This window comes from Thamnophis elegans, chromosome 16, assembly GCF_009769535.1.
Source record: "Thamnophis elegans isolate rThaEle1 chromosome 16, rThaEle1.pri, whole genome shotgun sequence".
NCBI classification, from domain to species: Eukaryota; Metazoa; Chordata; class Lepidosauria; order Squamata; family Colubridae; genus Thamnophis; species Thamnophis elegans.
In genome coordinates, this window is record NC_045556.1 from 27,632,010 (window position 1) to 27,744,889 (window position 112,880).

Here is a 112,880-nt window from a genome sequence, read left to right on the forward strand (position 1 = left end):
TGGAGTTCCAAGAAGAACTAAATAGGTTGCCTCTCCACAGTAGGGACAGAATCAAACAGGGAGTGTGGAAAACGGCCAGATATCTAACTCACCTGATCTTCCCAAAACAAAGAATAGCTTTCTTCAGAGCCAGATTTAACATTCTTCCTTCAGCACTCCTCCAGGGCAGGTATAAGAGAACCCCTATAGCAGAACGGGTCGGTATATGTGGTAAAGGAGAAGTTGAAGATATCTCACATGTTCTATTACACTGTGAGCCGTGAGCTGTCAAAACCACAGTAGACAAAACCGCGCTCGACGAAAGCACGTACCTGACATAAAGGTAAGGGTGAGGGTTAGGGTTAGGGTTAGGTTAAGGGTTAGGGTTAGGTTTAGGGTTACGTTAAGGGTTAGCGTTAGGTTTAGCGTTAGGTTAAGGGTTAGCGTTAGGTTTAGCGTTAGGTTAAGGGTTAGGTTTAGGGTTAGGTTTAGGGTTAGGTTAAGGGTTAGGTTTAGGGTTAGGTTTGGGGGGGTTAGGGTAAGGTTTTCGCTTTAATTTTAAATTTACCGCTCACAGCGCGATGTTTTCGTCGCGCTGTGATGACATCACGTACGCGCTTTTGTCGAGCGCGCTTTTGTCTACCGCGGTTTTGTGGTGGAACCCTGTGAGCTATACACAGCTTGTAGGTCTGCACTTATTCTCCCCTTATTAGAGAGATTACCAGGGAGGGCAGACAATTTTTATCTAGGCTTTCTCCTCCAGGACACAAACCCGGCTACCACATATGCAGTGGCAAAATTCTGTGTTGCTGCAATGTCCACAAGAAAAAAAGTGGTTACAGAAGTATAGTTGTCCTCTTGTACCAATTATCTGGACATATCTCTAACAATTTCTGAACCGTTGTATTCACCCCCATACTTATCTGCTTTTTACCCATATAAACCAGGGAGTGACCTGAACAATTTAAGAACATGTATGTTATTATCCACTTTTAACGTCAATACTTTTTAGTTGTATTTTAATAACAGTACTTTTTAATATATTGTAAAAAGTAATGTGTATTGCTGGTCTTTGACCATAATAAAGATTTATACTATGCTACTTCTGTTCCCCACCATCCAGTCAGAGCTGAAGAAGCTTCTTTAATGAGAAGCGAAATGTCTTCAAAAGAAAAACAAGAAAATCCAGTAGTCTCTTGAAAAAAACACCTTTGGGGCAACCATGACCTCTGGATGACTGAGAATCTCTACAGACTTTTAGCTCTACAATTTGGGATGAAGACCATTGGAATGGTGTGGGAGTAGGAATGGATTTCCAGAAGAAAAATTGCAGACTACAGGAACCATTTGCACCACTCAGGTGACCCTCCTGAGGACACAGTTAAACCTCCAAGTGGCCTCAATGGCCCTCTAAAAGGCTGCAAAGGACCAGTTTTCTGCAAGGAATATGAATCCTTCCATTCCCCACCATCCAGTCAGAGCTGAAGAAGCTTCTTGGATGAAAAGCGAAACATCTTCAAAAGAAAAAACAAGGAAGTCCAGTTGCCTCTTGAAAAAGCACCTTTGGGGCAGAGTCATTTCTCTCCCACCAGTCATGCAGCCATCCAGACCATAATGCTCTGTCTAAAAAGGTAGTCCTCGACTTACAACATTCAGTTACAATAGCACTTTTCCCCCCGCACTTACAACCATTGTAGCATCTCCATGTTCATGCAAGCAAAATTCAGATGCTTGGCAACTGACTCATAGTTATGATGGCCACAAAGTTCCCGGGGGGGGAGGGGGGGTCAGGTGATAAACTTGTGCCACCTTCTGACAAGCAAAGCTAATGGGGAAGCCAGAGTCACATAGCAACCATGTGACTGTGTTAACAACTGCAGTCGTTCACTTAACAACGGTGGCAAGAAAAGTGGTCAAACGGGGCAAAGCTCATTAAACAACTGTCTTGCTTAGCAACAGAAATTTGGGGGCTCAGTTGTGTTGGCAAGTTGAGAACTATCTGCACACCAAAATTTAATTGTATCTGTCATTAAGAAAAATTGATCGGATAAGCCACAGTGTGGAGTGGCTCCAGTGGTGAGTTTCAAAAAAATGTATAACCTCTTCTGCAGGTGTGGTCTGCTTTGTGGGAGTGGCTTGTCAGCCATGTGACTGGGTGGGAGTGGCTTGTTGGCCATGTGACTGGGTGGGTGTGGCCAACTTGTAAAATGTGGTGAAACTCACTTAACAACGATCTTGCTTACCAACCAAAATGTTGGCTCAGAAACTCTGGCATTTGAAGCACACAAGCACCCCTAACCGTTTAGAAAAAAAAAACCAGGGGTGTTCAAGCTTGACAACTTTAAGACTTGTGGATTTCAACTTCCAAAATTCCTCCTCCAGTCATGTTGGCTCAGGAACTCTGGTATTGAAGTGTGCAAGTCTTAAAGCTATCAAGTTACAAGACCCTTGCACACCTAACCCTTTAGAATAAAAACCTCAGGAGTGTTCAAACTTGACAGCTTTAAGACTTGTGGACTTCAATTCCCAGAATTCCTCCTCTCGCTCTTCATCTTGATGATGTGCGGACGGGGGGGGGGGAGCTGGAACCTGTTCTAAACGGCAGTGTAGATTTGTGGAACCTCTTCTATAGAAGAGGTTAGAACTGGCAGGAACCCACCCCTGAGTGGCTCACACACACTACTACTACACACAAGCATAAACCATGACTTACAACCGTCTGTAAGTACATTCACAGAGTATCCTAAATGGAGCCCGAATGACACATTATAGAAATCCTGAACCTCAACAGGAAGTGGGGGAGGGAGAGCTGAGGAAATCCCAAAGTGCTTTTTTTTCCCTAAGAGGCAATGGGACTTTCTGGCTTTTTATTTTGAAGACGTTTCGCTTCTCATCACAGAAGCTTCTTCAGTTCTTCTGACTGGACAGTTTGGGAATGGAAGGATTTATGCTCCTTGCAGACAGCTGGTCCTTTGCATCCTTTTAGAAGATCATTGAAGCACTTGGAGGTTTCTCTGTGTCCTCAGGAGGATCACCTGAGTGGTGCAAATGGTTCCTGAAGTCTGCAATTTTTTCCTCTGGAAATCCATTCCTGCTCCCACCCCATTCCAATGGTCTTCATCCCAAATTGTAGAGCTGAAAGTCTGTAGAGATTCTCCTTGATCCAGAGGTCATGGTTGTTCCAAAAGTGGTTTTGTCCAACTGGACTTTCGGGTTTTCTTTGAAGACGTTTGCCTTCTCCTCCAAGGAGCTTCTTTAGCTCTGACTGGATGTGGTGGGGAATGGAAGGGTTGATATAAGGCATAAATCCTTCCCTTCCCCATCATCCAGCCAGAGCTGAAGAAGCTCCTCGGAGGAGAAGAGAAACGTCTTCAAAGTCAAAGCTTTGGTTCTCCCCACCCGCAGCTGCCCGGGGTTTGGGGGCGCTTGCAGGCGCTGCGGGAAGCCGGCGCGGGTCGGGGGAGGGCAGCTGGCTGGTGGCTACGGGAGGAGGAGCTGCGGCTGCCGAGGAGCGGGGGTCCTCCCCGGGTGAAGGCGGCCTCTGGGGACGGCGGGGGCGCCCAGCTCCGGCTTCACCCAGCAGCCTTGGCTGCTCCCGGGCGCTTCGCAGAGCCGCGGCGGCTTCTGGTGCATCGGCGGGTGGGAAAGGGTCTGGGGGCGTCTCTCCCCTTTTAAGGGGGGCGTTGCGGGGAGGCGGAGGAGGAGCGGCCGGTCCCCGCAGGAGCAGCCGCTGCGGCGAGCCGGCAGCGGCGGAGGGAGGCCTGGGCTGCCTCGCCCCTCGCCCGCCTCCCTCCGCTTCGCCGGCTCCATCCTCGCGCAGAGCAGGGCCGCCTCCCCGCCATCCGCAGCCCTTCCGACCGGCCGATCCTCCGCCCGGGGGTCGCCGGGAACCTTCCCGGAGCGCTGGGGTCAGAGTCGGCCAGGGCAGCCGGCCGGCCCACCCAGCATGCGGCGGCTCCGGAGGTTCGTGCAGCTGGTGGTTTTCTGTCCGCTCTCCAAAGGCCTGCAGGTGAGCCGGAGGGGTGTGTGAAAAGGAGGAAGAGGGGGAGGGGAGGAAGAGGAAGAAGAAGAAGAGGAGAGGGAAGGAGAGGAGGAGGGAGAGGAAGAGGGAGAAAAAGGATGAAGAAGAAAAGAGGAAGAAAAGGAAGAAGAGGGGGAGGGGGAAGAAGAGGGGGAGGGGGGAGGGAGGAGGAAGAGGAGGAAGAAGAAAAGGAAGAGGAGGAGGAAGAAGAAGAGGAAGAGGAAGAGGAGAGGGGGGAGAGGAGGAGGGAGAGGGAGAAAAAAGAGGAAGAAGAAGAGGAAAAGAAGGAAGCAGAAGAGGAGGAAGAGGGGGAAGTGGGAGGAAGGGTCGAGGAAGAGGAGGAGGAAGACGAAGAAGAGGAAAAAGAAGTGGGGAGGGCGGGAGAGGAGGAGGGAGGAAAAAGAGGAGGAAGAAAAGAGGAGGAGGAGGAAGAAGAGGGAGAAAAAGGAGGAAAAGGAATAAGAAGAGGAAGGCGAGAGGGAGGAGGGGGAGCCAGTGGGTGCGGGGGCTCCGCGGGGGCTCCGTCCGGGATCGGGGTAGCGCCGTTGGGCTTTGCTGCAAACGGGGCTACGGGGCCGCCTGGCACCCCCGGCCTTCTGCCAACCCCGGCTTTGGATGCGCATCGGGCCGCTTTGGGAAGCGCTGCCGGAGGCTGCGCCTTCTCCGCTCCCCGAGCCGGGTCTGACCCGGGACGAAGCCGCCGGCCCTTCTTCTCCTTCCCCTGCCCAATCTCGCCGATAAACCCTCCCGCTAGGCTTGGCTGTCAGGCGTTGCGGAGGCGGCCCTGGCCGTATTGCCAGCGGAGGGGGATGGGGTGGGCCATCGCGTGAAACCGGAGCGTCGCTGATTATTTGACAATAAATTATATTATAGGCTGGTAACCCGGGTTTAGTATGGGTCGTATGAGCCCACCCTATGGCGCCCAAAGGCTCCGGAACGAAGCTGCTCGTGATCTTTGGAAAAAGTGACCTGATACTCTTCATCTTCATAAAAATGTGTGTGTTTGTGTGTTAGAGACAGAGAGAAATGGAGGGAGGGAGGGAAGGAAAGGGGAGAGAGAGGGAGGGAGAGGGAGTGGGAGAGAGAGAGATCCTGTGCCTTGCTTTTTTGCAGCATCTGTCACAGTTGGAAAGAGCCTTAACCTTCATTGTTCCCGCATGGATTGTTATCCTTTACTTGTACTCTTGTTCTTCTCTACAGTCTGGCTGAAGTTGGCCCCAAAACTTGAGATTGCACGAAGCAGGCAAATCTTCTTCTTCTTCTTCTTCTTCTTCTTCTTCTTCTTCTTCTTCTTCTTCTTCTTCTTCTTCTTCTTCTTCTTCTTCTCCTCCTCCTCCTCCTCCTCCTCCTCCTCCTCCTCCTCCTTCTCCTCCTCCTTCTCCTTTTTTGCAGACCTAGTTGATAAAATCAATCCATTGCAAAGGCAACCCAGCTCTTTGTTTCTTTGGCGTCCAGGAAGAGGAAGTTGTAGATACTCTGACTGGGGAGGGGGAGGGGAAGGAGGCTGAAATGAAAGTCAGGACTATCCTAGGAATGACCTGATGAAGGAAAACCTCAAGCAAGCAGGGTGGATTTTCCAAGAGGGAGTTTAGAAGCCAACATTGGTCCTGCCATTCTATTATTTATTAGCCCATCTATCTATATATAAAAGGCAAATACCACTCACTCATCACGAAATCTCCAGAACCGTAGAGGCTACAAACTTAAAATTCAGCACATATGTTCCTCTTGGCTTCTAGGTGCTCGCTAAGAAAGGATTTTTCGAAATTACCATCAGATCATTAGTATTTCTTATAGTATTACTATCTTTCTCTGATGCTTAAAAGTTAGACGTTCTACTTCCTCTCCCCACCTGAAAGAATTCTGTTCCAACTGCCACTTGGGCATGGCCAGCGCGTGACTCATCCGGCCCTCAGGCTGGGGGTTTAGACATTCTACTCCCCCTCCCCACCTGAAAAATGCTCTGATGCTGAGTTAGACTGAGGGAGAAAATGGGACAAGATAGGATAGGCCTCTGTGAGGCAAGCCTGAAGGGGACAGGAGAAGATAAACGAGGCAAGACTGAGGGGGAGAAAGGGAGAGGAGAGGATTCTGTGGGGCAAGCCTGAGGGAGAGAAGGGGATAGGAGAGGATCAACAGGGCAAGCCTGAGGGAGAGAAGGGGAGAGGAGAGGCCAGATTGTAACTACTCATTTATTTTCAAGCTGTTAAGTGTCGATTTATCAAGCCCGATCACATAATATCATAGTGGAGCACGAGTATTCAGCTAGTTAAAGATAAAAAGTTGTTTGTTCTTGGGAACACGATGCTTCCTTTTTGCAGGGGTCACAATGGGAAGGAAGCCGGAGTCCTTGGCAATCCTTTCCTCCCACAAATTCTTTTTTAAACTGTGCACTTCCTACCAGGAACGGTCAGGATTTGTGCTCGCCTGGAAATTATCCCTATCATTTTTAGGATGCAACTGCGGAGTGGAGTCATAACTATAACTGTACAGATAGTCCTCGAGTTACAACACTTCATTTAGTGATTGTTCAGAGTTACATTTGATCAAAAGAGATTAGACATGTCCAGGTCTCTTAACCATTCATCATTCAGTTTTGCCTCCGGATTCCTGATAATCTTTGTTTCTCTTAGCAGAACAACAGAGTTAGAAGGGACCTTGGAGGTCTTCTAGTCCAACCCCCTGCTCAAGCAGGAGACCCTACACCATTCTGGATAAATGGCTGTCTAACCTCACCTTAAAAATCTTCCATGATTCACATTCTAGCAGGCAGAAATGATACTCAGAAAAATCTTCAAAGGTTTAGAGAGATAGTTTGAAAGGAACAGAATGACATCCCAAAAAATCAAAAGCAATATTCTTTGCTAAAAGGACAACCTCAGATGGACAGGTGTTCACAGATGGAAGATGCCCCTGGGTTACCCTCACACCTCTCTTGAGTCAGCTCTCTCATCTGGATCCCCGAAAACCTAATGTAATTTTAGGCTGCAACAGCAGAGCTGCCATTTCCAAATCACGGGGCATAATCATTTCACTTTATTCTGCTTTATTAATCAGGTCCCATTGTGAATATTGCAGTTCTGCATTAAGGAGGATTCAGAGACACTGAGCAGGGACAGGGAAGGCAGCAAAGTCCTCTGAACAGAAATGAGTCCATCCAGGCTGGAAAAAAAATGTTTGTGAGCCAGGTTTCGCCTAATCTGTACTTACACCTGCCTAAATGTAAAACTTTGCTTTTCTCCACATTGAAATTCATTCAAAGTGCTTTGGGAGATTACGGCTGGCAGGTTAGGAAAACAGAGGCCAAGCAAGTGAAATCTACAATCGTTAGCACAATGGTAAAAGGGTGTCATCTTCATTGTGGCAGGTTGTGGTTCTTGCTTGCCGTGGATCAAAGATTTGTGATAGGGACACCAGATGGACATCTGTGGAGGGAACCAAGCTGGCAAGAGAGCTGGTCGAATGCTTATGCATTACTCTGTTGAGAGAACACACTGTCTGCTTTTCGGTTAACATCTGTCCCCTAGGACAGATGTCCTCCTGCTTTGTATGCAAATTACATTTAAAGTGATTTAATCAAGCAATTAATCAGTTCAAAGACAGGCATCAAACCACTGCGGTTTCTGAATTGTTTGGCGCAAGGACTGGACTCACACAATACCCTAGCTAGGGAAAAACGGGGGCCCTTTGTGATTCCTTTTGTTTGGTGGGAAGTCAGGTGTTCAAGTTGAAATTGGACAAAGTAGTCTTCTGCTTCAGCAGGAGGTTGGACTAGAAGACCTCTGAGTTACCTTTCAACTCTGCTTATTCTATGAAGGAATCCAGCCAGAACGTTCCATCACAACCCAAAGTTGAAGATGCTCCCAGTTAAACTTTTTTTTAAAAGTTTTTTATTTTTATTTTTTTAACATAGATATTATATCTATATCTATATCAAAGTATACCATTACATCTTAACAAACATTTTTTAAAAATATTCAATGATATATCAATTCCTCTTGCCATCAAGCCCCATCAATTTTTATTTGCTCTTCTGCTTTCCATACACCGTATTATAGGCTATTTCATCTTCAACCCTTCTCTTCTCCCTCTCTCCTCCTTCCTATCTCCTTTCGTCCCTCTGCCGTCTCTGTCTTCTCTACTTCCCCTTGCTCTCTTCCTCTCTTCTCTCTCTTTCCACATCTTCCCTCTCTCCTTCCTCCCTTCTGCTTCCCTTTCTCCTGTCTGCTCTCTCTCTTTCCCTCTCTTTTTTTCTCCCTTCCAGTCTCTATTTTGCATGATGTATTTCAGCATTTGAGCAAACCCCATTCAATATCAGTGGCATTAATAATTATATTCCAAAAAACTATTTTCCATATTACTAATTTTACCTTCTCCTTTTAAGTTAAACTTTTCCCAGTTAAACTTTTAATTGCACTTCTTAGATTTCTTATTTTTCTTCCAGGGCAGGGGTCTTCAACCTTGGCAACTTTAAGACTGGAGGACTTCAACTCCCAGAATTCCCCTGGGGAATTAGCCCCATCTGGCTTAGCTTCTGAGATCAGCCCAGGCTCCACCCTCCATTGCATCCAGAGACATCTGGAATGGCGCCTTGTAGCTGTTGGGATGTGCTGCTGACCCCCTTTGCTTTCTTTCTCTCCTATCAGAGCCGTCTTCCTGGGATCAAAGTGAAGTACCTCTTCTTTGCCTGGCTGGGCATTTTTGTGGGCAGCTGGATGGTCTACATGCATTATTCGTCCTACTCCGAGCTCTGCCGGGGGCACGTCTGCCAGGCGATCATTGTAAGTGTTTCTCTTGGGAGGGGCTCAGGCGTGAAATGCTACCAGTTCGGGCTAAATAAGTTTTTAAAAAAGTTCCAACCATCATCGCATGTCGCACAACTGATCTTCGGAACTTTTTAAAAAAACTTTTAAAGTATTTTTTTTCTACAGGTTCTCCGGAAATGTAGTGGTGGGGTCCATTTTCGCTCCCCAAAACAGGAAAGAAGTCAATGGGGAAGCCAGAGTCACTTAACAACCATATTATTAACTTTTCTGCACTGATTTACTTAACAACGGTGGGAAGAAAGGTTGAAAAATGGGGCAAAAATTCACTGTCATGAGGCTCTGCTGAAGTTTTTGTATATAATTATGTGGATTGTGCATATATGTTTATTTCTCTTTGTCATATTCTCATCATATGCTAAATAAATCTATATATATAAAAGGCAAATACCACTCACTCATCACAAAATCTCCAGAACCATAAAGCCTACAAACTTGAAATTTGGCTTATATATTCCTCTTGGCTTTTAGGTGCTTGCTAAAAAAGGATTTTTCAAAATGACTATCAGATAATTAATATTTCTTATACAGTATTGTATTAACATGCTCTGATGCTAAGGGGTTAGACATTCTACTCCCCCTCCCCACTTGAAAAGAATTCTGTTCCAACTGCCAGTTGCCTTATGTTAACACGCTCTAATGCTAGGAAGTTACACATTCTACATTAAGTTTCAAGGTTTAAATATCAAGTCCGATCACATCGTTTCATAGCTACGCATGGGTATCCAGCTAGTAAAATAATAAAATCTAGACTAGAGTTTCTCAACTTTGGCGCCTTTAAGATAGGTGGATTTCAACTCTCCAGAATGCTGACTGGGGAATTCTGGGAGTTGAAGTCCACCCATTTTAAAGGCGCCAAGGTTGGGAAACACTGGTCTAACACTTCCATTTATCTCAAAAACATTTAATAAATTGTGTTGGAAAAGGGGCTACCAGCCTCCTCCTCCTACATTCTGCTCCTTGCAACCAGAATGGAGCCCACATTTCTGTTGTTAAGTGAGACATTTTTAAGTGAGTTTTGTCCCATTTTATGACCTTTGTTGCCACAATTGTTAAGTGAATCACTGTACTTATTAAGTTAGTAGCATCGTTGTTAACTGAATCTGCTTGCCAGGTCACAAAAGGGGATCTCATGACCTTGGGATGTTGCATCCGTCATAAGTATGAACTTCTCCTGACCGAGGCTTCCCCAGCAGCACGAAGCTGAGTCCTTGTCCCGATAAACTCCTTTTATTTAATTTACAATGAATTCCTCTCCAGCGAAGTCTTTCCTCTCCTGCAGTCTTTCAAGATAGTTCACAATTACCGACCTTTATCAGGCTTGGAGAGAGGCCATGCAACACTAGGCAAGCATGCAGGAATGAACTAATGGTCTCCTGCAAACTCCACTCCCCTGTTGCTCCTCTTTTATTTCCTCTGGGAGGGGCCGTTCACCATCCACCTGTGGCTTTACTCCCAAGCTGACCCCTGTTCTTTAGCTGTTCCCTTCTCCTGGCAACTCTGCTCATGCGCACTTTGGGAACAGGCTCCAGCTGTTTTTCTGCCCCACTGATGTCTGACTCCGAAGACAGCTGATAAATGTCGGATGGCCCTGGCAAAATCTGTTTCTGACTCAGAGCCTTCCTTGGACTCCAGGACTGGCCCATGTTCTTCCCCAACCTCCTCACTGTCCAAATCTGCTGCCACCTCTGCCGGCGGGCCACAGCTGGTTGCCAAGTGTCCAAATTTTGATCACGTGGCCATGGGAATGCTGCAATGGTCATAAGTGTGAAAATGGTCGTAAGTTGCTCTTTTCAGTGACTTTGAACAATCACTAAATGAACTGTTGTAACTTGAGGACTACCTCCATTTAATAAGTGATAAATTGCCCCGAGTCCTTTTTTTTTAATTGATGGAAGCAGTTTTTCACTATTGTTAAGTACATAAAATATTTATCACCTGAGTTTATAAGACAGGAAGTACACATGATTCCTAGCCAAAAAGATGCTCAGGATTTCTCTCTCTCTCTCTCTCTCTCTTTCAGTGTGATCAATACAACAAAGGAATCATTTCAGGATCAATGTGCAAAGACCTTTGTGAGGACCACACCTTGGTGTTTGAACACTGCTTGTCACCTTCTCCCACCCAACAGGTAGGTCCTGATAAATCACATGTTTTATGCTGAGGACAAGCTCCTTGTTTAGAACAGGGGCTGGGCTGGGCTGTCTCTGGAAAAATGTGAACAACTTGTTTTTCTTCCAGAAAAGTAACTTCAGAGAATGGGAAGAAAATGTAGCCTGGTTGACACGGAACTCTACTCCGAAATAATATTATCTTTGATTTGTAAGAGAACTCCAGTTCTCTGGGTTTTGGCATGTCTGGGAGTTTTCATGATTTCTTCCCCAAGATTACCTCTCAAATCTTGCTCTTAAAAAGACTGCCACAACATGATCTTCCAATATTTCAGGGGCTCCTCAAGGCACCTGAAGGCAGGGCAAGCAAGAATGGATGGAAACTCATCAAGGAGAGAAACAACCTAGAAATAAAAGAGAAATTTCCTGAGAGTAAGAACAATTAACCCATGCAACAGCTTACCTCCAGAGGTTGTGGCTACTCCATCACTGGAAGTTTTCAAGAAGAGACTGGAAAGCCATTTGTACAGGAGCTTCCCTGAAGCCTCCAGAGCGCAAAAAAAGGGCCCTATGGGCAAACGGGAAATTTGGGAATGGACTTCCGGTTTGCTTGTAGGGTCAGTTTAAGCCCTCCAGAGGCTTCAGGGACCTGACGTGACTTCCGGTTTGCTCGGAGAGTCAGTTTAAGCCCTCTGGAGGGTTCGGGGACCTTCCGGAGGGCCTCTGGGGGACGGGGGGCTGTTTTCGCCCTCCCCAGGCTCCTATAAAGCCTCTGGAGCCTGGGGAGGGCAAAAAAAACATGGAAAAATGGGGGGGAGGCACCTCATGCACGCATGCACATTGGGGGGGGCACCCGTTGTATTATGGGTGCAGCATGCCCGTCCATGCCCACCCCTGCACTCCCCCCCTATGGCACGCGAGCCAAAAAAGGTTTGCCATCACTGGCGTGGGATCTCCTGCTTGAGCGGGGGGTTGGACTAGATGACCTACAAGGTCCCTTCTAACTCTGTTCATCTGTTATCTGTTAAATGTCATCTTCATGGTCGACATACAGGGAAACAGTCACATGACTGGGATTTGCAGTTTTTTTTTTCTAGAAACCAGTATATACTTTCAATTTTTGCAAAAACAATATTCCAGCGTGTACAATGAGTTCAATTAACAACCACTGCATTTTCTTTACAGCTTCATTTAACAACGGCCACTTAAAAAAGTCGGGCATGGTCATGGGACAACTCGCTTTGCAACTAACTGTCAGGACTTACCAACCTAAAATTCTGGGCTCAATCCCAATCGTATATCGAGACAATGTACATTGTAAGTCTCCAGCTGCTGAGGTTAAGGCAGTTTAACACAATCCAGGAACCATTTTTGTTGTGTCTTGCAGGTTTACAGCGGCCTCTGGAAGGAGAAAGAAGTGATTATCAAATGTGGCCTGGAAGAAGCCCTGAAGGCTGACAGCAACCCAGATGCAGATCCCAGGAGGGATGTGCTTCTCTTCAACAAGCCAACGAGGGGAACATCCATGGATGAATTCCGAGAGATGCTTCTGAATTTCTTGAAGGTGAGTTCCTCTCCATTTCGAGGAGAAGACCTTTGAACCACCTCTCAAGGGGCCAATTCACACCTGCGTTTGTGGCTTGCAATGTGGCAGGCTGCCCCTTGCCACAGAATGAGGGAGCAGATGGGCAGACAAGTGCATTGCGTTGGAGAGAAGGCCTTTTTTAAGGGGGGCTACCCCATGGAAGGCGGAGCCTCCAGATTAAATGTCGGTCTTGGAAATGATTCATTTTGTTTGTTTGTTTGTATGTCAAACATGTACAAGATAACAAGTATCTGTATGAACATAAACATGAACAAAGGAAGCAAATACAGATAAATGGGGACAGTAGGACAGGGACGGAAGGCAAGCTGGTGTGCTTATGCACGCCCCCTTTACGGACCTCTTAGGAATGGGGTGAGGTCCACGGTAGACAGTTTAAAGTTGAAATTAGGGGGGTTTGAGGCTGTAACAACTGAGTCAGGTGGAGCATTCCAGGCGGTGACCACTCTGTTGCTGAAGTCCGATTTTCTGCAATCAAGTTTTGAGCGCTTTACTTTGAGTTTGTACTGATTGTTTGCCCGTGTATTATTGAGGTTGATGCTGAAGAAGTCGTTGATAGGTAAGACATTGTAGCAGACAATTTTGTGTACTATGCTTAGATTGAACCACAGCTCAACGGTGCCTACGGTCCAATGGTGCTCCATCATTGGAGGTTTTTAAGAGACTGGACAGCCAATTGTCTCAGATTGTATAGGGCAGCAATGGCGAACCTTTTTTGGCTCACGTGCCATAAGTAGGGGGAGCGCAGAGGGGTCATGCGTGGGTGTGCCACACCCATAAGGAAATGTGTGGGAAAAAAACCAGTGCGCATGTGTGCATGACAAGCATGGACCCCCCCCCCATTTTTTGCATGCTTTTTTCACCCTCCCCAGGCTCCAGAGGCTTTATGTGAGCCTGGGGAGGGCGAAAACAGCCTCCCCCGCCCCTGGAGGCACTCTGGAGGCTTCAGGAGCTTCCCTGAAGCCTCTGGAGTGCAAAAAAACAGCCCTATGGGCAAACCAGGAGTTCAGGAATGGACTTCCGGTTTGCTTGTAGGGGTGGTTTAAGCCCTCTGGAGCCTTCAGGAGCCTTCCGGAGGCTTCCCTGAAGGCTCCAGAGGACGAAAAATGACCCTATAAGCAAACCAGAAGTCACAGGTGGCATGCGTGCCATAGGTTCGCCATCCTGGGTATAGGGTCTCCTGCTTGAGAAGGGGGCTGGACTAGAAGACCTCCAAGATCCCTTTCCAGCTCTATTCTATTCTAAATGTTCCTCCCTGCTTTACCATGTTGTAATGTGAGGTCCTCACAAGAAGTCCTGGGTTGTTCTTTGTTTTCACAGGCTGGCCTTGGGGATCAAGCCTCCCTCACCAACTTGGTTAGCCAGATTATTGCCATGGCCGACGTCAGTCGGGATGGGAAGCTTTCTTTGGCCGAAGCGAAATCCATTTGGGCCCTTCTGCAGCTGAACGACTTCCTGCTGACCTTCTCCCTGCACGAGAAGGAGCACACTCCCAGGCTGTTGGGGCACTGCGGTGACCTGTACCTCACAGAGAAGATCCACCACACCTCCCTCCACACCATGGACTTCCCTCCCTTCCTGCAGCCGCTGCTGCCTTCCGCTGTCCTCAGAGTCATTCGCCAATGGTTCTCCCCCACCTGGCCCCGGCGGGCCAAAATCGCCATTGGACTTCTGGAATTTGTGGAGGAGATCTTCCACGGGACCTATGGCAACTTCTACATCTGCGAGGCTGGCTTCACCCACATGGGGTACAATAACAGATACGACTTCAAAATGGTGGACCTCAGGACGGTGGCCGCTGAGATGACCATCCAGAGGTTCCTGAAGGGCCGTCACTGTGAGCAAAACACGGACTGCACCTATGGGAAGGACTGCATGGCGCCATGCGATAAGCTCATGAAGCAGTGCAAGAGCGACATAGTCCAGCCCAACCTCGCCAAGGTGTGTGGGCTCCTGTTGGAGTACCTGCTGCACGGGGCCCCGAGCGACTTGAAGGAGGAGCTGCAGAAGCAGCTGAAAACATGCACCACGCTCAGTGGGCTGGCCAGCCAAATGGAGGTGCACCACTCGCTGGTGCTCAACAGCCTCAAGACCCTCTTGTGGAAGAAAATTTCCAACACCCAATATTCCTAGAGAGGCCCTGGGAAGCCACAAGGACAAGGACAAGGAGGGCGGCTCCCCTCTTCCCAACTCAGTCTAAGGCCCCCGAGCAAGCAGGCCACAGGGGAGCCACATGGCCTCCACAGGCAGACGGGAAAAAATTTTGGGATGGGGAAGGATGAGAAGAAAGGAAAGCAGTTTTTGTGGAACTGACGGGGATTCTCCAGGTGAGGGTAGCTGGGGTGAGGAGAGAATCGTTGTCTATCTGATGTAAATAAATGGCCTCTCTCCCTCTCTCTTGTGGATTCTGCTTCAAGGACATGATGGTTGATCCTTAGCTGGGGGAGCCAGTTCAAAACAAAGATTAGACATGCTCTCTGTAGGATCCATGCTGCCGACTCCCAGGCTGGCTTCAAACAGCTATAGTTTTATAATACATGGACTTCAGTTCCTTTAGTTAACTGAAATGCAACGGATTGTTATCAGCCCCAAAATAAGGCTAATCCAACGATCAGGTTAAGTGTATTGTGTGATGAAACCAAACGCAGGCAGTTGTCTGACCAAGCATTTCTTGCCCTGAACTGAAAAATTAAGATTCTTTTAGCTTCAGGAGACAGGCTGACTTTTAGCTCAGTAGCAGTCCACCCACGTTCACCCAGCCCTAAATAGCATAATCTGGTGTATGGGATCCATTGCTGAGAGACCACTTTACACAGTTTACATATTAAGAATTGGAAGGGATGTTGTAGGTCATCTAGTCCAACCCCACCCACCCACCCACCCACCCACCCAAGCAGGAGACCCTAGCTGCACCATTTGTGATAGGTGGCAGTCCAGTCTCTTCCTGAAAATCTCCAGTGATGAAGCTCCCACAACTTCTGAAAGCAACTTCTGTTCCATGGATTGATTGTTCTCACTGTCAGGAAATTCCTCCTTATTTCTAGATTGATTCTCTCACTGATCAGTTTCCATTCATTATTCCTTCTCTGGCCTTCCAATGCGTTGGAAAATAGCTTAACCCCTTCCTCTCTGTGGCAGCCCCTCAAGTATTGGAAGATGCTATTGTGTCTCCCCTGGTCCTTCTCTTCCCTAGACCAGCCATGCCCAGTTCCTGCAACCGTTCATTGTTATGTTCTAGCCTCCAGTCCCCTCATCCTCTTAGTTGCTCTTCTCTGCACTTTTTCTAGAGTCTCGATCTCTTTTTTATAGTGTGGTGACCAAAACTGGATGCAGATTTTGAAGTGGGGCCTGACCAGGGTGGAATGAAAGGAAGCACCATTATTTTGTGATTCTAGATTTTGAGGGCTGCGGCTAAAAGACTGCAGGTGCTTCCTTTGCAGAAGAAGATCTCAAGAGTCGCTCCTCCTTTTCTCACCAGAAAAACTCAAAACAAATGACCTCCCTTCATTCTGTGGCCATTTTCTAATCTTTGGGGCTTGGAGGGTCTCTAAAGGGCTGGGGAAGGATGGACTTCCCCTCAGGGGCTGCTCCAGCTTTGCAGCCTCCGCTTTCTCATCTTCACTCCTGCATCAGGTTATCAATAGCAAAAGCCTCGTATTAATGTTGACCCTTCGTTCGTTCAGCTCACTCTGAGCTACACCAGGGCATTCCAGATTTCTGTAACCACCTGAGCTCCAGGCTGCAGGCCTCTTTTTTACAGTCTGGCGACCAAACCTGGATGCAGTACTCTAGGTGTGGCCTTACTAAGGCTTTATGGAGTGGTAGTAGTACCTCCCTTGATCTTGATTAAATCCCTCCGTTAATGCAATTTAGGATTGCATTGGCTATTTTGGCTACCGTCACACACTCTGGACGAAGAGGAAGGAGTACAAGACAGGTAGTCCTCAATTTACAACAGTTCATTTAGTGACCGCTCAGTTAAAGCAGCACTGAAGAGCAACTTAGACCCCTTTTCACACTTGCGACCATAGCAGCATCCCTGTGGTCACGCAATGAACATTCAGATGTTTGGCCATTGGTTCATATTTATGACAGTCGTAGTGTCCTTGATTTCTCATTTCCCACCTTCTGACAAGCAAAGTCAACGGGGAAACAGGATTCACTTAACAGTGGCAAGAAAGTTCGTAAAACGGGGCAAACCTCACTTGTTTCACTTAGCAACAGAAATTTTGGATTCAGCTGTGGTTATATGTTGAGGACTGCCTGTAGTATGTTTGCTGCCTTGAAAAGACAGACAGACAGACAGACAGATAAATGGCTGTGTGTTCCAACATAACTCTGGAACATCTTGAGCAATTTCAACCAAACTTGGTACATAGATGACTTACTCTCTGGAGAAAAATACTGTGTGGGTAAGACACCCCTGATTTGGGGGGGGGGGGGGGTTGTTGTGTTAAGATACAGCCTTTTGTGCCTTAAAACGGCTTCTACTGTACTGTCATAAAATGGCTTCTACTGTGTAGCACAGTGGAGTTGCCATGGTAATGGCTTCACAGTACTCCACAAGGGAGCTCCCTCTGGTAAGGGGGAAATCCAACATTAGAAATTACATTTGGTCCGGACATTTTCCCCTTATAAATACCTGGGCAAAGCAGAGCTATTACCAAGTTACTTATAAATTAGTAAGGCCAGGAAAAAAATCTAATAAACAAACCAACTATTGGGGGAGGGACTTGTCAAGAGACTTTTGGAGAATTCTTACAACCAAAAGGCATTTTAGGGGGGGACAAAGCTGTTGCTGAGGAATCTCTGCTCTCCCACTTTCTTCCGGGACTGAGCTATGCAGGCCCTGGCAGCCTCTGCTTGGCATAGAAACAACCTAGCTGCCCGATTTCCATGTTGGGAGCGGGGGAGGAGGGACACTCAGGATGGAGCCGCAGCACCATGTGAGCCAGCCACATTCATAGAAGCCATTGCAACCCTCCCCGTCTTGAAACCTCCCCCCGCCACCTAGAAAGAAGCCCAGGTAGGATAAGCAGAATCAAAACTTGTAGGAGTCATTGAAAACAAAGAGGACGTTTTCTGATTTGAGAAAAACCTTTATTTGCAACTTCTTTTATAATCTTATTTCCCTTCTATTGGCCAGCTTTGACTAGAATACTAGATTTAATTTCAGAATGTACATTTAAGAAAGGGCAATAAACCCAGGCCAGGTGAGCGAGAGGCGGATCTGCTACTGTTTCCCTTTCGGGTGGCTTTTGAAGCCACTCCTGCGTGATTCAGTATTTGTAGTAAACCTGGAGGCGCCTGTCTTCAGACTACGCTGCGCCGTACAGGTAATCCCCGGGTTACGAGCGTTCCCTTAGCGAATGTTCAAAGCTACACGGAGCACTCCCCTGGCGCTTCCAAACAAGGCCCAAAGCTACAAATTTTGCAGCACCACAGCAGTTGTTCACCACAAAGAGAAAACCGCTTTCCCCATCTGAATAAAAGACCAGCTTCTCTGCCATGAAGGCCTGCAGGCTGAGTTTGGGCCCAGTCTGACTGGCCTCAAGGAGCCTCCTGCTTGCTGCCCACTGGCTAGTTTGAATGAGGTCGGCAGCTGCTACCACTGTCTCGATCCCTGAAGCTGGATCCCTGTGGCCCTGCCCAGGCCTTTTCTACTACCAGAGGCCTGCTGGACACGTGGCCCCAAGCCAAAGTCTTTTGTCAGAAGCTGGCGAAAACATATTTCTTAAAGTCACGTTCTTACAGCTTCGCCGCCATCTGAATAAAACGCTTTGGCTTCTCTGCCAGTGGGTAAAAGAAAATAATCTATGGGAAACGGGTTGGGGGAGTGGGGAGTAAGTGGAATCCAGGATGCCAGCAAAGCAGGCCCAGATTGTGGAGACCCAGCAGGACAGAATGTGGGGAAGCAATTGTGGGGATCCCAGGGGAGCATGAGGTATTTCATTGGATTGGAGGTGGCTTTGGAGGCCCCGCATGCTCTTCCCCACTCTGAGATATCTCGTGTGCATTTAATGACCTACACATTCAATTAACAAATGCACTGGGGAAAGCAGGGAGCGATCAGGTTCATTTAACGAGATTCAATCAAACAAATCCTCATGTTACGAATATAATTGGCAGGCTCTATTACATTCGTAACCCAGGGATTACCTGCATTCTTTCCGCTAAGCTGACAAAGGAGCTTAAAAGGATTGTGTCCTTTTAAGGTTATGAGCCAAAGAGGCTCATAACCTGGCTCACTCGAAATCACATTTCCCAAGCGATGATTCTCCAAATGTACACACTGAGGCTGGAGGAAAGAACCTAGGTGAGCCAACGAGATGCTGAATTGGAGCCACCCTGAAGAGGAAGGTCCCTGAAGGAAGAATGGAGCCGGAGTCCTTGGAAACCTCTCAGAACTGTGTCTCATCTCGTTCCTGCTGCTTGCGCCCACGACACTGTTGGCCAGAAGGAAGAAACATCAAATAAATTTCATACTAATAATTTATATATATATAAACTGGTATGTGTGTGTTTATGTGTGTGTGTTCCAGCAGAACTGTGGTACACAGATGACTTACTCTCTGGAAATAAATACTGTGGGGGTAATACAATAGCAATAGCAATAGCAGTAGACTTATATACCGCTTCATAGGCCTTTCAGGCCTCTCTAAGCGGTTTACAGAGAGTCAGCATATTGCCCCCAACAATCTGGGTCCTCATTTTACCCACCTCGGAAGGATGGAAGGCTGAGTCAACCCTGAGCCGGTGAGATTTGAACTGCTGACCTGCTGATCTAGCAGTAGCCTGCAGTGCTGCATTTAACCACTGCGCCACCTTGGCACCCTGGGGGGTGGGGTGTTCTGTTAAAATATAGCCTGTTGTACCTTAAAATGGCATCTACTGTACTGCCTTCTACTGTATAACGAGTGGAGTTGCCGTGGTAACAGCTCCACAGTACACAAGGGAGCTCCCTCTGGTAAAGGGGAAAATCCAACATTAGAAATTATGTTTGGTCTGGACATTTTCCCCCTATAAATAAATACCAGGGCAACACCAGGTTGTCGGCTAGTTCTTTATAATAAAACTGTTGCATTTCCTTAAAATAAACCCTGTCCAAAGGAATGCTAACCTCCATCTGCTGACGCCATGACGGGAGTCCTCCATGGATTGGGAAGTTTGACTTCATGGCCTCTCACCTCCCTTGTAAGGCTGACAAAACATCTTCATTTGAGCCAATGACTAGAAACGTACAGAGTCACGTTACAGAATTGTCTATAAATATGTCTTCATTAAGTCATCAAGGCAAAATAAAGGAGGGATGAGATACAAGTAAACAACTAAAAGATGAAATGTTCCAGCTAGACCTATGGTCCTCCTAGACTTATTAAAATTGCAAGAATTTTTGTGGCAGATGTTACATCGTTAAAAATTACTCTGCAAAGATGTAAAAGGAAAAAAAAACTGTTTTCAGGTTTGTCTTCAAAGAAGGTATATAGAAATAGAGGCAGCAAATATATAATAGAGACATATATAAATATGGAACATAAGAAGCAAATTTGTAACTTTAAGACTTGTGAACTTCAAACTCCCAGAATTCCCCAGCTAGCATGGCTGGTTGATGAGTTCTAGAAGTTGAAATCCAGTTCTTAAAAAGTTGCCAAGGTTGTTGGACTTTAACACCTGCATGGGTCAGGTCAGGAGTTTTCAACTTGCTAAACTGAGGAAGACAGCGGTTGAGAAGAACCACTGAAATTGAATTCCATATTCAAAATGAAGCATTTTCTCCTTCATTAACACCCTTTACAGTGCTCAGAAAATGTTTGTGACCAAAAGAGAATAAAAGCTTCAAATCAACAGATGAAGACACTAATTTTTTGGGAGGGAAAACTGCTTAATTCAAATTTCCCTAACTTAAAGAATGCACAAACTCGGAATGCCCAATCTGCCAAGAACAAATTTTGTCAAGTTATTGTAGCATCCAAAATTCATTTGGATACTTACAATATTACAGTGCACAATCTTACCTTTCTGAATTCATTTTAAATATGCGTTGAAGAGCCAGCCTCGTGTCCCTGAAAACAAAGTGGTTTCGTTAATTTGGACTCAAATCATTGTGCCAATGATGCAACAAAAACATGCTTTTTGAAAATTGCTAACAATCATGGATGAACAGAAATGTGATACTCTTTTCTGAAGTTAAAAGAGCAGTGAAGTACTAGAAATGGCAGTATGAAAAAAAGCTGAATTTAGTACCCTCGGAAATATATATAGATATAAAAGGCAAATACCACTCATTCATCATGAAATCTCCAGAACCGTAAAGTCTACAAACTTGAAATTTGACACATATGTTCCTCTTAGCTAAGAAAGGATTTTTCGAAATGATCATCAGATCATTAGTATTTCTTATACAATAATTAATATGCTCTGATGCTAAGGAATTCTACTCCCCCTCCCCACCTGAAAAGAACTCTGTTCCAACTGCCAGTTGCCTCACATTCCGTTACCTCAGTTCAAACTGACAGACGTTCAACTCCTTCACTCAGGGGCAGTCTGGGGCTCCTTACAGTACTAAACGTCAGTATCTCGCCAAATGTCTACGCTTTCCACCTATGGAGCTGTTTCAGGACTTAAAGGCGCGGGAGCAATATTCCCTTCTGTTTCAATCACCGATCATCACTGAGCCAATGGATTGAACCAGATTTCTCCTGCATTGCCTGATCACATAATTTCTTTCAGAAGCACAGGTATCCAAGCTAGTATAGTATACAAACATAGTCTTCCTCCTTTCCTGGCATCCAATCCACTCTCAAATAATAGCGGGGATCAGCCGCACAGGACCCCCCACAAATGATCAAAAGAAAATTTGCAAATTTTGTCAGGCTAGTAATCATTCTGAGTGCCCACCGTTCAGAGCACTGAGCGTAGACCTAGCCTGCTTCTCTGTGCCACCTACTGACACAAACACAGCACAGGAGCCATGCCTGCAACGCCTGGTAGGGGCAGCCCCCAACCCGGGAATGCCTTTGAGAACTATTACCATCTGGCAGCCGGTACAGGACAATAAAAACAAGGACAAATAGGCTGAAAAACAGCTTCTTTCCCTGGGCAGCAACTATCTTGAATTCTTCTGTATATTGCAATATTAATGCAATATTAGGTTTTCAATTTCAATTATATAGCATGTGAAGGATGTGCCTTTGTTTTTATTTTTATAATGTACACTGAAGATGGTATTTAATTTCGTTGTAGGATGAGCAATGACAGTAAACTGAACTAAATTAAAAAGAGCCAAGGTGGCGCAGTGGTTAAAGTGCAGTCCTGCAGGCTACTTCAATTGACTCCTAGCTGTAATTCAGCAGTTCAAATCTCACCAAGCTCAAGGCTGAGTCAGCCTTCCGTCCTTCCGAGGTGGGTAAAAAGAGGACCCAGATTGTTGGGGCAAGAGGCTGACTCTGTAAACTGCTTAGATAGGGCTGTAAAAGCACCATGAAGCGGTATAGAAGTCTAAGGGCTATTGCTAAACTAAACTAACGAAAATAAATTAAAGCCTTGTTGCAGTTTCCTTTTTCCTAACTGGTTACTTCTGAAAAGCTGGTTGCACAAATGCAGTGCAACCCCTGAATTTTTTTTTTTTTTTGGGGGGGGGGGAGGGCAAGGATCTCCCAGGAAGTCAAACTCACCTCTGCTCAAGGGAGGGCTCTCTTCGACCCATGGAGGCTTCCTAGTGCCAATCCTGCAACAGAATGAAAAAGAAAAAAGTAAATCCAAACCAGCCATTCACACCCACCCCCTTCATAGCACCAACACTCGGGAGAAGCTTAATTGCACCTGAAGGCCAGATGAGAAACAATGGATGGCGACTTATCAAGGAGAAATTCAAATGAGAAATAAGTAGTTTTCTGAGTGAGAACCAACCAACCAGTGGAATGGCCTGACTTCAGAAGTTCTGGGTGATGTGATTTTTAAGACGATTCTAGGCAGCCGTTTTATCCAGAGTGGCCTAGGGCAGTGGTCTCCAACCTTGGCAACTTTAAGACCTGTGGACTTCAACTCCCAGAGTTCCTCAGCTGAGGAACTCTGGGAGTTGAAGTTCACAGGTCTTAAAGTTGCCAAGGTTGGAGACCACTGGCCTAGGGCAATGAGGGTGAACCTTTTAGAGACCAAATGCCCAAAATGCAACCCAAAACCCACTTATTTATTGCAAAAAGGCCAACATAGCAATTTAACCTGAATAATGAGGTTTTAGTTTAGGAAAAAGGAAAAAAAAAACAACTCGTACATCAACATCTTCTGTCTTGAAAGAAAAACACAATAACAGAGCTTCCAATGATACAAACAACTTTTTTATTGAAAGGTAGAAGTTTGCATTGGGCATGCTTTTGAATAATTAGCAATAACAATAGCACTTAAGACTTATATACACCTTCGTAGTGCTTTCCAGCCCTCTCTTAAGAGGTTTACAGAATCGGCATCTTGCCCCCAACAATCTGGGTCCTCATTTTACCCACCTCGGAAGGATGGAAGGCTGAGCCAACCTGGAGCCTGGTGAGATTCGATGTGCCAAACAGCTGCCAGCGGATCAGCAGATGTAGCTTGCAGGACTGGACTCTTAACCACTGCACCACGGCAGCTCTAATTAAGGTGACTTTTGCTGTTGTATGCATGCTGATAATCTGTCCAACTTTGGCTCATACTTTGTAAGTTTGAGAGCGACACATGCAGCATTCGGGTCATCTGTTTGTCCATTTCTGGTGTCAAGCAGCTGCTCACAAGCTTTAAGATGATCCAAACAAAGTAAGGAAAGCAATCCCAATTGCTTTCATTGGCTTAAAATTATTTGGCCGAGAATTCCACACTTTAAGGATTTCATTTTGCTGTCAAACAGCTGCTCGCAAGCGTAAGATGATCCAAACAAAGTAAGAAGCGCAATCCCAAGTGCTTTCATTGACTTAAAACTACTTGGCAGAAAATTCCAAACTTTAAGGATCTCATTTTCAGAGCTAACTGTGCTGTCCTTTGCCATCCCTTCTATCTTCTCAAGTGTTTCACGCAAGTCATAGAATTTATTTTTCCAGATGGAGCTTTCTTGAAATTCCAATAGCTCCATTTCCAGGTTTCCTAAATCTAACCAGTGTAAGCAGGAAAGATCAAGTTCTTCAAATTTGGCTTTATCTGGGGAAGTAAGAAAACACAGGGTTGTCTCCATCTTACGGAACTGTAAAAAACGGTTACTAAAATTCATCATTGCAGCTGCTACAATGCTAGAAAATTCCTTGTAGATTTCCTGGCGGCTTGTAGGATTGCCTGCAAATGTTGCAGAATTTTCTAAATGCCTTTTTAGATTTGGAAAATATTTCAGCTGCCCACTTTCAAGGTCTCTCTCAAAAACCTGCAGTTTTCTCTCAAATGTTTTGATATCACAAAACATCCTTTCTGCTGTTTTCCCGACCCCTTGCAGTTGTTGGTTCAGTACATGGAAGTGTCGTGTAAAATCTGTAAAAAACATGAGGTTGGCAAGCCAGGCCATATCAGTGAGCTGTGGATATTCCTGCCCTTTTTCATTTGTAAACAGCCTGATTTCATCCAAGCAGGCTACAAATCTCTCCAGGACTTGCCCTCTGCTCAGCCACCGGACATTATCGTACATAAGTAAACAATTATACTGTGCCTGAACTTCCTCAAGAAGTGCTTGAAACTGTGGAAAATTCAGCGCATGAGACATGATGTAATTCACCATTTTTGTGACATCTTTGAGGACATCGTCAAATTTTTTGCTGGCACAAAGAGCGTCTTGATGTATAATGCAGTGGAACTGAATGATTTGATGCTTCGCTTCTTTAACAAAGAACTGTATGAAACCAGATGTTTCCCCCACCATAGAAGGTGCCCCATCACTAGTAATTGAAACCACTTTTTCCGGCCTTATGTCATGTGACAAAAAAGCCTCCATCACAGCATCGTAGATTTCTATTCCTTGGATCCTTTCAGGAAAAGACACCAGTTTCACCAGCTCTTCTCTCATGATGTCACCAACAGCATAACGCAAAATTATTGCTAGCCTGGTGTGATTATTTATATCTGTGCTTTCATCCAAGCACATGGAGTAGCAGGCTGCCTTTTGTAAGTCAGTGGTGAGCTGCTGGCTAACATCACTTGCCATGCACTGGCCTCGATCTTTAACAGTATTTCTTCTAAGTGGCATCTCAGAGAGGCGTCGAATAATTTTATCCTTGTTCGGGAAATCATGGAAAAGGGAATCACTTCCAGACAACATGGCCATTTTGATAATATCCCCATCAGAGAGGGGCTTCCCATGTTTTGCTGTGCACACTGAAATTTGAAAACTGTCAGCTGCCAGATGAGGTGCTGTAGAAAGATCGTTGCAAAAACTAAGAGACTGGGAACGATGTTTCCTCAATTTCTCTTCAAGAAACTCTTTTCTTTCCATTTCACCAAGTTGGGCAATACTTTTGTGGTTGGTGTCAAAGTGCCGCCTGACACTTGACGTGCGACACACAACGCTTTCATTACACAAAGTACATAACGCTTTCCCATTGTGTTCAACCATTCCAAATGACTCTGTCCAAGCCTCTCGAAATGATCTCCCACTATCTGTTCTGGTTTTTTTTGCTGTGCTCATTTTTGCGTGTTGAAGACTTGCAATCTACAAAAACACAAAATTTAAAAAAAAATGAAGCATCCAACACAAATCTATCCCTATAACCAAAAAATAGCTAACACTATTCGTTAACACTAAAGAAATGGCTATTCCTGAATCAACAATTGTTCCTTTTTAATTTGCTAACCATCAGCTCAAGGGGACAATATTCCACTGACCACCAGCCTTTCGCCTGCTCTGAAAAAGGGCATCTGAGTGCATTTCCTACCTTTGTTTCACCTGTGCTGTACATGTGTTGGACCTACTTCTTGGGGAATTTGCATAAATAAGATGAAGTGGAGGTAAAGAAAATAACATGTAAGTATATTTTCAAAAGAAAGGTACAAAGGGGGAAAAACATAATCAGGACAGGTTTGAGAGGGAAAAGGAACAAGAAATGATAGCTAACTATTTTTCGGTCTGTGGAAATACCACCCCCAAAAAATAAAAATTAAGAGCTGGAAGAGACGCCTACAACAAAAGGAAAGAAAAGGAAGAGAGAAGAGGAGATGAGAGGAAGAGGAGGGAAGGAAGATAGAAGTGAGGAGAGGAAGATGGAAGGGAGGAGGAGGAGAGAGGGTAGGAAGGGGAAGTGAAAGAGGAGTAGGGGAGAGGTAAGGGAGGAAGGGAAAGGAGAAAGGAAGGAAGAAAGTAGAAGGGAGGGAGGGAGAAAATGGGAAATAAGGGGGTGTCAAAACAGGTGAGGGATGGTAAACAAAGCAACCCAAATGGTATATTATAACCCTGTAAATGGAATGACAAATGTATAAGTGACGAATGTAAAAAATAATAACTGTGAATGTATACCTATAATTGTATATAAAGAACAAAAAATAAAACTTTTTTTAAAAAAAAAGATGAAGTAGAGGTGTAAACAACAAGGCAGCAAGCACATGCACGCGCTGTGGCCAAGAGGACTCTGCTCCCCTCCAGCCTAGCTCTTCTCTAACCCCACCACGGGAATCTGCTTTGCCACAGACTCAACAGGTTGCCATCCACACCACACCCTCATGGCTCACCTTACTCCAGAGAGAGGAGGAAGCACTCCCATTGGACTGCTGGGCAGGTGATGAGAAATGCCCTCAGGTGTGCATGGAGAGGGGGAAGGAAGCAGACCAGCCCCACATCCCTCTGGCTTTCTATAACCAATTGTTTTTTTCCCTAATGTTTAATTGATTTTATATATATTTAATCTATAGTAAGAGTTGCGAACTCTGTGCTGGGGTGACAGCCCACATGTCCATAGAGACGGCTCTGAGTGCCCCCTCTGGCAGGCGTGCCATAGGCCCACCCCCCCACTGGTATACAGGGTCTCCTGCTTGAGGAGGGGGTTGGGCTAGACCTCCAAGGTCCCTTTCCAACTCTGCTCTTCTAAAGATCTCACCACCAATTCCAACAGAAGTAAAGCAGAAACAGGATGGGAATGAGACGAGCAGGAAGCAAAGGTTTTCTGAGCTAAACTATGGGAGGAGAAAAGTGCATCTGGAATGCTGCATCCAATTTTGGTCACATTACAAAAAAGATGTTGAGACTTGGGGGGGGGGGGGAGTGCAGAGAAGAGCAACTAAGGTGATCAAAGGCCTGGAGACTAAAACATAGAAAGAACGGCTGCCAGGTTTGGGTTTCTTTTCTAGAGAAAAGAATAATTAGGGACACGATGGCGGTAGTGCAGCATTTGAGGGGCTGCCACAAACAAGAGGGAGTCAAGCTATTCTCCAAAGCATTAAGAGGGCAAGACAAGAAACAATGGATGGAAACTAATCAAGGAGAAAAGCAACCTGGAATTAAGGAGAAACTTCCTAACAGTGAGGACAATAAACCAGTGAAACAGCTTGCCACCAGATGCTGTGGGCGCTCCATCACTGGAGACTTTTAAGGAGATTGGGCACCACTTGTCTCAAAGGGCATAAGGGCAGTGAGGGTCAACCTTTTTGGCACGGAGTGCTCAAACCTGGAGGTGCATACATGTGCGTGAATGTGCATGCACCAGAGCACTGAAAATCTGGAGACCAGCCTGTTTTTGGCCATTTTCAGGTTTTTTAGGCCAAAAAATCCCCCCAAAGACCTGGTTTTTGGACCATTTTCTTGGGCTCCTGTGCCCAGGGCACGCCAGAAACCAGAAGAGCAGCTGGCGACGAGCACCACCTGTGGTATACACGTGCTATAGGTTCCCCATCATGGGTATAGGGTCTCCTGTTTGAGCAGGGGGCTGGACTAGAAGACCTCCAAGGTCCCTTCCAGTTGCTCTGAATGATTGCAAGGGAGCTCCAGCTCAAGTCCCCCTCATTTAAAGTGACGATTTAGTCCACTCTGCCTTCTCTACTCCTAACTCGGAAACCATTTCCCTGCTTTCCTCTCCCAAGGGGACCAAACAGCATGGGGGTCCTTCAAAGGACCCACCCACCCCTTAAGGTGGCAAAAGCAGCAAGAAAGGCGGGAGAGCCGCTTCGTTCTTCGTTCTCCTGCAAGGGAAGCTCACTCCGGGACCGGGAAGGGCCCCGAGCAAGCTCCCTTCGGCAAGATCCCGCGGGGTGGGTGGGCGGATGGGCATGGAACGAGCCCTCCCCCGTGCCTGCTTTAATTGCAAAGTGGGTCCCGTCTTCCCCAGCCGGCTAGGGACGATGGGAGCTGCAGTTGACGCCGTGCCTACACCATCCGAACGGCGAACCACGTTAAAGGCGCTCTCGATGGAATTCGCAGGGAGCATCAGAGCCAACCTTACCTGAACGTCCCCCCGAACCCAGCAGCAAATGGCCGAAGACACGTGGTCCTCGCCTTATATAGAGAGAGAGGGAGTGGGCGGAGCTAGTGAGGAGCGCTCGCGCGCTCGCAGTCTCAACGGGAAGCCTCGAGGGACATAAAACTTCCTGTGTCGCCTGTTTTTTCTTTTTTCTTTACTTTGTTGGGGAAATTACAGATGGGAGGAAATAGAATCAGAACAGAGCTGGAAGGGACCTTGGAGGTCTTCTAGTCTAGCCAAGTCTAGTCAAGCAGGAGATCCTATAGTAAGAAAACACTGTCCAGTCTTTTCTGAAAAGCCTCTAGCGATGGAGCACCCACAACTCTGGTGGCAGGCTGTTCCACTGGTTAATTGTTCTATTAGGAAGTTTCTCCTTAACTCCAGGTTGCTTCTTTCCTTGATTAGTTTCCACCCATTGTTTCTTGTCCTGCTTTCTGGTGCTTTGGAGAATAATTGGACCCCCGCTTCTTTGTGGCAGCCTTTCAAGTACTGAAATACTGCCATCATGTCGCCCCTAGTCCTTTTTTTCTCTAGACTAGCCAAACCCAAATCCTGCAACTGGTCTGCATGTTTTTGTCTCCAGGCCTTTAATCATGTTAGTTGCTCTTCTCTGCACTTTTTCCCCAAAGTCTCAACATCTTTTTTTGTAATGTGGTGGCCAAAACTCCATGCAGCATTCCACACATGGCCTCACTAAGGCTCTATAAAGCAGTACTAATACTTCATGTGATTTTGATTCTATGCCCATTTATACAACCCAGGATTCTATTAGGTTTTTTGGCTGCTGCCACACATGACTGGCTCTTGTGTGATTATCCACTAGGACACACACACACACACACACCCAGGTCCCTCTTACAGTAAATGATTTTGAGCCAAATTAGGTTTAGCCCTTCCTGGCGGGTGAAGTTCAGAAAGACCTAATTAATGGAGATGTGGACCTTTGTAGAAATTAGATTTTATTACTGATTTGGATTTCTATAACAACACAACTTAGAAAACCAAACCTGTCTTGGATATTCAATGATGAGTCCCTAGGGAGTGGGCGGCATACAAATCCTATTAAATTTGAAATTTAATACGCCCCACTTTGGATGTTCTGCCCAATGTTGTCAAAATTTGCACTGTAATTAATTTTTTTTAACGATGTGCGCGGCTGGTTAGGGCAAATAGATGGGGAAGAAATGGAGGCAGTGACAGATTTTATTTTCCTGGGCTCCAAGATCACCGCAGATGGGGACTGCAGCCAAGAAATTAAAAGAGGCTTGCTCCTGGGGAGGAAATCTACGGCAAATCTAGATAGCATCCTAAAAAGCAGAGACATCACCCTGCCAACAAAAGGGTGCATAGTCAAGGCTGTGGTTTTCCCAGTTGCAATGGATGGTTGTGAAAGTTGGACCATAAGGAAGGCTGAGTGCCAAAGAATGGAGGCCTTTGAACTCTGGTGCTGGAGAAGACTCCTGCGAGTCCCTTGGACTGCAAGGCCATCCAACCGGTCAGTCCTAGAGGAGATCCACCCTGACTGCTCTTTAGAAGGCCAGATCCTGAAGAGGAAACTCAAAGACTTTGGCCACCTAAGGAGAAGGAAGGACTCCCTGGAGAAGAACCTCATGCTGGGAACGATGGAGGGCCAAAGAAGAAGGGGATGGCAGAGAAGGAAGTGGCTGGATGGAGTAACTGAAGCAGCCAGCGTGAGATTAAATGGACTCCAGGGGATGGTAGAGGACAGGAAGGCCTGGAGGAAGGTTGTCCATGGGGTCACGATGGGTCGGACACGATTTCACGACTAACACCACAACTGGTCACACCCTTTCCTCATACCCTTTCCCTTTCAATCTGAATAGCTATCTGTATCTTTAACAAATGTTTAAAAATTAAAGAAACGCAAGATAAAACGTCAGTTCCTGCTTTCATAGATTGCTCAAGCAGAAATAGTTTCCTGGGAACTAAACTCAAGATTATTCCAGGGAATTGGTTTTGGTTTTGTTGGTCACAAATGAGATTCCTTTAGCGAAGGAAAGCACCAGAAGTTTCAGGGGTGGAGTAACATTTTGATACCGAAAAACCAACTGCTCCTTCCTCCCATAGAAAGCAAGCAAACGTGCAACCCAGTTGGGTGAATACTCAGAATGCATCTCCCAACTCTTTTTGAGTTGTGGCTACTTACAGAGTCCTCGACTTATGACTGGTCACTTAACAGCCGTTCAAAGTTACAATGCAGCACCCAAGAACAATCTCCAAAGTTTTTCCAGCTTTGCAGACCGGTGGAGGGGGGAAGGGAGGGGAAGGGACAAGGGACGGTTCTGCGAAAGCAATGGGCAAGTGCACATGCACGCACAGCTGAATTTGCAAATGGAGATGCATGTCTGTGCACACTTGCTGCTTGCGTAAGTGGACTGGGTGCATGTGTGCCTTGCCCACCAGTTATGTGGCTAGTTCCAAATGGATTGCAGCCTGGTACTGGGCCGTGGCTCAGGGATTGGGGGCCTCTGCCCCAGAAGACGCTTACAACCCAGTTCCAAGAGCCAGGCTTCTTCCACTCATGTGATTTTTGGATGCTCAGCCACCAGCCCACACTTAGAGAGGTTTGCAATGCACGGAAGTCACATTTCAATTTTTTGGCATAGCTAAAAAAAAAGGGGGGGGTGTATAACAACCGCAGCATTTTCCTTAACGATCACTGCAAAAAACAAGGTCAAAACTGGGCTGGTCATGCAGGTGACCTGCTTTATGGCCATCATGACGTATGACCATAATGGGCAGGCTCCATTACCATCATAAACAGTAACAGAGTTGGAAGGGACCTTGTAGGTTATCTAATCCAACCCGCTGCTTACGCAGGAGACCTGTAGTAGGGATTTGAACCGCCAAACTGCCGACCTTTCTGAATGACAAACTCAGTGTCTTAGCCACTGCGCCATAATTAAAGGACTACCTTCTATATATTTTGGGGGAAAACATGGCTTCATCCAACAACTTACCAAAAAACGTGCCCTCCAGGGAATTAGCAAAACAAAAGGGTTGCAATGTGCCTCAATGGTAGCAGGCAGCCACTGGTTCTCCACTCCACGTTCTTTTCAAGAGAGTAGAATAAGCTGGAAGGGACCTTGGAGGTCTTCTAGTCCAACCTCCTGCTCAAGCAGAAGAACCTATTCTCTTTCGGATAAGTGATTGCCTAATCTCTTCTTAAAATCTTCCAATGATGAAGCACCCAGAATTTCTGGAGGCAAGTTGTTCCATTGGCTAATTGTCCTCACTGTTAGGAAATTTCTCTTTAATTCCAGGCTGCTTCTCTTTGATTACCGTATTTTTCAGAGTATAAAGACGCACTTTTCCTTCAAAAAAGAGGCTGAAAATCTGGGTATGTCTTACACATAGAATACAGGATTTTTTTGGTCCCAAAGCCCCGCCCCTTCACCAAAATGGCCTTGCAGAGCCTGTAGGAGTCTTTCAGAGAGCTCCTGGAGGCTGGAGAAGACAGAAATGAGTGAAAAACAAGCCGTTTTTTGCTGTTTTTTGCTCAATTTTGCCCCCCCACCCCCCACCCCCAGGAGTACTCTATAAGCCTCCTAAAGGCTATGCATGGAATTCTTTTTGACAAACCCTTTTTGACAGGGTTTCTTGCTCGTTTGCGGGGGGCACCACCCAGGAACACTCTGCAAGCCCCCTAAAGGCTATTCATGCCTTGGGGGGGGGGGGTGAGCCCGTTTTAGCACAAAAACGGGCCGTTTTGGGGAGGTTTGCAAAGTGCAAAAACCTTTTTTTTTTAATTTCCCTCTTCAAAACCTTATACTCCAAATAATATGGTAGTTTCCATCTATTGTTTCTTGTCCTGCTTCTCTGGTGCTTTGGAGAATAATTTAATCCTAATTTAATAACTCCTGAACTGCATTTTGACCACCAAGATGTAAACCGCTAAGATGTAAACCATTGAACTGAAGAAACCAAAATACCATCCAGACAATTTATTCCTTCAGCTGCCAGTTCTTGTGAAAACTGCTGCATTCAATAACATTTATAATTTAAAAAACTGGCAGCTCAAAAGAGTGAAGACTGAAGTGGAAAGGCAACACATAGAACAGAAGGCGGGTAGGAGACCTTTGTCTTCCTAATGATTAAACTACAGCTCCCAGCATCCCTAATAGTTAGAGACTGTGTGATCTGCAACCTCTGCTTCCCTACCTTGTAGTACAGGGTTGGGTTGCTGCCGGTTTTACTACTGGTTTGCAACCAGCGTGCACGCCGGACACCCACGACATGCACAGTTCAATGTGAAATGTTCTTCGCACTTGTGTAGAACAAGTGACGGTGAACTGTGCATGCGCAGCCACTAAAAATCAAAATGGCGGCAGTCCAATGGCGGTGAGGGAACCGGTTCAGGGGCATGGCAGGCCTAGGATGCTGCCGGTTCTGCAACCCAGGCCTGAATTCCACTAGTGGTTCAGCCAAATCGGGCCAAACTGGGAAAAACCCACCTCGGTTGTATTAGAGGCAGGCTAAGAAATGGGAGGGGTTCAGTCCAGCAGGTATATGTAGAGACTGCAAGTCCTAGCTTGAGGAGTTGGAATGCCCGTTCTCCTCATCCACCCTAGGAATTGGGCGCTGGAGGGGGGCCATGGGCCTGGTGGACTTCTTCTGCAGCCGGAATAAAGCCTCCAGGTGCCTCCTCTTCTCTTTGGCCCTCAAGATGGTGGTCTTGAAGAGCGAGAGGTAAAGGCTGATGGCCGAGGGGCTGTCGTCATTCCCCGGGATGGGGTAGGTGATGAGGGAGGGATTGGCGTTGGTGTCCACCACAGCCACGGTGGGGATGCTCATCTTGGCCGCGTCCCGGATGGCCAGGTGAGGCTCAAAGACATTGTTGAAAGTGTTGAGGAAGATCAGGAGGTCTGGCAGGCGGACACCGGCACTGTACTGGATGGGGGCGTTGGTCAGCAAGCCGCCCTGCCAGTAGCGGGTGTGGGCGTACTCCCCGCATTCCTTGGCCACGTTTTCCACCTGGTGGGACGTCTGGCGATGGCGGCTGATGAAGAGGATGATGCCTTTGCGGAAGGCCACGTGGGCCGTGAAATTGAGGGCCAGCTGGAGGTGCTGCGCCGTCTGTTCAAGGTCGATGATGTCGTGCTCCAAGCGGCAGCCAAAGAGATACGGCACCATGTATCTGCAGAGAGAACAAGCAGACGGTCTGAAGCCGTCCCCAGGCCAGAAAAAGAGGCAAACAAGGACTACCGGCCGAAGGGGCCATTCCAGAGGTGAAATTCAGCAGCTGAAATTTTGAGTAGTTTGGAGAACCGGCAAATACCACCTCTGGCTGGCCCCAGAGTGGGGAGGGAATGGGGATTTTGCAGTATCCTTCCCCTGCCACACCCACCAAGCCATGCCCACACCCAATTTCTGGCCTTAATTCTGGTCATTAGTCGAAGACAATCTGTACACACCTCTCATATTCCTATTTTATCAGGCAGAAGTTTTGAGCTTTTGCAAAGAGGCCAAATCAACCAGCCAGACATAAAAACCTACACCCATGCTTCCCAAACTTGAATCAATTATCCAAAATTAGGTAAAAGTGAGCTTTTGGGGGTAATGATACGCAAATCCCTTATACATCACAACAGGAACATTTGACTAGAAAGTGTTTTACCTACAGGGGGGGAAAGACATTTTAATAAGCAGTTTTGGGTAACGAAGGAAAACATTTCAAAAGCAGTGAAAAGCAATGGCAAGTTAATGGAACCCCTGGCCCCTCTTGTCCTCCAGCACCCTGGCCAGCCATCTGTGCCAGGAGGTGGAGAATAGCTATATAAACAGCAAGGTGCTTCCCCAGAAATATGCAAACTTCACCTTTGAACAAAATCGTTTTGCGTTATAATCTTCTGTGTAGAGATTTCCAGTTAACCAAACTGTGCTTCACGGAATTAACCAGTTGCTCTATTCACACAACTATGACTGAACTTGTTAATATCTAATGGAGATAACGAACAGCTCGCCCCCTCCAAAATATCCAACTACATTTTATCTTAGCGAGTGGGGTGGGGAGGAAGTCAAATACATCTACCCGTCAGTTACACATCGAAAATCCCAAACTGAATCTCAGGAAAATCTGAGGACAATTCTAGATGGAACGGCAGGAAAGTTGCCTGAGCAATGCTTATCTCCAAAGCTCCGACCCAAAGCTAGATTCAAATCTAGGCCACAGTGGGTGGCAACTATGGTTGTGGGAAGCTGTATGCTGTCTATTTAGCCTATCGGGGTTTATTTCTTTGGACCTAACCAAAACGTGGCAACTATGTTTTGGCAATCCGGGCTGAGATTTTGTGTGAGCCTAGCCAGGGAATTTGCTCTTTGTGGCTCGCAAGCCCTGGGGAAGAACTGACCTGTGGCGGCTGCCCTTCTTGTGGCCAAGGTGGACTCGAGCGTCGAAGAGCTCCTGGAGAGAAAAGAGCTCCTGCAGATTGAAGAAGTCTGCATGCTTCAATGGCTCCCGCAGAAGCTTCTCCTCAATATCTAGAATAGAAAAAGAAATGTATTACAATTAAATAGAGTAGAATAGAATATAGAATAAAAGAATAGAAGGATAATAGAATAATAGAATAGAATTAGAAAAGGGGTAGGGTGGAATAGAGAATAGGATAGAATAAGAATAAACAGAATAAGAATAGAACAGAATAACAATAATAATAGAATAGAGAAGAGAATAAGAAGAGAGAATAGAATGGAATAGAATTAGGATAGGATAGAATTAGGGACGGATAGGATAAAATTTAGAATAGAATAGAGTAACGTTATTGTCACTTTGAATGTACACTCATCAGCATACATTAAAATGAAATTCTGTTGGATGCAGTTTTCAAAGGGTCACCACTTCCAATATACACTACATAAACATGACAAAATAAATAACCAAAAATTATGTAAATACCCGCATATATTATATGACACAGAGAAACAACAGTCTAGTTCAGATGTATGCATGTGCATCTGCAAGAGAGAAACAGCTTCAAGGAGGAGCACCCACTAGAATCAGGCCTCAGTTTCCCCACGGGCAAGCACTCCGGCTTCCTTCTCCCACACCTTGCTCCAGGATCCTCTGCTGCTTTCCTCATGGCTTTGAGCCCCCAGACCCGGAGAGACTTACCATCCTGTGGCTGGCTGGCTGGTGCAACCGAGAGGGTCCTGTGATGCCTCAGGAATCCGGATGTGGATCTCGCGACTGTCACACATCTGCTGGACTGAAGAAGGGCTGCTGTGAGGAAAAGAGAGAAGGCAAGGGGTGAGCTCCTAGCAAACAGGAGATGACACTGTAGTTCAATGTGTCTTATGTCAAACACAGGATTTTGGGGGGGGGGATACTAGTTTCTGAACCCCCACAACTATAGGGATTCTTAAAGCCCGCCATACCACAGCCCTTCATGTCTCCCCCTTGCCTGCTTCCAGATGCTGGACGTCACGCTGTGTGGGGCATTCTGGGAGTTGGAGTCCAGCATCTTAACATGGGCTGGAGGTGGATGGGGAGGGCAAATAGAGGTAGTCCTCGACATACAACAGCTCATTTAGTGACCGTTCAGTTACCACCTCACTGAAAAGCGTGACTCATGACCGTTTTTTCACACCCTTGCCACACCCCCACGGTCACATGATCAAAATATCGGAGGCTTGGCAACTGGCATGTACTTATGACACTTGCAACCCCGTAATCCCCTTTTGCGACCTTCTGGTAAGCCAAATCAATGGGGGTGGGGGAGCCGGATTCGCTTAACAACCTTGTTACTAACTTAACATCTGCAGAGATTCACTTAGCAACCGTGGCTAGAATGGTCGCAAAACGGGGCAAAGCTCACTTAATGTCTCACTCAGCAACAGAAATATTGGGCTCCATTGTGGTCGTAAATCGAGGACAACTTTATGCCCCCATCAAATCAGGGAGCGCCGGCGGTGCAAGGTGCGCCCCCGCCTCTCCCGGGCCTGCAGACCCCAACCCCGCTGGGGGCAGAAGACCTCGGGCCAAAGGCCGGAGCCCCATCCCGGCGCGACCCCGCGATCCTCCCTCCGAGCGCAGGTCCCTCTCCACCTGTCCGCGAGAGGAGCCTGGAGGCCGCCATGTTGGTCTGGAGCGCAGGCGCAGTTCGCCCTCCTTCGCGCGCGCCAGGAACCGGGGCGGGGCTAGCCAGAGTAATGTCCGTCTCATGGCTCCGCCCATGCGGCCACAAATCCGGCCGACGTCCGCTGGCCACGCCCACACGTCGCTAGGCAACGTCGTGGGTTCGAGTCCAGGACGGCCAAAGTCTTGTACCCCGATTTGCTCCGTTCCCCTGGATTGTGCCTGGGGGGGAGGGGAACAGAGCTGGGCGGGGAGCTCCAGTTACTTTTGTCGAGGTTTGCTTTGGGCAGGCTGTCTGGGGGATGGGAGCTGTCACCCTCTTGCCCCCCTCACCCTCACCTGCTGTCAACCTGGAAAAGCGAAATATTTCCTTTTTTTTAAAAGGCCTGGACTAAGGAATGGGCTGTGTCTTTTTTTTACTTCAGATGGCAAACTTAAAGGGCTTCCCCACCCCCAAATGGAGAGGATTCTGCCCAGTTTGGGGTCTTGGGGTTTCATGCAGGCTTCCTATTGAAGAAAAGATGCATTCAAAATGCCCCTGTCGCCTTTCAAAATGTTAATCACGAAGCCTAAAATTCACAGAATGAGACAGAGCAAGAAGAACTAAATCTGGCCAATTTAAACTGAATTACTGTATGTATAGTTAATGCAATTATTCCATTCATCATTCATGGTCCTGTGGAAATTACAATTTGCAGGCAGCTGATAAGACTATTCTATTCCTATTCCTAGACTATTCTATTTTCTATTCTATTCTATGTTCTATTCTATTTTCTTATCCTATTCTATTTTCTATTCTATTCTACTTTCTATCCTATTTTCTATTCTATGTTTCATTCTATGCTCTATTCTATTTTCTATCCTATTTATTTTCTATTCTATTTTGTATTCTATTCTATTTTGTATTCTATTTTATTTTCTATAATATTCTCTATTCTATTTTATTCTATTCTATTTTCTATTCTATTCTCTACTCTATTTTCTACTCTATTCTATTTTCTATCATATATTCTATTCTATTCTATTCTCTATTCTATTCTCTATTCTATTTTCTACTCTATTCTGTTCTCTTCTATTTTCTATCCTATTTTCTATTCTATTTTCTATCCAATTCTATTTTCTATTCTATTCTCTATTCTATTTTCTATCCTATTTTCTCTCCTATCCTATCCTTTCCTATCCTCACTTTTGGGTCTCGTGATGGATTCACTCATCAAGCAACAGGATGTGGGAGGGTAGGTGGCTTTCAGCCTCCTTTGTCAAGTTGGAAGAAAAGCGGATTTTGTCTGCCACCCTCCCCATCCCCCCCCCCCCATCAAGTGCAGGCTAATGCAAGGAAGTTGCTGTTGCTTTAAATGCACCAGAATGCCTGGAGCTGTTTCGTAGCAACCTGGACATGGTTTCCTAGCAACCTGAGCTTGGTTTCCACGCCAAAGCCGGTGCGTGGGTACCAGGCTGGCCCACAGGCTCTTCTCTTCCTACAGACGGAGGGGCTTTGTTCTGAGCGACCACAACCCGCCCAGCCCTTCCCATGGCCGAGGAGCCCAATCCTGAAGCCACTGCTGCTGCCTTGCGCAGCGCGGACGAAAGTCGGTTAGCCCAGAGAACCAGCGATCAATATCGGGTGAGCCACGATTTACCTGCCCGGTTCAATCACCCGGGATGGTTTCGGGGTTACAGGTGAGTGGAAGGGCCCATGCAGATGGGGCTGGCAAGGTCGAGGGAGGGTTTGAGATGTAGGAGGGGCATCTTGGTCCGGTTTGACCCAGATGGGCACAAAGTTGCCAACCTGATGGGCCAAAGGGCAGAGTCCTGGCAGTGAGCGGAAGGGAGGAGGTTGGTTGGGGGTAAGCGTGATTTGGAAACCCTAGCCACTGTGGTTAGTAAGAACATCTGTGCAGGTTAGCAACGGCTCAGTGGCTAAGACGCTGAGCTTGTCGATCAGAAAGGTCGGCAATTTGGCAGTTCGAATCTCTAGTGCCACGTAATGGAGTGAGCTCCCATTACTTGTCCCAGCTTCTGCCAACCTAGCAATTCGAAAGCACATAAAAATGCAAGTAGAAAAATAGGGACCACCTTTGGTGGGAAGGTAACAGCATTCCGTGCTCCTTCGGCATTGAGTCATGCCGGTCACATGACCATGGAGACGTCTTCGGGCAGCGCTGGCTCTTCGGCTTTGAAACGGAGATGAGCACTGCCCCCTAGAGTCAGGAACGACTAGCACCTATGTACAAGGGGAACCTTTACCTTTACAGTTAGCAAACCACAGTTTACAGTAGCCCCCCCGTCCCAGTCTTGCTGGACTGAATGTGGCTGGAAAAGTGTATTTATTGAATGTATTTATTAATTAAATGTATATCCCTCCCATCTTGCAGGTTATGCAGCTCTGGGCAACTTACAATCCAACAAAACAATATTATAAATGATTTTTTAAAAAGTAAATATAACTTTAATCTAAAATCAATACATCTGGACCTTTTTGTTTTGTTTAGGATGAGTGGTTTAAGAGAGAGGGTGTAGAGAAACTGACTTGCAAAGGGCTTACAGAACACAATTTCATACAAAAGGCTAACATGGTTTGCTTGTTGAAGATTTAGGCATGTGTGAACCCAACCCTTAATTGGTGAAACTGGTTCCTTTGAGGGGAAAAAAGTACTTTTTCTGAAGAAGAGAAAAAAAGTGGGAAGCGATTTATTTCTAAACTAAAAAAGAGCCAAATAACAGAACAGAGGTGGATGGAACCTTGAAGGTCCAACCCTGCCTAAGCAGGAGACCTTACACCATTTCTGACAGATGGCAGTCCAGTCTCTTCTTGAAAGCAAAGAAGGAAGGAGAGGAGATCCTGAATGCTTAACCAGCTGAAATCATTTAGAAATAAAAATTTAGAAATCATTTAGAAATAGAATCATAGGGCTGGAAGGGACCTCAGAGGTCTTCTAGTCCAACCTCCTGCTCAAGGCAAGAGACTTTATACCAGCCCAGACAAATAGTTTGTCTAATCTCTTCTTAGAAACCTCCAACGTTGGAACACCTACGACCTCTGCAGGCAAGTCTTTCCACTGATGAATTGTTCTCCCTGTCAGGAAATTTCTCCTTAGTTCTAGATACTCAATGTTACGCCCTTAAAATTAGTAAAGTATTTAAAAAGAATTCTACTGGCTGAGGTTGTTGTTGTTGTCATTTCAGAGTGAAAGAACGCAACCTATTGTTCAGGACGACCAACATGGATTATGGAGCCAAACCTCCAACAGTGCACGAGATGCCGGTCAGTATTGAGATCTGAATATTATGGTAGCCAATTCCTCTTCAGGAAACCCATGAATTGGTTCAGCAAGGGAATAAAGCAGCTTTTAATGCATTTGATTAGCATGGCATGCAAGCAGGTCCCCACAATTTGGCACACCTCAAATTCTCTAGTCTTCTTTCAGCTTAATTTAGTTTTATTTGGCCATAGTTCCCCATCTCTGGTGTCAAAGAATATAACTTCGGCATTAAGGAGGAGGAGGAGGAACGTGGTGGCCCTTGAATTAACTCTGACACAATATTGACTAGGCTGAGACTACCTCCCCTTGTTCAGTCTCAACATGTTTCTAAACATTTGCAAGCGGGTCGGTCCTCTTCCACGGAGGTCTCCATTTTATCTCCAGTGGGTGCATTGGGCTGAGGGGCAGTGGCCAGCCAAAGTCCTCCAGGGGTGTTGTGGCCCTCCAGCAGCTGAATCGGAGGAGGAGGAGGAGGCGTGGGAGGGTCAGCATCAGGGCAACCTGGGAGCTCCGAGGGGGAAGAGGGAATGGAGCTGGCAGAGAGAGAAAGCGGCAGAGCCTGGGCCATCCATCAGCTCTCAGATGAAGAGTCAACAGCCCTCAGGTCTGGAGGTGGCTGATGAGGAAGAGGAGGAACAACTGGGGCCAGTGCCTGATACACAGAAGGCAGGAGAGGAGAGCAGTGGAAATCTATGGGCCGATCCTTGGGACGGAAGAGCCACCGCTGCTAGCGAAGCCCCGCCCTACCTCTGGGGATGAAAGGCAGGGGGCAGAGATGAATAGGTGTGGCAGACAACTATTCATCTTCCAGACAGGCGGACTTGTTAGCTTTTTGTTGGGCCTGCCGGCACCCCTAATAAGGTAATCTTTTGAGTTCACATCAGAGGGTTTGTCATGTTTGGGGAGCTGGGGCAGAACAAGTGGCTTGTTCATGTGGCTGAAGGGAGATTTGCATCTTGGCCTCCCAGTCTCTCTAACTTCCCACTTACCCATCCAGATCCTTTCAGGCAAAGCTCAACCCTCCCAAATTGGGGATTAATCAGCCTATGAACGCAAGGTCTTAATACTTGGGTGGGAATTCCAGCTGACCCTTTGGGGATTCTGGCACCTGCCATGAGGCCAACGTAGTCGTCGTGATGCTCCAGGTCAGAGGTCAGCAACCAGTGGCTCTGGAGCCGCATGTGGCTCTTTCATCCCTCTGCTGCGGCTTCCTGACACTTGAAATATGTGTCACAACTGCCAATGTGTGGCATCCACCGGCACGCAATTTTATTAAGCTTTTTGACCCCCAGTAGATTTTGTGGCTCCCGGTGTTTTCTTTTCTGTGGGAAACAGATCCAAATGGCTCTTTGAGTGTTTAAGGTTGCTGACCCCTCCTCCAGGTGATTTGAATGGCCTCTTCTCTGATGACTAAAGATTGCCCTCATCTTTTTGACTCTCCGCAGACCAGTTTCCATGTCAGTCCACATTCCTTCTCTGACCGCCTCATCACCTTCGGCATGTACAGGAACTATGGCATCAACACCGCCATGGAAAAAAGCTACGTGACTGGTCCCGACAACTTCATCACTTTCCTGGATACCCGCAACTTCCACCCCAGTTACCGAACTAAAGGACCCTCCCTTTCGGAGTAAGGGGCACCGAAAGGCTTCCATATCTCCTTTAGCTTTTAACATTCCAACAACCAGACCAAAAAAATTTTAATGCCCCCCACACACACACACACACTTCCTTGGAAATTCTTTTTTCAAAGGTGACTTGCACCAGAGACTCCCAAGAGATCCTGCCTTGGATCTTGCTAACAGTCTTAGCCTCTTTCTTAGCCTCTTTCTTAATACGATGAGCATGTTAGATCGATATTACCTGCCATAAAAACATTGAGAATGGACGGGTCTCTGTGCGTGGTTTCACAATTAGTGCAAGACCTACTTTGCCAGTCGAAAATGCCACATCTGTCCCACAGCAGCCACAGCAACTGATAGAAGAGAATCTCTGTAGCTCACAGTTGACCCATGCGGTCCTTTGATGCTCTCTGAACTTGGTGGTTTTCTTGCAGACATTTCATTGTCAGTCTCGCACTCATTACCGTTTGGTAATGAGATGTCTGCAAGAAAGCCACCAAGCTCAGAGAGCACTGAGGACGCCGTAAGGACACCTCCGAAAATTTTCCTGATTCTGCCAATCATTGAAATGAATCAACCAGAGCTTAACTAGATATGTTCGAGGCAGTTTCCTAATTTTGTGGCCACCGCTTTTGCTGAGCTGAGGACTGTCTCACCTTTGAACAATGCTCCATGGCCTATAATCCAAAGAGAAGTGAGTTGAGGGAGGGGAGAGAAAATCTGGACCTGAGAATTCAGTATATTGACTAGGGAAATGCAGAGCTTCAGATATGAAGCCAAATGGGTATGCTAGGACTTGTTAAGTGCACACAGGAAAAGATGCAGCTGCTTTAAGAGTGGGCACGAGCAATCTGGAGAGATTTTGGTGGCTCTGAAATGGAGGGGGTGTGGGGACACTCACAAGACTTAGGAACACCTTGTTGCAACCTGTTAGTACCCCAGGACTCAGAGACATGTTTTTCTGGAGCCAGGTTAGTGCATGAGGAGAAAAAATTAATCAGACTAGAGCTGGAAAGGATCTTGGAGGTCTTCTAGTCCAGCCCCCTGCTCAAGCAGGAGACCCTATACAATTTGAGACAAATGGCTGTCCAGTTTCTTCTTAAAAACCTCCAGTGATGGAGCACTCACAACTTCTGGAGAGAAGCTGTTCCACTGGTTAATTGTCCTCCCTGTTAGGAAGTTTCCAGGTTGCTTCTCTCTTTCATTAGTTTCCATCAATTGTTTCTTGTCCTGCCTTCAGGTGCTTTGGAGAACAGGTTGACTCCCCCCCCCCCTTTTAATTGTGACATCCCCTCAAATACTGGAATACGTCTATCAAGTCACCCCTAGTTCTTCTAGGGGTGACAGCTTGCCTCCTGGAGTTGTGGATGCTCCATCACTGGAGGTTTTCAAGAAGAGATTGAACAATCATTTGATTGGGCTGGTAGAACAGGACGCTTAAGACTAGAGCAGGGGCTTGGACTAGAGGACCTCTAGGGTCCCTCCCAGCCCTGTGTCTCTCTGTTCTAGGAAAAGGCATATTGAAAAGGAGGGAAAACTCCACACTGGTCAAGCTCAACAAGGCAGGGTAAGAGCTCACAGTATTTTCATTTGGGCAATGGCTTTAATATCCATTTACCTGCCTAACGTCAAACCTGAAGAAATGTCACCAATCTTTCCTAAACCTTGGTTTCTCTCAAGTGAAAAATAAGGGTAGAAATAACCATACAGATATACAGGTGACCCTTTGACCACCAAAATTAAGAGAAGTTATCAGCGAAGGATGCGGAAGCAAGTGGCAAGTAGCCTCAATTGCTAGTGTGTAGTGAACCGATGGCACATGTGCCAAAGTTGGCATGCAGAGCCCTCTTGGTGGGCATGTGCACCATCGCCCCAGCTCAGACAGCTGGTAGTTGGGTTTCCAATGTGCGCATGCATGCCAGCTGGCTGGTTGTCGGGTTTCCGGGGCGCATATTGTGTGCTGGCCAGTTGGTCGTTGGTGCTCGCACCTTCCAGTTTGGGCACTCTGTGCCTAAAAAGTTCACCATCACTGAGTTACTGTATTCTACAAACGATTGTTACCCAAACTACGGCTTAGTGCCGCAGCTGTGATAAAAGCTTGTTACAGGCAATGCCAGTGAAAGTGCTGTGGATTCAAGATCATGGCAAAAACTGTCCTATCTCCACTTTTTTGTGACTCGCTGCAGAGTTGGTCTTGCCAACTCTGAATCCAGGCAATGTAGGTTTGTTAGACAAATGACAGTTAACAAAATTGGGGCTTAGTGTAAGAATGAACTCTTTCGACAGGGTGCTGGTTTAATGATGTCCTTTTTTACAGAATCAATCTTCAATTCCCATAAAAATTACTATTTCCCTCTCTGTGTTTGGACCAAGGAGAGTTCCACCATGTCTTTCCAGGTGAGACCTGATGCTGAATCCATGTTTTGGGAAGATGTTCCCTTCTTTGGGGGCCTGTCCAGATTCCTTAAATCAATGAAGACCGTATGAGAGTTGCAGGAAGTGCTAATGTGCCAAGATCACTACAGCAAGCAAAATAAAAATGTTCATAGACGTCTAAAGTCGAAAGGACCCAACCAGCAGCTTACTGCAGAATCCAAATTCAGCGGTCACCCGGCCACTGCCTGAAAAAATAGAATTCCTGAAACCTCTTTGGAGCATAGACGATAGAAAAAGAAGCTCTTCAAAATACATGACAAAATAAAAACAGGGATTTGGATCAAAGGTCCATGAACTGAACTCAGTTTATTAAATCTTATAAATGTATGAATGTACACCATTTCTTATGTACAAAACAAAGGTTTCTTAATTTAAAAAGTGCATCTTCAATCAAAGGGCATTGAAATTACAAGCTACAAAGTTTTGAAACTCAACAGGAAGTGAACACAGAAGGCTCCAACAAACACCCCATCATCCCAAGAATGACAGTGAAAGGAATGTTCAGCAGGATTTACCAGAAGAAACAGATTAACTGGACAGAACACAGGATTTCAATCCTATGAAAAGCAGCATGGACAGGGAGAAACAGTGCTACTCGAAAAAGATCAGGTTCAATTTCAGTTTGGAATTAAGGCTGCTCTTTTAGCTCGCTACCTTTCAGTGATCAAGCTAAGAATGATCACTGAATGAAGGTTTTTGTTTTAAGAATCTGAAAAAGGGTGTTTCCAGTCTTGGACCCCCTCCCCCCTTTGGCATTATCAAGGATGCTTGGTATTTTGAACTGAAGGAAGTTTCCAGAACAGAATAGGGGCCTCCATGCGATTCTTTAAAAAAAAATCTGTATGACTTTCAGTTCTAAAGACACAATTGTTTTTTTTAATGTGTTTTTATCACTGAAAGTCATACAAATTGTGTTTTTACAAGTGGCCCATTTCTTTTAACAGTTCTGCCTCTTTTGTAACATTTTCTCAGCTGCTGATAACTGCTTTAAGAAGGTATAAGAGGGCTTCTATTCTAGCATTCCTTTTGTATCCCATCTGATTGTCTTTCCTTCAACCCGGCTCCCATATTCCTGGCTCTCCAAATCTTGCAAGCTGAGGCCAGGAAGGCTGCAGGGGGGAAGAGCCCCACAGACCTGGAAAGCTTACTAGAAAATAGCCTGAAAACACAGTGATCTGCTATGAACATCTACAGTAACCAAAGTTAAGCATGCTGTATAAATGGTCATGTAAAGATTTCCTTCCAGCATTGCCTTTTGTATTAAACAAAAACCACTCTTATCAAAAGAGAAAGTAAAAGCTGGATAGGTCTAATTGGAGATGTATTTTGTTATAAGTGTGGATAGTATAGTGGATAGTACCTCTATGGTCACTGCCTCTCCTGTCAGTTTCAGGTTCTCTAAAATATCATTTTGGTTGCTTTGCCATACTGACCTGGTTCGAATCTCTGTGACAAGAGGTATTTATTTATTTTTGTTCACTACAAAGGGTTGATCTGAGCTCTTAATGCAACAAGAACCTGGATCCCTCCTTCACCTATTATCTCTTCCAACTCTTCCAACACAGATAATTAAGTTTTGGGTGAGAAGCGTTGTTAGAAGTTTTCGATTTAGTTGCCTTTTAGAATGCCAACCCTGTAAAACAAAGCAGTTAAGAACTGGGATTGTTTTCCGGAGACAGTGGGTTATTCCCTCATTGGCCCAGCTAGAAGATTCTGGGCTTGCGCCTCTGCTGTACTACCTTGGCCGATCACCTTTCCTTTGAGGGATAAATCACAAGGGTCTTCAGGAACCTCACACTTTTCCCAACTGGGGCTGTACTCCAGGGGTCTCCCTCTCCTAACAGGGACTTCAACACATGTTGTCCCTGGGCTAATCATGGTCTCTTCTATGCCAGGCCCTTGCAAAGGAAGGCTTTGTCTGGCATCTCCTTTGTGGCTTTCCACACTATCACGTTTGACCAGGTTCACCACTTTAGTAGTTACGGTGGTCTCTTGGTCTGCTTCTCTTACCCCTGACTCACTTCTGGAGCCCACAATCTCTTTGGGCAGAGACCCCTTCCCAAACCAATGTGTTGCCAAGGTCCCTCCATGCTTGTTGAGCAAAGGAAGGTTGGTGTCCTGTTGTCTTTTGCCTAAAAGCTCAGATTTCCTCTTATTCCCACCACCACTGAGACCTGCTAGAAATTTGCTGGACATTTTGAATCCCTGCAAGCGCTTCCTTTTGAAAGAGGGCGCAGCCTTAAAATAATTTTGCCATTTACAACACTCCTCCGCTTTGCCTTTCCCAGAGGAGAGGGTCCTTTGATGGAACCTGTCCTCCCAAATGTCCTTTCTTTGGACTGCAGCTCTTCTTACAGGCAGCTCCATCTCCTTTCTGTCCGCAACGGGTGGGTTTTCCACTCTAGCCTGGCTGCTCCCGTCTTCCGTGAATGGTCTGGCTTGTTCACTGGGGTGAGATGCATTTTCTTCATTCTCTCCTGAGCATCTCTGGCGGCTGCTCACCTCAGAGCCTGTTGGGTCCAACCTGCCCACCTTTTGACCCTCTTTCTCTGAGGCAGGGCTTCCTTGCCTGAGTAGCTGCCACTCTGCTTTCAACAGAGTGGCCTGGGGCTTCTCCGCTCTCAAAATCCCAGCAACTCCAGTGGCAACTGGTAACCCCCCTATCCTGGTGGAGGCTTTCGCCTTTTCAGCCAAGAACCTCTGGATTTCTTCTTCAATGCTGTCATCACTATCTACAGAACTGCTCTCATCCACCAAGGATGTCACAGCCCACAGACATGGATGGGTCTTTGTGGCCTGTTGGATTTCCGCTCCAGAAACTGGTTTGGTCTGGTATTCCTTTTTACATTCAGGTTCAAACTCTATGGTACTTTTCGGTTTTCTCAAAGGCCCCTTCTTTACACACCCCTCTCTAATGTCTCTCCTGGAACCTACAAGACACTTTTTAAATAAGGTGGGAGTTTGTAATTGGCTGTCTCTCTCATTTTTATAAAAAATATGCATTTCAGCATCACCAAATGGGCCTTTCTTTTTGCAGTGGATTCTTTGGTCTTTGGGTTTTTTCTTTAGTTTCCGTTTGGATCTCAGGAGATCTTTGATAGCGGTATCCAAATCCTCATCACTATCAAATGAGCTGCTTTTATCATCTGCCCCGTATTTCTGCAAACCTTGTGTGATATTTTCTACCAGACTTCCAGAATTATGTGGTGTGTTAGGCAAAGGGCATGGCATACCGGTAGAATGAACAGGAGTTTCTGTGCCTTTTGGATATAGAACCATCTTTCCAGTTCTTTCATTTCTCGGTTGGGTGACAGAGGATTTTGGAAGATTCTTATCCACATAGTCCACCTCTGAGATTAACTGTGCATCTTCATTCTGGGGGACTATTTCACGTTTCCTCTTAAGCGTCTTTTTGTGATTCAGTTTTAGTGGCAGTTTTAGGCATTTGGGGGACGTTTCCTTGGAACTCTGAGTCTGTTCCCTGGACTGCCCCAATGACAGAGGCACTTGGAAAGTGGACTTTGCTATTAAATGCTTGGTCCTTGCTTTGACAGCCAAGAAAGCTCTTATCTCCTGCTCAATGCTATCGTCACTGTCCACAATATTGTTGTCACTTTCGTACTGGGAAGGTAGCACGTTCTGCGAAGAAAAGGAAGGGCTAGTTGAGAATAGTTTATGATCACTTGCTGTTGGAAGAGGCAAAATAGTTTTGGAGATGTCAAGTATGGCTTCTGCACACATTAATTCGGCAGCCGTGTCTACTCGACATGAAGCCTGAAGTGTGACTGCACATTTGGCAAAACTGTTTTCTGGAGGAGAAAACCTCCTGCTTTTCCCCAGATGGTTACAAGGCGTGTTTATTGCTGCTACCTTCGCGCTGGCGTCCTTCCTCTTGCAACGCTGAGCTTTCGGACTGATTTCTGGCAAGGCACTTCTCACGCTTGGAGGGATATTCTCTGCCTTCCTGGTGCTGAACCCTTCCTTCTGCAAAGAAACACAGCCTGCTTTGGACTCCGCAGCTTTCTTCATCTTCTCAAGCTGATAATGCTGAATAGCTTCTTCGATCCCGTCATCGCTACTCGAATCAGATAAATCTGTGCATTCGACTCTTGCCTCTCTCCGGGCATTGCAAAGTATCAGCCTTTTCCCACTTTTTTTGCTTTCTTCCAGAAAGGAGGAATCACGAACTGTCAGAGTGGAAAAGCCTGTTTGCCTTTCCATTTTGCAGGCTGCAGGCTCTTCGCTGGTATTTGACTTCAAGCACATAGCCCTGCCAATGCTTTGTAGCTCAGGATGCCATTTTGAGAAGTAGGCCTTGCCTCCTTGCTTTAAAGAACTTTGATTCCCTCTGTTCATGCTGCCCTTCTGACTGAGGGCTAGCTTCTCTTGAAGCTCTTCTTTCTGGTGAAACGGCTTATCCCTCCTCGGGATCTTCCTTCTTGCTTGCTGTTTCTTTTTCTTCAGGAATTGTTCAATCTCGGCTTTTATGCTCTCTTCGAAAGAGTCGTCGCTGCTCACGCTACAAGGGGAGGAAGCCCAACAGACATCATGATCTTCAACGTGACCAGGAAGGACATACGGCTGGGCCAAACCGACTGGAGCACAACCAGCAGGGAATAAATGACAAGCTGCATCGTGTGAAGGAAATTTCTGTTCGGCTGGATGATCTTCATCCTTACTGGGCAAATTCTTGGCATTATTTGGTAGCGGGGGAAGATTCTGGCCCTTGTTTCGCAGGTACTCTTGAATGGCTTCCTCTATATCTCTATCGACAGAATCATCACTGTCAGAATTCAAGGCGTGAGGTCCAAACTCTGTGCCCTCTTCCATGTCCATTCCATCAGAGTCTGTTGGATAGCTACAAAGGGTGTAGTTAATATGTTCCTGTAGCAGCTGGTCATTCCTCCTAAATTTGTGCCCTCTATCCTTTGCTGCCTTCTGTTTTTTCTGTACGATGCAGCCATATTTGCTGCTGGCATCCAGGGAGACCTCTTCACTTTGCAAATTGTTTATGATCATCTGGACTTTGGCATTGACAGCTGTTCTAGCCAGATCTTCTTCAGATTCTGAGAAACAGACCGGATACCTGCAATTCCTTGACTGAGGAAAGGGCTCCCATTTTCTTGGAAGGGCCATCAAAGGAGAAGTATTCATGAGAAACATCCTCTCAGGTAACGTGAAGGTGGAAAAATGTATTGTATGTCAGGCAAACTGATCTTCCATTCTAGTAAAAATATAGAAAAAAAAGTGTATAAAGCAGCCACAGAAACGCAAATATTTCCTAAGTATTTGCAGGATGAGTATTTGCTTTAAGATAAGATTTTCTCTTAACATTAACTTTGCATTATATTATCTGAAGTAACAAGACTAAATGAAAACAATCATTTAAGGGAGTTTCTTTTACCAATTAGGTAATTTTAATTTTCTTCTGCTTCTCTGGGTTTATTCTGGAGGAAGAGTTACATTAAAATAAAAACAAACATGTAAATAACAGTAATTAAATAGCACTATAAACAATTGCACTGTTTTTCATATCAAATATGTGAAATCTTTAATCTGGGCTTTTTAAAACTACTGTTGCCAATCAGTACCTGTTTATCGAGAAATTGTGTAACCTCAAGTAGCATAGTAATTATTATACCTTATTAATCTTTCACAACCACAGCCACATACAAATAAAAAGAGGAAAGGAAATCTTTGATTTTACTCCTAGGAGGCAATTTACAACCTGCTGAACTGATCAAAAACTACTTCAGCATATATCCAGTTTAATTTATGGAAAAATAGACTCACTCAAAGTGAAATGCCTGGGAACTAAATGGAAATAATAAAAACATGTAAAAATAATGGGACTGGTAAAAGAAAAGTTGAAAGAGCTATCAAAAGGCTCTAAACTATAAAGCCCAGTACAAACATATATATGGTGGCAATAAGATTACGAATTAATCCAACGTCTGGAGAACTTTCCCTGAACTTTTAATTGTTAAAATGAATAGACAGGAAACGTATAAAAACTGCACTAAGAAGAACATGGATAGAAATTTCCCTGTAACACCTAAATCAGGATTTATCCAGTGAAACCAAATAGTTACTGGAAAAATATTTCTTTTCAACAGACACAACACAGAAAGCTACTCCAATACTTGCAATTAAAAAACTTGGGGGACTGGTACTGCAAGTTGTGCTTAACCAGGGTTTGTTTTAATTCAACTGGCTGTGTTCACACAATATATTCTCAGAAAATCACTGGTAGCAACCCAGAAGTTAGGGGAGTGCAACACCCAACACATCGCCAGGAAACCCTGACAATTGTGTTTCAGGTACATCCCTGTTCAACCTACAATGTATTTCTTTCCTAGGTTGGCACATTTCATCACATGCTAATAGGGATCCTCGCTCTTTGCCACCAAGGCCAAAGCTACAGTAATTCTAATGGGAAATAAAACTGATTAACGCTGCCAGGGTGGGTCTTTTGGGCAGCAGGGGCCCTCTGCAAAAGTTGTGGCTCTCTTCTCCACCTGGTTGCCATGCTGTGGCCACTCACAAAATGATTGCCTGGCTGGTGGCAAAAGCCAACTTGGCCTTCTCCCCTCCCCAGCACAAAGACTCTTGCAAAGCAGATAAATCTAGAAATGGGGGTGTGTTGTGGTTACATTTTTACATATGTATGTATGTGTGTGAACTAACCTAAACATATGAGTTCCAGGTGTAGTTATAAAAGAAGAGACAGACATATATTTTACGTTCTGGAGATCGCAATGTCTGTCTCTTCTGATAGATGGATGATAGATAGATAGAGAGAGGGAGAGGGAGAGATAGATAGATAGATAGATAGATAGATAGATTAATATTAAAAATAATAAAAATACACACACGGGCGCATGCATGCCAAGGTGGCAACCCACCTTCCTTGCCCTTTTATTTATTTATTTCAATTAAAATCACCTTGTAGCGCAGGTGAGCCAGAACCGGGAGGGGCGCGCGACCCTCCTCTTCCCCTGCCCCCAACCTGCGAACGAGACCCAGCTCCGCAAGGGACCCCCACACATGCACCTCAGCTTTCTCCCCCTAGAAAATCTCCGAGCCCCCACCAGGGGCCCCCTCAGCCGCTGCCCGGCCTTCCCTGCAGCACACCGAGGTCGGGCGGCGCGGCGCTGGCTGGGCCCCGAAGCCGGGCCCTAGCCGCCCCTTTCCTGACACCGCCGGCGGGGCCTCCCCCCGTCCCTCCCCACTGACACCCAGCCGGGGCGCCGCCTTGGGGACCCGGCCCGTGTGGCGGGTCCGTTGCCATGGCGACCGCGGTCTCCCCGTCAGGCCTCCCGCTCACCTGCCGGGCCGCGATGGCGCCTCGCGGGATCCGCCGCAGCCGCCGCGAGGACAGGCGCCGCCCGCGGGGAGGGAGGCAGGGCCGGCGGGCAAGCGGGCGGGGGCGGGGGCGGGGGCGGGGGCGGGCGGCCGGCCATCGGCCGGGCCTAGTCTCCCGGCCGGCCTGGCGGACCCGCCCCTTCCCCCCTATCCCTTCTTCTCCTCCGCTTCTTTTCTCCTCCTCCGTCCTTCCTTCCTTCACCTCCCTCCTTCCTTTCCTTTCCCAATCTCACCCACCAGGCCGCTATGGCTTCCCGAAGGGGTCTTGTTTTGTTTCCTTGCAGACGTTTCATGACCCAAGTAGGTAATATCATCAGTGCTGCAAGGGAGTGAAGTCGGCTTTTTTTTAATGCAACTGGCTCACCTTACTAGACTGTAAAATGAGACCAAGCCCCACTGCCTTCCAGCACTGATGATGACCTAGATGGGTCATGAAACGTCTGCAAGAAAAACCACCCAGCTCAGAAAGCACCAAGGACCTCACAGTTCACATCTCTGAGCAGGTGGGGACCCTATTTATCTCCCCTCTAGTACTCATCATGTTACCTAGTTGGGTCATGAAATGTCTATATAGGAAAGGAAAACAACCAAGCTCAGAAAACACCAAGGACCCTTCAAATCAACCCTGAGCTATAAATATTGTCCTTATTCATTTCTGACATTGGTCAGGGCTTGGAAAACCAATAGCACGAACTTTGATAATTATCCATTTAGTAAATCATAGTTCAACAAACCAAGTCTAGCAGTAGAAAAAATATTTCCTGGCATGTCATTTGCCTGTACATTAATTTTCTTCCTGAACTCTCAGCTTTTCTTTTTAAGAGCATTGGGACTTTGGTTTGCCCTCCCCAGGGTGAGGTGAGGGACAGGAATTGGGAAGCTTATATCCCAAAGGTAGAAACTTTTGTGTCCATCTTCCACTTCCTGCCTGTGTCCCTTTTTAGTTTATTTAATTTTAAAAAAACACTTGCAGGGCCTAGATATGTCTACCCTAATAAAGAGGACTGGGGGTGACATGATTTGATATTTGATGAGTTGTGCAAAAAATGGAATTAATCTATTCTCCAAAGCATCTGAAGTTACTTCTGTAACAAGAAGTAACAGGTGGAAGACTATTAAAGAGAGATCCAACCTAGAACTAAGAAGAAATTTCCTATCAGCAAGAACAATTGGTCAGTGGAAGGTTTGCCTCGAGAAATTGGGGGTACTCCATCACTGAAGGTTATAATCAGTGGTAATAAATCCAATAAACCATTAAAATTGTAATTATTAATTAACAAGTTCATACTGGAGTCAACACCCTGGCTTTTTTCTTCTTCTCCTTCCAATGATCTATATGTGTCATAGAGTTCAAGTCAATCTCAAATTTTGGTCACTGCCTGGACAAGTCCCTGCAGTTTTTTTGGAAAGCTTTCTTATAGTTTGCCATTGCCTCTTTCCTGGGCCTTTGAGGAAGTGACTGTTCCATTCTTGGGTGAGGGCCCAAGAATTCACCATCTGCCAGTTTCTAGCCTGGTGGCTTCACCACTACACCAAACTGGCCATCTCAGTGTTATACAACCAGCATCTTATTTCCAGGAAGCATCCAAACCCCTTATATGCCCTTAGAGCAGAGAGTTTCCCTTCCTACACTTACATAAACTTCCCTTCTTTTTTCTACAGTAAGCCTGTTCTCAAGGATTGCCAGAGTGAGGTATTGACACCATCCAGTAGAAATATCAGCTACTTATATTTCTCCTCCCCTACCAGTTCTTAATAAGCCAACTGTGAAATAATCTAAAAATGAAGAGAAAACTGGCTGCATTTGTACAGTATTCACACAACAGCTAAGCTGCTTAATAGTACTCTTGATTTGTATGTCTGTGTGGTCAAGCAATAACGCCACCCTAGCCCATTGGCTGAATTTATGGTTCAATGTACAATTAAGAATCGAAAAAAATAGTAGCAATCGGGTGAAATATGTTGGGCGAAACCATCCAATATCTGTATAGAAAAAAAGATACTCTCATTCAAAAAATATTTTACCACCATGAAGCCGAGTCCATGCTCAGCACGAGTTGTGATAGGTATAGGAAACGGGATTTATTCATGTATATTTCCAAGCCCAAAAGCCATTGGAGGCATTCCCCTCATCCCAGAGCAGGAATGAGTCAAGTTCCTTGCAAAAAAAGAAGCACGTCCCAGATGAATTTGGGATCTTCATTGCTTCTGGCTGAGGATCAGAAACCAGCAGCTCAGTTTGGTTGTATCTGATAGTTGAATAAAAAATGCAGGAACTTTTCTGCTTGGCTGAGATCCCTGGAATTTTTTTATCCTGCTGGAACTGGAAGCAGAGAATGAGAAAAAAAATGTGAAGCTTTTGATGCAAGGGATTTATTCCCAGGACTTGATTTGTCTCTTGCAAAGTGCCTCTTGCTTCAGTGGTGGCAAACCAACCCCCATAACTTCAAATTTCAAAGGGCGACATTGAGTGCCCATTGGCAGAAAATACCAAAAGCAAGTAGAACTGTACACTAATTTCCCTGTCCACCCAGCCAAGAGACACAGAACAATGCTAAAATAAATACTTTTTGTTAATGGGCCGTTAAGACCAAGCCAGTCCCTTTACATAATAAAGACTTCTCCCCTTCAGCTACAGGGGGGATGGAATCAAAGCATGCTAGTATAAGTCTTTTACCCAACTGACCACATGGCATCTGAGAATTAAACCAAACCTGGACTCAGCCTAGACAGGTGCCCCTGCATGGCCCCATGTGAATCTGACAACCAATCAGAATACATTTCTTACACATGAACAGGAAACAGATAGGTGAGGCTGAACAGATTATAAAATGCCTTGCAAGCCCCTCCCTCAACCTTTCTTCTTTTTCACCCAACACGTGGAAGCATGTGATCACCTTTTCCTCCAGGACCTCAAGCCTTGCGGTCCTGTCCACCATTAAAACATTAAACCATCTTTCTAAGCAGCTTCCATGCCTCCAGTGTCTTTTTCCCCCACTTGGAGCCGAACCCAGAAGGACATATCGTCCAACAGAGGCTTCCATTTGTATTTTTAAACGCAATTAGAATCTGCATTTAAATGTTAAATTTTAATGAGAAATTGCAACATCATGTCTGGATTGAACACTACATCCTGTTTTTGAAGAGATGAAAGTTCTTCGCTGTATGTTATGTTTAGGTCTCCAACAAAGTGTCAGAAGTACCAAGAACTAAACATAGTTTCTGGCCTGAAGTGTAGGAGCATCAACAGATTCCAATATTTGAGGGGATACCACAGAGAGGAGGAGGGGGTCAAGCTATTTTCCTAGAGCACCTGAAGGCCAGACAAAGAAGAATGGATGGAAACTGACCAAGGAGAGATTCAACCTGGAAATAAGGAGGAATTTTTGGACAATGAGAACAACCAATGGAACAGATGTTGCCTTCGGAAATTGTGGGAGCTTCATCACTGGAAGCTTTCAAAAAGAGACTGGACAGCCACCAATATTACTGGAACCTGGAAGGAGGAATGACTGTCCCAAATGGCCTGCTTAGAAAATTCAAAAGGTTTTTTTTTGGGGGGGGGGGGGGAGTCAGGGGGTCGATTTGGAAGTGGTGCTCAGTTGCTAAGAAGAAAATGGCAAAAATATGGAGAAATGGAAAGGAAATCCTGCCAGGAAAAAAGACCAAAGGGACAATTTTGGAAAATTAGGTTTCTAATGACGGGCACCCCTTCTGCCTGGATGCCACTCCCAAGGCCCCCTTGTCAAGGGAAAGACCCCGTGGAGACCCCCGGATGAGGATGGCAGAGGCGCAGCCCAGAAGGGACCCTTACTCCGAATGCCTAGATGCCCCCCCCACCAACCCCCTCGCCTTGCCTAGAGGGATCCCGGATGGGGAGAGGTGGAAGGTCGCAGCCGCAGAAGAGCCTCTTTACCGCCTCATGACTGAATTGGGGAGGGGGAGAGACAAGAATAACCCCACATTTCTAGGGACCCTCGCCCCCAGCCCCGTCTCCCCTCCGCGCAGGAGCAGAACGGGCCTCGGCACCGCGCAGGCGCCAACTGGCTGACTGCGGAAGAACGATGCCGATTGGCCATTCAGGGGACGGCGGCCATTGGCAGGCTCCTCGTTGGGCGGTCCCTAAAGAGGAACAGGAGCAGCTTCTAAAAAAGGGCGCGGAACTAGCTCCCGCCTCCACTTCCGGAACCAAATAGAGTCTGAGGCGATTAATTGATTCGGCTGCGGACGGTCTCGGATACGGGAAGGACGCAGAGTCTGAGTGGGCGTCGCTCGGAGAAGGGAGCGCGAGGCCTGGTCTGCCAAGCGGACGCTGTGAGGTGGCGAATGTATCAGCCTGCGGCCAGCCCGGATGAACAGTGTGAGGGGAGGCTTCGGCCTTCCTCCCCGGCCGGGCCTGGGTGGGGAGGAAGTCGTGACCCGCCTCTCTGTCGAGACCGGCAAAGGCAGGAAGAAAGCGCCGCCCGAGAGGAGGAGGAGAGCGGGCCCTGCGGAGCAGCCCTGCACGGTCCCGCCGCGGCTCCCCCGGAAGACGGTGGGGAAGCACCGGAAGGCCCCAGGCCTTCAGGAAGGATGAGCCGAGAGGGAACCTTGGAAAGGTCGTTGCTTGGTGGGCGATGTGAGGAGGAGGAGACGGGCGGTGGGTCCTTCGAAAGACCCGGGAGTCCCCCAAGGATCCAAGAGGGGGAAAAGAAATATCAGTGCCCAGAATGTGAAAAATCCTTCACAAGAAAGGCCTATCTTAGAAAACATTTAACAATACACTCAGGAAAGAAACCTCACAAGTGCCTGGAGTGTGGAAAGAGCTTCAATCGTTTGGGAAACCTTTATACGCATCAAATGATCCACTCAGGAGAAAAACCATACGAATGCCTGGAGTGCGGAAAGAGATTCAGTCAGAGGAGCAGCCTTGAAAGACATGAAAGGATCCACACTGGAGAAAAACCATACAAATGCCTAGAATGTGGAAAGAGCTTCAATGTGGTTGGAAACCTTTATACACATCAAAGATTCCATTCAGGAGAAAAGCCATATAAATGCCTGGAGTGTGGAAAGAGCTTCACTCTTAGTGGACATTTTCATACACATCAAAAAACCCACACAGGAGAAAAACCATATAAATGTCTGGAGTGTGGAAAGAGCTTTGCTGAGGGTGCACAGCTCAATGATCATCAAAGGACCCATACTGGAGAAAAACCGTACAAATGCCTAGAGTGTGGAAAGAGTTTCTGTGCGAGCGGTAATCTTTCTAACCATCGAAGGATACACACTGGAGAAAAACCATGCAAATGCCTGGAGTGTGGAAAATGCTTTACTGATGCTGGACACCTTCTTCTACATCAAAGGATTCACACTGGAGAAAAGCCATATGAATGCCTTGAGTGCGGAAAGAGCTTTACAGTGGCTGAACACCTCCGTCGACATCGAAGGATTCACACTGGAGAGAAACCATACAAATGCCTTGAGTGCGGAAAGAGCTTTACTGACGGGACACACCTCAATCAACATAAAAGGATTCACACTGGAGAAAAACCGTATAAGTGCCTGGTGTGTGGAAAGAGCTTCGGTCGGAAGGAACAGCTTTATATACATCAAGAAATCCACTCAGGAGAAAAATCCTATAAATGCCCAGAGTGTGGAGAATCCTTCACAACAAGTAGAAAACTCAGAAACCATCAAAAAATTCACCTGGGGGAAACCCCTAAAAATTAATGGAGAGTAGAAAAAGTTTGCTAAAATCTGTTCCAGTAAAAATTACAAATTTTACGCTCAGAATAAAGTTTTTAAATGCACAGAGTGTGCTAAATCCTTCAGAACAAATGGCAATTCCAAAACCACCTAAAAATCCATATGGGAGAGAAACATGATCATTGTGGCTACAAATGCAGCCAGCAAATTTCTCAGCTCTGGATGATATGCACAAGGGTTTCTCTAGTGCTAAGAACCTGCTTAAATACTTATCACAGACCTAATTACAAGCTAATAAGGCACAGGTGTAGCTATAGCCCATTGAACCTGTGGATGTATACCAGATTATCAGGCCAAACCTTCAAGGATATGCAAACTTGGAAACAGAAACATTTTACTATTACTTTTATTATGGTTTGTTTAATGTCCTAACTTGTGAAGCCTAATAGTATTAATTTGAATCACATTAAATTTTTAAAACTATGCTGCATGATCATTATTTTCTGATGAAATTGACAACCTCTTGCAATTTTTGCAAAGGGTTCGTAAATCTTGGAGTCCAAGTGTATTCAATTCCACGTACTGATACTATCACAAACATATTCAATCCATCATTGGAGCACTAACTGCAAAATATGTGGGCTATAAACTCAAATAATATCAGTGCTGCAGGAAATACATTCCTTGCCTTAGCTATGTAAGAGCTCTTTGCTCATCCTTTCATATAATCTATACGGGCTTTCAAAATACCAATAGCATGTAGGACCAGCCCAGATAAATTCTAAACTTGTAATTTGGATTCCCTCAGTGTTCCATTGATGCTTTTTTGACTTTCATAGAAAGAGACAACTGGCAACCTTCAAAGGCCAACTAATGTTTGTTACCATAACAATGTCATTGAATATAAGAAAAGTACAACTGGGCCCGCTGAATGAAGCGGATAAATTGGAGGCAGGTGACCTGTTGGGGAATGTAGGTTAAATTCTACAAAGGCCACATCTAATGGGGTTCTTTATGATTATATCTCTCCATTATGAAAGAAAAGCCTGCATTTTGTTACCTGTTATGAGCCGTGGGGGTGCAGTGGTTAGAGTGACAGTACTGCAGGCTACTTCTGCTGACTGCAATATGGCAGTTCAAATCTCACCAGGCTCAAGGTTGATTCAGCCTTCCACCCTTCCGAGGTGGGTAAAATGACGACCCAGGTTGTTTGGGGCAATAGAGAGGGCTGTAAATCAGTATATAAGTGCTATTGCTATTACCATCTTTATAGTCCTGCAGTTCCCTATCTGAAGGGCACCTACAGATGTACTACAGATAGTCTATACATAGGAACATGTTATAGCCAAGTAGAAGCTGGCTGAAGGCTAAGAGGCCAACAAAGAGGAATACCCAAACCTAAGAAGCCCCGGATTAAGCATGCAAAGTTCTTTTAGGCAAGAGGTTCTCACACTAGGCATGGTGCTTTTGGGGAAGAAATGAACAAATTGAGGAGAGTTGCAAATGGGGAGGGCTTGCCCATGAAAAATAGATTGATGTAAGAATTGGTTCCATTTCTTCCTGAACAAGCGGTTGCTGATCCCATGAATTTGCACCCTCCAAATTCAGGCATTGCAAATTTGGCATGGAGCTGATAAGAACTTGATCCCTGAATTTGAGGGAAACTTTGATCTTTGCAAAGGAGCTTATCTGCCCACCCGAAAATAGAAATCTCCAAATAACAGGAAATGAAAATAGCATTTATTAAGGGGGAAACAAGTCTTTTTTATAGGGTACAGAAACATGATAACATACATTCAGTATATCTGATGTCTGTAAGCTAAACTCGGCATGGCCTCTTGGCCACCAGGCTATATGAGTGTGGCCTATGTGCACATCTGTGGGCGCACACCTCCCCACTTGTGCTATCGTTCTTGTCACAGTTGTTAAAATAAGAATCACTGCAGCTGTTACATTACTAATATAGTTGTTATGTGAATCTGGCTTCCCCATTGACTTTGCTTGTTCAAAAGTCACAAAAGGGGAACACATAATCCCGGAACACTGAAACTGTCAGAAGTGTGAGTCAATTGACAAGCATCCAAATTTTGATTGTGACCATGGGAATGCTGCAATGGTTATAAATGTGAAAACGGTCAAGTCCCTTTTTCAGTGCAGTTATAATTTCAAATGGTCACTAAAGTCTAATTTAAGTCTAGGACTCCCTTATATTAAGGACTACCTTATATTAAGTCTACCTTACATTAAAAACATGTAGGAGAGCTGGCCGCTCCGCCCTCAGCATCCCTGCAGGCTGCAGAGCACTGTCTGGAAGTGCGCTATTTTCAAAGCGACTGCAAAAAATTGCCCATCTGAAATGCTTCCCACTTTTGGCATGGAGTCACCTGGTGCGCAGACAGAGAAGACCACACTCCGTACAACATAATCTCTATTGATTCCAGAAGGAGATCGACAGCAGACTTCCCCAATCTTTCTGGCACTGTGGACCGGTGGGGATAGGGAAGGGGGATGGCTCCACGCAAATTATCAGCAAATGGAGTGTGTGCATGTATTTTCCTGATCCTCACACAAGTGGGAATGTGCATGAGTGTATGTGTGTGTGCCATCACTTCCATGGCATGGTTCCAAACGGTTCATGGCCCAGTAGTGAGTTGGGGCCCAGGGGATGGAACCCTTGATCTACAGTAAAAAGTGAGTGATCGGTGATGATGTTGGGGAGGAAGATAATGGGACTCAGCAGGGTGGGAAGAAGGCCCAAAGCCTAAGGAGACGCTAAGGGTGGAGTGGAAAATGGAGGGAGACGGGCAGGGGGAATGCTGCACGGTACTTTGGCTCAGTGGGAGGGGAAATACCTGGTAGTGCTAAAGTGGCTATAACTTTGAAACTGGGTTGTTGCTAAGCAACCAGTCAGAAGTCTAGAACTACCTGTAATTAATGCTGACAAACTCAGCCAGTGTGATTCTGGGTGGCATACCACATGAATGCACCAGGAATCAAAAGAAAAAAGAAACAACAAGCCAAAGTATAAACAGAAAATCTAGAGTCTGAAATCCAGATGGAAGAAGGGGTGGCTAAACTCCACAGCCACTGAGTCTTCTTTGGCTGGAACCCAAACCTGCTGCAGATCCGCAAGTCTTTTGAACGGTGGGAAGGAATCGGGACAGCCTCATTCAGTCAGCAGGATATGAATGTAAAATATAGGCTGTCTCAGTAAAATAATGCACTTATTTAGTCCTCCCGCTGCCCATTTTGCTTGTGAATGAGACAAGGATGGGCTGGAGATTGGCCAAAGAGTCCCTGGAATTCTCCACTTCTCCTTGGAGGTAGCAGACGAGGTCAGGAGCCGTCGTCGTTGCTTCCTGTGGAATGTTCCCAGTAAGCTTCATGATAGCAGCTCTCCTGCATTCTTCGTAGAGCTCGCTTTCTGCAAGGAGATTCCACATCGGTTAGAGGAAGGAACACAAATGCTGCTTCCATCCAGCTAAAAACATATAGATGACCTCTGGCAGCCCTTTCTAATTTGTGGCATTTACCTGGCCTTGAAAGAGGCTGCACCTGTATGCTTTAATCTTGTTGACCTTCTAAGCGAAAGCAGCTGTGTATGAATATGGCATCTCCAGACAGTGTAGAGGCTTTGAACTAGCAAGGAATATTTTCACAACTGCAAAAATTATTAAATACAGAGGAAAAAATTGAGATAAAATTGGAATAGTTGGAGTATATAACAATAAAATATGATGAAAAAACTGAGGATGTTTTTCAAATGCAAAATAAGAGGCCTGAAACTCAAAAACCCGAAATGGAAAATAAATATAAAGAGATTAAACTTGGTGATATTTATGGCAATTGGTTTATTTCTGGAAAAAGAAAGAATGGAATATTGAAAGAGGAATTAAATCAAGAGGAAATTTATTTCAAAGGGCAAGATTATAGAAGAAGAAAAAATTAAAGACTCTATGGACTATGAAATCCTATCTACAAAATATTTGATAACACTGCTGACAATCAATGATAAGCTGAACAAGGAAACAGAAAGGGCATCAAGACTACATGAGAGATCTTACAAACAAGGAGCTGCTAAGAGGAGTCTATACAGATTTGATTAAGAGGTTGTTTGGAGGACGGTTTCCACAAATGGCAGAAGATATGAGATTGTTTTGTTACTGGAAAGATACAGGTTGATAGATGGCAGAATATAATTTAAAACTAGCTAAACCTAGTTAAATTTAGTGACAATAGGTACAGTTAAATAAAAATTTGATAATGATACTAATGTATACAATGTGTAGTGTTATGATAAGCAATAATTGGATACGAATATTGAATGATACCCATGAAGGGAAGGCTAGAAATTCTTTTGGATTATATATAAAGGTTAATAATAATAATAACAATAAAAAAGAAATAATTAGACAGAGTTAAATTTTGATTACTAGGGGGAAAATGTTATGATATAGGATATAGTCAAATAAAGCATAATGATAATTATATGTATATGTATGGGTATAATATAAGGAAATTGGATGTAAATTGTAAACAGTGATTTGGAAAGGAGGATTAGAAAATTTTGCTATTAAATATTATGGATGTTTAGCTAGAATAGGATAGAAGGATTTAGTGTTAATGGAGGATTTTATAAATAAGTAAATGAAATGCCAGTATGTGGTTATGTATTAAACTTTGGTATATTTTATGATGGACACTTAAACAACCATAGTTAAATAAAAGTGGAGGTATGATGATGGTAATATGTATAAACATTTGAGTTAAGATACTAGAGTTACTATAAATTATACTTGATGACGGTGGAATAGATGCACAAAAGCCTTTTGTAACCAACTGATACACTTTCTACAGTATGTAAAGAAGGAGGATTTGTATGTTTGTTTTGAAAATTAAAAAAAAATTAAAAAGAAAGAAGCTGCACCTGGGAGTTCAGCTCCTTCAGGGACTAGCCATTGAAATCAGGCTCATCCATTCCTTCTCATGCCAAGCACCATGGCTTCCCCCACCCCTCTCCTGTCCTCAAAGGACCATGGATGTTTGGAGGCCAGGGCTGCAGGCGGGAGAGGCGTCGTTTTTGTCTCTTACAATCTGCCCTCACAACCCAAAACTCAGCAAGCTTTTGAAGTCTCTGCAACTTGACAAACTGTGATGGCTTCTCTAAGGAGCAACAAACAACATACTGCTTTTGGCCATCATTTTCCCCCCTTCGGTCTTAAGATTAACAGATGGGTCCAAAAGATGGGTCTCTGCCTCTCCCATGGCACTCTTAGCTAACCCTGAAATCCCTAATGCTTGGCAGGGTCTTCACTCTGACATGGTGCCCTCCCCTCCCTTCAGGGATCCTTGAATGCTGATCCAGGAAGACTCCTTCCCCAGGGAGTCAAAGCCCTTGTGACTCTGGACACACAGAAACAACAGAGCAAGTACTTCCCCTGTCCTTGTACCACAGAGACCATAGGAGACTCATCTCACCATTACTGTATAAATACCCAAGGCCAATCAACCAATGGAAAAGAAGTTATGGAAGTTTCATCACTGGAAGATTTCAAGAAGAGACTGGATCTGTCAGAAATGGTGTAGGGTCTCCTGCTTGGGCTGGGGTGGAGGGTTAGTCTGGATCACCTACAAGGTGCCTTCCAACTCATTTGTTAATATCCAGACAAATGGAAAGCACCAATATTATTGAACATGGAAGGAGGAATGACTGTCCCAAATGGCCTGCTTAGAAAATACAAAAGATTTGGAAGGTGGGCGGAGTCAGGGGGTCGATTTGGAAGTGGTGCTCAGTTGTTAAGAAAAAATGGCAAAAATATGGAGAAATGGAAAGGAAATCCTGCCAGGAAAAAAGACCTAAGGGAGAGTTTTGGAAAATTAGGTTTCTAATGACGGGCACCTCTTCTGCCTGGATGTCACTCCCAAGGCCCCCTTGTCAAGGGGAAGACCCCGTGGAGACCCCCGGATAGGGATGGCAGAGGCGCAGCCCAGAAGGGACCCTTACTCCGGATGCCTAGATGCCCCCCCAACAACCCCCTCGCCTTGCCTAGAGGGATCCAGGATGGGGGGGAGGTGGAAGGTCGCAGCCGCAGAAGAGCCTCTTTACCGCCTCATGACTGAATTGGGGAGGGGGAGAGACAAGAATAACCCCACATTTCTAGGGACCCTCGCCCCCAGCCCCGTCTCCCCTCCGCGCAGGAGCAGAACGGGCCTCGGCACCGCGCAGGCGCCAACTGGCTGACTGCGGAAGAACGATGCCGATTGGCCGTTCGGGGGACGGCGGCCATTGGCAGGCTCCTCGTTGGGCGGTCACTAAAGAGGAACAGGAGCAGCTTCTAAAAAAGGGCGCGGAACTAGCTCCCGCCTCCACTTCCGGAACCAAATAGAGCCTGAGGCGATTAATTGATTTGACTGGGGACGGTCTCGGATACGGGAAGGACGCAGAGTCTGGGGGGGCGTCGCTCGGAGAAGGGAGCGCGAGGCGCGGACACTGTGAGGTGGAGAATGTATCAGCCTGCGGCAAGCCCGGGTGAACAAAGTGCGGCCGGGCCTGGGTGGGTAGGAAGTCGTGACCCGCCTCTCTGTCGACACCTGCAAAGGCAGGAAGGAAGCGCCGCCCGAGAGGAGGAGAGCGGGCCCCGCGGAGCAGCCGTGCACGGTCCCGCCGTGGCTCCCCCGGAAGACGGTGGGGAAGGACCGGAAGGCCCCGGGCCTTCAGGAAGGATGAGCCGAGAGGGAACCTTGGAAAGGTCGTTGCTTGGTGGGCGATGTGAGGAGGAGGAGACGGGCGGTGGGTCCTTCGGAAGACCCGGGAGTCCCCCAAGGATCCAGGAGGGGGAAAAGAAATATCAGTGCCCAGAATGTGAACAATCCTTCAGAAGAAAGGACTATCTTAAAAAACATTTAACAATCCACTCAGGAGAGAAACCTCACAAGTGCCTGGAGTGTGGAAAGAGCTTCAGTCGTTTGGGAAACCTTTATACGCATCAAATGATCCACTCAGGAGACAAACCATACAAATGCCTGGAATGTGGAAAGAGATTCAGTCAGAGGAGCAGCCTTGATAGACATGAAAGGATCCACACTGGAGAAAAACCATACAAATGCCTAGAATGTGGAAAGAGCTTCAATGTGGTGGGAAACCTTTATACACATCAAAGATTCCATTCAGGAGAAAAGCCATATAAATGCCTGGAGTGTGGAAAGAGCTTCACTCTTAGTGGACATTTTTATACACATCAAAAAACCCACACAGGAGAAAAACCATATAAATGTCTGGAGTGTGGAAAGAACTTTGCTGAGGGTGCACAGCTCAATGATCATCAAAGGAGCCATACTGGAGAAAAACCATACAAATGCCTGGAGTGTGGAAAGAGTTTCTGTTTGAGCGGAAATCTTTCTAAGCATCGAAGGATCCACACTGGAGAAAAACCATATAAATGCCTGGAGTGTGGAAAGAGTTTCAGTGAGAGCGGAAGTCTTTCTAAGCATCAAAGAATCCACACAAGAGAAAAACCATATAAATGCCTTGAGTGTGGAAAGAGTTTCTGTTTGAGTGGTAATCTTTCTAAGCATCAAAGGATCCACACTGGAGAAAAACCATATAAATGCCTTGAGTGCGGAAAGAGCTTTACTGAGAGTGGACACCTCTATCGACATCAAAGGATTCACACTGGAGAGAAACCATACAAATGCCCTTAATGCGGAAAGAGTTTACTGAGGGGGCATACCTTGATCAACATAAAAGGATTCACACTGGAGAAAAACCGTATAAATGCCTAGTGTGTGGAAAGAGCTTCGGTCGGAAGGAACAGCTTTACAGACATCAAGAAATCCTCTCAGGAGAAAAATCATATAAATGCCTGGAGTGTGGAGAATCCTTCACAACAAGTAGAAAACTCAGAAACCATCAAAGAATTCACATGGGGAAAAACCCCTAAAAGTTAATGGCGAGTAGAAAAAGTTTGTTAAAATCTGTTTCAGTAAAAATTACAAATTTTACACTCAGAAGAAAGTTTTTAAATGGACAGTGTGCTAAATCCTTCAGAACAAATGGCAATTCCAAAACCACCTAAAATCAATTCTGGAGAGAAACATGATTGTGGCTACAAATATAGCCAGCAATTTCCTCACCTCTGGATGATATGCACAAGGGTTTCTCTAGTGCTAAGAACTGCTTAAATACTTATCACAGACCTAATTACAAGCTAATAAGGCGCAGGTGTTGCTATTGCCCATTCAACCTGTGGATGTATACCAGCCCAAACCTTCAAGGATATGCAAACTTGGAAACAGAAACATTTTACTATTACTTTTATTATGGTTTGTTTAATGTCCTAACTTGTGAAGCCTAATAGTATTAATTTGAATCACATTACAATTTTTAAAACTATGCTGCATGATCATTATTTTCTGATGAAATTGTCAACCTCTTGCAATTTTTGCAAAAGGTTCCTAAATCTTGGAGTCCAAGTGTGTTCAATTCCACGTACTGATACTATCACAAACATATTCAATCCATCATTGGAGCACTAACTGCAAAATATGTGGGCTATAAACTCAAATAATATCAGTGCTGCAGGAAATACATTCCTTGCCTTAGCTATGTAAGAGCTCTTTGCTCATCCTTTCATATAATCTATACGGGCTTTCAAAATACCAATAGCATGTAGGACCAGCCCAGATACTTAAAATTCTAAACTTGTAATTTGGATTCCCTCAGTGTCCCATTGATGCTTTTTTACTTTAATAGAAAAAAACAACTAGCAACCTTCTATGGCCAACTAAGGTTTGTTACCATAATAACAATGTCATTGAATATAAGAAAAGTACAACTGGGCCCGCTGAATGAAGCGGATAAATTGGAGGCAGGTGACCTGTTGGGGAATGTAGGTTAAATTCTACAAAGGCCACATCTAATGGGGTTCTTTATGATTATATCACTCCATTATAAAAGAAAAGCCTGCATTTTGTTACCTGTTATGAGCCGTGGGGGCGCAGTGGTTAGAGTGACAATACTGCAGCCTACTTCTGCTGTCTGCAATATGGCAGTTCAAATCTCACCAGGCTCAAGGTTGATTCAGCCTTCCACCCTTCCGAGGTGGGTAAAATGACGACCCAGGTTGTTTGGGGCAATAGAGAGGGCTGTAAATCAGTATATAAGTGCTATTGCTATTACCATCTTTATAGTCCTGCAGTTCCCTATCTGAAGGGCACCTACAGATGTACAGAGGCCAACAAAGAGGAATACCCAAACCTAAGAAGCCCCGGATTAAGCATGCAAAGTTCTCTTAAGCATGTGGTTCTCACACTAGGCATGGTGCTTTTGGGGGAGAAATGAACAAATTGAGGAGAATTGCAAATGGGGAGGGCTTGCCCATGAAAAATAGATTGATGTAAGAATTGGTTCCATTTCTTCCTGAACAAGCGGCTGCTGATCCCATGAATTTGCACCCTCCAAATTCAGGCATTGCAAATTTGGCGTGGAGCTGATAAGAACTTGATCCCTGAATTTGAGGGAAACTTTGACCTTTGCAAAGGAGCTTATTTGCCCAACGAAAATATGAATCTCCAAGTAACTCAGGCAATGAAAATAGCATTTATTAAGGGGGAATCATGTCTTCTTTATAGGGTACAGAAACAAATAACATACATTCAATATATTTGGTATGTCTGTAAGCTAACCTGTGGGCCATAATATCTAGGCCACCAGGATGTATGAGTGGCTGGCCTGTGTGTGCACATCTGCGGGCGCGCACCTTCCCATTCACAGTATTGTTCTTGTCTCAGTTAAAATAAGAATCACTGCGCCTGTTAAGTTACTAATATAGTTGTTACATGAATCCAGCTTTTCCACTGACTTTGCTTGTTCAAAAGTCACAAAAGGGGAACACATCACCCCAGGACACTGAAACTGTCAGAAGTGTGAGTCAGTTGAAAAGCATCCAAATTTTGATTGTGACCATGGGAATGCTGCAATGGTCATAAATGTGAAAACAGTCAAGTCCCATTTTCAGTGCCCAGGGGATGGGACCCCTGATCTACAGTAAAAGGTGAATAATTGGTGATGGGGTTGGGGAGGAGGGGATGGGGGTGTGGGACTCAGCAGGGTGGGAGGAAGGCCCAAAGCCTAAAGCAGTGATGGCGAACCTATGACACGCGTGTCAGTGCTGACACGCGTAGCCATTTGGGGTGACACGCACAGGATTTCATGCGATTCATCCTCGGCTCCTGCACGGCCGCCGAGGATGAAAGAATCTGTGCTGGAGGAACGGGGGGGGCAAGACGTGTGATCTCCCCCGCCCACACTCACTTACTGTATCGCTGCCGCCCCTTTCTGAGCGCAGGGGCTGCTGGTAAGGCGTGCGTGCCGTGCGCACACACGTCATCAGCGCGGCGAGGGAGGACCCGCAGGAGAGGAGCGCGGGAACAGTGATTAGAACAGTGCGCGCCTCTCTCCAGTCAGGCCGGCACAGAGAGTCTACTCCTGTACTGGGACTGTCGGTTACGACCTCACCACAGCAGGGAACAGCGGAGTGCCAACGGGAACTGTGAGCGCCATTAGCAGCCCTCGCGTCACTAGGAATATTCATAGCAGGGGCGGGCTGAAGCGGCATGTTGATGAGGACGTGGAGCTGGAAGCAGCGGACTCCACAGCCCTGGTTCACGGCACCCCAAACAAGTTCAATAATATCAAGGGCAACATACGAAATCGACTGATGAACAAAGAAGTTACTAAGCAGGTATGTTAAATAATTTGTTTTTGGTTTATTAAATACAATTATATATTGCAATTATACATTTTTGTAGTTTAAACTATAAATTGCGCAAAATTATGTTTTTGTCGAAGTGACACACAACGCGAGTTATGCTCGATTTTTTGCCGATTTTTGACACACCACGCCAAAAAGGTTGCCCATCACTGGCCTAAAGTGACTCTAAGGGTGGAGTGGAAAATAGAGGGAGATGGGCAGGGGGAATGCTGCAGAATTCTTTGGCTCAGTAGTAGGGGAAATACCTGGTAGTGCTAAAGTGGCTGTTACTTTGAAACTGGATTGTCGCTAAGCCACCAGTCGGAAGTCAAGGACTACCTGTAATTAATGCTGACAAACTCAGCCAGTGTGATTCTGGGTGGCATACCACAGGAATCAAAAGAAAAAAGAGACAACAAGCCAAAGTATAAACAGAAAATCTAGAGTCTGAAATCCAGATGGAAGAAGCGGTGGCTAAATTAGACAGCTACTGCGTCTTCTTTGGCTGGAAGCCAAACCTGCTCCAGATCCCTAAGTCCTTCAGATGGTGGGAAGGAATCTGGACAGACTCATTCGGTCAGATGTAAATGTGAATGTAAAATAAAAGTGGTCTCAGCAAAATAATGCACTATTTAGCCCTCCCGCTGCTCATGTTGTTTGTCAATGAGACGAGGATGGACTGGAGATTGGCCGAAGAGTCCCCTGAAATGTCCACTTCTCCTTGGAGGTAGCAGACGAGGTCAGGAGCCTTCAGTGTCTGTTTTGTCGCTTCCCGAGGAATGTTCCCAGTAAGCTTCATGATAGCGGCTCCTGCACTCTTCGTAGAGCTCGCTTTCTGCAAGGAGATTCCACATTGGTTTTGGAGGAAGGAACAGAAATGCTGCTTCCACCTGCCAGAGGACATCCAACACGCATGGATGACCTCTGGCAGCTCTTTCCAATTTATGGCATTTACCGTACCTGGCCATGAAAAGGCCAGAGGTTGCACCTGGGAGTTCAGCCCCTTCAGTGACTGGCCATTGAAATGGGGCTCAGCCATTCCTCCTCATGCCAAGCACCATGGCTTCCCCTCCGCTCTCCTGTCCTCAAAGGACCATGGATGTTTGGAGGCCAGGGCTGCAGGCGGGAGAGGCGTCTTTTTTGTCTCTTACAATCTGCTCTCACAACCCAAAACTCAGCAAGCTTTTGAAGTCTCTGTAGCTTGCTAAACTGCCATGGCTTCTCTAAAGAGCAGCAAATAATATGCTGCTCTTGGTCATAATTGTTTTTGCCTTTGGTTTTAAGATTAAAGATGGATCCAACAGGTTCTCTGCCTCTCCCATGATGGCACCCTTAGCTAACCTTGAAATCCCTAATGCTTGGCAGGGTCTTCACTCTGACATGGTGCCCTCCCCTCCCTTCAGGGATCCTTGAATGCTGATCCAGGAAGACTCCTTCCCCAGGGAGTCAAAGCCCTTGTGACTCTGGACACACAGAAACAACAGAGCAAGTACTTCCCCTGTCCTTGTACCACAGAGACCATAGGAGACTCATCTCACCATTACTGTATAAATACCCAAGGCCAATCAACCAATGGAAAAGAAGTTATGGAAGCTTCATCACTGGAAGCTTTCAAGAAGAGACTGGATCTGTCAGAAATGGTGTAGGGCCTCCTGCCTGGGCTGGGGGAGTTGTACTAGATGACCTACAAGGTCCCTTCCAACTCTTTATTTGTAACTATCCAGACAAATGGAAAGCACCAATATTATTGGACCGTGGGAGGAGGAATGACTGTCCCAAATGGCCTGCTTAGAAAACTCAAAAGGTTTGGGGGGGGGGGGTCGATTTGGAAGTGCTCAGTTGTTAAGAAGAAAATGCACAAAAATATGGAGAAATGGAAAGGAAATCCTGCCAGGAAAAAAGACCAAAGGGACAATTTTGGAAATTAGGTTTATAATGACACCTCTTCTGCCTGGATGCCCCTCCCAAGGCCCCCTTGTCAAGGGGAAGACCCTGTGGAGATCTCCGGATGGGGATGGCAGAGGCTCAGCCCAGAAGGGACCCTCACTCCGGATGCTTAGATGCCCCCCGTCGCCTTGCCTAGAGAGAGACCGCAGATGCGTTGTGCCTTATTTCAAGCTACTGAGGAACGACAGGAGGCTAATTCACAATAACTTCTTATTTAGCGTTAACAGGTAAACTAACAGGCTGCCTCTGTCTGACAGCTATTTATACCTACGACTGTCAGACAGAACCAATCGGGAGCCTGCGATTCTCCCGCCAGCCTACCGGTGCGTCAGAGCCAATAGGAATTGCTCCGGGCTCGTTTGTAGCTGCGCAGTCACGCCCCCGAGGACTTAACAGGGGGAGTGGGAAAATCGCAGAAGAGCCCCTTAAGCCGCGCATGACTGAATTGGGGCGGTGGGGGGGGGGGGAGAGAAGACCAATCCCACAGTTCAAGGGAAGCCCGCACCCCCGTCTCCCCTCTGCGCAGGCCCAGAACGGCCCTCGGCACTGCGCAGGCGTCAACTGGCTCACTGTGGAAGGCCGACAGCGATTGGTCTTTCAGGGGACGTCGGCGATTGGCAGGGGCCTCGTCCCTTAAGAGAATAGGAGCAGCTTCTAAAAAAGGGCGCGCAACTAGGTCCCGCCTCCACTTCCGGGATCAAAAAAGGCGGCTGAGGCGATTAATTGATTCGGCTGCGGACGGTCTCGGAGACGGGAAGGGCGTAGAGTCTGAGGTGGCGTCGCTCAGAGAAGGGAGACCGAGGCCGGGTCTGGCTACCGGACGCTGTTGGGTAGAGAATGTATCAGCCTCCGTCCTGCCCCGAAGGACAGTGTGAGGGGAGGCTTCGGCCATCCTCCCCGGCCGGACCTGGGTCTCCACTGCGGGGAAGAGGAGAAAGTCGCGCCGCCCGAGAGGAGGAGGAGAGCGGGCCCCGCATGCCTCCGCCGGAAGAGAGTGGGGAAGGGCCGGGAGATCCCGGGCCTTCAGGAAGGATGAGCCGAGAGAGAAGCTTGGAAAGGTCGCTACCTGGTGGGCGATGCAGGGAGGAGGAAACGGGCGGAGGGTCCTTCGAAAGACCCGGGAATCTCCAAAGGATCAAGGAGGGAGGAAAGAAATATCAGTGCCCAGAATGTGAACAATCCTTCAGAAGAAAGGACTATCTTGAAAAGCATCTAAGAATCCACTCAGGAGAGAAACCTCACAAGTGCCTGGAGTGCGGAAAGAGCTTCAGTCATTTGGCAAACCTTTATAGGCATCAAATGATCCATTCAGGAGTCAAACCATATAAATGCCTGGAGTGTGGAAAGAGATTCAGTCAGAGGAGCAGTCTTGATAGACATGAAAGGATCCACACTGGAGAAAAACCATACAAATGCCTGGAATGTGGAAAGAGCTTCAATGTGGTGGGAAACCTTTATACACATCAAAGATTCCATTCAGGAGAAAAGCCATATAAATGCCTGGAGTGTGGAAAGAGCTTCACTCTGAGTGGACATTTTTATTCACATCAAAAAACCCACACAGGAGAAAAACCATATAAATGTCTGGAATGTGGAAAGAACTTTGCTGAGGGTGCACAGCTCCATGATCATCAAAGGATCCATACTGGAGAAAAACCGTATAAATGCTTGGAGTGTGGAAAGAGTTTCAGTGTGAGCGGTAGTCTTTCTAAGCATCGAAGGATACACACTGGAGAAAAACCATACAAATGCCTTGAGTGCGAAAAGAGCTTTACTGATGCTGGACACCTCCTTCGACATCAAAGGATTCACACTGGAGAAAAACCATATAAATGCCTTGAGTGCGAAAAGAGTTTTACTGTGGGTGCACACCTCCGTCGACATCAAAGGATTCACACTAGAGAAAAACCGTAAATGTGCCTGGTGTGTGGAAAGGGCTTCGATCAGAAAGGACAGCTTTATAGACATCAAAAAATCCACAGAGGAGAAAATACTATAAATGCCCAGAGTGTGGAGAATCCTGCACACAAGCAGAAAACTCAGAAGCCATCAAAGCATTCACATGGGGGAAAACAATGCACAGAGTGTGCTAAATCCTTCAGAACAAATGGAAATTCCAAAACCACCAGAATCAATTTGGGAGAGAAACATGATTGTGGCTACAAATGTAGCCAGCAAATTCCTCAGCTCTGAATGATATGCACAAGGGTTTCTCTAGTGCTAAGAACCTGCTTAAATACTTATCACAGACCTAATCACAAGCTAATAAGGCACAGGTGTTTCTATTGCTCATTCAACCTGTGGATGTATACCGTATTATCAGGCCAAACCTTCAAGGATATGCAAACTTGGAAACAGAAGCATTTTACTATTATTTTTATTATGGTTGGTTTAATGTCCTTACTTGTGAAGCCTGATGGTATTAATTTGAATTACATTAAAAAAAATAAAACTATGCTGCATGGTCATTTTCTTATAAAATTGTCCATCTCTTGCAATTTCTGTAAAGGGTTCATAAATCTATGCATGCAAGTGTATTCAATTCCACACACTGATACTATCACACACACATTCAATCCATCATTGGAGCAAGGTGGCTGCAAAATATGTGGGCTATAAACTTAAATAATTTCATGCTGCAGGAAATACATTCCTTGCCTTGGCTATGTAAGAGCTCTTTGCTAATTATTTCATGCAATCTATATGGGCTTTCAAAATACCAATAGCATTTAGGACCAGCCCACATATTTAAAATTCTGAACTTGTAATTTGGATTCCCTCAGTGTTCCGTTGATGCTTTTTTTTTACTTTAGTAGAAACAACTGACAACCTTCTAAGGCCAACTAAGGTTTGTTACCATAATAACAATGCCATTGAATATAAGAAAACTAGTGGGCCCACTCAATGAAGCGGGTAAATTGGAAGCAGGTGACCTGTTGGGGAATGTAGGTTAAATTCTACAAAGGCCACATCTAATGGGGTCCTTTTTAATTATATATCAATTATGAAAGAATTGACTATGAGAAGCATAAAAAGAATGGTAGAACACCTAAAGTAAAAGACTGCATTTTGTTGTCTACATAATCTTACAATTCCTTATTTCGGGGGTTAGTACACAATGTATTACAGACTCTGCAAAAATATGTCATAGTCAAGGACAAGTTGGTTGAAGGCTAAGGCCAGCAAAAATAGTAACATCCAAACCTGAGGAGTCCCAGATTAAGCATGCGAAGCTGACTTAGGTAGAGGTTTACATAGCTTAACAAAATTGAAAGGGACTTTGTAGGTCATCTAGTCCAACCTCCTGCCCAAGCAGGATACCCTATACCCTATTTCTGATAACAGCCCAGTCTCTTCTTGAAAGCTCGCACTTCTGAAGGCAACTTCTGTTCCATTGGTTTTTACTGTCCGAATTCTCAAACGGCATCATGCTTCCTGGGGAGAAATGAATCAATTGGACAGTGGTGCAAACTGGGGTATGGCTTGCACATAAACAAATTTGATGTAGGTTGATGTAAGAATCATCTCCTTTTCTTTCTGAACTGGTTGGTGATCCCATGAAATTGTATCCTTCAAACTTGGCCATTGCAAATTTGGCATAGAGATGATAAGAACTTGATCACTGCATTTGAGAGAAACTTCGATCTTTGCAAAGGAGTTTATTTGCCGACCCAAAAATACAACTCTCCAAGTAACTCAGGCGAAGAAAATAGCATTTATTAAGGGGGAATCAAGTGTTTTATACGGTACAGAAACAAATAATCGTACATTCAGTATATTTGGTATTTCTGTAAGTCAATGATGAAAGATAACATTTCATGTGAGACTTGAGCAGCAGAAAACATGGTGCCCCAACCTATGGCCATGGCTTCTTGGCCATCAGTCCATGGAAGTGGCTGGCATGTGCACGCACATCTGCGGGCGTACACCTCCCCACTCGCGCTATTGTTCTTGCCACAGTTGTTAAGAATCACTGCAGCTGTTAAATTACTAATATGGCTGCTAATTGAATCTGGCTTCCCCACTGACTTTCCTTGTTACAAAGTCAGAAAAGGGGAACACATCACTCCACATCACCCACCAGTTCCATGGCCCGGTTCCAAACGGTTCATGGCCCAGTAGTGGGTTGCAGATCAGGGGATGGGGACCCCTGATCTACAATAAAAGGTGAGTAATTGGTGATGGGCTTGGGGAGGAGAGTGTGGGACTCAGCAGGGTGGGAAGAAGGCCCAAAGCCTAAGGAGACGCTAAGGGTGGAGTGGAAAATGGAGGGAGACGGGCAGGGGGAATGCTGCAGAGTTCTTTGGCTCAGTGGTAGGGGAAATATCTGGTAGTGCTAAAGTGGCTATAACTTTGAAATTGGGTTGTTGCTAAGCAACCAGTCAGAAGTCTAGAACTACCTGTAATTAATGCTGACAAACTCAGCCAGTGTGATTCTGGGTGGCATACCACATGAATGCACCAGGAATCAAAAGAAAAAAGAAACAACAAGCCAAAGTATAAACAGAAAATCTAGAGTCTGAAATCCAGATGGAAGAAGGGGTGGCTAAACTCCACAGCCACTGAGTCGTCTTTGGCTGGAAGCAAAACCTGCTGCAGATCCCTAAGTCCTTCAGATGGTGGGAAGGACAGAGATGTAAACTCATCCCCGCAGATATGGCGGGGACTTTAGGGAAGGCCATCATCAGGGAAGGAGGGCTCGCTATGTCATAGAGATCCCTCCTTCCGGCCCTAGGAGTCCCACTCCAAGGTCAGATGGCGCGAATAATCAGGACCCTGGTCTCAGGCTGCTGTCGCTAAATGCCAGGTCTGTTGTTCATAAGGCCCCCCTCATCCGGGACTTGATAACTGATGAGGGCGCAGGCCTGGCATGTATTACTGAGACGTGGCTGGGCACGGAGGGAGGAGTCCCCCTCGTTGAGATGTGCCCAGTCGGATTTCAGGTGCTGCATCAGCCGAGAGCCCTGGGAAGGGGTGGCGGTGTGGCTATTGTAGTCCGGGAGTCTTTAGTACCTCGTAGGATCCCTGCTCCGGAGCTTGTCGGGTGTGAGTCCCTTCTGGTGAAGCTGGACCTCAAGGGTCAAGTGGGTCTGCTGCTTACGTACCTGCCTCCCAACTGCGTTGCAGCAGCCCTCCCCTCGCTCCTCGAGTCAGTAGCCGAGCTAGCAGTTGAGTTCCCTAGACTTATGGTTCTGGGGGACTTCAACCTGCCTTCGCTCGGTGAACACTCTGATGGAGCGCAGGAGTTCATGGCTTCCATGACAGCCATGGGCTTGACTCAGGTAATTCGAGGCCCAACCCACTCAGCGGGTCACACACTTGACCTTGTATTCCTCTCGGAGCAGTGGAGTTATAATCTTGGTCTGAGGGGTAATGAGATCATACCCGTCGTGGTCAGACCACTGCCTACTGAGGCTAGACTTCCAGAGGCCAAACCCCCACCGTAGGGAGGAGGAACCGACCAGGTGGTTCCGCCCCAGGCGACTTATGGACCCTGTTAGGTTCCAGACGGAGCTTGGGGATATTCCTGATACCCTCGCCCACAGTTCGGTGGAGACCCTCGTCGCTGCCTGGCATTCGGCAGCTTCGGGGTCTCTAGACCGGATTGCGCCACTACGGCCCCTCCGGGTCAGCGGTCCCCGGAGGCCTCCTTGGTTCACTGAGGAGCTCCGGGAGATAAAGCGCCGGAGGAGACGCCTAGAGCACTCGTGGAGGTCCGATAGGTCCGAGTCGAAACGGGCACTTTTAACAGCATGCACCAAGGAGTATATTCGGACTTTAAGAACAGCAAAAAGAACACATATCGCCTCCTTGGTAGCGTCCGCCGAGTTCCGCCCAGCCGCCCTGTTTAGGATAACCCGCTCCCTCCTAAATAGGAGGGAGACGGGGGACCCCTTACAGGGTAAGGCTGAGGAGTATGTCCAGTTCTTGGCGGACAAAGTTGCCCGGTTTCGATCGAACCTGGACTCCACTCCAGCAGATCCAGCCGAGACACAGGGGGAAGACTTGGCAAACCATCTCTGGGTTGAGTTTCAGGAAGTTGCCTCTGGGGATGTAGACAAGGCTATGCGAGCTGTGAGTGCCTCCACCTGTATACTGGACCCGTGTCCCTCCTGGCTGGTTGCCAACAGCAGTGAGGTGACACGAGGCTGGATCCAGGCAGTTGTTACCGCCTCTCTTCGGGAGGGGCACTTCCCCACCGCGCTTAAGGCAGCGGTGGTGAGACCCCTCCTGAAGAAACCGTCTTTGGATCCAGCTGTCCTTAATAACTACCGTCCAGTCTCCAACCTCCCCTTTGTGGGGAAGGTTGTTGAGAAGGTGGTGGCCTTCCAGCTTCAGCGTACCTTGGAGGAAGCTAACTATCTAGACCCCTTCCAGTCCGGCTTCAGGCCCGGTTACAGCACAGAAACCGCTTTGGTCGCATTGACCGATGATCTCTGGAGAGCTAGGGATGGAGGCCGCGCTTCCATCCTAGTTCTCCTTGACCTCTCAGCGGCTTTCGATACCATCGACCATGGTATCCTTCTGCGACGACTGCGGGAGATAGGGGTGGGCGCCACTGTTTTGCAGTGGTTCTCCTCCTACCTCTCGGACAGGTCGCAGTCGGTGTTGGTGGGGGGGCAGAGATCGTCCCTGAGGCCCCTAACTTATGGGGTGCCGCAGGGTTCGGTCTTATCCCCCCTACTATTTAACATATACATGAAACCGCTGGGTGAGATCATTCGGAGGCACGGGATAAAATACCACCAATATGCGGACGATACACAGTTGTATCTGTCCACCCCGTGCCAACTCAATGAAGCGGTGGACGTAATGAACTGGGGTCTTGAGGCCGTTAAAGACTGGATGAGAGCAAACAAGCTGATACTCAACCCAGACAAGACCGAGTGGCTGTTGTGTTTTCCTCCCAAAAATTTGACCAACGTACCATCACTCAGGCTGGGGGGACAAAATTTATACCCCTCAGACAGGGCCCGCAACTTGGGAGTCCTCCTGGACCCACAGCTGAGTTTCGACCACCATCTTTCAGCTGTGACCAGGGGGGCATTTGCCCAGGTTCGCCTGGTGCTCCAGTTGCGGCCCTACCTGAATCGGGAGGCCCTCACAACAGTCACTCGAGCCCTTGTGATCTCTAGGCTGGAATACTGCAACGTGCTCTACATGGGGCTGCCCTTGAAGAGCACCCGGAGACTTCAGCTAGTCCAGAATGCGGCCGCGGGAGTGATCGTGGGCGCACCACGGTTCGCCCACATAACACCGATCCTCCGTGAGCTGCGCTGGCTACCTGTCGATCTCCGGGTGCACTTCAAGGTCCTACTCACCACCTATAAAGCGCTCCATGGTAGTGGATCTGGCTATCTGAGAGACCGCCTTCTGCCAATTACCTCCCTGCGTCCCATCAGATCGCATAGAGTAGGCCTCCTCCGAATTCCATCCGCCAGTCAGTGCCGACTGGCGACTACTCGGAGGAGAGCCTTCTCTGTTGCGGCTCCGACGCTATGGAACAATCTCCCCGTGGAGATCCGCACCCTCACCACCACCACCGTCCAGGCCTTCCGCACAGCCCTCAAGATCTGGCTAGCCGGTCAGGCCTAGGGATAAGTTTTTACTTTCGCCCCTCCCGAATGTCGAGTGAATGTTGTGTTTTATTGTTTAATTTATTTTCGCTCACATTTCCTTTTGTATTTGTCCTACACTCCCTTTCCCCTTTTATTGTGAGCCGCCCTGAGTCCCCTCAGGGAAAAGGACGGCCTATAAATGCATAATAAATACAAATACAAATACAAAATCATTTGTTAATATCCAGAGAAAGGGAAAGCAGCAACATTATAGGAATGTGGAAGGAGGAATGACACTGTCCCAAATGGCCTGCTTAGAAAATGTAAAAGATTTGGGGGAGTCGGGGGGGGGGGGGTCGGTTTGGAAGTGATGCTCAGTTGTTAAGAAGAAAAATGCACAAAAATATGGAGAAAGGGAAAGGAAATCCTGCCAGGAAAAAAAAGACCAAAGGGACAATTTTGGAAAATTAGGTTTATAATGATAGGCACTTCTTCTGCCTGGATGCCCCTCCCAAGGCCCCCTTGTCAAGGGGAAGACGCAGTGGAGACCCCCGAATGGGGATGGCAGAGACGCAGCCCAGAAGGGACCCTCACTCCGGATGCCTGGGTGCCCCCCCCCTCTAGAAAAATACCCCGGATGGGGGGGTGGAAAAGCCGCAGGCGCAGAAGAGCCCCTTAATGACTGAATGGGGGGAGGGGGAGAACGCCCATACCCACCCACGACCTCTCCGCGAAGGACCAGGATGGGTCTCGGCACCGCGCAGGCGCCATCTGACTCCCTGCGGAGGGACGACGCCGATTGGTCGTTTCGGATGGGGCGTCGATTGGCAGCAGCCTCGTTGAGGTGGTCCCTAAACAGGAACAGGCGGAGCTTCTAGTAAAAGGCGCGCAACTAGGTCCTGCCCCCACTTCCGGGATCAAATAGGTTGCTGAGGCGATTAATAGATTCGGTTCCGGACGGTCTCGGAGGCGAGAAGGGCGCAGAGTTTGAGGGGGTGTCGCTCGGAGAAGGGAGACGGAGGCCTGGTCTGGAGGCCAGGAGGGACAGTGAGTGGCGGAAACTTCGGCCTGGGCTTCCCCTGCCGAGAAAGGAACGCAGCCGTGACTAGCCTCTCTCTCTCCCCTGCAGGAGGACGGAGGAGCCCGGCGGGAAAGGAAGGAAGCGCCTCACGACAGCAGGAGGTGGAGCACGGGTCCCGCGGGAAGCCCTGCCCGATTCCGTGGCTACTTCCCCGGAAATGGTGGGAAAAGGCTGGGAGGCTCCGGGGCTGCAGGAGCGATGAATCGAGAGGGAATCCCGGAAAGTGGGCTGCCTGGAGGGCGATGCGGGCAGGAGGAAAAAGGCGGAGGGTCCTTCGGAAGATCCGGGAGGCATCAAAAGATCCGGGAGGGAGGAAAGGAATATCAGTGTCCGGAATGTGAAAAATCCTTCAAAAGAAACGACCATCTGGAAAGCCATCTAAGAATCCACTCAGGAGAGAAACCTCACCAGTGCCTGGAGTGTGGAAAGAGCTTCAGTCATTTGGGAAACCTTTATAGGCATCAAAGGATCCATTCGGGAGACAAACCATTTGAATGCCTGGAGTGTGGAAAGAGATTCAATCTGAGGGAAAGCCTTTATAGACATGAAAGGATCCACACTGGAGAAAAACCATACAAATGCCTGGAATGTGGAAAGAGCTTCAGTGTGGTGGGAAACCTTCATACACATAAAAGATTCCATTCAGGAGAAAAGCCATATAAATGCCTGGTGTGTGGAAAGAGCTTCACTCTGAGTGGACATTTTCATACACATCAAAAAATCCATGCAGGAATAAAACCATATAAATGTCTGGAGTGTGGAAAGAACTTTACTGAGGGAGGACAGCTCCATAACCATCAAAGGATCCATACTGGAGAAAAACCATACAAATGCCTGGAGTGCGGAAAGAGTTTCAGTGAGAGCGGAAGTCTTTCTAAGCATCAAAGGATCCACAGAAGAGAAAAACCACATAAATGCCTGGAGTGTGGAAAAAGCTTTACTGTGAGTGGACAGCTCCATAATCATCAAAGGATCCACACTGGAGAAAAACCATATAAATGTCTTGAGTGCGGAAAGAGCTTTACTGAAGGTGGACACCTGCGTCGACATCAAAGGATTCACACTGGAGAAAAACTACATAAGTGCCTGGTGTGTGGAAAGAGCTTCGGTCAGAAAGGACAGGTTTATAGACATCAAAAAATTCACGCAGAAGAAAAATCCTATAAATGCCTGAAGTGTGGAGAATCCTTCACAACAAGCAGAAAACTCAGTGATCATCAAAGAATTCACATGGGGGGAAATCCCTAAAATTCATGGAGAGGAGAAAAGTTTCAGTCAAAATTTGTTTCACTCAAAATTCTAAATTTTACACTCAGAAGAAAAGGCACAGAATGTGCTAAATCCTTCAGAATAAATGGCAATTCCAAAACCACCTAAAATCCATATGGGGGAGAAACAATGATTGTGGCTACAAATGTAGCCAGTAAATTCTGCAGCCATGGTTGATATGAATAAGGGTTTCTCTAGCACTAAGAACCTGCTTAAATACTTGTCACAGACCTAAATACCATCCAATAAAGCACAGGTGTGGATATTGCCCATTCAGCCTGTGGATGCATACCATATCGCAGTCAGTGTTGGTCGGAGGACAGAGGTCGACTCCTAGGCCCCTCAATTATGGGGTGCTGCAGGGGTCGGTCCTGTCCCCCCTCCTATTTAACATCTACATGAAGCCACTGGGTGAGATCATTCGCCGGCACGGGATTAAATATCACCAGTACGCGGACAACACTTAGTTGTACCTGTCCGCCCCGTGCCAACTCAGTGTAGCGGTGGAAGTGATGTCCCAGTGCCTGGAAGCTGATAGGGTCTGGATGGGAGCGAACAAACTCGCGCTCAATCCTGAAAATACCGAATGGCTGTGGATGCTGCCCCCTAAGGACAGTCCATCTAGTTCGTCCTTAAGCCTGGGAGGAGAGAATTTGCTCCCCTCAGAGAGGGTCCGCAACTTGGGAGTCCTCCTGGACCCACAGCTGACTTTGGAACATCACCTGTCGGCTGTGACCAGGGGTCCTTTGCCCAGGTTCGCCTGGTGCACCAGTTGCAGCCCTATTTGGACCGGGAGGCACTTCAGACAGTCACTCACGCCCTTGTCATCTCAAGACTGGATTACTGTAATATGTTCTACTTGGGGCTGCTCTGAAAAATGTTCGGAGACTACAATTAGTCCAGAATGCAGCCGCACGAGCGATATTGGGTGTACCAAGGTACACCCATACTACACCTATCCTCTGCGAGCTGCACTGGCTTCCCATTGGTCTCCGAGCACGATTCAAGGTGCTGGTTATCACCTTTAAAGTCCTACATGGCCTAGGACCTGGATACCTGCGAGACCGTCTCCTGCCACATACCTCCCTTAGACCAATAAGATCGCACAGGATGGGCCTTCTCCGGGTGCCTTCAGCGGGACAATGCCGGCTGGCAACACCTAGGAGTAGGGCCTTCTCTGTTGCCGCTCCGGCCCTATGGAATGAGCTGTCCCCAGAGATCCGGGCCCTACCTACTCTTATGGCCTTCTGCAAAGCTATTAAAACCTGGCTTTTCCGGCAGGCCTGGGGTCGTTGACCTCTTGATTGAGGTCCGCCCCGCCCCCCCCCCCTCTGATTGGGTGTATGTTGTGCTTTTCCTTAACTTTGTTGTGTCTCACTGTTTTAATTCTTTTTTAATAATTTTTCATTTCTGTAAGCCGCCCGGAGTCCTTCGGGATTGGGCAGCCTAGAAATTCAATAAATGAAATGTAATGAATTATGAGCCGAAACCTTCAGGGATATGCAAACTTGAGAACAACCATTTTACTATTATTTTTATTATGATGGTTTGTTTAATGTCCTAACTTGTGAAACCTAATAGTATTAAGTTGAATCACATTAAAAAATTTGAAAGTATGCTACATGGTCATTATTTTCTTACAAAATTGTCCACCTCTTGCAATTTCTGCAAAGGGTTCGTAAATCTTGGAGTGCAAGTGTGTTCAATTCCACATACTGATACTATCACAAACCAATCCATCATTGCAGCAATGTGGCTGCAAAATAAGTGGGCTATAAACTCAAGATCAGAGATATAAGAGGAATATCACTTTCTGACTAAGAGTTTGATCAAAAAAAGAGTGAGTTTTAGATGGATTTTTCCTGAGGGGATTTTGGTAAACTGGCAACAACAAATGTACAGACTAGATACACTAGAGAAAGCAGAATTATTTTATGAACATCATATAGCAGCACAGGAGGGAATGCTGGTAAGAGAAGAAGGAGGAGCTAAATGCCAGGAAGCTAAGGGAAAAGATCAAAAGGAGATGGAGAAAGAACAGGAAGAGAAGGAGCAAGGGCCAAAGAGACAAAGGAGGAGATGGAGCTAAGAATGACTAGATCAACGAAACCTATAAACCAATGAAATGGAGGAAGAAATAAAAGTAATCTCCATTAATATAAATGGATTAAACTTGGCAATAAAAAGAACATTTAACAAATTAGAGATACTGAAATTGGACATTAAATGGTTATAGGAAGTACATATTAGAAAGCAACACAGAAAAATTTTGGAATAGGAAAAACTAGGTAACTTATATACGACTCTGGCTGACCAAAGCAAAAAAGGGAATAGCATTATACATTAAAAGACAATATAATGAAATAAAATTTTTGAAGATGGGGAGGGGAGAATACTGCACTGTCTGGAAGTGAACGCTATTCAAAGTGGCTGCAAAAAATTGTCCATCTGAAATGCTTCCCACTTGGCATGGAGGCACATGGTGCAGGGACAGAGAAGATCTCTCTCCGTCCCCAACATGATCTCTTGATTCCAGAAGGAAATCTACAGCAGAGTTCCCCAATCTTTCTGGCTCTGTAGACTGGTGGGGGAAGGGGGAAGGGATGGTTCCACAGGAATGGCCAGCAAATGGAGTGCGTGTGCACATACTTATCTGCTGCTCACACAAATATGTGTGTGTGTGTGCATGCACACTCACCCATCGGTTTCAAACAGTTCATGGCCCAGTAGTGGGTTGCGGCCCAGGGGATGGGGACCCCTGATCTACAGTAAAAGATCAGTGATGGGGTTGTGGAGGAGGTCAATGGGACTCAGCAGGGTGGGAAGAAGGCCCAAAGCCTAAGGAGACTCTAGGGGTGGAATGGAAATTGGAGGGAGACAGCCAGGGAAATGCTGCAGAGTTCTTTGGCTCAGTGGCTTTGCTTGTTCAAAAGTAACAAAAGGGGAACACATCACCCCGGGACAGTGAAACCATCAGAAGTGTGAGTCAGTTGACAAGCGTCTAAATTTTGTTTGTGACAATGGGAGTGTTGCAATGGTCATAAATGTAAAAAAAAAACTGTCGTCCCTTTTTCAGTGCTGTTGTAACTTTGAACAGTCACTAAATAAACTCTAGGACTATCATATTAAGGACCACATTATATTAAAAACATGTAGAAGGAGAGCTGGCCGTTCCACCCTCAGCATCCCCGCAGGCTGCACAGCACTGTTTGGAAGTGAGCACTATTTTCAAAGCGGCTGCAAAAAATTGTCCATCTGAAATGCTTTCCTCTTTTGACATGGAGGCACTTGGTGCAGGGACAGAGAATATGTCCCACGGTCCCCAACATGATCTCTATTGATTCCAGAAGATCTACAGCAGACTTTCCCAATCTTTCAGGGTCTGTGGACCCGTGGGGATAAGGGGAGGGGATGGTTCCTTGCAAATGAGCAGCAAATGGAATGTGTGTGCACCTGCTTTCCTGATCCTCTCACATGGGAATGTGCACGGGTGGGTGGGTGGGAAGAAAGCTCAAAGCCTAAGGAGACTCTAAGGGTGGAGTGGAAAATGGAGGGAGACGGGCAGGGGAAATGCTGCAGAGTTCTTTGCCACAGTGGTAGGGGAAACACCTGGTAGTGCTAAAGTGGCTGTAACTTTGAAACTGGTTGTCACTAAGCAACCAGTCAGAAGTCAAGAACTAGGAAATCTAGAGTCTGAAATCCAGATGGAAGAAGCGGTGGCTAAACCACACAGCTACTGAGTCTTCTTTGGATGGAAGCCAAACCTGCTCCAGATCCCCAAGTCCTTTAAACCGTGGGAAGAAATCTGGGCAGCCTCATTCGGTCAGCTGGATAGGTATGTAAAATCAAGGTGGTCTCAGCAAAATAATGCACTTATTTAGTTTTCCCGCTGCCCATGTTGCTTGTAAATGAGAAGAGGATGAAGAGACTCTTGAATTCTCCACTTCTCCTTGGAGGTAGCAGACAAAGTCAGGAGCCTTCGGTGTCTGTGTTGTCGCTTCCTGAGGAATGTTCCCAGTAAGCTTCGTGTTGGCGGCTCTCCTGCACTCTTCGTAGAGCTCTCTTTCTGCAAAAAGATTCCAGATCAATTTTAGAGGAAGAAACACAAATGCTGTTTCCGTCCAGCTAAAAACATATAGACAACAGTCCTTTCCAATTTGTGGTGTTTACCTGGCCTTGAAAGAGGCTGCACCTGGGAGTTCAGATCCTCCAGTGACTGGCCAATACTGACAGATATTTCTCTCTCGGCACAATGAGAATATATCTGCTGAACAAAACTCCGCATTGGCGCTAGGAAGGGCATCCGGCCAGTAATCACTCAACTCAATTCAGTTGCCCAGAACAAGGGATTACGGGGTCATTAAACGGCAAACAACAACAACCCAGGACAATTCTGTCCTTCCCTGCTGCTTGCAGGTGCAAATCCTGCTACAACGTGTCATGTAGCCAGATTCTGCGCAGCAGCGCTTATATTCCATCAGGGGATAACAGTGGCATCACCACATCTTAAAGAGCCTCGATCCATTATTCAAGAGTGATTCCTGCTGTGATAGATTTTGTCTGTCCTATTCCAACTTTTATGCTCCTGCACATTGCTAATTTTCTATAAAAATTATAAAGTAGTATAAAGTTTCAACTTACCACAGGTATTCCTCGACTTACGACCATAATTGAGCCTCAAATTTTTGTTGCTAAGTGAAACATTTGTTAAGTGCATTTTGGCCCATTTTATTACCTTTAGGGCCACTGTTGTTAAGTGAATCACTACAGCTGTTAAGCTAGTAACACCATTGTTAAGTTACATGACCCTGGGACACTGCATAAATAGATGTCAGTTGCCAAGCATCTTGAGGTTTGATCCCATAACCATGGGGATGCTGCCATGGCCGCTGTGTGAAAAATGTCACTTTTTTCAGTGTTGTAACTTTGAACAGTCACTAAATGGATCGTTGGAAGTCAAGGACTACCTGTAGTTACCTGCATCCATGACTGTAATAAAGATTTTATTTTATTTCAATAAGTGATGGGGAAGAGCTTTTTCTGCACCAGGGATCTAGTGCTGAGGGAGATTTACCTTCGATAATGCTCAAAACTGTCCTTCATTCGCCGGTGCCCTTTCTCTGGCTGGTCCCCATCCGCTGGGCTCCTTCCTGGAGGAGAACAGAGATGAAGCTTTGAGTAGTATAAAGTTACAGAATTAGGAAACTCGGCAGCTCAACAGAAGGTTAAAAACTGCAGGACCGTTCATTGTGGAAAGGATACTCAAGGTTTGACTCTCCCAGTGTGAATTTAGAATTTCTCCAAATAAGGAAGTGGCAGGGATGATAATAAAGTTTGCAAACTGGCCACCGAAATACACTTAAGGGGTCTGCAAACTCTCCCCTTAGTCTAGTTCAAAAGAGTTGGGGAGAGAAACAATACAATGAGACCAGAAAAAAACGGTATTGTGGGATAATGGAAGTCGGAAAGTGCTCCGAGTATCTGAAATGGGCAGTTGGCCTATTTCTCGACATGCGTCCAGCTGGATTCTGAAACAGGACTAAACTCATGCGCCAAACAAGCTTGACTGTCAATTCACTGGTCTAGAGGAGGGGCAGGGGTGGTAGATCATGGTAACCTTTCCCGATCCATTGGTAGGACTTCCAGAATCAAATTCCTCCTTGTGGTTGAATTGCAAAGCAGGAGAAAGGAAGGAAAGAGGGAAAGAAGGAAATAAAGAAATAAAAGGAAGGAAGGAAGGAAGGAAGAGAAAGAAGGAAGAAAGAAGAAGAAAGGAGGAAGGAAGAAAAAAGAAGGAAGAAAAAAAGAAGGAAGGAAGGGAAAAAGAAAGGGAGGGAGAGAGGGAGGGAGAAGAATAGCTAGTCACAGATTAACATACTTGGTTTGGTGCCTTTTCTATCTTCGTCTGGATTTCCTTGGGGAGTCAGCTTTGGGCAAAAAAGGGAGAGAGGTGTGATATTACTTTATTTTTTTGTTTACAAAATGCAAAAAAGTGATGTTTCCTATAATAATTTTGAAACAAGCCTGCATTTTAAGGTGCTGTCAAACCAGAGAACTAAACTTTAAACTAAAGCCATCCAACGAATGCAGAAGAGATGGAGATTTTATTTCTCATCATTTCAAAAATATAGCAAATTCCTGGTGTAACTCAATATGTTTTTTTTCTTGTTTCCGTTGCAATGCAACTGGTTGCTCATTCTTAAACTTGGAACAAGCAGAAATCCAGCCTTTTGGCTTAATATAGGATTTGGTGTAATGCATTGGGCAAACCCGCAAAAGATGAAGTCAACAAATTGTTGTAGGGTGCTGTGTGAATGCAGTCCCTGCAATGTAGGAAAATAGGGCTTGGACATTTTCAGTTTCCCTTCTTCTCCCTGTGCTGCCCCAGATGGTAATAGCAGGGTCTGTGGGTGTGTGGATCTGCAACTCTACCCAAATGTGGGCAAGAATAGCAATAGCGATAGGACGTAGACTTCTATACCGCTTCACAGAGCTTTTCAGCCCTCTCTAAGTGATTTACAGAGTCAGGCTATTGCCCCCAACAATCTGGGTCCTCATTTCACCCATCTCGGAAGGATGGAACCAATCTTGAGCCAGTCAGGATCGACCTGCTGGCAGTGAGCAGAGTTAGCCGGGTCTACTGAATTCTAGCCACTGTGCCACAACTGAGTAGTAAAGAAAAGGAAGCAGATACTCATAACTCACCTCTTGAGAGCTGCGGGATGAGTTTTCTTCAAGATCTGAAGTCTGGGACAACAAGAAGTTAAGTGGCAAGATGTTAAAAGCAGCTTAAGTGCTGAAAGACTTTATATATGTATACCCCAATTGTTCAGAAAAATTATATATAATTGCTCTGATTGATTCTTAGAACATAAAAAAATAGGGCTGGAAGGGACCTTGGAGGTCTTCTAGTCCAACTCCCTGCTCAAGCAAGAGACATACCATTCCAGATAAATGGCTGTCCAGCCTCTTGTTGAAAACCTACAGGGATGGCCATTCGCAACTTCTGAAAGCAAGCTGTTCTACTGATTAATTACATAGATGCTTGATTGATGCATCACTGTGACCTTGAATAACACTTAAGGTAGCAGTTTAAATTTAAAACAAGAACAATCTGGGTCCTCATTTGACCGACCTCAGGCGGACGGATGGCTGAATCGACCTTGAGCCGGTCAGAATCGTGAACAGTTAGCAGTGAGTTAGCCTGCAGTCCTGCATTCTAAGCACTGGGAAGGAAGGAAGGAAGGAAGGAAGGAAGGAAGGAAGGAAGGAAGGAAGGGCAATAGTACTTAGACTTATCTACTGCTTCCCAGGTGCTTTACAGGCCTCTCTAAGTAGTTTTATAAGTCAGCATATTGCCCCAAAACAATCTGGGTCCTCATTTTACTGACCTCAAGAAAACAAAAGGCTGAGTCAACCCTGAGCCAGGATTGAACTGCTGGCAGTGGGCAGAGTTAGCCTGATTTACTACATTCTAACCACTGTGCCACCCCAGCTCCATTCCTGATGGCCTTTTTCCTGACAACCTACCATGGCGGAGGGATCACGGCACAGCCGTTTCAGCTGGGTTTCGGTACTCAGCAACCGTCCTTCTTTCTGGAAGAGCTGAAGCTGCAGTTCGTCACAATGCTCCCCGAGTTCCCGGATCTGCTTCCGGTAGCTGTCTTTCTCTCTCAGGCCTTGGGAGTATTGCTTGTGACATTCCTCCTGGGTTAAAAGAGCCTGCAGCCATCCCAGCAGGGAGCAGGCAAAGAGAGTTGCCAGAAAAGCCCACCAACCAGGCAGACTGAGCCAGCCAGCATAGCTGATGGAATGTAAATGCTGTGCTCATGTAACACATCCCACCCAAATAATGCGTTCCCCACATTGACCACGGAATGGCTCTCACCAGATGCTGAACCAAAACCCATTTTTGCTAGGCTTGTGAGTTGGGCCACCTCAGGTTCCGCCGGTTGAGGTGCCATCCTTGGGATCTAAGTGACCTCTAGGTAACTCCCAAAGCATGTTCCCATTTCAGGGCATTCTTCTGGGACAAGATCTACTCCATAGCACAGGGGTGTCAAACTGAAGGCTGGCGGCTGGATCCAGCCCATGAGGTGCTTAGATGTGGCCCACAGGGGCCACCCTGGAAACAGCATAGGACGGGTCCACGGTGCCTCTGCCAGTGGAGGTTTGCCATCACTGTGCTAGTCTTGCCGACTCTAGGGGGTGGTGCTCATCTCCGTTTCAAAGCCGAAGAGCCAGCACTGTCCAAAGATGTCTCCATGGTCATGTGGCCAGCATGACTAAATGCCGAAGGCGCTGTTCCCTTCCCACCAAAGGTGGTTCCTATTTTTCTACTTGCATTAATTTATGTGCTTTCAAACTGCTAGGTTGGGAGAAGCTGAGACAAGTTACAGGAGCCCACTCCATTACGTGGCACTAGGGATTCGAACTGCTGAACTGCCAACCTTTCTGATCGACAAGCTCTGTGTCTTAGCCACTGAGCCACCACATTCCAATTGTTTAATAATTATCTCTAATAAGACTCGCTGATTTTAGGAGCCTCCTTAGAAGAGAAGAATGAGAGGGTGATACATTCTGGGAGATGAAATCCAGCCCGTCAGGGGCACTAAGTTGGGGAAAGGTATATTGACCCTTACCTGATCTCTTTCAGTCACCACTTCTTCCAGCTGTTTTAAAATAGCCTTGATACGATTTTGGTAAATTTGATTATCGTTTTGCAAGGAAGTGCATCTCAGTTCCAGCAGCTCCTTCTCTCCTACAAGCTGGGAAAAGAATACAATATAAGTCAGTGGGAGAATCTCTGGCTATTGTTTACTAAGACTGTATTACTATTATTTTTTTATTCCTTACTAATATCTATCTCTTCCAACTTATTATTATAACCATGCTGCTTGTATCTTTAAATTTATATTGTTTTTAATTGTGTCCTAATACAACTATTACTGTTGTATCTTTTTATTATTGATGAATGTATTACACTGTGTACTATGTACACTTATGTACACTGAGAGCATCTGCACCAAAGACAAATTCCTTGTGTGTCCAATCACACTTGGCCAATAAAAATTTCTATTCTATTCTGAAGCGACAATAGCTACAGTTAAATTATTAATAATGATAACAATACATATAGATATATTAGTTTGATAATATGAAATTTTATATAAACAATATATGGAGATTATGAGAGGAGGTTTAAAAGCTTTATCTAGAATATGTTATAAATATGTGTTGTGATTGGATGATTTTAGGATGATTTAATGGAATGTTATCATATAATCCTAGATTTTGAATATTATATATAAAAAGATGTAAAAACAATTATAGTCAAATTAAGGTTGAGATATAATAATTATGATTTACATGAATATAGGTGAATTTAAAATATGCGATTTGATATGAAAAGCAGGTGGTGATCATGGAAGAGATGCATGGAAATACTGTAACCAACTGACACACTTTCTACAATTTGCAATGGAAGATGGGTTTTTTTGTTTTTATTTTTATGTTTGTTTGTCCTTGTTTAAAAAACAAATAAAAATTGTTTAAAAAGAAAAGAAAAGAAATAACAATGATTCTGCTTGAAACACCACCCATCCCTATCTGCGCAGGCAGCTTCAGATTCAAAGCAAGGCTCTGAGCTGCCTCCATCCAAACTCTGAAAGTTGGGCAATGGCCTTTATGATTGACCATCTGCCTTGGGCATTTCAATCTCGAGTTGAATACAACCTTGCGAAGTGGGAGGAGATACTGAAATGGTGTCAGGGGTTAGAGTAAAAAAGTAGAAAGGGCTCATTTCGCCCCCAAAAGTCTCTACATGTTCTGGGGGAAAGGTGGAGGGGAGAAATCTGCTTTTAATGGACAGGAAAGGAGATGCCTTGTCAGGATCACAAAACACTTCCTTGGACTCATTTTTAAACCACACTTAAAGCAGAAAATGTTGCCGAGAAAGCTACAGGGACTTGGACTTTTAGTCTCCAGTGATTTGAGAGTCAAGAAACCCTGTAAATTAACTGCCACAGGAGGGCAGAATGTGGTTTAGACATGATGTTTCACATAGCCCTGAAAACTAAAATAAGCAACCCATGGTTGTATTTTAATGAGCTGGGCAACCTGGAAGTTTGTGCCTTTAAACTGTGGAAGAAAAATGTGGTGGTAGGTGATGAAAGGAGAGGGACCTCAGTTCCATTTTCAGGACCCCCGGGTCAGAAGAAAGAAAGGAAGGAAGGAAGGAGAGAGAAAGAAAGAGAAAAAAAGAAAAGAGGGATGGAGAAAGAGAAAGAAGGGAAAGAAACTAAGGAAAAAAGAGAAAGAGGGAGAGAAGGGAGAGAGGGAAAGAAAGAGAAAGAAAAAAAAACAAGAAGGAAAGAAACAAGGAAAGAAAGAGAAAGAAAAAAGAGGGATGGAGAGAAGGGAGAGAAAGAAGGGAAAGAGAGAGAGAAAGAAAGAAGGAAAAGGAAAGAAAGAAAGAAAGAAAGAAAGAAAGAAAAGGAGAAAAAAGGAAGAAGAAAGAAAGAAAAAGAAGAAAAAAGAAAGAAAGAGAGAGAAGGGAGAGAGAGAGAGAAGAAAGGAAAGAAAGAAAGAAAAGAGAAAGAAGAGTCTTCTATAAATCTCCCTCAAACTAGGAAGAAGAAGATGAATGAAACCACTTCTGAAAAAGTTGTCAAGAAAACTGCAGGGACGGGTGATACATTTAGTCTCCATTGATTTGAGACTGTAAATCAGCTGGCTGTCCTTCCCATGGAAAGAAAAAGTGCGCTGGAAGGTTTATTTAATGCAGATTAAATATAAATATTCATCAGTGCCAAGGAGACCTTTATCCCCATGTTGGCGGTCACTCTTCTCTTCTTGGACAGCATTTGGGGAGAGTCCAGAGAGAAAGAAAGAGAGAAGGAGAGTTGAAAGGAAGGAAGGAAGGAGGGAGGAAAGGAGGGAGATTAAGAGAAAAGAAAGGAGGAGGGAAAGAGGCAGGGAAGGAGGGAAGGTATGTGTGAAGGAGGGGGGGAGCGAGGGAGGGAAAGGAGGGGGAAGGAAAGGAGGAAAGGAGAAAAGAAAGGAGGGAAGGCAGGGGAGAAGGAAGTAAGGGGGGGAGGGAAGAAAAGAGGGAGGGAAAGATACCTAACCTTTGATGTTTATAATGATTTGATAGTATGGGAATATCTCGAAATGTAGTTGTATTGTTTGTTACAAGTTATGGATGTTGTATTTTCTTTTTACCAATAAAATCTTTAATATATATATATATATATATATATATATATATATATATATATATATATATATATATATATATATATATATATATATATATATATATATAAATATTCATCAGGGCCAAGGAGACCTTTATCCCCATGTTGGTGGTCACTCTTCTCTTCTTGGACAGCATTTGGGGAGAGTCCAGAGCTTCGCCTGGCCTTTGTGTCCACTTGCAAGAACGATATCCAGTCCAATTGGAAGGGACAAAGACACAGGTGAAGCTAGACTCACCTCTAAATCTGATTCACTTTCATTGGCAAGGTCAAGTAATCCAGTAAAACACAGGGATTTGATTATTCCCTTTGGATTCCATCATTAGCCTCCACACATCGATTCAGAATTGAATCCTTCATTCCTTCCAGATTAAGAACTGCCGTCAGAGGAATCTCCTGGAGGGAAGTGGGGTTTTTGTAGAGTTCTTGCCATGGTCCCGTTGGAGCCTGGATCCGAGGAGGACGATGAAACAAAGCTGGGGACGATGGAGAAGGATTGTGCAAGGGGGATCCTCCCTTTTCCTTGCACCCCCTCTTGCACAATCCTCCTCCATCGGCCCCGGTTCCATTTCGTCATCCTCCTCAGATCCAGGCTCTGATGGGGCCATGACAGTTCTCAAGTGCTTCTCAGGCCCCTGGTCAAGTCTCCATGCTCTTCCTGTTGCCTCCAGGTGTCCCACTTGAGCCTCTTCCTGCCCCCAGCAATCTCCCCCCCCCTTTCTGAAGCCACTGGTGTTCCTCCAAGACGTAATGCTGTGGCTTTATAGGCCTGACTGCTTACTTTATCTCGCCCGTCTTCGGCTCTCTGGAGCGCTTGGCGTAAATCGCAGGTGGTGTTCACCAGCTCCCGCTGCTCCTTCAGCACCCGCCTCCACTCGGCCTCAAGAGCCTGGAGGGAAACCCCATCCTTCTCGGAGCTGCCATTCTTGGTGACCTAGAAGAGAGGAAAGGCACGAAATAGGCACCCTTTCACATTTCCCCCCTTTGTGAGCCACAGTAGTGCAGTGGTCAGAATGCAGTACTGCAGGCTACTTCTGCTGACTGCCGGCTGCCTGCAATTTGGCAGTTCAAATCTCACCAGGCTCAAGGTTGACTCAGCCTTCCGTCCTTCCGAGGTGGATAAAATGAGGACCCAGATTGTTAAGGGCAAGAGGCTGACTCTTAGAGAGGGCTGTAAAGCACTGTGCAACGTTAAATAAGTCTTAGTGCGCTCTCTCTCTCTCTCTCCCTCTCTCTCTCTCTCTCTCTCCCCCTCCCCCTCCCTCCCTCTCACCTGTGATGGTGCAGTGGTTAGAATGTAGTATTGCAGGCTAATTGTGCCCCTGCCAGGAGTTCAACCCTGCCAGGCTCTATAACTGTATCTGTATCTATCTCTATCTCTCTATTTCTATCTCTATATCTACCCATGAGCCACAGTGGTGCAGTGGTTAGAATGCAGTATTGCAGGCTAATTCTGCCCACTGCCAGCAGTTCAACCTTGACCAGCTCAAGGTTGACTCAGCCATCCATCCTTGGGTACAATGAGGACCCTCATTTTGGGGGGCAAGAGGCTGACTCTTAAAGAGGGCTGTAATGCACTGTGAAGTGGGATATAAATCTGCTATTCTATTGTGCTCTCTCCAGCACTCCAACGTATTATCTGGGTAGGATGAGCTTTTTTGCAGGGATGAATGGATGAATGGATCAAGGAAAGCAAAGCTTTCGATCTTGGCATATCAAAAGTTCATGAAATGCATAATTTTACTTTGCAGGTGCATGGCTCATATATTCAGGCCAGGCACAAATACACAGGCTAGCCCTTAGACTTATATACAGCCCTCTCTAGGCGATTTGCAAAGTCAGCCTTTTGCCCCCCAACAATCTGAACCCTCATTTTACCCACCTCGGAAGGACGGAAGGCTGAATCAACCCTGAGCCTGGTGAGATTCGATCTGCCAAATTGCAGGCATGTGTCAGTTGGCAGAAATACAGTACTGCACTCTGACCACTTCACCACTGTGGCTCATCCACACCCCAAATGAATGGGAAACTCCCTGGACAGAAGTGGAAACCCAGCCCTTGACTTCAGCCACCGTTCCAAAAGGCCACAAGCGACGGTGACATTGTCAGTGGGTGACCAAGTTCTGCCTAATTTTACAGATCGTTTAACAAAACTTAGCTACAATCAGAGAAATGGAATCCTGTTGACACGACAATAGTGGTTCTATGTAAAAGGGATCAGCATTTAATGAGGTAAGCTATTACAAACTCATTCCGCAAATCTCTACAGTGGGGGCAAATTAATAATAAGAGCCGGGGTGGTGGAGTGATTAGAGTGCAGTACTGCAGGCTCCTTCTGCTGACTGCTGGCTGAGTGCAGTTTGGCAGTTTGAATCTCACCAGGCTCCAGGTTGACTCAGCCTTCCGTCCTTCTGAGGTGGGTAAAATGAGGACCCAGATTGTTGGGGGGGGGGGGCAAGAGACCAACTCTGTAAAGCCGCTTGTAAAGCACTGTAAAGTGGTATGTAAGTCTAAGTGCTAGTGCTATAAACCGCCAACCTATATGCTGAGATTCTTTTCAGCAAATCCCTCCTTTTTGCGAATCTGTCAAACTTAAGTTGAAGAACTTAAGACTTTCCCGCAGAGTTCCCATCAAAATCTGCATCCGGTCAAACCCTTTTATCGACAATTTTGTCCAAGGGGCCCTAGATGTTTGTGGAGCCTCTTCCCACCCCGTTCTGCCGGTCGCCCTCCCTTCCTGAACCAGAGGAAACCTGCAGGGTGCTCTCCAGCTCCTTGTTCTTGGCCAACAGCAAGTCTTTCTCCCGCTGGATTTCCCACACCACCTCGTGGCTGGGCCGCTGCTCCATGGCTTCCTTCAGGTTCAGCGTGTGCTTCCGTGCCAGGCTGCAGTGATCTTCAGCCTTGATCAGACTGTGCCGCAGGCAGTCGATCTTGGGGAGTAAGAAAGAGAGATCATGTGTGTGTGTGTGAGTGTGATCAATTCCTGCATGTGGCCTCCTTTTTTTAAACAGTTTATTTATATATTTTCACACTGCATGCATAAGGGTTTACTGAACAGCGTATTGGCTGGATCAATTTATTGTTATACAATAATGCTCTTCCCACTCCTAATTTCTACTTCCATTGTCCAACTCATTGCCTGCCAGTGCTGCTTGGGGCCAGACCCAGCCAGGAAACAGCAGCTGCCAGAGGGAGGGCGTCGAAGCAGAGCTGCTTAGAAGGTCCGATCCTGGGAGAGAGGGACAGGCTATGGCTGGCGGATGCCTTCTGAGCAGCTCTGCTGTGAAGAGAGGGAGAAAATTTTGGCTTCTCACATTCAACGTGGCTGATTCTCTCCTCCTTCTTGGGCTCAAACACACAGAGCAAACATGAGGCGAGAAGCAGCCAGGTTGAATGCTAGAAGACTTTGCCGGCCGAACTTTTATGTGAGCGTGGCTTGGTGGGTTGCCATGAGTTATAACATTGGCCATGCCCGCTCAGTCACATGACCCCCACCAGACCGCATCCACCAAGCCACACCCAGAGAACCGGTAAGGGGAAAAGTTGAATTTCATCACTGCACCAGAGGTGTCTAACTCGATTTCATTGAGGGCTGCATCAAGGTTGTGTTTGACCTTGGGGTGTTGGGGGGATGGGCATGGCCAGCTCGACATCACTCGTGTCGGGGGCATCTGTGCCGGCCCGAGTGCTCCCAAGCTCCATTTTGGGCTGCGATAGCCTCCTGCAATCCTCTGGCAATGAAAATGTTGCTTGGGAGTGCCACCTGCGGCCCTTACGAGCTCCATTTTCAGCTGTGGTGGTCTCTTGCAACCCTCTGCCAATGAAGATGGAGCTTGAGCTCCATTTTTGCTTGCAGAGGTACTGCAGGCCAGTCCTTTGCTGTTTCCAGGATGGTCCTGGGGCCAGATCTAAGCATCCCATGGGCCTGATCTAGCCCCCAGGCCTCGAGTTTGACACCCCTAATATATTACCAACTCATGGTAGAGTTGGTATCAGAATTCAGATATTCCCAGCTTAAGTTCACATCAGTCCTAACACTCCCTCCCTGGCCTGTTCTGTTTCCCCTTGCCCAAGGGAAGCAAGGAGTGGCAACAAAGCGTCCTACCTCCAGCTGCAGGTCCCGATTCTTCATCAGGGCCACATTCTTCTCCTCATTCTGCTTGGCATACTTCATGGCCAGCTTGTAGTTCTCCTCTCGGCATAGCATCAGTTCCTTGCTGAGGGAGTCCCTCTCCTCCTTCACCTTGTGTGCCCGCTCCTGGTATTTGCGCAGGACGCTGTCCCTCACCCTCATCTCCTTGATGGCATCCTCCTTGGTGCTGAGGGTCACGTTCAGCTCCTGGACCTTCTGCCTTTCTTCTCGGATGGCCGCCTGCAGCTTTGACACCTCGTTCATCAGCACTTCCATCAGTCCGGACTCTCCCGCCGTGTCTGCAGAGTAGAGGAACCCAGGTTGGTGAGAGCAACTCAGGGATCCGAGGAGCACGACAGGGATAGACCAAGGTGTTTCCCAAGTTTCAGTACTTTGCCAGATACCTCCCGTTGCTGAAGTCTCGACTGTCAAGCTTCAAAAGACATTTTTGCAACTATTATCACTTCTCAGCTTGCCAATGAACCATGGGGGGGAGGGGGTGTTACATAGAGAATAAGAAAGTTCCAGGCATCAAGGTGGAATCCAAGGACACTTCAGCAGGTGTTTGCCAGAACTTTACCAGATTTTCCCATAACAATATCAAGAAATTCCATTGGACAATGTGAGGGGGGAGGGAAAGGGTACACGAAGAGTAAGAAAGTTCCAGGCATCAAGATGGGAACCAAGGGGGTCTAGGACTGTTCTCCTCCTACCCTTAGCCACCCCTTTTTCATCCCCAGGTTTCCGCCCCAGCCATTAACCTTTACCACTTTGCCTCCGCTGTTAGGACCCTAGCTGGTTGTGCCGGCCAATGGGACACAGCATCTTTAGTGCCAGGCTTTTCCTCAAGGGGTTTTGGGAGAAATACTGTTCATCCTGGGCTTTTGGGCTCAGGTGCCAGTTCACCGCCAGCCAATCAGAGCAAGGGAAGGGAGAAAGAGAGAGAGAGGGAGGAAGAAAGTGTTCTGTGTGGGGTTTCCTCGGGGGGGGGGGTTGTTTCTCTGCCCAGTTGCCTCAGGTCCGAGCTAGAAAATCCTTTGCATTCCCCCCCCTCCCCAAATACACAATGGCCACAGCAAACTTAAAATCATGACTTTCTACTTGTCACAATTCCTCAGACTCCTTCTCTTACCTGTACGCCAAAGCTCTTAATATTATAATTACTTTAGTCATATAATCTAACTACATTGTAAGTCATATACCCTAATATAGACAGATTCCTTTCTGGCAGTGTTTATCTTTTGATTGGCCTATTAACAGCATAAAAGGTGTGAGGATTGCTCTGGTAGTTTGAGTTAGGTGTCAATTCCTAGAGGGAATAGGGATGGAATTTAAAAGGACCCATGAAGGATCCAGATGTAATGCCTCCTCTCCTAACTTGAGAAAGTAAAGACTCTTGAAATGGATTGTTTCAAAAGGAACCTTTCATCAAGCAGGATGGAAACCATTAGAGGCAAAGCAGCATCTGAAAACCTTTAGGCCATGCAAATGGGCCCTCCCCTTTGTCCGAATGCAGATTCTGACCAATACACAAGTGTGAAGATGCTTCCTTAACTCTTCTGCCCTGGGAGTCAATAAAGCACACGTTCCCATGGCTATCGCTAGTTAGACATCAAAGTTATATATCCCACATGGCTACCATAAACATCCCTCCAGAGAAGTTGGGACCTTCAGTCTCCCGGTGACAGGAAACCAGTTGTAAAGTTGTAAAACTCAATTGTTTCAGATGTAGCTAATGATTTAACTCCGAGGCTCCCCTCCTCCCAATTGAATGGCAGCATCACTTTTAGGGATCCCAATGCAGGAAGGATACAACGGACTGCAGGCACATGCTTTAGCAGAGGCACATGTGCCACAAATGCCCAACAACCAAATGCTCAAAAGGAAAACACCTTTACAGCAGCACAACACATATACATATTACAATGGAACAAATTCCTATAACATAACAAGTTTCTACTTCATGTGACAATACCTATTACTTTTTGTTTATTACATTTCCTTCATTTTTCTCCCCTTTTCTCAAATGATAGAATTCTTCCCATTGGCCAGCAGGTAACAGCTAGGGTCCTAACAGTGGAGGCAAATTGGTAAAGGTTATTGGGTGGGGGCAGAAACCTGGGGGCAAAAAAGAATACGAGGAGAACAGTCCCATTCCAGAACGCTATGGAACAACCTCCCCGTGGAGATCCGTACCCTCACCACAGTCCAGGCCTTCCGCACAGCCCTCAAGATCTGGCTATCCCGTCAGGCCTGGGGATAGGATTTACTCTCACCCCGCCCGAATGTTGAGTGAATGTTGTGTTTTATAGTTAATTTTTTTTTTAATTCACGTTTTTCTTTTATTTCTTGTTTTGCACTCCCTTCCCCCATTGTTGTAAGCCGCCCTGAGTCCCCTCAGGGAAAAGGGCGGCCTATAAATGTTCAATAAAATCTAAATCTAAAATAAACGAAGGACACTTCAGCAGGTGTTTGCCAGAACTTTACCCGATGTTCCCATAACAATACCAAGAAACTCCATTGGACAATGTGACTTGGTTTCATAGGGGAAAGGAGAACCTGAATTTCATCTATGTGGCTCTGCACGGGAATGAGTTAGATCTGGTTTTGCTTTCATTCTCTGCCGAAATGGTGTACTCAATGGAGCTTTGCATGAAGAGATTGGATCTTCTCGTCTGTGCTTGCTAGATTGAGTTCATCAATCAGAACCTTGACATTGACTTCAGTTGACCAAAGATGGACCTATGATGTCACCGGAAGGCCTCAGCAGAGCTCACAGAACAAAAGCATTACCTATTATCATGGAGAAGACCCGGGTGGGCTCGTTGCCTGTTATTTTCTTGTAGAGATGCGGGTAGTACAACTCCAGACTCTCCAGGAAAGCCACAAAACCCTTTTTGCCCGTCCTCTGGAGGAGATCTAGGAGCAGCCCTGAAAAGATGGACAGAGCACAAACTCTTTAAAATCTCAACTTCCGGACTGCTCAGATGGTTGGATTCAGTGGCCCAAATCGTTCCTGCAGAAAGTCATTTCTAATCTTTTGCCTCTCTATAAATGCCTAAAGATAACAAAGAAGTTCCAGACGGGATCTTCAAAGCCCAGTTATAAATAAATAACAGCAACAGACTTGGAAGGGACCTCGTAGGTCATCTAGTCCAACCCCCCACCCAAGCAGGTGCGACACTCAATTCTCAAGAAACGAGATTTCTCACTGATTTCTCCATAGCTTCCTATCAGATAAATAAATGTTCCTATGGAGCCTATCAGGTACAAAGTATGACTATCTTGTGTCAATTTCAGATTTCTACTAAAGTGTTAGAAATTCAGCATCTATTACTTTCTGCCTACCTGATTCTTTTTTGAGGAAAAAATGTTCAACTAATTGCACTTATGAATTGTGAAATGCAAAATTCAAAATGATCAGAACAAAGGAGGGGTCAGAGTTTTGCAGCAATCAAAACCCCCATTTTACCAACAGAGATAGGATAGGATAGGATAGGATAGGATAGGATAGGATAGGATAGGATAGGATAGGATAGGATAGGATAGGATGCGGAATAAAGTACAGTAGAGTAAAACAGAGAGAATAGAATATAATAGAAAAATGATGACTAGAATAGAATAGAAAAATAATGAAGAATAGGAATAGAATAGAAACATAATGAAGAATAGAATAGGAATAGAATTAAAATAAGAATTAGAAATACAATAGAACTAGAACAGAACAGAACGAGCTGGAAGGGACCTTGGAGGTCCTCTAGTCCATCTAGCATCAAGGCCATCATAACCCCAAGCAGAAAATACCTTCTGGTGTTGACGGCTTGACTCATTTTGAGATGCTCTGCTTTGTACAGTTTTATATATTCTTCAAAAAGTTTCTAAGGAAAGAGTCGACTTTCCTCTTGTGGAATCCCACTGTTCTTCAGGAAGGCAGGAAGAAAACTTCCCAGATGGTCCGGAGGCTTCAGCCAAGGGGAATGCGATGAAGCTCAGTTTTAAGAAGGAGAATATGGGACAGGATGAAAAGAAAAAGAGGCAGAAGACTTTCTGGTCCCTGTCAGGTTCTCCCCATGAAGAGAGAAGGATGGAAGATCAGATAAGGTTGCCTCTTAAAAAGGATGCCAGCCAAGACTCCATCTTGGAAACTTCTTGTTTGAGATCTATGGAGATTCTCAGTCACCCAGGTCAGGATTGTCCCAGAGGTGCTTTTTCAGGAGGCAACTCTGACTTTCTTGTTTTTCTTTGAAGACGTTTCGCTTCTCACCCAAGAAGCTTCAGCTCTGACTGGATGGTGGGGAACGGAAGGATTTATGTTCCTTGCAGACAGGTGATCATTGGCATCCTTCTATTCCCCCCCACTATCCTGTCAGAGCTGAAGAAGCTTCTGGGATGAGAAGCAAAACATCTTCAAAAGAAAAATAAAGAAAGCTCAGTTGCCTCCTGGGGAAAAAAAAGCACCTTTGGGACAACCATGACCTCTGGATGACTGAGGATCTCTACAGACTTTTAGCTCTACAATTTGGGATGAACCCCCTTGGAATGGGGTGGGAGAAGGAATGGATTCCCAGAGGAAAAACTGCAGACTACAGGAACCATTTGCACCACTCAGGTGGCCCTGAGGACACAGAGAAACCTCCAAGTAGCCTCAATGATCCTCTAAAAGGATGCAAATGACCAGCTGTCTGCAAGGAGTATAAATCCTTCCATTCCCCACCGTGCAGTCAGAGCTGAAGAAGCTTCTAGGATGAGAAGGGAAACATCTTCAAAGAAAAAACAAGAAAGTCCAGTTGCCTCTTGAAAAAAGCACCTTTGGGACATTCTTGCAAACTCAGATTTCTTGCCAAGCCAGAAAATCGGCGGGTACCTGTCTTCCTTTTCCGGAGTACTAGGCTGGGATCATTTAGGACCTGCTCCTCGTCATCGTGGTTGATGACTCGGCACTGCCGGAGGTAAGGCGTTATTCTGGAAGGGTCGATCACTGAAATCAGCTTCACACGGAAGCTTTCCAGGTTGTTCCAACAAGTTTCACCATCCTCATCCTCCGGGTCTGACATGGTGGAGGCAGAAAAACCAAGGCTGGACTCAGGATCTTCTCGGAAAATGCAGAAGAGGGTGTGTCTCCAACTGGGAAGCAAATGGGATGTTAGCAGAATTATAACTTCTTCACTGACACTTTCCTTCCTTCCTTCCTTCCTTCTTCCCTTCCCTCCCTCCCTTTCTTCCTTCTTTTCCTTCCTTCCTCCTTCCCTTCCTCCTTCCTTCCTTCCTTTCTTCCTCCCTCCTTCCCTTTCCTTCTTATTTTCTATTTCTTATTTCCCTCCCTCCTGTTTCTTCCTTCTTTTCCTTCCTTCAACCATTCTTCATACAGTATGTTTATAAAGGTCTGTTAACACTCTCTTAATTTGAAATGAGCAATCCAGAACTTCCGTACTTCTGTCCTTTCCTCCCAGCCTCCTTCATTCCTTCCATCCTTTTCCTCCCACCATCCCCTTTCCCTTCCTCCCTCCCTCCCTGTCTCCTTTCCCCAAGTTGCCTCTGACATCATTATGTGTGTGTGTGTGTGCGCACACACGGGCATATGTGTCTTTGTCCAGAGTATGTAGGACATCAGCTGTACTTCCTGTGAATAGCAAAATTTTAGTTTTCAATAATCTAATCTCTAGACTCCTTAATATAATAAATAGAATAGCCAAAATTCCTGCCATAAGTGGCCACTGTTTTCTTGGCATTAGCACAGGTGTAAGTAACAAAACATTAGATGAATCTCCCAAGAGAGGGAGTGGAAAGTGGGTGTAAAGAAAGTTTCCACAGCCTGACAAAAATACTCTTTCGGACACCCATTTTCCTGGCTGAGTCACTGAGAAGAGGAAGGAAAAGGAACTCAGCATCCTGTCTCCGGAGGGGAAGTTCCTGTTTGTTCAGCCCAATTTCTCCTCATTGTTTCTCTGACTCATTTTCTCAGTGAGTAACTGGCATTATGGTCAACCAAGAAAGCAATTCTTTTCTCTCGCTGAAGGATCAGAGGAAGGGTCGCATGTGGGGATAGGACCCAGGTGTGGGTGCAATGGACATGAGTATGTACAGATGAGGCCCTGGGGGAATGGGGGTATTCTGCCGGTTCCAGTTCTGGTGAAACGGTAGCAGCAGCGGCTGGAGGCACAGCCCACCCACCCCAACATAATGTGCGACCTTCTGTACATGCACGCTCATATTTGCAAACTGGTAGCGAAGGTAAGTGAATCCCACCACTGCCCTGGGGATCACAGAAAGGGTTACACTGTATTTTTTGGAATATAAGATGCACCTTTCTCCCCCCCCCCCCAAAAAAAGAGGGTGAAAAACTGGGTACATCTTATACACTAAACACAGCATTTTTGCCCTCCCGAAACCTCTCCCCCTTCACAAAAATGGATGTGTATAGGGTTTGGGAGGCCTGCAAAGTGCTCCTGGGGGGCTGGGGAGGGCAAAAACGAGCAAAAAATGGGCCCTTTTTGGCTCGTTTCCCCCCCATCAACCCCCAAGAGCACTTTACAAGCCTCTCAAACTCTCTGCATGCCCTGTTTTTCACAAAAAATGTTTGGGTTTGGGTGATCTGCAAAGTGCAAAAACTTTTGTTTTTTAATTTACCTCTTCAAAATCTTGGTGAGTCTTATACTCCGGTGCGTCTTATACTCTGAAAAATATGGTGTATGTGGAGCTAGGGCCCAGGATGGACATGAGAGTGAGGAATATGAATTCTGAAATACATTTGCTCTTCTCTTCATTTCTTTGCCTTAAAATGGCAATTTAATAGCTTTTATTCCTTTTTGCTTTTTTTGCTGAAATATGGGATTTACAATACAGACTTTCTTGATAGCATTCTGAGGGGGGCAAGAAGGTAGGTGGGAACAGTGGTGAAATTTAGCCGGTTCTATCCGGTTTGGTCGAACTGGTAGCGGTTGCAGCAGGAGGCTCCGCCCACCCACCTGGACGTCATCACATCCCGTTTTTGACCCTCTGCCCATGTGTGGAAAGTTCTGCACAGGCAGGAGGTAGTGAAGGTAAAGTAGGACGTAAAGTGAGATTTGGACATTAAGCATGAAACCTACTGGGTCACGCTGGACAGCCTCTCGGGGGCCCTTTACTTCTATATTAAAAAGCCACATAGGCAGAATTGGAGCTTGCAAAAGAACAGGAAGCAAGTGCCTAACCACAAGATGTTCCAGCCAACGTCCCTATGTCAAAAGTCCAAACCACAAGGTTCAGATAAAGTTCATTAATGACACATCATCCATACCTGTAACAGAAGGAGAAGTAAGACCCCCATCTCCTTATAAGACTTTCTCCTCAAGGTAACCACTAAGAAATGTGTTAAGTATTTCTGTGTTACGCTGCCTTTGAGAATGTATAAGAACGCGTGCTTCGATAATGAAGGTTGTTCAGAACTTGCAATGTTAAGCCATGGGCTAACTTTCTGAACCTGGCTACCAAATAAACTTTTCCTGTATCTGAGAAGTCTTAAACCTGTCATTTTCTGCAACAAAGGTAAGTTGATTTCATCCTTACGGGGGAGAGGGGCCCCTCCATGGTTAATGAAGCGAGGCAGAAGTAAACAACTTACCTGTTGGAAAAAATCCCCCAAACCACATAGCTAGAACATGAAATTAGAAACTTTTCAAGATACCCATCACCTGGGGTAGGCAACAAGTGCCCTGAGATTTAGCTGTTTAGCATTACAAGTGTAAAAGTTGGGGGGGGGGGGCTGTAATCCAGATAACCAATCAATATTATATGTTATGCATGCATTATTAGGGGGAGAGCCAAGGGATGTATATAATTCACCTTTGATTATAAAAATTGCTGTAAAACTGTAATCGGGGCCTTGGCAGCTTTCAATGCCAGGGGTCCTTCTACTTTGGTACCAAAATAAAATATGTATTTTTGTTTCACACCTTGTGTTTGGCGATCAACCAAGCTAAGGCCCAGTTTTGGGGACAACACTCACAGACGTTGGTCCCTAAATCTCCACCTCCTCTTTGAAGAAATCCCTCCATCCCTCTGCCTCTTAAAGCAGGCCTCCAAAAGCTGTCGCCAGATGCCAAGGCTCTCAAATGCCAGCATTTTGGCTGCCTACCACCAAGCACCATTAGTAACATAGTAATCTAATGAGGTTTGGGATGGGACGCCCATAAATATGCCAGTTCTTTCAATAATTGAGAGCTAGGGAATATATCTAGCTAAATAATATAGGACCTTAGGGCATTATCAATCAATCAATCAATCAATCAATCAATCAGAATACAGCTGGAAGGGACCTTGGAGGTCTTCTAGTCCAACCCCTTGCTCAAGCAGGAGTCCCTATATCATTTCAGATAGATGGCTGTCTAATCTCTTCTTCAAAACCTCCAGTGATGGCGTACTCACAACTCCTGGAAGGAAGCTGTTCCACTGGTTAATTGTCCTCCCTGTTAGGAAGTTTCTCCTTAATTCCAGGTTGCTTCTCTCCTTGATTAGTTTCCATCCATTGTTTCTTGTCTTGACCTCCGGGGCTATGGGGAAAAAAACTTCAAGTTAAACTGTGTCACTGGAATTGAGCAAACAGAAAACCTTACACTGATGAGGTTACCTACTTGGGTAATGAAACGTCTGCAAGCAATGAGGAGACCACAAGAAAAAATATCAACAAATTTTATAAATAATGTTTAAAAGGATGATGGCTTTGCTGCTGCTTCCTGATATTTTGGCCCTGGTGGCCAGCTCTGACTTCAGACACTTTGTTGTTGAGAGTTTATGCACCAGAGACAAATTCCTTGTGCGTCCAATCACATTTGGCCAAATAGAAATCATTCCATTCCATTCTATTTCTTCCCCACCCTACCCTACCCTACCCTACTCTATTGAAATAATATAGGACCCTGGGCATTATCAAATTTAACTCTGTCGCTAAAATTGACAGGGTGAAATTGAGCATAGCGAAAACCTTCCATTCCATTTCATTCCGTTCCATTCCATTTCTATGCTACACTACTTATACTCTTATCTCTATTCTATTTCTAATTCTAATTCTAGTCTATTCTATTCCTATTCCTGTTACTTATTCTATTCCTATTCCTATTCCTTTTTCTATTCCTATTCCTAATTCTAATTCTATTCCTAATCCTAATCCTAATCCTAATTCTATTCCTATTCTATTCTATTGAAATAATATAGGACCCTGGGACATTATCGAATTATATTGTGTCACTGAAATTAAGCACAGAGAAAACCTCGCACTGATGAGGCTACCTAGTTGGGTAGCGAAATGTCTGCAAGGAATGAGGAGTCTATAAGGAAAAGAATCAACCAAATTTAAAATCATGTTTAAATGGAGGGTGGCCCTTGCTGTTGTTTCCTGATATTTTGGCTAACAGGCCAGCTCTGATTCCAGGGCACTTATCTGGAGAAGTCCCTGCTGGTTTTTTGAGGAACAAAATTTGTCAGATGGTTTTCTCCCCCTTGCCACCTTCTTCCTAAGGCTGAGAGGGGGGCTTCTCTGCTTCTCTCTGCTTCAGCCAGCTGAAGAAAATAAATAAAAGAAGAGTATTTGCTGGCTTTAAGGCGCTCTTCTCAAACTGCACTTAAAGTCTTCCCTCGTGTTTAGGACTAGGAACTGATTCACAAGACGGGCTGATGTCGTAACTTCTGGATTTCTGCACTTCATCGATACGGTTCCAATTTATATTTTCAAACGGGGAAAAAAACCTGTTTCCTTGACACTGTTGTCTTTTATTGCTCAATATCCTATTTGGCCTTTACAGAAAGGAGGCCCTGAAGTCAAGTTGGAAAAGTAATTGAGAAAGAGGCAAACGGGGAAGTAGGCTTTCTCTTTCCAGAAGACCACCAAAAACCTTGGAGGGCTGGACAGGGGTGGGGAAGGATATAACCCTGGGAGATATTTGAGGAGGGGGCAGAAAGGAGAGAGCTAGCCCGAGATGGAGTCGCTATAAAATAAGGTTGAGGGGAAGAGAGAGAGTCAGCCAGAGAGAATAGGTAAAGGGAAAGGTTCCCTTCACCACGTATGTGATAGTCCAGGGATGGCAAGCCATTTTTCCTTGGGTGTCAAAAGTGCATGCACACATATGATAGCGCATGTGCGTGTGCCCACACCCATTATCTAATGCCCCCCAAACCCCGCCCCCTGCACATGCATGGTTCTTCGTTTCAAATCCGAAGAGCCAGCGCAGTCCGAAGACGTCTCTGTGGTCATGTGGCCAGCGTGACTCAATGCCGAAGGAGCACGGAATGCTGTTCCCTTCCCACCAAAGGTGGTTCCTATTTTTCTACTTGCATTTTTACCTGCTTTCGAACTGCTAGGTTGGCAGAAGCTGGGACAAGTCACCGGAGCTCACTCTGTTACACGGCACTAGGGATTTGAACCGCCAAACTGCCGACCTTTCTGATCAACAAGCTCAGCCTCTTAGCCACAATTATCACGTCCCATTACTCTCAGAATACAAGAATTGTGACCCAAGGAAGGTGAACCCCAGAAGATCCAGGGCCGGAAAGAAACGTATTGCAGGTGATCCATTAACAGCATATTTGCTACTAGTGTGGGTGGGATTCAAAAGTCACCAGAGCAATATGACAGGCAACCACATATCCAGGATGGTGCTGGAGCTGTCTGGTGCAAGCCGGGCTCAGTCCTGCCTCTCCTAATTATTTAAATGTATGATTTGATTAGTCATGTTACCTGCCAGAATCAAATGCTGCTCAGTGACTCATAAGATCTCCCATGATTAGAAAACATTCCTGATGTAATGTTACTCCTCTAAAAATGGAGTTTGAAAGTCCTACAGAGATCAATTCCGATCTGCAATCATAAAAATAATACAAAGCAATAAAAAAGAAGCAACATTTTTTTTTTAAAAAAAAGGCTATGATCCCAACCCAATGCTTGATGTCTAGGGAGGTTCTCAGTCATCCAGGACAACCCAAATTGTTTTCAAAGTAACCCAATCCTGTAAAATGCAGTCAGACTGATCGTATCTCAGTGAAAAAGGTTATCCATGGGGCAGGAAGAAACCCCAGTGAAGGTTGGTGGTTTTTAGATGGAGGAAGAGGTTCTCTTGGACCCTCCCAATTCTCTTCACAACCAGGGGCACTTCCATAGCTCCAGCACCTTCCATTTGCTGGGATCTAGTTGACCTTCTTAGGTCTTGCTTCAATGATCCAGCAGGATTTTTATTTCATTTTTTTTGGTCTAAGATTTCCTGTCTGTTGAGGAATCATATTACCTCCCCCCATATCACCTCCAACAAGAGGTCATCCCAAATCCCCCCTCCCCAAATGCTTGGCCTTCTTAGCTTCCAGCCAAGGATTTCAGCCCCAAATGCTGATCTCCACAGTATCCAGGAGCAGGAGAAAGGCATAACCACCACAGGCGATCCAATGGCTTACTCACCTCTCTGGGAGGGATTCCGATGTGGCAGATTCAGGCACAATAACTTGACTCCCAACCTCTCCCACCAATGCTCCAAGTTCTCTTGTAAGAGCTGTTCCAAGCAGAAAGATTTCCACCTTTCCCAGAGATCTAAAGATGTAAGCCATTCCTACTTTCAGCAGGCCATTAGGTCCCAATTCAGCACCCAAAGAGCCCATGACAACAGAGGTGCTCTCCTTCCCCACCCACATCTCAACACCCCAGGAAACACCTTCCTGCTTTGCCCAAGAAACCAGTTCCAGCTGACCTGACCACGGTTCCAAATCCACAGCTCTGGTTCCTTCCAAGATGCCGGATCAAAGGAAGTAGCTGACTTTCCATGAGGCATCGGACAAGAACAGGAAGGGCCCCCCACTCCCACACGGTGAAAGTTGTGTGGAGAGTAAGAGAGAGCGAGAGAAAAGAGGAAGTGCAAGGACTGATGAAGAGTCTTGGATGAGAAGTGAAACTTCTACTTGTCCAAGGAAAGAAAAAACATAGTCCAATTGCCTTTTGAGGGGCAACCCCCCCACCTTTGAGACAACCATGACTAGGATGATTGTGAAGGGGAATAGTAATAAGGATATGAACTTGTTGGTTTTAGTAGAAACATTTGTTTTCTGTAATATATTATGCCCTGTATTTGTAAGGTATCTGGCAAATGTCAGATCCTTATCAATCTGCAATCTATGGGCATAGAATTTATCTCGGAATGGAGCTGTAAAGAGCTGCAAAACTGACACCTTTGATATGTCCCACTTCTGCCTGAGAAGGTATACTCACATAGAGTATTGCCTTTTACTTTGCAAAGGAAAAAATGAATTCAATACTGAAAAACATACTCTATGCATGTTGAAATATACTTATAAACAATGATTGTCTGAACTCAGCTAATTGCAGTTTATTGAAGAAACCATAATTAAGCAAACTAATGGAATACTGTGTGAACACAGCTATTATTTTTCACAAAGGAGTACTATGAAGATAAAATGAAAGAGTAGGAAGAGGTAATTGGCAGCTCTTGGAGGAAAGAAAGGAAATAAATATAAGAAAGAAATACATTTTAAGGCAACAAATTCTCCTGAAAGCAAATAACTTCCACTACAGCTAAAATTCATGTTGAACAGCTGTGATACATAAAATTACCTATCAACCTAGTCCAGCCTAATAGGTCATGTGGACATTGGCTATAGGATTAGTTTCTGTTCATTCTACTGTACATATTCAGAAATTTAGGTTATCTAAGTGAAAAATGTAAACATCTGAATTTTGTATAGCTTGTTTACATATAACACCTCATAATTTGGCAATGGATCTTCTAAAAACAAGAACAGGTTGCCAATAGGTTGCCAAACCTGAACACGGCCTGTTAATTAAGATCAAGAATGGGTGGAGTTTCTATAATATAGATGTTGTTTAAAAACAATGTGGAACAAGGGTTTCTTTCATTTAGTGAGAGATGTCATTTCACTGGTACAAGAGAAGCATCAGACAAAACGTGTGAACTTTTGCTTTAACAACCCCGATTACCTTTACACACTGGGAAGTCCTCCTCCAGTCATGTTGCGGCGACGTCATCTGCGTGGATCTGCTCCATCTTCATTTTTTTTCACAGGGGGCAGGGCTGCTGCTGAAGATGCCAACGAGCCCCCACCGCCACTAGAATAACTGTTGCCGCCGCCTCCTCCTCCTCCAACAAGCAGCCGCGGCCGGCACAAACTACCATCAGTCACTCCGTGCTCATCAAAACAAGTCTGGGGAGGTCCTTTGTGGGTGGCCAGTTCTTGCCGCATGCAAAGGACTTCCCCATGTTTGCTTTGCTTTGCTGAACACGGGGCGACTGATGGTAATGAGTGGCACAGCCGGCGCCTAGGAGGTCCTAGGAGACCAGCTGTGCCGTGTAAGCTCCTGTCGCCGTCCCCGCGCCCGTGCTAACCCTAGATTTTCTGAGGCCCCTCAGCTTCCAGAGCCTGTGACAGAAATCACTGCGCAGCCATGCACCTTAGAGGGAACAGTGCCGTGCACCAGCTGATTGTGGCCCCTCCTATCAGGCAGGACCCGGAAGATCTGCTGACCAACGGCAGCGGCTGTTACAGCCTCCCCAGCACACACAGCAACGAAGTTATGATTAGACCCGCAATCATGCTTCTCCCCAGCGTCAATTAGACCAGTCAGAATTAGATTGCAAAAATCCAGACCACTAAATGGAAACAGTATTTTTTTTTAAATCGGGACTTTTTAAAAATACCGCGGGATGTGGGACAAATTGTGAAATATCGTGACTGTCCCACCAAAAGCAGGACATCTGGTCACAGGAATGTGGAAAAACCTTCAAGAGAAGTGAACATCTTCAAGGCCATTCTCACTCAGGAGAGAAGGAATATCCATGCCCAGAATGTGAGAAATCCTTTAGAACCAAAGACCTTCTTAAAAGCCATCTAAAAATCCATACAGAAGAAAAACCTTATAAATGCTTTGAGTGTGGAAAGAGCTTCCATCACAGGAGCACCCATGAGAGACATCAAAGAATCCACACAGGAGAAAAACCTTATAAATGCCTGGAGTGTGGAATGAGCTTCAGTCAGAGGACCTTTATATACATCAAAGGATCCACTCAGGAGAAAAACCTCATAAATGCCTGGAGTGTGGAAAGAGCTTAAATTGGAAGAGCAGACTTTATACACATCAAAAGATCCACACAGGAGAAAAACCTCATAAATGCCTGGAGGGTGCAGAGCTTCAATCAAAAGGGAAAGCTTATTAAACATCAAATAATCCACACTAGAGAGAAACTCTACAAATTCCTTGAGTGTGGAAAGAGCGTAGAGGCCTCCATTGACACCAAATTATTCACAAGGGAATTTGAGAAGTCACAAAGTGTATGTCTCAGGAATTGAATTGAATTGCATGTTTAATTTGACCAAGTGTAAATAGACATACTAACAATTTGTCCCTAGTGCACAAGCTCTTAGGGTTCTTACAAAGGAACGGAATAATGATATTCACGATAATTATTATTCCAATAAGAGAGTGGAGTAAAGAAGAGATTAAGAAAATTAAATAACAATTGCCAAATAAGGGACTTTCCCAGGCTGATTAGTACAGGACCTTTTCAATTGTACATGTGAGATGTTTCAACTGGCTGAAATTGTACCTTTTCACAACAGACTTAGGTGACCCATGATGCCATTTCCCATGTGAATGTTCTCTCTTTAATGCGATGCTCATTTCAATGCTTGTGCTTAATATTATGGGATATTACTATCCACGGGTCTGATGTAACTGCAGCTAAGCAGGATGATTTCTTCCATGCTATAATCTTTATTGTCATTGTACTTAAATACAACAAGGTTGGTTTTAACCTCACTAGTGCAAAATTATAGCAGAAACGAAAAAGAAAAAAACTAGCATGTGCATGGAGTAATTGTGGTTGTATTTAGAAGTCTGACAGCCCAAGGATAGAAACTATCTTTAAACCTCTTTGTTCGGCTGGCTATACTTTGATGTCTTCTGCCCGATGGTAGAAGTGCAAAGAGACACTGACCAGGGTGTTTATCATCTCTGAGTATCTTTAAAGATGTTTAATTTCAATTTAAAAAAATATGTTTTTTATCCATTCTGATTTCTTCCGGTTCCACCACAAAACCGCGAAGCCCTTATCCGCGCCGACATAAGTGCGGAGGCAAATCCGCGCCGTCCAAAGCGCTAAGAAAAAAATGACCCTACCGCGATGACATAAACGCGGAGGGCAAATCCGCGCCTACCGAAGCACCCTAACCCTAACCCTAACCCTAAACCTAGGGGCTCGCAAGCGGGGCGGCGACGCGCGGCAGAGGCAGGCCGCCCTCTTCTTCCTCAACAACATCTCCTTGGACAGGGGGCCGCCACCGCCGGGCAAGCCCGCTTCGCCGGCCCCAGGAGAGCCTCAGCCGCCGCTGCTGCTGCGTCCTCCGGCGCCGCCGGCGCCTCCCACGGAAGAAGAAGCAGGGCGGGTAGTGCCTGCTGCTGCCGGCCCCACTCGGGCCCCGCCTGCTTCTGCTGGCCCTGCTCGGGCCCCCCGCGGGCTTTCTGCTGCCCCCCGCGGCTGAGCTGGACCCTTCCCGCGGGCTGCTGCTACCTTTGGAGGTACAGAGGCAAAGAACCTTACTTTAAATCGGCTTTAAAGCGCCCTTCTGTCACCACGCTGTTGTCGCGGCGGTGATGACGCGCGGTGATGACATCGCGGCTTTAGCGACGTGGTTTAATCACCGCTATTTTGACGAGCGCAGTTTTGTCATGCCACGATTTCTTCCATGGAATCAACTCTTCTTTTGTACTTTTTCTACTCTGTGGAGTATAAAATGAAACCAGATTCTGTGTCCTGGATTCCCTGTTTTCATTAAGCAAAATCTCTTAATACTCTAATAAATTGCCTTTATATGGACATCCCATTTGGTGCCTAATTGAAGCAAGTGTGCTTTGCCTTGAATCTAGGGCTAATTTGGCCTTCATTGTTGTGGGTGTGAAGCAGCTTTTCCCTGTCATTATTTGATATTTATCTATATGGCAGTGGTGGGTTTCAAAAATTTGTAGACCCTATTCTGTAGATATGTCTTTTTTTGTGGGAGTGGCTCGGCAGTCATTTGACCGGGTGGGAGTGACTAGGTGGGTACGGTCATGTGATTGGGTGGGCATGGCCAACTCAATGTCACTCACTTGCCCCTCCTCTCCCAGCCAGTCCTCGCCTCGTCTTGTATGTTATGGTGGGAGAGGAAGCATTTTCAAAGTCATCTCCCCCTTGAGCCAATAAGATGAGATTTTGCTGTTTGCTGCCTGCTGTACATTTCCAAATATTGTTTATTACCATTCTCTTGGTAAGACTGGGTGGAGAGCTTTATAAAGAATAACAGAGTTGGAAGGGACCCTGAAGGTTTTCTAGTCCAACCCCTGCAGAAGCATGAGATGAGACCCTATGGACAAATTTCTTAAAAACCTCCAGTGATGGTATACCCACAATTTCTGAAGGCATCCCATTTCTCTAATTGTTCTGTCAAGAAATTTCTCATTTCTAAGTTGGATCTGTTTGCTAAGTTTCTCTCTCACAGATCCGTCTCACAGTTACTTCCAGTTGAGCCAGGCACCACCTATTGTATACATTTTCCTTGCCTGTGTAAAATCTTACTTTGCTCTTCATTAGATTGCATTTTTAGTGAGAAATGATGTTCCACAGTGGTATTCAGTTTACTACAATAATTCTTGCAAACTGCATTAAAGGTTGAAGAATACACCTCTGCTTATACTGATAAAGATTATTCTTTTTCAACATTAAAGCATACAGTCAATCAAATATTTCCAATCCTACAATTGAAAATACATTAGAAAGGCCTTTAGTGCCTTTAGTGGATATTTTACCATTCTTTCTCTTCTCCTTTAGTTAAATCTTTCTGCTTTATTTTTTTTCTTAGGTGTTATTGCAATATTTCAAAATTTTCACAGATCCTTCACAAAGAACCAGTTCTAATTTAACTGGAATACAAAACAATCTTTCCAGTCTGGAATTCCATGACTCACACACTGACCCCCTCAGCTCCTCAACACTTCTCAGTGTTTTTGTTAGATCAGGTAAAGGAGGCACACATGGCTTCAGTAACAACAGCTCTTCATTGCAAGTCAAGTAAACATCTGGCTGGGGAATGGTCGGGCAGCAGCCCTTTTTAATGGGATCTGTCAGACCTCTTGACCAATGGGATTCAACCTCTGTTCCCGCCGGAACAGAGGACTTGGTGGAAACCTCTGTCAGTCTGTCAGCCGGGGGGGGGGGGGGGAGGAATATCTAACACCCCTCTAGGATGGATCAATCTAACTGGTGACATCACGCAGGTAGGCGGGCTTTTGCGTTGCTCTGCCTGACCTGCGCAATTCAATCTTGGTGTTTTGTTTGAACAAGTTGGACGGACCTGTTGATTCTGCAGACCTGCCTAATGGAATCTCCTGGAACTTTTCATAAAGGCCGTGACTGGAGCTTCTGGAGTTGACTTGCTCGGAGCTTGCTGTGGGCCTGCATCGAAACCAGATAAGTCTTCCGATATTCTTGGGCCTGATTTGGTCTTGGAAGTCCTGTTATTTTTTGTGCAGTTTTGACCGGTTTGTGCAGGAGTTACTGTTGGTTGTCTAAGCACCAAGTTGGACATGCGGCTGCAGAATTGGTCTATGTGCCTTCTCCAATTTCTACCGTCCTCGAGTTCTACTGTGTATGATCGAGGACCGGTAATTCCAATTATGGTTGCAGGAATCCACAACGTTCCCTCGGTGTAGTTATGTGCGTATACTGAACCCCCTATGGTGAAAGACCTAATCTTGCTTGTGGAGTCGGGGTGTTGAGGTGGAATAATTTAGATGTAGCAGGTCTAAGTGAAACCTTAAACAGCACCCCATGAGGAGTTCAGCGTGGCTTTTCCCAGTGGTAGCACTGGGTGTGATGTATTGAATGAGCAAGTAGTGGTCGAACTGCTGGCAGTCAGCAGAATTAGCCTGCAATACTGCATTTTGAACACTCCACCACCGTACCTTGAAGAAGCGAAATGCTGCAGAACTACATCTCATTATTATAACTTGCATTTTTGGCTCTCCTGCTGCTGCTTCTTGCTGGGAGATCGTTGTGAGGCTGAGTAGTCGCAATGTACAGCCATGATAAAGGCATGTTGTTCGGGCTGCACCATAAGGAGGTTAGTCTACTTTGCACTCCACTTGGACAGCAATGGGAGAAGACTTTGATTTTGAGAGAGCAGGGTACCCGGAACGGGCAACTTTTAACTCAGGTCTGACTTTGATCTTCTAAGGACAAACTGGACAAATAATTGTTCTGGTGTTTTATATTTTGATACACATTTTGCATATTTTTTGTTTTTGCACTAATGCTGTCTTGTACGTCATAGAAAATAAATAAATAACCGCTATGGGGTTTCCGAATGTTAGTGCTCTGCAAAACCATCCTCAGTTATTTGAAACTCTAAACTTGTCATTTGGATTCTCTCAGAGGTTCACTTAGTGTCGGATGTCCCGTTTG

At 45.9% G+C, this 112,880-nt stretch overlaps 8 protein-coding genes, 1 long non-coding RNA gene, 1 other non-coding gene and 1 pseudogene across 10 annotated transcripts; 5 read left to right on the forward strand and 6 right to left on the reverse strand.

Moving 5' to 3' along the window:
* Positions 1-3,601: 3,601 nt before the first annotated feature.
* Positions 3,602-14,912, forward strand: DIPK1B (divergent protein kinase domain 1B). The gene is made up of 5 exons (XM_032232520.1): positions 3,602-3,988; positions 8,647-8,781; positions 10,847-10,954; positions 12,322-12,498; positions 13,858-14,912. Exons 1-5 carry the CDS (start codon positions 3,926-3,928, stop codon positions 14,668-14,670), a joined length of 1,296 nt encoding a protein of 431 aa, XP_032088411.1. The 5' UTR covers positions 3,602-3,925; the 3' UTR covers positions 14,671-14,912.
* A 2,703-nt stretch (positions 14,913-17,615) lies between these two features.
* On the reverse strand, positions 17,616-27,936 carry LOC116519157 (general transcription factor II-I repeat domain-containing protein 2A-like). The gene is made up of 6 exons (XM_032232876.1): positions 27,912-27,936; positions 23,040-25,195; positions 22,212-22,264; positions 20,553-20,600; positions 19,658-19,767; positions 17,616-18,983 (listed from the first exon to the last, which is right to left on the reverse strand). The coding sequence occupies exon 2, from the start codon at positions 25,169-25,171 to the stop codon at positions 23,351-23,353; it is 1,821 nt and encodes a 606-aa protein (XP_032088767.1). The 5' UTR covers positions 25,172-25,195; positions 27,912-27,936; the 3' UTR covers positions 17,616-18,983; positions 19,658-19,767; positions 20,553-20,600; positions 22,212-22,264; positions 23,040-23,350.
* Positions 21,403-21,535, reverse strand: LOC116519728. The gene has a single exon (XR_004256678.1). It is a non-coding gene; the product is annotated as a small nucleolar RNA SNORA17 (small nucleolar RNA).
* A 3,943-nt stretch (positions 27,937-31,879) lies between the features above and the next one.
* On the reverse strand, positions 31,880-36,077 carry MRPS2 (mitochondrial ribosomal protein S2). Its single transcript, XM_032233706.1, has 4 exons — positions 35,995-36,077; positions 35,062-35,169; positions 34,301-34,430; positions 31,880-33,087 (listed from the first exon to the last, which is right to left on the reverse strand). The coding sequence occupies exons 1-4, from the start codon at positions 36,023-36,025 to the stop codon at positions 32,478-32,480; spliced, it is 879 nt and encodes a 292-aa protein (XP_032089597.1). The 5' UTR covers positions 36,026-36,077; the 3' UTR covers positions 31,880-32,477.
* A 1,154-nt stretch (positions 36,078-37,231) lies between these two features.
* Positions 37,232-41,185, forward strand: C16H9orf116 (chromosome 16 C9orf116 homolog). The gene is made up of 3 exons (XM_032233730.1): positions 37,232-37,704; positions 39,211-39,289; positions 40,733-41,185. Exons 1-3 carry the CDS (start codon positions 37,556-37,558, stop codon positions 40,919-40,921), a joined length of 417 nt encoding a protein of 138 aa, XP_032089621.1. The 5' UTR covers positions 37,232-37,555; the 3' UTR covers positions 40,922-41,185.
* A 2,442-nt stretch (positions 41,186-43,627) lies between these two features.
* PPP1R26 (protein phosphatase 1 regulatory subunit 26) lies at positions 43,628-50,756 on the reverse strand. The gene is made up of 2 exons (XM_032232791.1): positions 50,673-50,756; positions 43,628-48,569 (listed from the first exon to the last, which is right to left on the reverse strand). The coding sequence occupies exon 2, from the start codon at positions 48,506-48,508 to the stop codon at positions 45,029-45,031; it is 3,480 nt and encodes a 1,159-aa protein (XP_032088682.1). The 5' UTR covers positions 48,509-48,569; positions 50,673-50,756; the 3' UTR covers positions 43,628-45,028.
* A 4,131-nt stretch (positions 50,757-54,887) lies between these two features.
* Positions 54,888-64,435, forward strand: LOC116519223 (annotated as a pseudogene).
* Positions 64,436-69,793: 5,358 nt separating this feature from the next.
* Positions 69,794-71,507, forward strand: LOC116519221 (zinc finger protein 239-like). Its single transcript, XM_032233023.1, has one exon. It carries the CDS (start codon positions 69,934-69,936, stop codon positions 71,008-71,010), a length of 1,077 nt encoding a protein of 358 aa, XP_032088914.1. The 5' UTR covers positions 69,794-69,933; the 3' UTR covers positions 71,011-71,507.
* A 6,031-nt stretch (positions 71,508-77,538) lies between these two features.
* Positions 77,539-79,376, forward strand: LOC116519222 (zinc finger protein 239-like). The gene is made up of 2 exons (XM_032233025.1): positions 77,539-77,702; positions 77,785-79,376. The coding sequence occupies exon 2, from the start codon at positions 77,935-77,937 to the stop codon at positions 78,982-78,984; it is 1,050 nt and encodes a 349-aa protein (XP_032088916.1). The 5' UTR covers positions 77,539-77,702; positions 77,785-77,934; the 3' UTR covers positions 78,985-79,376.
* Positions 79,377-80,922: 1,546 nt separating this feature from the next.
* On the reverse strand, positions 80,923-102,834 carry CARD9 (caspase recruitment domain family member 9). Its single transcript, XM_032233022.1, has 12 exons — positions 102,802-102,834; positions 99,263-99,522; positions 97,192-97,329; positions 94,372-94,697; positions 93,017-93,196; positions 91,045-91,197; positions 87,648-87,773; positions 86,536-86,727; positions 85,711-85,752; positions 84,884-84,932; positions 84,080-84,155; positions 80,923-83,071 (listed from the first exon to the last, which is right to left on the reverse strand). Exons 2-12 carry the CDS (start codon positions 99,450-99,452, stop codon positions 82,975-82,977), a joined length of 1,569 nt encoding a protein of 522 aa, XP_032088913.1. The 5' UTR covers positions 99,453-99,522; positions 102,802-102,834; the 3' UTR covers positions 80,923-82,974.
* Positions 102,835-102,890: 56 nt separating this feature from the next.
* Positions 102,891-106,199, reverse strand: LOC116519224. Its single transcript, XR_004256640.1, has 4 exons — positions 106,104-106,199; positions 105,818-105,946; positions 105,107-105,226; positions 102,891-102,926 (listed from the first exon to the last, which is right to left on the reverse strand). It is a non-coding gene; the product is annotated as an uncharacterized LOC116519224 (long non-coding RNA).
* Positions 106,200-112,880: the final 6,681 nt, after the last annotated feature.

Excerpts from the sequence above, each read along its gene's own strand:
- LOC116519157 (XM_032232876.1), bottom strand. The coding sequence starts at position 25,171 with ATGAGCACAGCAAAAAAAACCAGAACAGATAGTGGGAGATCATTTCGA.
- DIPK1B (XM_032232520.1), top strand. The coding sequence starts at position 3,926 with ATGCGGCGGCTCCGGAGGTTCGTGCAGCTGGTGGTTTTCTGTCCGCTC. Across the intron at positions 3,989-8,646 it reads CGCTCTCCAAAGGCCTGCAG|AGCCGTCTTCCTGGGATCAA; the intron begins GTGAGCCGGAGG and ends CTCTCCTATCAG. Across the intron at positions 12,499-13,857 it reads TGCTTCTGAATTTCTTGAAG|GCTGGCCTTGGGGATCAAGC; the intron begins GTGAGTTCCTCT and ends TTGTTTTCACAG.
- MRPS2 (XM_032233706.1), bottom strand. The coding sequence starts at position 36,025 with ATGGCGGCCTCCAGGCTCCTCTCGCGGACAG. Across the intron at positions 35,170-35,994 it reads CAGGCTCCTCTCGCGGACAG|CAGCCCTTCTTCAGTCCAGC; the intron begins GTGGAGAGGGAC and ends TTTTCCTCACAG. Across the intron at positions 34,431-35,061 it reads AGCCAGCCAGCCACAGGATG|ATATTGAGGAGAAGCTTCTG; the intron begins GTAAGTCTCTCC and ends TTTCTATTCTAG.
- PPP1R26 (XM_032232791.1), bottom strand. The coding sequence starts at position 48,508 with ATGTTTCTCATGAATACTTCTCCTTTGATGGCCCTTCCAAGAAAATGG.
- LOC116519221 (XM_032233023.1), top strand. The coding sequence starts at position 69,934 with ATGTATCAGCCTCCGTCCTGCCCCGAAGGACAGTGTGAGGGGAGGCTT.
- LOC116519222 (XM_032233025.1), top strand. The coding sequence starts at position 77,935 with ATGAATCGAGAGGGAATCCCGGAAAGTGGGCTGCCTGGAGGGCGATGC.
- C16H9orf116 (XM_032233730.1), top strand. The coding sequence starts at position 37,556 with ATGGCCGAGGAGCCCAATCCTGAAGCCACTGCTGCTGCCTTGCGCAGC. Across the intron at positions 37,705-39,210 it reads GGATGGTTTCGGGGTTACAG|AGTGAAAGAACGCAACCTAT; the intron begins GTGAGTGGAAGG and ends TTGTCATTTCAG. Across the intron at positions 39,290-40,732 it reads CAACAGTGCACGAGATGCCG|ACCAGTTTCCATGTCAGTCC; the intron begins GTCAGTATTGAG and ends GACTCTCCGCAG.
- CARD9 (XM_032233022.1), bottom strand. The coding sequence starts at position 99,452 with ATGTCAGACCCGGAGGATGAGGATGGTGAAACTTGTTGGAACAACCTG. Across the intron at positions 94,698-97,191 it reads GGTCTTCTCCATGATAATAG|ACACGGCGGGAGAGTCCGGA; the intron begins GTAATGCTTTTG and ends TCTACTCTGCAG. Across the intron at positions 91,198-93,016 it reads AGCTGGAGAGCACCCTGCAG|GTCACCAAGAATGGCAGCTC; the intron begins GTTTCCTCTGGT and ends CCTCTCTTCTAG.